Below are 113777 nucleotides of genomic sequence, written 5' to 3'. Positions count from 1 at the left end.
TTTATTTGCAGTAAGTAAAAAACTAGTATGTAGAGGTGTACAATGGGTTGTCCCGTCCTAGATTTGGCATGAGCCTGGCTCTTTTAAAGTCGGCCCAGCCCAACCCAGCCTATCTTTAAGTGGGCCGCGTTAAGCCCGGTCCATATCTATATGGTCGGGTTGGGCCAAGGTTTTTTAGCTCGTTGCTACACTCGGTTTGGCCTGACTCCGTCTTAGGTCGGAGTGGCCCGAGCCTTGACGGTTCGGCCTGTTTACATAATTTTTTTAAAATTTTAAAAAAATAATTTTAGCCTATGTAAATAAATATACATAAAATTAGAGTTTAGGAAATTACAGATTTGGTCTACTTATTTTATACATAGTTCAATTTTGGTCCACGATCTTTTTTAAGTTTTGTTTTGGTCCACTAATTGTTTCATTTGTTCAATAAAGGTCCAGATTTGTGACTTTAAATTTTTTGAGTTGTGTTTTCTTCAATTATAATTGAAGTATAAGTTATATTTCATTATTTCTTAGTCATAAAAACAAATTTAAAATATTATAATCTAAGAGAATTGAGATTGAGTGAAGTTTGAAAAATTGGCAGTTTCGGTCCTTTCAGATATCCTACTTTAGGGTCAATTATCTTGAGTTTTAGAACTCCAATTTGAATGATCTTTATATGGTTGTAAAGAAAAAATACATAACTTTAAAACAATTATATGTTTGCTGAATTTGGATGAGATTTGATAGGGTAAAAGGCAGGCCAAATTTGAGAAAACAAATCTGGACCTTTATTGAACAAGTGGAACAATTAGTAGACCAAAACAGAATTTAAAAAACATTATGGACCAAAATTAAACTAGGTATAAAATAACTGGACTAAATCTGTAATTTCCTCTTAGTTTTTATTACGTTTCTTCTTTAAACTAAAACTTTATGGGTTTGCTTAGTCTATATGAAGCCCTTTTATCATTGTCACGTCAAAAAAATATGTCATCATTTTTTATATTTTGAGGGTATAGGGTATGAGTTCACCCCATACCCTCTTAGAGTGTAAAATGAGGTTTGTGAAGGTTGTAAACCCAAAATTCAAGAGTTAAAATCTAATATAAAGTTAACGAATTAGTACTGAGGGCTCGAGGGAGAAGCAAAAATGCACTGCTAATGCACAATGGTCACCAAGTGCTGCCTGGTATGCATGGAAAAAAAATAAAAACTAATTCACAAATATTATGTAACGTGTAATGGTTACAATATTATAGGAATTTAATTAGAATTTTAAAAGTCATAAGGCTTTAGTCTATAAAATGTAAAATTAAAGGACTTAGAATAAAGATGTTTTCAAATATAAGATCTCAAAAATAAATATAACTTTATGTATATTCTATTCCTAAGGTTATAATTATTAATGACTATTAAATTATTAATAAGTTTTTTTTTTCTGATAAGTTTGATATTTTATCATTAGCTTATCTGCATACGTTGTTGTGATGTTATGGCTTATGAAGTTATGAGCATATGTTTGCTTGTAATTATTGTTGATGTAGAAAGCTTTTCACTTTGGAGTAGATCACATCATGTGCTTGGGAAAACTGGTTCCCTTTTTGTTTATGTCTTTGAATTTCTTTTAAACATTTCGACACTTAATCAAGTGAGCAGTTCTCTGGTGTTCAGAGCCATGCTTGAGAATTAGATGGAAGAAAGCCTGAATGGCACCATTAAGATTGGTGATGTGTCCTATGATGCCCTTCCTGCCTTTTCCCTAAGATAGTAATGGAATGGAATTCAACGTAAAAAAGAAACCTTAAAAATTATTAATTATATAATTATTAAAACTCCAAAAGTTTTAAAATAAGGAAATGGCCGTTCCGGCTGAGCACAATCCGATATGGACCGAGTTATAGGTTGGATTGGACTTAAGATTTAAGATGATTGAGTTGAACCGACTTAGTCTAATTATTAAATAAGCCAACTTGAGCACAACAAGAAGATCGGATGGACGCATTTTAAACGGGCAGTCCAGCCCGACCAAATTATTAAATAGGCCAGTCCAAATTATCGCATCTTCAATGGGCACCACTTTGTTTCCTAATTGTTGTGTGTACAACGGGCCGGGCCTATTTAAGATGGGTACAATCGGATTTCGTTTCATGCTTGGGCTTTAGCCCATTTAATAATCGGCTCGGGTCAAATAAAAAAACAAAAACAAAAAGGCTGCATAAGAATTATTACTTTTCTAATTTTCTTATAAACCTGATCCCACCTATGGTGTGGATGTCAAGAAGTCTCTATTATGTTTATTTATGCGAGTTAGACCAAAAAAGAAAAAAAAAAGTTTTATTTATGCCAGGTTACCCATAACTTGGCTAAATGGGCCTCATCTTCTTGTAATAGCTTTTGCCATTTGAGCTGATTGACCTCTCCTATATGCTCTGTTCTCTCTTCGATAAAAAGTTGTCCAAAATTACTTTTACAACAAAAAAATGCCTCCATCTCCCGCCATCTCAAATATCCCAAAACCCTCACCCCTTCTTTCCCGCCTTCGGAAACTCACCTAAGCCAAGTCCACTTTCCGGGAAAACCCCCAATTTTCTTCGCACACAAACACCCATCTTCCTCTTTCTTGCTAGGATTTTGCGAACCAATTCAGTGGACCCCACAGAAATCAGTCTTTCGAAGGGCACTGAATATGACGGAACTAAACTGGAGACACCAGATGCTCATTCAATCTCTGCTTTCACGCGGCCCACTCAAGGAGGACCAGTTCCACCGCCTCTTCACGGACCTCACCGGAAAAACCCCAGGTCTCCCACTTCATATTTTTCCTAAATTCCCTATTATTTTCAGTTTTTGAAATTCAATATTTCAGAGATTGTAGGGATAATCTGATCTTTGCCTTTTAATTAGGGGTGGGCACGGGATGGGGGGGGACAGAACTTACCTCATCTCGTTTCCATCTTATGATTTGAATTCGGGATTGGTACGGGACGGGATCGGGGTTTTGGGATTATGGTACCATCTCGTCCCGTACCAAACTGGTTCGGTACCATCCCGATCCCAGACTAAAAAATAATAAAAATTCAATTATTCAATTTTTATTCAAAATTCATCTTCAAATAATAACTTGTAAACATAACCTATTTTTATTCAACTATGCAAACAGAACAAGAATTCAAGTAATAACCTGTTTTTATTCAAGATTGAAAATTCATCTTCAAGACTTCAACAATTCAATTATTCAACAATTCAAAATTCAAATAAACAACAATACAACATAAACTTCAACAATTCAAATATTCAAAGTTTCAAAGTTCAAACATAAACTCATAAATCAGTAAATCACAATTAAGCCTCATGGCTTACTTACCAAATCCAAACTAAAAAACATAATTAAGCCTTATGACTTATTACATCCCAAACTAAAAAAAAAACTGAAAAACATAATTAAGCATATGGCTTATTACATCACAAACACAACAAACATAATTAAGCCTTTTGGCTTATTACATCTCAAACTCAGAAATTAGAATTAAGCCTCATGGCTTATTACATCTCAAACTCATAAGTAATTGAAATCCAAATTCCTTTCCCTTTGCTTTTGGATTTGAACTCTTCAAACTACAAGTAACATCAATGGTAGTACTTGCATATTCTACACAAAATAATTTATAGCAATTAGTAACTTAGTCCATGACACTACAAGAAAATATGGAACAGGCAACGGAACAATAAGCAAGGAATTAAAATTCGTTGCCTATTCCGGGAATAGGCAAGGAATAGTTGCACATAGGCAACGAATCTGAAATTGGTATTGAAAAACTCATCAGCAATGAATCCTTTGGAATAGGCAACGCTTATTTCGTTGCCAAATAGAGTAATTGGCAAGGAAAGTACCAACTCATAGCCTATTTTTACGCGGGTTGAAGCGCCAACCATTGCAACCATGATTTCATTGCCTACTGTTTTTTCCTTTGTTGCCCAACTGTTATAGGCAAGGAAAAAAGAATTTGTTGCCTATTTACAAGAAAACTTGGAATGGCAACGGAACAATAGGCAACAACAGAAAAGTCCTTGCCTATTCGGAGAATAGGCAAGGAATGGTTGGTCATGGGCAACAATTGAACATTAGATATTGAACAATACATAGGCAACAACTTTAGAATAATAGGCAACGTATCGTTCGTTGCCCATTAATGTTATCGGCAAGGAAAAAATAGAATTTGTTGTCGATTTACAAGAATATAGGCTAAGAAAAAAGAATTTGTATTTCTATGTACAAGCTCACATCTCGATCTGTTTCCAACGATCTGAACCGTTCATTTTTTAGTTCCTCACTTAAAGATCATCCCTATAAAAAAATAGGCCCAATCAGAGATGTAGAAGTTAGGTAATAGTGGTCGAACTTATGAACGATCATGATTTTTCTAATGTAATCGAATGGGTAGATGAATTTTGATTTGGTTGATTTTTTGCAAAATTTATCTTTGAATATAAACGTAGAAAATGAACGGCTCTGATTGTTGAAATCACGTTGTGTTCTTCACAATTATTGAAACGACAAGGTTTCAATGAAAAAGTTAAATAGCATAATACTCTTCAAGTGTATGTATATGTAGAAACTCACATCTCGATCGTGTTTCCAACGATCCGAACTGTTGATTTTTTAGTTTCTCACTCAAAAATCATCCCTTAAAAAAATTGGCCCAATCGAAGATGTAGAAGTTAGATAACGGTGGTCAAACTTATGAACGATCTTGGTTTTTCTAATGATAATCGAACATGAAGATGAATTTCGATTTTACTGATTTTTTACGAGATTGATCTTTGAGTGTAAATGTAGAAAATGAAAGGCTCCGATCGTTGAAATCACGTTGTGGTCTTCACAATTATTAAAACGATAAGGTTTCAACGAAAAAGTTAATAGCATAATACTCTTCAAGTGTATTTATATATAGAAGCTCATATCTCGAACGTGTTTCCAATAATCCAAACCATTCATATTTTAGTCCCTTACTCAAAGATCATCCTTGTAAAAAATCGACCTAATCGGAGATGTAGAAGTTAGGTAACGGTGGTCGAACTTATGAACGATCATAGTTTTTCTAATGATAATCGAACGGGTAGGTGAATTCCGATTGAGCCGATTTTTTGTAAGGATGATCTTTGAGTATGAACATAGAAAATGAACGGCTCCGATCGTTGAAATTAGGTAACGGTGATCAAGAAAGTTGACCTAATAAACTTTTTTTAAAATTAAAGAAGAATTTTATTTTTGTATTAATAACTTAAAAAAAAACAGTTATTTATTTTAATTTTTATTCTTTATTTTTTTGTAAGCCTGTATTTTTGTCGGAATACCCGTCTGATCGAAAATTTTCAATTTCCCACCTTATGTTTCCTTATCCCTCTCTAATCTCTTTTTCTAACTCTCTTCCTTTCCAAACCTACCTCTCACTCTCTAGTATATCAAAAACACTCAAAATCTCTAGAAAATCAAAGACACTCACACTCTCCCTCTCGTCCCCCTGGTTCTCTCAGCCCCGCCCCGCCCTGCAACTCCCCACCTAAGCCCAGCCCAGTCCCGCCCTGACCTGACCTGCCCTGCTTAGCCCGGCCCCAACCCTCATCTCTCTCCCCTTCGGTTTCTCTCTCCTCTCTCCCCACCGCCCTCGTCCCGTCCCCCTCCCCCCCGCGTCCCCGCTCCCCCTGCTCACCGAAACCCAACCCCCAGCCCCGACGACCCACCACGGTGGCAGGAGGGATGGGGCTGGGTTTGGGTTGGCTTGGATTTGGGTTTTGGTTTCTTATTACTAAGCTTTGGGGATCCAAAGGTTGTTTAGGGTTTTGGGTTTTCTTCCTCTGAGGCTATTTTTCAGGTTGACTTCAAGGTCCATCCTCCTTTTTCTGATTAGAAGTTCATTTTTAATCTCTGAAGAAAAAAATTGATCTTGTAGCCTCTGTATAATTTGAAGGCTTGTGTCAATCTGAGATTATTCCACTACTAATTTGTTGATATTACTTTTTAGAGTTTGATTATTTGGTAATTGTTATATGTGTTTGGATTTTAGAGGAATCTAAGAATATGACACAGAAATCCTCCAATGGGTAGCACCAGACCACAACAAAGCCTCCTCCTATACCATCCCCTCTGCGTTTTTCTAAATTTTTTCAGGTCCTTGTGCTAATTTATTTGTTTATTTATTCCTATATCTTTCTTTTGGGTTATTGTAATTTGTTTTTACTGTATATTTCTTCTAAAAAAATGAAAATTAATTTCAATGTACATATATTATATCAAACAAGCCATTTTTTCTTGTCTTATTTTGTTTCTATTTAATTTCATGCATTGCCCATACAATTGGTTTGTACTATGATCTTCAAAATTCAACTCAGTTCCACCAAAAAAGGTTGTGCAGGATGGGTATTGTATTGGACCATTGGTACTCTCGCTTTCTTGGTTCTCTGTTTTACCTCGAATGCTCAGACAGTCAAGTCAAGGAAGTATTGGCTATCCTTATTGCGATCTAGCTCGTTTTGAACTTTGGTGGAATCTTTATCATTACAGTTTTGATATAAATCATGCTACTGTACATTTCAAGGAGTATTTTTGTTTGGTATTAGATGGCTAATAAATATCATCATTCTGATGACATTGTGTTGTTTTTCATATAGTTGATTGTAATGCTCTTCATTGTGTACTTTCATTGTTGATTGTATATTAATTTTTTTTTTTAAATTACATTGGTGTTTGTATAAATATAATTTTTATAGTCTGTATGTGCTAATTATAATGAATTATAACATTTGAAAACATTATCATAGTGATTGACCCTTAAAGTTACTATTGCAAATTCCAAATGTTGAGAGAGCTCATTCCCCATAGTGATCAAAAGAGAGATAAAGCGTCATTTTTATTGGAGGTACATTCCAAATTGTTGACTAACTAGAGTTTCATTCTTATTATTTTTTTGGTTCCCAGGTTATCGAATACATTCAGTTTTTGGTATGAGGGTCCACACCAAGGATGGAACCATGTTTAAACATTTTAATTGTGCTCTTTTTTGTCCCTTTTCATACGGTTTCATTTGTATATGTTTCTTACAATATTGTGCGGGAAAATATTAAAAATTACTTAAAAGTCAACAACCCTTTCCTTGCCTATTCTCACAATAGGCAAGGAAATCCTTGTTGCCTTTGCATAAGCAACAACCATTTCCTTGCCTCTTCTTACAATACGCAAGGAAAAGGGCGTTGCTATTATAGTATTTTGCAATTAAAAATATCGTCTGCATTTTTTTTTTTGGTATTTTACAATTAAAAATACCATATATCTTTTTTACAAAGCAAACCAAGTAAAGTTTAAGATAATAAACAAAACATTACTTGCTTCAACACTTTCATAAAATTCAAGTTCTTTAAGACAAGGTTCATCTTTTAAATCCAAGTTAAAAAATGAATTGGGATTAGTGATATTTGGGCCCATTAAATTAAATTAAATAAATAAATTTTTAATTAAATTTTAATTAATCGGTATGAGATGGGACCATTCCGGTATTGAACCTTCAGGACCGATCTCATCCCGTTTAAGATCGGTACGGTACGAGATCGGTACGGAATTGGAAAAAAAAAAAAACAGGATGGGACCAAACGATACGGAATGGCACGGAACGATATGGTTTCGGTATTTTCGGTCTTAATGCCCACCCCTACTTTTAATCTGTTTGCTTGTGTCAAAACGTTCAAATATGGAAATAGCAATGTCCTGGTCTATAATCTAAAAGCTCCACCTAAAATCCATTCACAATTACTATATGTAATAACGATGAAATAGCCGTATTGTGACAAAAAGAAAGGACAAGCCTCTAAACCTGTTGGTATATAAAGCCAAACTCTGGTTCCTTGCTGACTAAGCTATGACCCACTTGAGTATTTCTCCACAGAAAACTACAAAAACATCGTGCAAAAATGCTCACCAACTCCATTACTATATTCTAAAAGCTCCACCTAAAATCCATTCACAATTACTATATATAATAACGATGAAATAGCCGTATTGTGACAAAAAGAAAGGACAAGCCTCTAAACCTGTTGGTATATAAAGCCAAACTCTGGTTCCTTGCTGACTAAGCTATGACCCACTTGAGTATTTCTCCACAGAAAACTACAAAAACATCGTGCAAAAATGCTCACCAACTCCATTACTATATCTTCCTATTTGTTCCCTCCTTTCTCACAATTCTCCATCAACCTCCATAATCCATATTATCACCATATTAATCAATTCACAATTATCTGAAATTAATTAACATGTCAAACACTGCAAGTCCTGCAACTTTACCCTACGAAGAATGCCGAGGCGTTCTTCGCGTATACAGCGACGGCTCCATCGTCCGATCGCCCAAGCCAAGCTTCGACGTCCCCGTCGACGACGACGGCTCCGTCGCATGGAAGGACGTCGTTTTTGACCCAACCTACCAGATCCAGCTCCGTCTCTACAAGCCAGCGACTCACTCGCCCTCTTCCTCAAATTCTAATAAGCTCCCAATTTTCTACTACATCCATGGCGGCGGCTTCTGCATCGGCTCGCGAGCGTGGCCCAACTGCCAAAACTACTGCTTCCAGCTCGCTCGGCGGCTCCAAGCCGTTGTCGTCGCCCCCGACTATCGGCTCGCGCCGGAGAACCGGCTTCCGGCTGCGATCGAGGACGGCTTCGCTGCTATGAAGTGGCTCCAGGCTCAAGCCGCTGCATCCGAGGAGGAGCGGGACATGTGGCTGACGGACGTGGCTGATTTTGGGAACGTTTTCATTTCTGGTGACTCCGCTGGCGGGAATATTGCTCATAACTTGGCGGTTCAGCTCGGCCCTGATTCGTTGGAGTTGGCTCCGGTTCGGGTTAGGGGTTATGTTTTTCTAACACCGTTTTTTGGTGGGACGGTTTTGACTAAGTCAGAGGCTGAGGGGCCCAAAGAAGCCTTTCTCAATTGGGAGCTTATTGACAGGTTTCAACTTTCCCCTTACTTTTGTTTTTGTTTTTTTGATTAGCCTAATTTTGATTAGTCTATGACTCTATATTCATTTCACTTTCTCTAAGAATTTTAGGAGAAAACGAATTTGATATAATAATGATTTTTGTTCAAATGTGTGAACAATTTAGATGATCTAAATATTTTAGAGAATCCTATCAATGATTGTTCTTGAATGAGACCTAAAAAATGTTGTCCATTCGAATCATTGGGTTATATTACAAAGTAGTCTTAATAATTTGATTGACATCCATTTTAGAGATTTATTCTATATTAGAAAAATGTTAGTCTCACTCGCCTAGATGAGGATTATATTTATATTTACAAAAACTCACACGTTTTCATGATTACAAGAGAATTTCGACTCCAACCGCTCATCTTCTAGTGGTTAACTCACAGTCTTCGTAATATTTTGCATGTATTGATTAACAATTTATAATCATTCATACTCACATACTGTAAGTAAGTAACAGTATCTGAAAAAAATTATAGTTCATGCGCACATAAATGAGTGACGATTAATAAGCGTTGATGAGTAATATTTCAATGTATTATATCTGAAATCTCAAACTGAGTTTGTTTATGACAAGAAATAATTGAGTTTGTGTATGAAAAAAAACAATAAAATTGGGCAGGTTTTGGAGGCTATCGATACCAATTGGAGAGAACACTGATCACCCACTTGTGAACCCATTTGGGCCATTTAGCCGTAGCCTTGAACCAGTGGCTCTTGATCCAATCCTAGTGGTGGTTGGGGGAAGTGATCTGCTAAAAGACAGAACTGAAGACTATGCAAATAGGCTCAAAAGTTGGGGAAAGAAGATTGAGTATGTGGAATTTGAAGGACAGCAACATGGTTTCTTCACTATCCATCCTAATTCAGAAGCTTCAAATGAATTGATGCTAATTATCAAACGATTCATTACTGAAAATTCCACCTAAAACTGCCCTGCTGGGGCATTTGCCTAAAAAGCATGCATGTTATGTTTGATCATATATGTACTTGTTATTATTTTTAAGAATATGTGCTTTGTTTTCTATATGTCTACTAGCTATTTGTATGAAGCCTATAAAGTGGAAGTGTGAAAAAGCATATGCTTGACAAAATTTATTCTTACTCATTAAATGGCCAAATTGCATGTTTATCCCTGCTATTTGGAAATTATTAAGTTAATTACACTTACACCTTTTGAGGTTTATTGTCTTTTCATATACACCTCCTGGAGTTTCAATAATTACACATATATCCCCTGAGATTTTAAAACTATTGCATATAATCCCCTACAAGAGAATAAAATAAATAAATAAATAAAAAATATATTTATATTGAGGTTGGACCTTACACTTTGAGTAATCTTATCAGGTTATTTAATCCTTTAGCATGCTTTTTTGTATAATTTCTCATCATTTTCCGTCTCACTATAGGGGGTTATATGCAACAGTTTTAAAACCTCAGGGGTGTATGTGTAATTATTGAAACCTCATGAGGTATATGTGAAAAGACGATAAACCTCAGGGGATGTAAGTGTAATTAACTCTAAATTATTTCATCCAAGCAAATTTAAAAATATACTTAATAATTGCATATTTTAATGTGAATTATTATTGAAGCAATCCGACTAATATGAGGGATAAAACACAAGAGACAACATATTTAAAAGCTGGATTTACTTTAATGAAGTATTAGTTTTACAATCGTGTTAAATTCAACTCTTAGATGTGTTGTCCCTTACTTGTCTCTCATATTATCCAGACTCACTACTTAGGTATATACAAATTTTATTTTGTTCATTAGATTTCGGAAGTTGAGGATGATTGTAAGAAGGCCTTGAATTTAACTGGATGATCAATATATATAGAAAAGGCATAGGAAAAAATAATAATTAAAACTCCTTTTTTTGATAGGAAAGTCTATGCCCTCGTCAAACGGGTTTAAGCCTCTCCAAATACTAGACTAATTTGGTTTAGAAACTTGTTAAATATTGGGCAAAGCATACATAGCCTCTCCAACTATGTAATCCTATTAATGTAGCCAAAAGTATATTGTACTAAAACTCGTGCAAAAGAAGCATTAATCTTGTTGAAAGATATACAACCAAAGCCAGTATACACGTACATCATGTCTCTTCCTCCTGAACCATCACCTATTTCTCTTCTCGACAGATCGTTTATTTACTCTATAAGCCTCGTGGCAGTCTTCATTGTCATGTTGCTCCTATTCATCATCGAGGCTTGTCTTTCTAAATATTGTTATCCCCCAATTCAAGACCACCTCGAACTCGAAGCACAACGAAATCCAGCGGCAGATAAAAGAGAAAGAAAATCAGTGCGGCGGCTGCAATCAAGGGTGTTCAAGTATGGAACAGAAAGCTGCACTACTAGTGAGTGTGTAATTTGCATGGAGGAGTTTAGGGATGGAGTTTTGTGTAAGTTACTTATTAAGTGTAACCATACGTTTCATAGAGAATGCATTGATCAATGGCTAACCCGGGGTACACAGTACTATTGTCCCCTTTGTCGTGCTCCTCTTTCTTAGGAAAAATTATAGGGTATAATCGATATACTGCCATGTGGTATAACCAATCTAACATGTAAGGGTATTATTGGACGATGTGTTTATATTAGTAGGGTATAATATTGATAACATTCATCCTTATTATAACACATAGATTGATTATACCACGTGTCAGTGTATCAGTTATACAGAATAATTTCTCATTTCTTAGATGCAAAGGGAGAGGAGCTTGTTGTCAACTGTTAGATATATCGTTTGTGCGGCTGAAATTTAAAGAAGTAATTTAACCTAAATAAGATTTCATTGATCTGTTTTACTTTTACCTATGAAAAATATTTTGATTTTTTGTAATCAAGGAAGAAAAAAGGAGAAAGAATAACAAAGAATTAGGTCAATGACAATTTAAATTAGGCCCCGTTTGGGATTGCGGTGGAATATCCAAAAGTTGCTGTGGATGACAATTCTCAATCACCTACAGCATTTTTGGTGTTTGGTAAAAAAATTAAAAACTGTTTTTTCCCACAATTCTCAACTCCCCACAACAAAAACAGAAAGCAGGTTTTTAGATGCTTTTGAAAGCTACAGTGGATCACATCAACAATGAATATTTTATTTTACCCATAATATCCTCATTGATTTCTATATTTTTAATTTGTTTATTTTAAATTAAAAAATATGTTCATTGTTAGTTATATTTTATATTGTAATAATTAATTATGATATTTTATTTGCACGATTAAAATTATAATATACCTAAAAAAATAATAGACATACTTATTTAATAATGTTGTTCTTAGAAAAATTAATGCTAATAAAAATTTGTAGCTAAAAATTTAAAAAACAAGTAAAACACATTTTATTTTTACCAAACAAATAAGTGAAAAACACTTTTAGCATCATGTCTATTTTAGTAATTATACACAGTCACATCACTTTTACATTAACATTTACCAAACACTTTGATACTGTTTTTTGCACTCACAGCACTTTTGAAAACATACTTTACCAAACACTCAGCTGCTTTACTTTACAGCTGATTTTACTTCACAGCTGTTTTTTCACACAGCAATACCAAACTGGCCCTTAGTAGTACACAGAAGAAATCAAGAGACAAAAATGGATCCTTGCTTCAATGGAGTGTCTCTAAATATCAATTTAATTGAGATTGAATCATGGAAGTATGAAAATATATATAGATAGCATAAAGCGACAAAAATTGGCCCTTGCTCTTTTGACCCGTTACACACTTGATTACTTCAATTTCTTTCTCTTTAGCTCCTGCATTATTAGATTGAAATATTCATGAAAACACATCATAAAGTCTAGGAGTACCAAGACCCATTTAACAGCAATATTCTTTAAATGGCTTCTTGGTGATATTTTGAGTTAACTCTAGTATGTTGTTTAATTCTTACTAATAAATAAGTACTTTTTAATTAATATGTTAAGTATTTTGTAATTAATATGTATAAAATTAAATTTTGAGATGACATGTATGTTGATTTCATTTTGTTTTGAGTTTTTTTTATTAATTAATTATCATCATGAAATTTGATAATTATGATGACATGTATGTAGGTCATCTACTAGACCAAATAGTTATTGGCTCATCCTACTTGAGTTTTAAAGCAAGGATTTCTTCTGCGGACTCATTTTTCTTATAATTACCTCTTATTTGGATTAAAGTTGCAATTTAAATCTCAGTTGCGTAAATGATCAAACGGCTCACAACAAGCTCCAGATCTATTTTTTTTTTTTCTTTGGTCGAAGCTGCCGCATCTATTCCGTATAATAAGTTATAAATTAATTTTTTTTCAAAGCGTTATTGTGTTTGTTAATTTTCTCAAGTTGAGGCAATAATCATTAAACCAATTTTTAGCACCCAATGGCCACTACTAAATCCCTCACCACCAATACAAGACCATCACTAATAAGTCTCCAATAACTCCTAATTAACCATAAAAAACAAAACAAAAAAACAAAATAAGAGGTTGATCAATTGTTTTTGGGAAAATTCGCAAGAACTATTGTAAAGTGAAGCCATTTAGGATCCACTACTAAAAGCTTTCAAAAATACCCAAACTAGACATCAAACAATAACTACAAGCACACATGGGGCTGCACTTCATTTGTCACAAAGCAACAAACTTGTTACTATCCTGTAATAACAGCTGTGACTGATTGACAGCCACATTCATCTAGATGCCAATCAAGTCTCACACTCTATAATGCATGCAAATTTAAAAGCATATTTTTTAAATAGTGTATTCATGACTTTTAAATATTTTTTTTAAGTGATAATTTTTTATGAACTTCATAAACTTCATAGACTTTCATAAACTTTACAAAATTATGATAGACTTTCATGAAATTTTATAGACTTGCATAGAGTTTTATATAAAAGACTTTCAATGACTTGTAATAAATTATATAATTGCCATGGAGTACAAAAAAGATGTCAACAACAAATTTTTTTCTTATAATCTCTCCTTTTTCTATATACCACATATGCTCATTTTTGCTACAATTTTTTCTATTTACCTAGCTAGATCTCATCTTTGTATTCTACTAGTTTGAAATTTTCTTTCAATTTTTCAAGTGCTCAATGGGTTGGTTCAATGGAGCATGTTGGTTAAAATCTTGCCCTCTACGCCCCTCACTATAAAGACCACTCAATTTCTCTATTTTTCATCTGTCAATAATCTAGATTTTGTAAGAAAAATTATGTTAATTAATTAAAATTTTCTGTTTTCTTTACAAGATTTTTGACCCCAACCTAATTGTCTCTCATTTGCTTAGTACGTAAACTAAAAAATATTGTCAACTATTATTTCGATGAAGAAAAAATTTCACAAGTATTTAATCCAATTTTTCATACAATAGAAATATAGAAACATCAATAATCAAACAGCCAAAAGAAGACACAATTTTTAGAAGGAAAAAAGGAAAATGCTTTGAGTAATTTTATTCAATATACCTTTTTAATAGCCCATTAACTATTTTGACCCTCTGGTTCAAAATATAACTTTTATGACCCTTTTGTCTGTGAAATATCTATAATACCCTCCATATAAAACTTTTTTTTACTGTAGCTTCTTTTTTTTTCTTCGTTTCTCTCTCTCCCCCCCCTCTTCATCTCTCTCTCTCTCCCCCCCCCTCTTCATCTCTCTCTCTCTCCCCCCCCCCCCTTTCATCTGTTTGGTTGCAGTCTTGCAGATCCTCAACCCAACAACAATCCTAGATCCGAGCGCACCACCAGATCCGCTCCCACCGTAGATCCAAAAGAAAACAGAGTATATGATTCCCTCTTGCTGGCACTTCGCATCACTGAGACCACTCTCTCTCTCTTCCACCTTGACCTTTTCTTTTCCCTTGAACAGAGTTCCATTGTGTTAATGTATTTACTACTAAACTAAACCATCCACATTCACTATAACCTCTTTGTCCCTTTTATCTTCTTTATCTCTGAGAAAAAAAAAGGTTCATACTAATTAACATGTAGAAAAAGTGGCAGAACATCGTCTGTGGGGTCTCCTACTTGAGTGGGTTTCCTTCAAGTTCAGAGCTTTAAAATCGTACATGTGCGAGCATTGATGTTCTACTCTGATCAAGAACAACAACAGCAATGGTCAGGAACTGGGTTGCTTTGGTTTTAATTTTGAATGTGAAGGTGGAAATTGAATTGAAATTTTTTTTTTATTTTGGCAAAGTGGCAATTTGCTGGTGAAAATATGGTGGTGCTATAGCACATAATTGAATTTGTGGTCAACACAAATCAACCTGTGGCCACTATGCGGCAACATTTTCATATAAAGGGGTATTTTGGTCTAAAAAAAGAAGAAAGAGTCATAAAAGTTATAGGCTTTTTAGCAAGAGGGCTGTTATTTTCACACCCTTTTGTAAAAAAAAAAATAAAAAATCAAAGGAAAAGACATATCTCTCATTTTCACACCCAAAAACTAACTCCATTTTTTCTCTTTTGCACACCCCATCAACAGACCAAAAAAAACATACACACACACCCAGCCCCTTCATCTCCCTCACCCGACAACACCCACCCACGCAGCCCTCCCTCATCAGCCCTTTCTTCACCCGACTCACCCACCCAGCCCCCTCCCTCCCTCACCTGACCACCGTAAGCAGCACCCGACCCCACCCCCAACCTTCTCCTCTCTCTCTTTTCTTCTCTCCTCCCTCCCTCCCTTTCTCTCTCTGCTTTCTCCTTCGTTCGGCACTAGTTTGCCGAAAATTTGAGTTTTCTTCGGCAGCCACCTACCGAACATCCACAAACCATTCGACAGGTAGCCGCCGAACATTCACGACCCATTCGGCATATAGCTGTCGAACCAGCTGCGATTTTCGGCAAACCAAGGGTGCTTCGTTGTGGTTGCAACAGGTTGAGGCGCGATGTTGCAGGAGAGCTCGGAGAAGGGTGGGGCTCGGGTGCTAGCTGGAGACGATGTGCTCGGCCATTGGTGTTGCAGGCGAGCTCGGAAGAGAGAAGAAAAGAGAGAGATGAGGAGGTTGGGGGTGGGCTCGGGTGCTGCTTGTGGTGGTCGGGTGAGGGAGGGAGGGGGCTGGGTGGGTGGGTGGGTGGGTGGGTGAAGGAGGGGAGGTGGTCGGGGTGAGGCTGAGAATGAAGGGTGTGTTTTTTTTTTTTTTTTGTGTATGAGAATAAGGGGTGTGTTGGGTGAGGGGTGAGTGTGTCTTTTCCTTTACTTTTTGATTTTTGATTTTTATAAAAGGGTGTGCAAATAGCAGCCCTCTTTAGCAAAATACCCACCTGAACTTTGACTTGATTTACATGCTACCACCTAAATTAAAAATTGAAACAAGTTACCTCTTAAATTAAATTTTATTTGCAAGTTACCATCTTCATCCAAATCCTCATAAGTTTTTTAGGAGGCAAACAAAATTTAGATGAAGGTGGTAACTTGCAAACAAAATTTAATTTAAGAGGCAACTTGTTTCAATTTTTAATTTATGTGGTAAAATGTAAATCGATTCAAAGTTCAGGTGAGTATCTTGCTAAAAAGCCAAAGTTATATTTTGGATTGGAGGGTCAAAATAGTTGATGGGGTATTAAAAAGGTATATTGAATAAAATTATGCTTTCGACAAGTGTATTTCTCATGGACCATAACCGCGCGTAGGCGTATGCTTAAGGCTGCCCATCGGTCGGTTCGGATCGGTATTGGGGCTTACCAAACCAAAACCAAAAAATTTGGTATTTTTCGGTTTCGGTATTTTTTGGTTCGGTAATTTTTGGTAAATTTCAGTTTTCGGTTTGATTTCGGTAATTTTGGTATCGGATATTTTCGGTTCATTTTCGATTTATTTTGGTATATCTTCGGTTCATTTTCGGTTTACTTTGGTATATCTTCAGTTCATTTTTAGTTTAATTATAATAATACTAATTATTATATACCAATATAAATTAAAATTTAATCAAATATGATGCATAAAATATAATGTTTGATGAATATATATTTGCACGAGTAGTATTGGTAGTTTAGTTTAGTACTAGTATTTTACCCTAGTAATAATATATACTAGTATAATTAGTTTAATAATATGTATTAGTACATATCGTATTAATTTAGTTTGTATATATACCGATAAATATGAATGTATATATATATATATATATGCATTACTTACCTAAAGATGATATTTTTATTTTCCTAAAAATAATAACATTTACTTTATTAGAGAATGACTCTATATCTTAACTCACACTTTTAATAATATTAATATGATAACATTATACAATTATATTTTTTTATAGTTGTTTAAGATATTAGTAGTTTAATATTTATTGTACCACTAACATAATAGTATTATATAAACATATATAAATAAATTTCAGTAATTGTTTCCATTTTTTCGGTATATATTTTGATTTTTTCGGTAATAATCGATTCGGTTTCTTTCGGTAATAATTTTCGGTAATCGGTCGGTTTACCAACTTTTTTCGGTTTTTACCAAAACCAAACCAACTTTTTTCGGATATTTTCGGTTTCGGATTTTCGATTTTCGAATTGTGAAAATCATTATACCAAACCAAAAAAATTTGGTCGGTAGTCAGTCGATTCGATAAAAACTAAACCAAAAGGCAGCCTTACGCGGTGTAGCTCTTTCAATACGATTCCACAGCTGAAAAGGAAGAAAAAAAAAAAAAAAAAAAAAAAAGAGGGCGGCTCCCCAAAAATTTTCAAATCCAGCATCCAAACGGTCCGATACTTTAAACTGAAATCATCCCAACCGTTCAGCCAAACCACTGTTCACCGTCCGATCACACATTTCCCCTCCCCCCAGTCTCTACCAAATTCAAATTCACTCTTCACCTCTCCCATCTTCGCATCTTCCCCGAATCAATCACTGACTCACTCTCACAGAGTCACAGAGCTCGTTTCCGAAAATGGCTTTCTTATCGAACACCGCGAGCGCGATCAAGAGCCGGTTCGGGTTCCACGACCACCACTCCTCCGACCCGGTTCGGAACACTCCGGATCCTCTCAAATCCGCGGCCAAAGAGAATTTCTCGGCGGCTCGGAGCATCCGCGACTGGGATGACGATGACGACGACGACGTCGGAAAAGTCAGTACCAGTACGGCGTCGTCTAGCCACAGCTTTGAGTTTCGTGAAGACCCCTCCTTCTGGAAAGACCACAACGTGCAGGTAATGAATTAAAGTGCTTTTGGTGTTTTTCGAAAGTGCTTTTGTTGCTTTTCAAATTCAGATTAAAGTGCTTCTATTGCTGAAGTCTCCAAGTTTTCAGATTGATGTTGAATTTTCTGTAGTTTAGAAATTGCTCCGTTTGGTTAGATCTTCCAATTTTTTTATATTTTGAATTGAAGTGGTTGGAGTGAATTTTTTGTGTTTCCTGTGAAAATTATGCTTAGGTTATCATTCGGATTCGGCCACTTAGTAGCGCCGAAATATCGCTGCAAGGCTATGGTAAATGCGTCCGTCAAGAGAGCTGTCAGACGGTGACTTGGACCGGGCACCCTGAGTCCCGATTCACCTTTGACATTGTTGCAGATGAGAATGTTACCCAGGTGAGTTTTCATATTTGTTTATGTATTTTTTGAACTTTTTTTTTTGTTCTTTCTTTGATTTGGGAGCATGGTACTCATTTGAGCTTTGTCATATACAGGAGCAACTATTCAAAGTGGCTGGATTGCCGATGGTGGACAACTGCATGGGAGGCTACAACAGTTGCATGTTTGCTTATGGCCAAGTGAGTCTCCAACACAACTTCTTCTTTAAATAATTGAATGTCTTTGATGGTAGATTCAATATATTGAGATTTGAGTTGGGCAAGCAAATGTTTGAATAACTTGATTTGCTTTTCGTTGCTCACCTATGACTTGATTTTTTCGGTGCAGACTGGAAGTGGGAAAACCCACACAATGCTTGGAGATATTGAGGGTGGCACTAGAAGACACAGTGTCAATTGTGGGATGACACCTAGAGTCTTCGAATATCTATTCTCAAGAATTCAAAAGGTGTGTAACCTCTTCCTCCGTATTATGAAAATTACTCTACCTGAAACCATTCCTTGTATGATCATTTGACTACAAGAGGTATTCAGATCTTTAGAGATTGAATGATCATAATTATAGTAGAACCCAGGGTATTTTTTATAGCGTAGGTTTTGATGATGTACAACTTTATTATGTACTCTAGAGGCAATATTTTTTTTCAGAAGCATTTCAGCTTAATGCTTCTTCTGACCTTCTGGTTCACCGGACAAACCTTCAGATTATTTTATTAGTTCATATTCACCTTTGAGATTAATATTAGTCTCAGTATCAGTGATTAAATCAAATCAGTCTTAGTTCCAAGCAATTAAATCACTGGATCCACTGTACTAAAAAAAAACGGTCATCTTTATTGAGTGTCTGAGATAATTCTAATTATTAGGTTGGCTATATGATGCCCTTTGCACCATATAGTTCTATATTCAGAGCTGAATTTGAATGTCAATTGCTGATAGATTTTATCCATGTTTAATATTGCTTGCAAGCTACTGATGCAAACTTTATTGGTTTAATTGTGGTGTTTCAGGAAAAAGAGGCTGGCAGAGATGAAAAATTGAAGTATATATGTAAATGTTCATTTTTAGAAATATACAATGAACAGATTCTAGATCTTTTGGACCCTTCAGCTAACAACTTGCAGGTAAGGATCACTTACTGTTGAGAGTTTTATTTATAAGATTTCTCATTTTAGTTCTGATCACCCAGGTACCAACCAAAATTAATTTGAATCTCTCGGTGTTCTCAAAGATGAAAGAGCTCTTTATACGTTAAAGATTTTATTTTCTACTTCTGCACGATTATTAAAAATATAATACAACTTTGATATATACCTATCGGCAGTTTAGCTTACTCATACATATTTTGGACTGATCCCTTTTTTATTTATTTACATTTTTTTGCATTCTTATGACTGTTGTGAATATTGTGAGTATATTACAGATAAGAGAAGACATAAAGAAAGGTGTTTATGTGGAAAATCTAAAGGAGGTTGAAGTTACAAGTGCTCGAGATGTTATCCAACAACTTATTCAAGTATATAAGACCTCTGCTCATATGCTCTTTATCATTTCAACTTTAAATGCTTGTCATGCCCCCCTCTAGTTGTGCCTTAATCAAAGCCTTGTATATTTTTGTTACTTAAGTTCAGCCTTAGTTGATTGTAATTACCATTGAACCAAGGCTAAACCGAAGTAACAAAATATATATAAGGCTCTGATTAAGGCACAAATAAAGGTTGTAATCATTCTGTGAATCTTAAAGGTTGTATTTCAAATGATAGAAACTTTGTTTTTATCTAATGTCGACTTTGTGGGCAGTTATTTTGTTCTTTGTAAAATTTTTTAGAACTGCTTAACTATATAAGGATTTTGCATTTCTTACCACACTTTATTATGTTGCAGGGTTCAGCTAATAGAAAGGTAGCTGCTACTAATATGAATCGTGCTAGCAGTCGTTCTCATAGTGTATTTACATGCATCATAGAAAGTAAAGTGAGTCAACTTTTTTATTGTTTTTTTAAATTTCTGTAAAAATTGTAACAAATCTTGTTTTATCTTCTTTCCTTTTCCAACTTTTAGTTAATTTCAAATTGTAACTGATCATTTGTTATCAGCGGGAATGCCAAGGAGTAACTCACCACCGATTTGCTCGGCTTAATCTCGTTGACTTAGCAGGATCTGAAAGGTAAAGTGATATAAAGAAAAATATGTGGATTTTCAATTTTATTTACAAGAGAGGGGATTGGTAGAAATTTGAAGGAAGATAAGTGGTTTTTCAATCTCCCTCTATATGTTTAGTAGTACAAGGGAAAGGAAGAAAAATAATGGTAAAATATGGGGCTAAAAAAATTACTGCTGTAAAAGACTAGTTTCTGTTCAGTGCTTGCACTTTCTGAGTGAGATGAAGATTGGGTCTCAGGGGAAGTATGCTTCACCATTTCTATGCAATATTGCTCCTAGTATCCATAAATAGGAAATATTTCATCTTTACGTTATTTTTCTCCACTCTCTCAATGAATTCAGTTTGTATTTTATCAATATTCTCTATGGGTTTATGACAGGCAGAAGAGTTCAGGTGCTGAAGGTGAACGTCTAAAGGAAGCTACTAATATCAACAAGTCTCTTTCAACATTGGGGTATGTTTTCTTTAGTATTCATCTTAGCTTTTCTTGGTTAAGGACTGAAAATTTCGTTTTCTTAATGATGTTGAAGTTAGAGATTAAATCACCATTCATTTGTTTAATTGGTTTTTTTATACATGCAGACTTGTGATTATGAATCTCATAAATATGTCCCATGGGAAGTCACTCCATGTTCCATACCGGGATTCAAAGCTTACATTTTTGCTTCAGGTAGTTTGTGATATTATTTGGAATGCTTTAACATTCAGTTACTTGCCATTTATGATGAAATACAATTAGTATTACTATAATAAAGTGAAGCATCAGTACATGGATATGAGATGTATAGATCTGGGCCTTGTAAGTTTGAGCTGTAGGGAGAGTCCTTTTCAAAAGTTATTTCTTATCATTGCCATTACAGTTTTTGAAGTAGTTATACATCTATCTGAAAGTGTTCCCACTAGAGCTCTTGTTGCAGGACAGAACTTAAGGCTAATTGTAAGGAGAATCTCCCTTTTGTTTTTTATTTTTTATGTTAAAGGCTTGAGTCAAGTTGATTTGCTCTATGAAGTATTAACTAAATATCAGGGCCAAGAGTTTCTTGCTATCTGTGATAACAGTACAAAGTTTTGATTATTGGAAAGTCTGAATTTCTTGTGTAATCCTAAGAGTGTGTAATATGAAAACTCGATTTTGTTTTCTTTTCAGGATTCTCTAGGTGGAAATTCAAAGACAATTATAATAGCAAATATTAGTCCTTCTATCAGGTCAGTAAATCTCTTTTTCTTACGCTTCTTACTTTTTTTTGCTTGCCGTTTATGCTCATAAACTTTGTTATGTTTTTGGGATAACTTATTGGGTTTTAAGTTATCTTGTTTTATGTTCTTCCATATATTGTATTCTATAATTCATGACAAGCTCAGTTATGTAGCTATTTAACATTTTATGTGGGTTTTTGCAGTTGTTCATTGGAGACATTGAGCACTTTGAAGTTTGCACAACGTGCTAAATTCCTTAAAAACAATGTATAATATTTTTCTTTTCTGTTTTTGCATGCACATTTTTAACGTATGGTTTTTGCTGCTTTGTCAGATGAAGAAAATAATATATGATATCTACTTTTAGTATATATTAGATGGACTTTCATTCACTTTAGTTTATACAGATTATCAAAAGTTTTCAATGGACTGAGTTCTTATAAGACTAAAATGGGGCTGATTTTGACCTTTGAACTTTTTTATACGACCTTATTGGTACTAGTAGGACAAAATTCTTATATTAGTTGTTGTGTTATGTTTCTTCAGGCAATTGTGAATGAGGATGCCTCTGGAGATGTCATTGCGATGAGGGTGCAAATTCAACAACTCAAGGTATTATGCTCAATCTTCTCTCTGTGTGTGGAGTACCACACTGCCAGTATTTGTAATAAAGATCATGTATGTTGACTATTGCCTTTTTGCTAGGATATGATGTACTGACAGTCATTATAGATCTGATGGCAATTTTATGTTTATGACTTGACAAACACCTTATTAGAAGTCCGACATAAAACTACTGTTAAACATAGTAAAATCTCAATGAACTTATATTGACTTCTGCTATCAGTGATTATTATATTACTACAGAGGTTGCTCTTTGGTGATTTTTAGTAAATGTTGATTTTGAATAAAGTAACAAAAAAATTGATTGTAGAACACCCCAAGGAGACATCACTGGAGGGATATCTGTCAGCTTCAGATTTTATTGAATAGAATTGTTTTTTTGATTCAGATTAGACAAATTAATTAATTCCTTTTCTTTATTACATCACACAATAATTGTGGCTGATTTAATGTCCTCTAATCAAGTTCAACTAGATGAGCACTTAAGTCTAAACAGTGAACATTTTGTAGCTTTCTGGTCATGTACATTCTGTCTTATATATGTCCTTCATTCATTTTAGAAAGAAGTATCCCGCTTACGAGGACAAGTGGGTGGAGGATTTGAAAATCAGGACAATGATATTTTGGATGTAAGCTTTCCAGGATCTCCTGGATCTTTTAAGTGGAATGGACTTAATGGATCATCTAGTCCACTTGCTTTTGGCAAAAGGATATCTCAGGTATGCACCATTCATTCTGAATTTGGGAGTTGAGAGTATGTTTGTCTGAAATTGTTGGTTACTAATTAAATTTATTGAATTTTCAGAAAAAGGACTATGAAGTTGCCCTTGTTGGGGCATTCAGGAGGGAAAAGGATAAAGATATTGCATTGCAGGCATTGGCTACTGAAAGCCAGGCAGCTATACAGCTGGTATGTATCAAAAAATTGTCTTTTTTTTGTTATTATGGCATGACTTTGGTGTGTCTTACTTTCAGAGTTATGCATATGTAGTAGATTTCCTTGGTTGTCACCAAAATCTTTTTTCTATTCATCAAGATATCTAATTCCATGTCAAAAATTAATTTGGATATGGCTTGCAAAGTCATGCCATTCTTTTATAAGTTTTGTTTAGTTTTGCACATTTTAAAATCAATAATACTTGCTTCAGTTATTAAATTTTCAAATCTTCTTAGAAATAAATCTTTGTGTTGGGGTTTGTTAGGCCAAACAAAGAGAGGATGAAATACAAGGCCTGAAGATGAGGCTACGATTTCGAGAAGCTGGGATAAAAAGGTTGGAAGCGGTTGCCTGTGGAAAGATCTCAGCTGAGACGCACTTGCTAAAAGAAAAGGAGGAATATTTGAAGGAAATTGAGGTCCTACGTGCGCAGGTTGATCGTAACCAAGAAGTGACTAGATTTGCCATGGAAAATTTGCGGCTAAAGGAAGAAATCAGAAGGTGTGTATTTGTTCTTATGCCACTCAAATCCTCTTTTATCAGAAGATACTAGTTCTTTCAGTTAGTGAGAGTCATACTGTTGAGGAACTAGTCATGATACACTGCTTTTTGATTCTACATGCAGAAAACTAAAAGGTTTTAGTTTCCGAAACACTCATTCACTTCCATCATCCATTTGTCTTTTAAACTATAAATTCTATATTAATTTTTGGGTTTTTTATTTCATTATTTTATTTTATTTTTTAAAATTTATAGAAATTTTGAGATTTTAGGATATTTAATATTGCAGTTGCTTATTTACATTTTAAAACACAGGTTGAAATCGTTTTATGAGGAAGGGGAACGGGAGATTATGTATGAACAGATCATGGTGTTACAAAACAAGGTAAAGAACTTGTGTAATATAAAATTGTTTGACTTTATAACCAATGCTTCTTTTCCCTTTTGAGCAAATTACAACTTACTCCTCTCAGGTTTGGGGGGTTTCACACATTGCATCCTATGATTTCAATTTAGTACCTAACGTTTTGATTTACTTACAATTCACTACTGTAGTATGTCTAACTGTCTAATCAGACGTTAATTGATGATGTGGCAATTGCGTGTCCCACATTTTGTTGACTTGTAAGGCCAAACGATTTCCCAGACTGCTCTATAAGAAGTGCTTCAGCAGTTTGATATGGATTTTTGGTTTTTGAACGACCTCCCAAAATCCATATCAAACTTGATGTATTGAAAATGCGCACTGCGCAGAGAGGTCATTCGGCCTTACTGGTTGGCAAAAATGTAGGGTCTGCAACTGTCAAGTCATCAATTAACATATAATTAGACAGTAAAAAATATGGCAGTAGTGAATTGTAGGTAAATCAAAACGTTAGGTACTAAATTGGAACCATAGGGTGTAAGTTGTGAAACACCCCAAACCTGAGGAGTGTAAATTGTAATTTGCTCTTCCCTTTTCTATTGGTCTGAAATCTAAATGTGTTTCTTGTGACTAACATGCAGTTGCTAGAAGCTCTCGATTGGAAACTTATGCATGAATCAGGGCCCTCCATAGTTCAGGTATTCCATGCATTGTCTTGTATGGTGAAGGTGAATTATTTCATAGAAAGTTATTTTAACATAATTCTTTGTGAAATGTTTTTACTACAGAATACTAAACCAGATGTGTTGATGGAACTTCAGCATGATGATAATTTGCTGATCTCCAATCAGGTGAGCTCCAGACTCACTATTTGTTTCCAACATTTTCCAATGAAGCTGATCTCTTATTGCTTTATTACCTTGTGTCAGCTTCCTTTTTGCTTTTCCACCTTTGCAAATGTTTGATAACTTAATGTCCTTGTCACAACTCACAATAACTGTTTGAATTAGAAAGCATAGCATGGCGAGCAATGTCTGACATCATATTTTTATTATTACTTAAGTTTAATATCTAATCCTCTTGCATTTGCCACATGATATTTGAAGAGCATTAAAGTAACTTTCAATTGAGATTTACATTTTTTAAAGAAGTAGCAACGAGTCCTTAAGTCTTTAATTTTGAGCTCAGCTTCTTCACTGTTGCTAGTTTCCAGCCTTTTAGTAAAGGCTGGAAAGGGGGCTAGGTTGTTATCAACTACTATACCATCGAAAGTTCTCGCACTTGAATGTTACTTTAAAGCTGCAAGTGTTTTGTGAGCTTCAGGCATGGAAATTTAGCTTAAACCATATTTATTTTCTCATGATCCTAATGTTTCTTATATAAAAAAGCTTACATCCATCATGTTTTCTGAGCTTCGGGCATGGATTTCAGTGTGGATTCAACTTCTTTATCATTGTTTATTAAGAGCCATTACTAAAGGCATAATTTGCAGTTTTATCTTTTATAGGAAGAATAAGGACTAGGTTGTTAGCAACAACAACTATGCCTTGTTGAAATTCTTTAGATAAAAAGTGCTGGAGTGTTACACTAAAACTGCAAAATTTTGTGAGCTTTAAGCACGGACTTCAAGTTTACACCATGTTTATACTATATTCTGCTTATTTTTAAGCCTATGTCCACCATCATTCTTTTTTTTTTTTTGTCATTACATTTATTTTTCTTTTACATCTTTGTGACACAGGAGCAAGCATCACCTTGGCAGTCTTCCATCAAGGAGGAGAATGAATTTCTTCGTATGCAGGTAAAATATGTAAAAAGTCTTCTCTATTTCAGATGACTTTTATTTTCCTTGGTAGAAGCGGTTTTCCTATTTGATGTTAAATTGTTCATAACACAGGCCATTCAAAACCAATCAGAAATTGATGCACTCCACAAGGAGCTACAACTCTGCCTTGAAGAGAAAGAAAATTTGCAAAGGTAACTGTCTAATGGTTTCAACTTTTATCTTCCCTATAAAACTCTCAAAGTAATAAAATTGGGAAGTTCAATATAATGTCTCAATACATAAAGTGAAATTCATTTGTCTGTCGTATATTTCTAGCTGAAGGGGATTGGGATGACTGAGGGTTTCTTTTTTGTTTATTTATTAAGGAATAGGGATATCATATTTTGTGCAAATTTTTGTTCTTTTGTTCTGTTTTTCCTATTTGTTTTGTTTGATCTATTGAGATGAGGTTTCTGCTTTATTATCAGTATCTCAATATTACTTACCAAATCTGCAGGAGTTTCAATGATTTGATGATAAAACTTGAAGAAGAGAGATCTTCTAGAGCGATGAAAGAAGACACACATCAAGTTGAGCTTCCTTCATCGTCAGTTGATGTGCCCATTATCAATTTCAATGATCAAATGGAGCTGAAAACAATGGTTGATGCCATTTCTGCTGCAAGTCAAAGAGAAGCTGAGGCTCATGAGACAGCAATAGTCCTGTCTAAAGAGAATGATGAATTGCGGAAGAAACTTAAGGTTCTGATTGAAGATAACAATAAACTCATTGAATTATATGAAGGGGCTACTTCAGAGAGTAACTACAGAAATATTAATAAATCTGAGTGTGTTCATGATGGCGCTGAAAGTCACAGTAATGGAGGTTTTATTGAACTGTCCAAAGAAAAGGAGGTTGAGATGAAAAAAGTGGTTGAGAGTTTAGAGCATCAACTTATGGAAATGCATGAAGAAAATGACAAACTATTGGGTTTGTATGAAAGAGCCATGCAGGAGAGGGATGAACTCAAAAGAGTGCTTTCTTCTGGTGGACAGAAAAGAGTTGAAGCTAAAGGAGAATTTGATTCCCCAGAGAAACCTACTTTATGTCAAGTAGCAGTCTCAATGGAGGAATCTGGTTTCTCTGGATTGAATGTGCAAGGTGCGCTCAGCCATATATCAGATGAAGTGAAAACGTATACTGAAGAAAGTGGTGGCTCAAGATTCAGTGTGCTAGATGGAGTGGGGCCATGTCCTGTTAATACTGAAGTGGATTCAGGAAATGAGGTTGATGACATGGAAAAGGAGACATCATATCTCACTACTGCCAAGCCTTCAGAAGATCTAGATTTGGTCAGAAAGAAACTGGAAAGAGCAGATGAACAACTTTTAGATTCTGCCAAACTTGTTACTGTATTTGGTTCCCTTGAGAAGGCAATATTAGAGGTTGGCAAACTCTCAAGAGAAATTGAAGTAATGGAGGATGAAATTCAGGTCAAGCAGCAACTTTTTGAATCCTATAAACTACTCTCTATAAAAACAAAAGAAGAAAGGGCTCTAATTGACAAAAAGTTATCAGCTCTCAAATACTCGCTATCTAGCTTTTCTTCATCAGTAGTTTACTTTGAGCAACGGGAAGCTCGGGCAAGAGCAAGGGTAATTGCTTCGACATCTTCTTTGGACCAAAAGAAAGGAGAGTTGGTCCGCATACAAGCACAGAAGGATGAAATAGCTGCCGCTCAGAAGAAACTACAACAATCCAAAATTGAATTAAAGAACAGTTTTGCATGCTTGAAGTCAAAACTGGAGGAGGAAAATCGAAAACAAGAGAATGAACAGGTTCTCTTTGTGATAGATAATGTTGAGAAGATAGATCCCTCACAGAAAAACTGGCATTTGGGAGGTAAAGCTACTGAGTTATTGAAGTCTGAGGAACAGAAAACTAAGCTGCAGGCTGAGATGAAGCTATCTCAAGAAAAACTTGGAGTAATGAGAAGGGAGCTTGAGGATTTGAACAGGAAGTCCGGGAAGGTAGAGATTGAGATGGAAGCTGTTCAGGTGGAGATACAGAAAGGTTTGAGGTCTGTGGAAGAGTTGGAACTTGCCCTCCAGGGTGTAATTCAGGAGAAGGAGATGCTATTGGAAGTAAGAGATAACGGAAAGACTGAAATTGAAAGTCTGATTCTTGAGTACCAGCAGCATTTGTTTGAATCCAATCTGAAGGAGGCAGAGATGAAGATTTTGGAGGAGGATTTGCAGATTGAGTTAAGAAAGATGGAAGAGCTGCGTATAGCAAGGGCTCTAGCGGCTGAGAAGACAACTGACTTTGTGTCTCATTCATGTTTGTTATCAGAAAAAATGGAGGAAGAGCTACAAAGTGTTAGGAAATATGTTGTGGAGGCAAAGTCATTGCTAGGGGAGGGCAATTCAACTGTCAGTTGAATCCTTGATCAACTGTCACAACAATTACTGTATTTCCACAAGAGGATGATGATGCCAACAAATTTACTTTGTAATTAGAAATCACTTCTCTCCTGTTTTGATCCAACATTATGTACTGGCGTACTGCTTCTTTAATTCAATCATTTTTTTTTCTCCTTTTTAATGAAAAGCAATATCATAATTAATTGGACCACTTTGAAGGAAGTTAGTTCCCCTGAAGTGCTGCCTCCATTTGTCATGATGCAGCATTTTAGAGCATACTGATTGTCATTCGGTTGATTGAAACAGACAATCATTGTCATCCCTATCAAATTTAATGGACAAACCGGATAATTTGACTTAAATTAAAGGGTTGTTTTGGTAACCTTTTATGCTTTATGTGATTCATTCTATATATAGAGAGCCGTTTAGGTATGGACGTGCGAATCTGCTACTGAGCGTTTGGTAGTTTTTTTAAAACAAACCAAGTGCTCATCCTGTTTTTTAGGATATGTATATGTATAGGGTTTAGGTGCGAACAATTTTTTTTTTTTTTTGCAACGAGCACTTCGCGTTTATTTTAGGGTTTAACTCTTAAAAGGGTATGAGGTAAATCTGTCGGCTTATACCCTAAAAAACGGGCAGAGGAGGCAGCGTCGAGAGCTGCAAAAAGCGCTCGCCTGTTTTTAAAAAACTTCACCGAGCTCTCGACGGAGCTATCGATCAATAATAGATTTGCACGTCCACACTTAAACAATTTTATATAATAAAGCGAATATCCAGGGTAAAATTACCATCCATATCCATAGATGTGGCGCCTTTTGCTCTATTTGGCTGGCCCATCTCCTTTGAATCCTTTGGTGTACTTTTTGTTGTATGTTTTTGCCTCTGGTTGTTTTTCTTTTCTTTTTTTGAACTTTGGCTATGGCTTTCTAATGCAAGATCTGTCGATCTGTCGAAAAGAATAATTATGAAAGTGTAACATGACGCACACCACCGAAAAAGAGATTTAAAGCGAGGGCTATTGAGGAATAATTTAAAAACTCAGGGGTATTAAGGTAGTTTCCTTAAATAAACGCGAATATTCGACTCTCCTTCCATGACACTGCATTTTTTTTTTTTACCGTTTTTTTTTTTTCAATTCCAACTTAGATTTAGAAAGAAAGAAGTTAACAAGGAGAAGAAGACCTTTCTATCTAGTACATGCTTTCAGATTTGGTAGGCGACTGAATTCTGACCTTCTTATTCAGCATCGTCCGAGACCCTTATTTTGTTCTCTTCCTCTTACTATAAATTCCAAGAATTACTCAAACACTCTCCAAAATCTCAATTCTCCATTTTCGCACATCAAATTCTCACGGATCGGGACCTTGTTTGCCCCAAATTGATTACCAGGAAACAGAGAAAGAGAGAGAGAAATCGAAATGTTTAACGGAATGAATATGATGGATCCGGAGTTGATGAGAATTGCCCAAGAGCAGATGAGTCGCATGTCACCCGCCGAGTTCGCCAGGATCCAACAGCAGGTCAATTCTCAACTTCTAATTTTTCAATTTTTGCTCTCTTCAAATTCTAGGGTTTCATTTTGCTTTGGATTTCTTTTTTAATGATTGGGTTGTGCTTTTATTTTTCAGTTTTTGCTTGATCGATTATTATTTTTTTTTGGTTATGCTTGCTTTACTCTTGATGTTTGTACTGCATGCTGATGTGTTCAAATTCGACCTGTGGGTTTGGTCGACTTTTTGGACGTGGTTGGTTATTTGGATTCCATGCTTTTGTCACTTGGAGAGGCACAAATGCACAATGATGTATTATATCAAGATTTTGTATCTGAAAGTGTGAAAATTCAAAAAACTTGAGCTTTGGGCATGCCATTAATGCATTGTTTGTGGGGTTTTGCCAAATTTGTTGACTACGAAGTGCTAAAATTTTATACAAATTGGGAGTTTTTTTTTTCTCTCTTTAGTTTCAGTTAAGTGGTGGCTTCATGAGTTCATGGTTTGTAATGGTTGTTATGTTTGACTGGCATTGCAGATGATGTCTAATCCAGAATTGATGAGGATGGCCTCCGAGAGCATGAAGAACATGAGGCCTGAAGACCTAAAGCAGGCTGCACAACAGTTGAAGCAGACCCGTCCAGAGGAGATGGCTGAGATTGGTGAGAAGATGGCTAGTGCATCGCCTGAAGAGATAGCAGCTATGCGTGCCCGTGTTGATGCCCAGGTCACTTACGAATTGAATGCAGCTCAGATGCTAAAGAATCAGGTAATGTTGTAGCCATCATAAGAGTAAACATTAGTTAGAATTCATTTTTTAGATTTCTTCATGGATTAATGAATGCCTATTTTATGGTTGGAGAATTATGATTGAAACGTTGATCACACATAGGAAGAAGAGTATGCCCGTGACATACAAGATCCAACATTAGTATAATTGAAATTTGGTATTCCCAATTAATGGGCTGTAATGCAATATGAAGTGCTTGGGCCTTTAATTTTAATCATTAGAAGACTTTGGAACATAAATACCGAGAGTTATTTCAATTTATTTTCATCATTTTAATCTGATCAAATGATTTTTGGCTTTTAGTGTAAGCTGATTCTCTGCTGCTAATCTTTTTTTTTTTACTTATTCTCTAGCTTATATCTCTTATTTTGGAATCATTTTAGAAAGTCGTGATCGGGATAGCTGAATGATTAAATTTGTGAATAGATCTCATATCATATAAAGAAAGTGGTAATTTATTGCAATAAATTTTCTTCCCCGGGAGTTCTATTATGTGAAATAAAAGAATTATGATGCATCTAGACCACTTATTTAGGAGGTGGAAGGGTAGAAAAAAATTTCACTCCCACCACTTATCTTGCATCAATGTAATTTATTTGTATGGATTTTGCACAATATTTAGTCATGACACATGAATCTCTTGGGTACTTCTAAGCACGAGAAGCATAATAAGAGAGAGGAATAGATAATTGAAGTGATAGAACTATCGAACAACTTCTATGAGATAAAATTATGGAATTAGGAGTACAAGTGCAACTTGGCCAAGATGACCCGAGCTCCACCTGAACCATACCCTGATAATGGAAAAGTTAGGCTTAGAAACCTACAAGTTGGGGAGGGGTTAAGGTTGAAAAAATTCCAACCCATAAAAATGGAGCAGGGCTAGCGATAAGCCGTTAAGGTACCCCAAGCCCAAGCCCACCCAAAGCGGACATGTATTTTTAATAAATTTTTTAACAATTCAAAAGGTGTCACAATTTCGTGACACTATTGATTCACTTTGTCCTTTGGATGGATTATTTATTCTTACTACAGGATAAATTTTTATTTGTGTGGATTTAAAGTTGGAAAGTTATAGAATTGTAACTTTAGACTGTGCAGTAATAGTAGCCTGATTCCCTAATCCGAACCCATGTCGACCCGTAATTTTGAGCCAGTTTGAACCTGCTAGTGTTGTTTATTATGTCCCTAAATGCTTTGATCTTGATTATTGATGGACTTATACTTAGATGCTATGCAAATGCTATGCAAATAATAAGAGAAAACAAAGACTGTAAAACACACACAAGATTTGTTATCGAGGTTCGGCTAACTTTGCCTACGTCCCCGTGTGATCTTTAGAGAATCACAGCTGCACTATGAAGATTAGAAAGAGATTACAAGAACCTATTGAAAACCCTAACTAATCCCCAAAACCCGAGCTTCCCTTCTCTCTATCACTCTTGGCCTTTCTTTGTTTCTGTCCCTTATATTTTCTGTAGTAATTCCAGCAAGCCTATTTATATATATAAGCTGCTGATTACATTCCTTAACTTATTAGGATAGCCTAAACCTTCTAGAATAGGGAAAGGAACTTTCTTTCCTAAATCTAACCTTAAATCAACTAGGAATACTAAAGAGAACTATTTCCTAAAGCTACTAGGAAATACTTGTGCACACTTTTCTCTAGTTTCCTAAACTGATTAGGAATCCTAAAACCAACTAGGACTTCAACGAGCCAAACACAACAGCTAGTTGAGTTACAGGCTGTGTTAGGGTTAGGTTGGAGATTCTAGATATCTCACTCCGTCAACTTGGACTCTTGCCTGATTTCTCCCCTGCATAGAATTGCTTTACAATGCTTAAGAAAGGATTAAAAAAATTTATCGTCTACTTATTTGCCATTGTTTCTACGTGTGTTTAAATAATGTTTTGGCATCTAATTCCTCCTCTGTTTTTATGTATCAATTGTGCAGGGAAATGCACTTCACAGCCAGGGAAAGTTCAATGATGCATCGGAAAAATACTTTCTTGTGAGTGCAATTAATATCAGTTGACTTTTTTTAGTTCTTTTCCTTTTCTTAACAAAAGAATCAATTCTCTTAACTGGTTATAAATATTCCTTTCCAAGCAAAATACTTATATTCTGTGTCTAAAATCCTAGGCAAAGAAGAACCTGAATGGCCTTCCATCCTCTAAAGGCAGATCACTTCTGATGGCATGCTCACTCAACTTAATGTCATGTTACTTGAAAACAGGGCAGTATGAAGAATGCATAAAAGAAGGCTCTGAGGTATATGAGGAAGCCATTAGTCTCTTTCAATGTCATCTTGCTATATGATATTAGTTGTCATTGTCAGTTAATGTTGTATATTCATAAGTGTTTCAAAGTAATGGCATCCCACAGGAAGAAAACGTTTGGCAATCAAATATGATAAAATAATGCTTCTGCCTATTTTCTGCTGACAATGTTAATCCCACATGCACACGCACATTCATGCAGCGTGTATGCCTTTGTGAGTTTACACACACACTCTCGCAGGCACATATGCCTTCATTATTAGTTTATTTCTGTCTTTCCTTGCAAGCTTATAACTTGATCTATCTTGGTGATGTATTTTATCACTTCAGGTTTTGGAATATGATGCAAAGAATGTCAAAGCTCTTTACCGGAGAGGTCAAGCATATAAAGAATTGGGTCAATTAGAAGTGAGTTTGTTTATATACTTACATGATTTGTGAGCTGAGATTGCTGAAGTATCTTTTGAAACATGTTTGTAATTTTCTGCTAATCTGTTTCCATTACATGATGTTCGTTGTTCCATGTCTTAGGATGCTGTCTCTGATCTGAGCAAGGCACATGATGTTTCCCCTGATGATGAAACTATTGCAGATGTTTTAAGGTGTGGCTCTTTCTTTCTTCTTCTTCAGATCATGAATCACAGTGGGGATCATTATGTAGCTCGCGGCTGAATTCACATAAGTTGTATGTATGGCTCATAAATGTCTCATAATTAACACTCAAGTATAGGACTTGTTTGAGCAGTGACCCATAGGATGTTTTCTTTTTCAACCTTTTTTTTTTTTTCCTCAGATGCTGGGCTAGAAAAGGGGGTGGCTAACCGCTGCCTATGAATCCCCAACCTCAAAGAAGGTGGGATTCAATCCTAGGTCTTTAGTGTGATGCCCAGAGAATTTACCACTAAAACCGCTGCATATGTTGCAAAAAATTGCGCTTTTCTAATTTCATGCAAAGTAGTTGATACATTAATATCATTTTTTACAGTTTTGTTAATCATAAGGTTTTTATTAATTTTTTTTTTTTTTTGAGCTTGTGCTTGTTGTTAAGTATATTTGCACCTGTAATAAATGCCACAATGTTTCGGACATTTAGTGATTTTTCACTGCCCTCTTTCTTTTTATAAGGTTTTTAGAGTTTTGGTTGTAAGTTTGTAACACAAATCAAAGAAGGTGATTGTTTTGACATTGTAAATGACATTTATTGTTCTCACAGGGATGCCAAAGAAATATTGGGTAAAGAGGGTGGTGAGTCTGCACCAAGAAGTAAGCCTTTTTTTTTTATAACCTCTTTAATTTTCCTTCTAAATTTTATAACTTCGATGCTTGGGTTCTATATCATTTTAATGTCAGATTTCAAATATTTGATAGCATATTAAATTTTGATTATTTGATAGGATTGGTAATTGAAGAAATAACTGAAGAAGCTGAGACTGTGTCTTCTGCCAACCGTAAAAGCTCCTCTACAGAGTATTCTGTGGCACAACCACTGGAAACTAGTGGCATTTCTAAGACTCAAATTGCAGCTAACACTGATGCTCTGTCAACCAATTCAGAGTGTTTGCAGGCTTTGAAAAATGACCCAGAAGCTATCAGGTATGTTATGCACCTTCTGATTATACGTGATGAGTTTAAGATATGTTATGTTTAAAAAAATTTGGTTGAATTTTGAGCATTTGAAATATAAAACTAATCCCCCTTTTTGTTGATTTTATTTATTCTTTTTGCCATTATTTTTTATTTTTTATTTACAAAAAATTTGAGGTACTTCTGAACTTGGAATTTTAAGTTGGAAAAAAAGAAGAAGTTTATGAAGTCTTGTGAGTTACATCAGTGTGCAACTTGATTTTACCCTTGTGCATGACTGTGCATGCATGTGTTTGTACGCCACAGAACTCTCTGTTGCAGTAATTCTGCAAGCTTAATAAATTTCAAATAAGATATTTTACACTGGAAACATAATATTGGCATATATTTGTTTATTTATTTTCAAGTTACAAAAATTCCCATGTTGTATTCATGCAGTTTTTATTTTACTTTTTAATTTTCTCTCTTTTCATTCTGTTAATTTTTAATATTAATCCATGACATTATACTTGTGTCTGTGTGCCTGGTTTACAGATCATTTCAGAATTTCATTTCAAATACTGATCCTGACACCCTGGCTTCTTTGAGTTCTGGAAAATCCGAAGAGGTCCCTGTTGACATGGTTAAGACTGCCTCAAACATGATCAGCAAAATGTCACCTGAAGAACTTCAAAGAATGCTTGAATTGGCTTCCTCATTTCAGGGGGATAATCCGTTTCTCAAGGAAGGCTCTTTCAACAATTTCAAACCTGGATCCGTTCCTCCAAATGTGTCACCAGATATGCTTAAAACTGCATCTGACATGATGAGTAAAATGCCACCGGGGGAGCTTCAGAAAATGTTTGGAATAGCATCTTCTATGAAAGGGAAAGAGTCATCTCCAACACCAGCGTCTGTCAATGCTAACAGACGAAGTTCTTCAAAATATTCAGAAAGCAGTGAAAATTCTGCAGTTAATGCAACTCATAATGATGAAGGTGAATCTAGTTCTCATGGATTATTTCCAAATGTGAGAAGTGTTCCTCAGTCAAGCTTCACTGCCTCTGGTGTTGATTTGCAAGCACAAATGAGCAACCAAATGAAAGATCCTGCAATGCAGCAGGTTTGTTCAATTCGTGCACTAAAATATGACTCTTTTTTCCTTGAATTATATATGAAATTATTCTATTTTATTTTTACATAGCTTTTTATTTTTCTAAATTTAAAATTTAAAATTTGCATGTTCTTTTCAAATTTTTTGATAATTAAGATGTAAAAACAGGGCATAAGTAGTACTTATGGATGTGTGCGACAGTTAACCCTAGCAATTTACTACCTGAACTTTAGAAGATCCCAAAAATCCGCAAAAGACACAAAGCGGATGCTGCGTAAGGCAGTCATTCATCAAACAAGGACCTCATATATGCTTAAGCCATTTCATTGGTGCTGAAGCCATCTTATATCTGGTTATTGAATTTGAATTTCTAATTGGATGCTTTTGTACCGACACCTCCCTTTCTAGCAGCAACTCCAAAAATGGCACTTTGGGCAGTGACTTGTGTGTTGTTTTCAAAGGACTTGTACCTCAAACTTTTGAATAATAGGCTGATGTTATTTTTGTAGATCCCTAAATGTGTCCATATGTAATGTTTCTAAAAGCGGGATTTGTACCTTGATCTCTTGAACAATAACGGGTTGATGTTATTTTGGTAGATCCCTGAACATATATGTATAGAACAGTTAAGACTTGCATGATCGTGTATACAGCTTTTATAATTTTGGTTGTCTTTTCTGGCAGATGTTCTCATCAATGATTAAGAATATGAGCCCAGACATGATGGCAAACATGGGTGAACAATTTGGTTTGAAGCTTTCTCGGGAAGATGCCGCAAAAGCTCAGGAAGCAATGTCGTCTTTGTCACCACAGGACTTAGACAGAATGGTAACTTCCTACCCGATTTAATGACTTTAATTTTGAATGCATTTGTTTCATTCTTTGTTATACTTATCATACAAGTCTTGGCATCCAACCATTATTATTTTATTTTATTTCTTATTATAGGACGTGACTAAATCTTTTTTTCGGTTTTGATCATAATGTGCAAGATTTGTTCTGTTTATTATGGTAGACATACTATAATTAATATACATGAAACTTTATTGCCATAGTTGTGAATCGATTATCACCCTCCACCTGTCTTTTCCAATTATTTTTAAGAAGGAAAAGAAACCCCTAATTTATGATTCAGTTGAGTGAATGTATGTCATATTATCAATTCCATTGTCATGGAAGGGGAGGTATAGTTTAATTGTTTCACTTTTCTAGGTCATCGCTTTTCATAAGATCCTTCCAGGACTTTATCTGGCAGTGTTATACGCTGTGTAAATGTAAACATCAGTGGACCACAAGGAGTGCTTGGTCCATTCTCATGTTATGAGGATCTTTCATATGTGTGTGCAAATACATATGTAAGAAATGCTACTGTTAGAACAAGATATCTAAGAAAGAATGTGATGAAGTGCTGTGTGAGATATGATCAGTATTTTCAGAATCACCTTTGTTTTGGATTTTGACCCGTGATGAAATGCTAGTGTTAGAACAAGATATTTCATTAATGCATATTCTTTGAGACTTGAAAATGTTAAGTGGTGGATGCATTTGCTTTTGCACCCAGCCAGGGGGATAAGTCCTAATCCATAACCTAAGCTGCGTGTTCAGAATATGAAAATGTAAAAGAATAAAATTTAAAAAGTGTTCACAGCTCTTGGGCCATAGTGTAGAGGACTCATTCTCATGTTTTGTTTTTCTTAGTGGGTGGGTTGGCTTCGGTCATTTTTCTGATATCAGTGCACCCTTTCATTCTTAGTTGCCCATATGAATTTTTCTCTTCCATTTCTTGTTGCAGATGAAATGGGCAGATAGGATCCAAAGAGGAGTGGAAGGTGCAAGGAAGACAAAGAATTTTCTGCTGGGGAAAGCCGGTCTGATTCTAGCAATATGCATGCTCATTATAGCAGTAATGCTTCACCGCTTGGGCTACATTGGTGGCTAGAGTTTCATTATGCTCGTAAATTATGAAGGATCCATTCCAAGTTCAACCTCTATCTACGTGACACTTGTCAAAAGCCGGAATGTCCCTGCAACGCATCAGGAGAGGTGCTGTTTGTTGAGAAAAGGAAGAAAAAGAAATTGGAGAGAGGGAGAAGGGGTTGTGTTTCAATGGGGACACAGATGATGTGATATCCATAATTTATTTTTGTAGCTACGTAGTCATAGCATTGTTTGATTTGTTGAGACTTTTGGAGGCCATTACTATAAAAGTGGATGCAGTTGGGAAAGAATTAACAATGCCATAATAGAAATCCCGCAAAAGGGATTCATATTATGGAAGTGATTTGCACTACTTTCTTATAATTTATGATATTAAGCATATAATTCCTTGCGTTTATGAAGTAGGTCGTGGACCCTACCAGTTAATATGTTTGATTGTTCCACATGTTTTCCCATTTGCTTGGAGTTGCTGTCTTATCAGGGAAACAGAAGCCACATGGCTGGCTCTCATTTGTTCTCAAATGGTGGACTTTGAAATGTAGCCAGATACGACTTCTTCTGGAACACATCTTCAGAAGTCCAAGCTCACTCTCAATTCTACACTTGTACTCTTTACCTTTGTTCAGCTCTAGCTTGCCTTCTGTGTCAATTTTCTTACCTCTTTTATTGTTTCAATCTAATCCTCTTATTTTTTATATTTTGTTCAAAGTGAGAGACCCATTTGATTAATCAGTGGATGTAAGCAACATCATCCATCCTTTGTCATCATATATTAGGACAAGTTGGAAACCAGGAAAATTTGTTTTCAAAATGGGGCTGAGAAACAGTCTTTTCTAGGGAGGGATGGTCCTCATAAATTGTTTTTTGTTTTTATCTTTGATATTTATGTATGAAATAAAGAAGAAAACTTGTAAGAATTGATTTTGAATAGAATACCAAACTCTCCTAACTTTCGAATGTAACCACTGGAGATACAAGTCCCACATACAGATAGGCTTTTGGGCACTGAAAAATGGACAAGCATTTAGACATTTCTCATCTCATAACAATCATACACCTGAACTGTAATATAGTTTGAACACATATAGCTACACCGCAACCACTTCCAAATGGGATGCAATAAGACAAAAATATCAGTTGACTGTAAATATAGTTTGAACACAACTTAGCCACATTTGTGAAGCCTCTTACGCCGGCAAAATATATTTAGTTTATGATGACTAAAATAAATATATATTTAGTTTATACTAATAATTAAACAAATGGATAACGATGCCTAATTGTCCATTTCTCTTAAAACTATATTTTATTAAATCCTTACACGTTTAAGTTTCTTGTTTTGTCTATAGTATATTTTAACAAACCTTTACTCGTTTAGTTGGCCACTCGTTCTTTTTCTGATTTTAAGCTTTCAAGGTCAACTTATATTAGTGTTATAGGTAAGTTTTCAATAATATGATGACACTTATGGTTTTATATTTTATCATATAATACTTTCTCCAATTTTAAGATATAATTTATCTTTTAAGATGCTAAGTCAACTTATATTAGTATTATAGGTTAGTTTTTCTCTTGATATGATGCTGATTGCTAGGGCCAATTGAACTTTGACTTAGTATCTCAAGAGATAAATTATATCTCAAAATTGGAGAAAGTATTATATGATAAAGTATAAAAGCATAAGTGTCATCATGTTATTGGATTGAGATACCAAATTAACCATATCTCTATTCTAATAGGGACGTTTCTCTCTCATATCAAACACTCACGTGAAATCATCATTCTATATCATTATGTTTACCCACTCAATTTAAATCATTTATTGAAGTATTTTTATTTTTAATGCACATCATGTATTGAAAATATAAAATAAAATTTTAAATTTCTTACTTTATTAGTTTTCTCCTCTTACTCGGCTTCACTTTTAACATATTTTTCGATAAGCAAATTTTGTGACTTATTCAGATATTAAAAAACAAACAAACAAACACCTTTGCAACTAATACTTGAATAATTATTTATTTGAATTTTAAACCTATTTTAACACAGTGAAAAAAAATACTATATATTTTTTTTATTGACACGTGGTATAACCAGTCTATATATTATAATATAAGTGAATATTATTAATATTATACCCTACTAATATAAACATATCGTCCAATAATATCCTTACACTTTGAATTAGTTATACCACTTAACGGTATATCGGTCTTATAATTTTTCTAACTTGAGAGCCTTCAAAGTTCAAACTTGCACTTGTTTCGATCATATTCTTGTTTAAGGATCCGTTTGGGATTGCGGTGGAAGACCCAAAAACTGCTGTAGATGATAATTCTCAATCACCTACAACAGTTTTGGTGTTTGGTAAAAAAATTAAAAACTGCTTTTTCCTACAATTCTCAACTCCCCACAACAAAAACAGAAAGCAGGTTTCTAGGTGCTTTTGAAAGCTGTAGTGAATCACAGCAACAATGAATATTTTATTTTACCCATAATATCCTCATTGATTTCTATATTTTTTAATTTGTTTATTTTAAATTAAAAAATATGTCTATTGTTAGTTATATTTTATATTGTAATAATTAATTATGATATTTTATTTGCACGATTAAAATTATAATATACCTAAAAAAATAATACACATACTTATTTAATAATGTTGTTCTTAGAAAAATTAATACTAATAAAAATTTGTAGCCAAAAATTTAAAAAACAAGTAAAAAACATTTTATTTTTACCAAACAAATAACTGAAAAACACTTTTAGCATCTTGTCTATTTTAGTAATTATACACAGTCACATCACTTTTACATTAACATTTACCAAACACTTTGATACTGTTTTTTGCACTCACAGCACTTTTGAAAACATACTTTACCAAACACTCAGCTGCTTACTTTACAGCTGACTTTACTTCACAGTTGTTTTACCTCACAGCTGTTTTTTCACACAGCAATACCAAACTGGCCCTAAATCCTACTCTTTAGCACCATAATTTGCCTCCGAAAATACCTCTCTTACACTTCCATTTGATATTATTAATTGTGGTATTAGACTATGGTTATGCTGTGTAATTTTCTTTTTATTTTGTCAACACTCAAAAACTCTCATTCTCTTTGTTTTGGTTTCTTCTTGAAAACAAAAAATAAAAAGTAAGAAATAAAACATTACAAGAGTGTGTTGTAGCAGCAGTTATTAGTCCAACTCAAACTCACAATTCACAAATATCCATTCACATTCTCAATCCATGGTGTCCGCGTGGCTGACACCCTGACACGTATTCCACGCACGCCCCCGCAGTTTTCTGCCTCTTAACTCCCTCTCTCTCTCTCTGTCTTCATCTTCAATTCCTTCTAGAGAGAGAGAGAGAGAGAAAGAGCGTCCTTCGATTTTTCTGCCTATAGATTCGCTCCCAAACCCCGTCCGTTTCGCTCAATTTGTACACCTATATTCTCTTCTCTCTCTCTCTCTCTCTCTGCGAATCAATATCTAAACCTCCCTCTTTCTCTCTCTCATTCGTGTTTGGGTTCACTTTCTCGGAAAAACTAAATTCTTCCCGATGAATCCACCACAACAATCGCAGCCTCCCCCACTGCACCCAAATCCATTCCTCTTCCACTTTCCCAATTGAAACCTAATTCCAACCACCAATTCAATTCCCAATCCATTTCGGCGATCCATCCAATTCCATCGATGACTCGGACCGCTCTACTGCGATCCTCGCCCACCAGCCCTGGCCCGCCCTCGTCGGCGATGTCGACGCCGCATCAACGGGAGAGGCGCCGCGTCGGCGAGGTCGCCGGCGGGACGGCGGCTGAGTGCGCGGCTGTGTGTTGCTGCTGTCCCTGCAGCCTCATGAACCTGCTCATCTTGACTGTGTACAAGGTCCCCAAAGGGCTGTGCAGGAAGGCCTGGGCCAGGACCATGAAACGACGCCGTATGGCCCGCCAGAGTAAGAGGGGCCTGTTGCAGCCCAAGCCCAATGGGCTCGCCGGCAGTGGCCTTTCCTGCCACGAGTTGGAGGTTGTGGGCCACGTGGACCACGGTGGCGACAAGATCCAGAGTGACGGTGCAGAATCGGAGGGCGCGGAGTTGTTGGAGAAGGAGATGTGGGACCGCTTTTACGCAGCCGGCTTCTGGCGGAGTGGCTCACAGAGAGAGCACAACAACAACAACGACGTCGTTTTGAGTCGGTGACTGTAAATGTCTTGTGGCAAGAGCGATGTCGTTTTGCAAATGCAGGAAATTCGAGAGATGTCGTTTTGGTGAGGGTTTAATTGACAACTCTCGCAGTCGCTGACGGATTGTTGGCGCGAGAGCGAGAAATGATTGGTCTGGGGTGGTTGTTACACGTGTGTGAAGAAGATTGCCTAGTAATTGTAATGACTGAGTGCATTACTCTTCTGGAATATTGATTGAAGAAATATAAAAGTGGGGGTTATATAGAAAGTTCATGAATCATGATAATGTTAAAATATTCATCCAACTGGGACCTCTCTTCAAAATCAAAATCAAATTGGTCAAATTCATGTGAGCCCCTTTAAGGTTTTAAAAAATATATTTTGAATTTGTTTTTTTCTAAGAAATTTGTTTGTTTCGTTAATTATTACAACCCAATTAAGTATCAATATTTGATCCCACCTATGGTGTCGATGTCAAGAAGGATTCTAATTTCTAAATATAGTGCATATTACCTCTCCAGACTTCAAAACTAACTCTGTTATTATTTCAAAATATTATATGTTATTATTAAATATGAGAATAAAATTAATTTTTCATTTTTAGGCTTGTAAAATTTGAACCAAATGGACCTTAAAAGTTTTCGGCAATGAGTTTAAGGTAACCCTCAATCTAGTCCTTTCCTTTTTATTCTGGTGTTGGGTATTGATGGGTTGCGTGTTTTCAAAACTAGTGATGCAGACTTCTTTCAAATCATTTTCAGCTTTTCAAATTTTTTTATATCTTGGAATTAAAGGACATTTAGGCTTGTTTGGTATTTAATTTAAACAAAAAAAAAAAACATGTTTGATAGACTATTTTCAAAAATAATTAAAAAAATAAAAATAAAAAACAAGCCTCTTTTTAAAAATGATAAACATCATTTTTTTTTTTTTACACTTTTTTTCTTCTTTAACTGTTATCATTTTAAAAATTTAAAAATTATTTTCAACTTTCATGTCAAACAAGTTTTTATATTTTAAAAATTAATTTTGAAATCTAACATTAAAAAAAATTTGAAAAAGTTTGAGTAGGATATACCAAACGAGCACTTAATTTTTTAACCGAGTGAAATTGAAAATTTCTTAGGTGTGTGGACTGCCGGCTGCCTGCGTGCTAATGCCAATGCGACCTAGAACTAGATCGAGCAGTGGCGGGTAAAATGGGTTAGAAAGAATCGTCAAAGATTTTCTCTGCGAATGCCACGTGTAAGTCGTGTGGTGACGCATAGACCATAGACCAAAGGAGAGCTAAGCTTCGCTACTCCGCGCCTCTAAAGTCTTCGCTCATAATTCATAAAGTAAACAAATAACAAAACAAAAGCACACCAAAAGAGAAACAAAATAGCAGACCAAACTCACCCCTCTCTCTCTCTCTCTCTCTCTCTCTCTCTCTCTAGGGTTTTCGCTGTGTTTATAATCTTTCCCCAATTTCTCCATCAGCCCAAATTCAATCGGAGATCGGTCCTTTTAAGCCGTAATTCAAGTCACAAATTTTCATGGAGGTAATATCTCTACATTTTTTTTATCATTTTTGTGATTCTACTGTTTGGTTGCTCAGAAAATACTTTTCAAATGGTAAGAAAATATGGGAATCTCATGTATTGTTTTTCCGAATTGCCCCTAATTGGTTTAGTTTTGTTTTACTTCTTAGTTCTTACAGCTAGTATAATTCAGTCTTGAATTTACTGATTGTTAATTATTACACTTTTCTAGTGTAAATGGATTTTTGTTTTTTACTTTTCAGTTGGACTTGAATTTCTTAATCTGTATTCTGAGGGAGGTGTTTTATTTATTATATATTTGAAACTTTGAGAACAGTATATAAATTTGGTTTTTATTAACTGGGTACTGTTTATTTTGGTGCCTCCAATGATAGAGTAAACTAATCCAGTACTTTTATTTGATTATGTATCCTACTCATGGGTTTTTGACATATTAATACTTCACCTTCTTTCTTTATGCATCTTTTTTCTCTAAGAAACAACAAGTTTGTGAATTTGTAAATGTTATATCTACTAATCGAACAGGATTGCTTTACAGGTTCCCGGAATGGAAGTGACCAACAGGTCTGAGGCCCACTTGACGTCCGCAGCAGCTTTTGTGGAGGGTGGAATCCAGGAAGCCTGTGATGATGCTTGCAGTATATGCCTTGAGGCCTTCTGTGACAGTGATCCTTCTACGGTATATAAATATATGGGAACTTGGGAAGTTTATGTTATTTCTTATATGGTTTCCCTTCTAACCGATTCAATTTTCCTATCTGCAGTTGACCGGCTGCAAGCATGAATTTCATCTTCAATGCATTCTTGAGTGGTATTCTTATATTCATTTTTGAGTACTTTAATTTAATCATCCTTTGCATTGTTTTGTTATTATTGATATGATTGATAGTTAGATCATCTTGGTCTGAGATGGAAGTGTCAGTGTCTGTTCATATATATAAAATGATTAGAAAATATAGCAGGGGATTATAAACTAGCCAAATAATTGGACTGTGTAAATAGGTCAACTGATGGAAATGAAGATTAGATCTAGGAATTTGCGTTATAAAGTTGTAAGCTGTTAGGCCAACCTCACGCTGTTACAAATGGTAGTGTTATACTTGGCATAACTATTTCATGTTAGGAAACTGCAATATTCAAAAGATTGATCAGTCAATGTTAGTTGTTAAAGCCTGCAAAGATACTTCGTACTTTTAGGCCTTTTTGTATTTTGGAAAATGTTGTTAAACAGTGCTGGACTTATTGCTAAATAGGTTTGTTCCCATTTATGAGTAGGTTGATTAATGTTTTTGTTAACATAGTGAGATTCTTAGTTTCAAAAGTGTTTTATGTTAATCAGTGCTTTCAAAGTTGATGTTGAGGTGCACCTCAAGGTGTGAGTCGAGGCTAAGCGGGAGAAAAATGCCTCAGGCCCTGATGTGTTTGAAAAAACGCCGGAAAGGCATAAGCCTTTGCTATGAAGTGTATGCCTCACAACCTAAAGACGCGCTATTTGCGCCATTGCGTAAGAGGCATATATCTCTTGAAACTTTTTTTTTTTTTTCCTCAAACTTACCCAGCCCAACGACGTCATTTGGTTAAACAGATTAAAAAATTGGAATCCCCCCTTTTTTGCCCAGTTCATCTTGCTTGTGCGAGTGTTGTTGGCAGCTCCTCTTGCACTAGTGTAGTCAGCAGTTCTAAGGTGTTCTGCAGCTTGTGTTAGTTTTGTCAGCAACCCAGTTGACATTAACTTGAAACATATATTGCTAAGATGTAGTTATACCTTGAAGATTTTACACTGAAGCAGTCTAAATGAAACATATTCATTATGATAGGCAGGCTGCTTATGTTAAAGATATGTAATTCATATGCCAGTTAGTGTTCAAACTTTCACTTTTGGACAGCCCAGTTCATGTCGTATGTAACGTGTATGCTAAAGATGGAGGTATAATTTGAGTCAAGAGGGTTAAAACATGTATCCTAGCTTCTATCATGTTTATGTTTGCAATAAGAGTTTTATTTTTTTTGTTTGGCTATTTGCCGTAAATGAGATTTCTTCTATTTCTTGAAGTTTGTCACCTTTTCGACATGATTCATAAACTTTCAGGTTGCCCGTGAACAAATGAACCTTTCTTTCTATTATTTTGATCATCAAAGTAGATATGATGAAGCAATTTTTGCTTATCAAATTAAATTAAAGGCATTTTTTATCCTTTGATCTTTGGTCTAAGTTTATAGTAACGTCAGATATTTAGTAACCTGTTCTTAGCCTCTTTTGCATGTCCAAAGCTTGTTTTCTGTACAGATCCTCTTAATTAAGATTTCTCTAGGAATCGTTTATTCCATTTGCAATTACCTTAGCAGTTGAAATAGAATCTAATAAAGTTTTCATGACAGAATATCAGTTTATATTGAACCTCAAAAAAATTAAACAAAAAACAAAAAAAGAGACAAGAGTTTATATTGAATATTAAAAATTCTTAATAATATTACTCAAGTATTTGGTTTTAATCCTGTAGGTGTCAGAGAAGCTCCCAGTGCCCTATGTGCTGGCAATCCATCAGCTTGAAGGATCCCACCAGGTTTGTAGTTTGTTTCCTAGTCATTGATATTCTTTTGATTCATACTCCTAATACACAATGATAAGGGATTCATTTTGTTTGCATTTACAGCCAGGAACTGCTTGAGGGAGTGGAACGGGAGAGAAGTTTTAGGTCTAATCCACAACGGAATACGACAATATTCCATCATCCAACTCTTGGAGATTTTGAGTTGCAGCATGTATGTATTCTGCCATTGTTATTTCTCTTGCTAATAAGTCAAATCTAATAAAAAACCTATTAGAGCAAGATTGCATTCAAATAAAATTTTTTGTCTTCTGATGTAGTTACCTGTGGGTGTTAATGATGCTGAGCTTGAAGAGCGTATAATCCAGCACTTAGCTGCTGCTGCTGCAATGGGTAGGGCGCGCCACATTGCCAGAAGGGAAGGCCAGAGGAATAGGTCATCAGCTCAAGGTCGCCCCCAGTTTCTGGTATTCTCTACCCATCCTAATGCACCTCCTGCTCCTGCTTCTTCCTCCCCAGATCATATGGGAGAAGGTGAACCAGCTTCTTCAATTGCAGTAACTTTCCCTTCTCCTCCTATGAATATGGGAGAAGAATCTTCTCAAGTGACTACTTCAGTACGTTCTTCCCAATCTGGTCCTGTTTCTGCCTCATCATCTGGTTCTAGTGCTCCCGCTGCCAGTCAACATGGATCTTCCATGAGCAATAGGTACTATATTCTTTAGCTTAATTCTCAGGTTATATCAGTTGTGCATAAACTCATCTTTATATAATTTTTTTCATTGTTAATTTACTACTATGTTATTACCATTTTTCTTCAGGGGGTCTCCTAGTCAGTCATCCCCAAGTACCCAAGATAGAGCAGGACCATCAGACTTACAATCATTTTCAGAATCTCTGAAGGCTCGATTTAATGCAGTATCAATGAGGTATTCATGTACTTAAAACTTTTTTTATTTATTATTCTTTTTTTCTGAGTGGGAGTGAATTTTGTTTCAAAATACCTCTTGCTTCTTAAACTTCCACATATTTATTTCTCAAACTTCCATGTATTTATTTCTCATTTTCTATTAGATACAAAGAGTCAATTTCAAAGAGCACAAAAGGTTGGAAGGAGAGATTGTTCTCTCGCAACACTTCCATGGCAGATCTTGGGTCTGACGTTAAAAGAGAAGTTAATGCGGGCTTTGCAACTGTATCACGCATGATGGAGCGTCTGGAAACGAGAGACGATAGTAGAATAAATGGTGCTTCTGTGTCAAATAGTATAGATAGTTCGGTTCCTGAATCAGACGAGCGGCGAATATCAGAAAATGGTGGTGAAAATTCTTTAAGTGACCATAATAAGCCAGCTACTTGTGCTGCAGGTTCTAGCTCAAATTAGGCTTTATCCAGCAATTGCATCAACTCAAAACATTTCCTTTTATAAGGTAAGTTATGAATTGAATTCTTTCTGCATTGAAGATCTCCATATGTGAATTCTATATGTTCCTTGTCTCTCAGTCACTAGAATAGTTTCCTGTTTCTGTTTATAATTTTTCCTGTATATTTTTTGTATTTGTGATCTTTTTATATTGTGTTTTGTTTTTGCTTTTAGGTCTCTATGTTTCCGACATGGTGCCTTTGTCTTGGTGCTTATCTCGATGAAATGTATTTAGTGCTTATCTTGATGAAATGTATTGGTATCTGTGTAGTTTGTTGGCTTTGTATGGTTCTTCTCTATATGCATGGATTTCATGGGATACGAAATTTTGTGCTTGAAGCCAAAGCTTATTTCTCATCTAACGTGCATTTTGTATGTGCCTTTGGATCTGGACTATTTTCCTGGTGGAAGCTGTGCCAATGATGTAAAATTCTTAAGATGAAACCAATAGAACATGATTAAATGGTGTTCCTGCAAATAGGAACATTTGCTCTCCCAGTTCTCTGGTGGAACAAATTTGCTTCACCAAAAGCTCTTTTACCTGACTGCGGAACCTAGAAGTTTGCTTCTCAGTCTGAGGACTTCCATATTTCTTTATTTTATGCAATTTAGAGGTCAATTATGGAAGGCAACTTGGTAATCTTCAGGCAGCTAAAGGTGTCAGCCTGTGTACAATGCATTAGGAGAGAATGAAATGTCTAACCTAGGGTCTTTATTTTTTAAGCTGACATTTATAAGTCAATTTTCTCCCATGCTCTGTGTCTGTGTGACTGAGCATGTGTGTTGGAAATTGCCTCTTTAGGTTAGATATCCTACCTTGTTATAGTACCTAAGAATTAGGTTTTTTTCAGCTACTATTGTCTGGAAGGGTTGAGAAAAACCAGTTTAAGATATATTAAGGTTCCAAGTACGGAGAGGCTAAAACATACTTTCAGGTTTTGGCAAAGTTCATGAGGGAAGACTCTGGAAGGATTGTTTAGAGGAGACCATGAATCATCTATTAGGCTGCTGCGAGACCATTTTTGTTTTTGTTTTTATTTTTCCTGCGTTTTTACCCCATTGGCTGTGGCTTGGGGTCTTCTAGAGCTGGGGTATTAATAAGTTGGTGGTCCAGTTTGGTATTAAGTTAGCAGAGTTGGAGAGCTTTTTAATGTTTATGGTGGAGTGTGATACTAAATCTTAAATAGCACCTGAAATGGACTGTCATCTGAAGAGGCTTTTTGCACTCCAAATACACATAAGCTAGCAGATATGTTTTTTTCCTTTTGTTTTCATCATCTTTGTTTAATGCATGTTTTTCTCTCTTAAGTTGGACTAGGAGCGAAATTGAGGATGAGTTCTACTTGTTGCATCAGTTGTACTACCCGTCTGTGTCCATGTTGGTAAACATCTGGTGTTCATGAATGTGCTACACTTTAGCATATGGTGTGGATGTTCTCTAAATTTTGATAACATTGTCACGTGTTTGGTGCAATGTTTTCTACTTTTCTGTATCCAGCCGGAATCATCATTTTTATCTTCTGGATGATCTTTGGTGTGTAGGTGGTTTTGAGACAATGTCTTTATTTTCTATGTGAAATTTTCAGTGAGCTTAGAACTGTTGAGAAATAATGCATAAAACGAGTTGCATTGATCTGTGAGCTAGCAGCTTGGTCCGGTCACGTAATTAGTCTAACAATGAAGGCATGTGGACCTGTCTTTGTTTAAAACTAGTATCTTACTGAGTGCTGATTACATGGACTTGAGTTCATAATACTTATAGTGGACTCTTGACACGGCCAGTTATCAGTTACCTCAAGTCATATCCTTACCATCTATGTGTGTTCATAATTCTCTTTCATCAAAATGTATACTGTTAATTTCGGACTTCAGCAAGACTCCCGGTGTGTGTCAGTCTAGCTACAGCTCTTTGGTCTCATAGTTCCACAAGAGGAAAATGCCAAAACCCACCACCACCCAAATCTTCAACACACCTTTCAGTCTTTAACCCAAATTCCCTCTTCTCAAGAAAGCACAAAATTTCTCTCTCCTTCTCCAGGGATTCAAAATTGTTAAAGTTGGTGCATCTTTTGAGTTCTAGTCACCCTTAATATGTAGGACATGTATGAGTTGATTTTTTACCTTATATAACCTATTATGAATGGACTTTGGTACAATCAAATACACCAAATACCAAGTCATCGAATGCACCAGATACCAAGTCAACTCTTCCTGAGTATTCCAAACCCAAGTCTCACCTCCATTTCCATGGGCGGGTGTTATTTGACCCAAGTTTCGAGGTCTCTAGGGAAAGGTTCTCAAGGGCAGAAATAACTTCTTGACTGATTTGAGTCCTGAAAAATGGTAAAGATTGAACCCAAGCACCTCTTATTGTGGAAGCTCAGTCCTTTGGTTGGAGGGTGTGTTCAGAATACTATTATATCTGAGGGAATTATTATAATGCAACCCATTATTAATACACGGCTCTTGCGATATCATAATTGAACTTGTTTTTGAGATCTTCTGTTTTTTATGGAGGTAGATTTTATCAATGGAGAATTTCATAATATTTTTTAATGGCTTTTACTATATGCGTTGAGTTCATTGATCTTAAAATTTGTTTGTTTATTATTTTATATATAGTTTCATATGTTATCTTCTAGATACATTTGCTGAGGATATCTGTGACCTCATTGAAAGTTACGCTCATTTAATGGTAGGTGGAATCTCCCTTTTCCAGTTACCAGATGCGGTGGATGTGATGCTACGCCATCCTCTTCCGGTGGATAGTCCTTTTACATTTGGAAAGAGCATTGCTGATTATGATCTGATTCAGAATAATGAAACTAGAGAGAATGCTCTACTATTTAAACCTGGATACTATTATATGCTTGTAAATTGGTTTATATTAAAACTTATTTTTTAATATATTTCAGTGGTACATGCTAAGGTGGACTAGTTTTAAAGATGTTTTGGGACTGTCTTTGAATCGATTATACATACATGTAGACAAATTCCTTTATGTTGACATGTTATGAGAAATGTAACTTTCCTGTAATGTTCTTGTGAAAACTGCTTCCATATCTTGCAATCTTTGGGTGTGGTGGCATCTATATGTGGTCTTAGGGTGACAGTTTCACGTAGCCTATATTTATGAGCTTGTTCGTAAATCTAAAGGGAAGAAAACAGTAGAATCCTTAATGCTTTTGAACCAATTAAGTGCACTAGACTGGCAGACTAGAACCCCAAACATTTTTTAACTGTGATCCTATCAGTTTGGGTCAGAATATCCTGGTTTATAAATTACTCAATTTGACACCATGTTCGATGGTTTATATGGTGTTGATGAACTGTGAATCGGTACTTCTTTGGCAATGTGATTGGGTAGGGTTTATAATGGTTTCGATGCACTGCAAATCAGTAGTTGTTTGGCAATGTGATTGAGTAGGGTGCGACATTATAAGGCTTCACACAAAATCTAGCTTTTTTGTCAAATGATTGTTAAAGCCAAGCAAGGAATACGTTCCATGGCTTAATGTTCTTCTTTTACCTTTCAGAACAAGGGACTTGAGCTTATTTGAGATCTTACGGTGGAGGTAGTCTTTAGATCACTGCAACCACCCGTGCTCAAAGGGACTGACATATAACGTAAATTCCAATCAAATCAATGTGAATAGTATAAATGAGGTAAATCATGAGAGCAGGTTAACTACTTTTTATTACTAAAAATCACATTATCCCAACTTTAAGGATAAACTAAAATATAAGGGGGTCAAAGACCTACAATATGAGAGGGAAGAGATTGGAGTTTAGGGACATGACATTCAAATAATGTATCATGACATATGTTATTATACATGTCAATATTTTATTTGTTATGAAATAAATAATTTTTATGATGCGCCATGTGTGAATCCATAATATGAGAGCAAATTTGCTCACCGCATAATTTTTAGGTGGTGAGCACCACCACTACATTATATGAATGCCATCTGTCATGTATAGTAATCATAGTTAACTACAGTTAACTTTTTAGAATTAATATATTAAAATATTATTATTATGAGAGAGAAAATATATTTAAGAATGAAAAATAAAAATAATATAGGAAAAGTGGAAAACCATCAACTCCAACAACTACAGAACCCCAAGCTGGCCCCGGCCATCTTTCTGGCGTCCCTCCAATGCCGGCGACACCTCTACCAGCTCCGGCGGTCACCACTCCCCTTTTCTCTCTTTCTATGTAATTTCTTTTTCTATCTCATACCCATCTCTTTCGTCCCTCAGGACCCTCACCACTTCATCTTCTCTGTCCTCTCTCGCCCAAATAGACAGAGAAGGTGCACCATGGCAGCCACACTCAGCTTCCTGACACTCCCCATTTTCCCCCACAAACCCAACTCATCAAGCCTCTCAAAATCCCAAATCTCCTCAATCCAATGAAAGCCAAATATTGCCAAGGACCCGAATGACCCCCAAAGACTCTTCACATACGCCATCCACAACCTAAAGAAAACTTCTGCATATCAATGTCAATATTTGGATTTGATTTATTTTCAATTTTTTGGGTGGAGTACAGGATGCGGTTGCTACTAGTGGGGAGTGGGAGTTTGGAATTTTGAAGGGACTGATACACCCAATTGTAATGGAATGTTCTGGGCAGGGTATTTGGGTTGGCAATGGCGGGGTTCAGGACAATCCAGAATGACAAAGAGGGGAGAGAGAGAGAGAGAGAGAGAGAGAGAGAGAGAGAGAGATGTGTGAGGGAGAAAAAGAAATTATAGATAAAGAGAGAGGACAAGAGTGGTGGGGAGGCGTCGCTGGCGTTGGATGGAAGGGGCGCTGGAAAGATGGTCGGGGCGAGGGGGAGGAGTTTTGCAGATCCAATGAAAGTTGATGGTTTTCCTATTTTATTTTTATTTTTTTATTCTTAAATCAATTTTTTTTTTTCATAATAATATTATTTTAATATATTAATTCTAAAAGGTTAATCATAGTTAACTATTAGTACTGACAATGCCACTAATATAATGTAGTGGTAATGCTCACCACCTAGTTTAGGTGGTGAGCATATTTACCCTCTCGATAATATACTAGATATTATTTAAGATTCAAATTTTGAATACAAATTTAGAATCTTGAACACTCTTCTTTGGTCTTTAGTGAAGCAATTATTTGAAAAACCAGCCCTAACATTGAGAAGAAGTTTCACGAATTTATAATGCAAGTAAAATTTCACCAAAGAAGAAAGTTTTTATCAAAAATAGCAAATAATTCACCCTCTTTTCAAAAATAGCAATTTTTATAAATCTTTTCACTTATGAAAGGACCAGAAAAGCCTCTGAAATTAAACTATAGAAACTCCCTTTGCAGTTTTCTTCTTGTTGAGATAAAATAGGGTGAAAGTAAAACAAACCGGGAAGAATAGAGTCAAAACAAGCCAACGGTGTAAGTTAAAAAGATTGAGAAAGAAGGACTTGAACCTAAAACAAAAGGCTTTGGAGTTTTGACTGCTGTGCGGTTGCCAGTTGGCTTCTGGGTCCCACCTCACCCTTCAGGTTGTCGGAACCTTCCTTTTACTCTTTTTTTTTTTTTTTTGGGGTCAAATCCTTCCTTTTACTCCAAAACACCGAATACCACATTCGCCACGTGTTGCAATTCTCATCCCTGACCGCGGAACCGACAGTCCCTTTTAACCAAGCTCAGTTAATCTCCACTCTGAAATCCGCCACTCCCATTACTTAACAGTTAACACTAACTCAATCAATCAATAAAACCAAAACAACATAAAAGCCATAAAACAAACTAAACTAAACTAAACTATGCTCTCTCTCACAGTCTCACACACAAACAGACACCACAACCTGCTCACCTTTCCCTTCCTCCTTCTCTCTCTCTGTCTGAAACTCTGAATCCACCGCATTGTACGGACGCCATGGCTTTCCGCATCCCTGGCGCATCGGGACTCCATTTCGTTCTCTCGGTGCTCCTCTTCGCCGGAATATGCCAAGCATTGCCGGAATATTCCAAGCCTAACTCCACATCCACTACGGTGACTCAGATCAACTCCAACTCCGTCCTCGTGGCTCTTCTGGACTCGCATTACACGGAGCTAGCAGAGCTAGTGGAGAAGGCCATGCTCCTACAGACCCTTGAAGACGCCGTGGGCCGCCACAACGTCACCATCTTCGCCCCCCGAAACGACGCCGTTGACCGCGACCTCGACCCGGACTTCAAGCGTTTCTTGCTCGAACCGGGCAACCTCAAATCGCTCCAGAAACTCCTGCTCTTCCACGTCATCAAAACTCGAATCGGATCCCACGAATGGCCCACCCACACTTCCTCGACCCGACACCAGACTCTTTCAGACGACCACCTCCACTTGAGCCGCCTCCAGTCAGGCGAAAAAGCCGTAGATCTTGCTCGGGTCGTCCACCCCGACTCAGTGACCCGACCCGACGGAGTCATCCACGCCATCGAGCGGCTTCTCATCCCGCGCTCCGTCGTAGACGACTTCAACCGACGCCGCAGTCTCCGCTCCATCACGGCGGTCAAACCCGAGGGAGCGCCCGAGGTCGACCCGAGAACTCACCGCTTAAAGAAACCCGCCCCGCCAACCAAACCCGGATCCCCGCCGGCCTTGCCCGTGTACGACGCGCTGGCTCCCGGACCCTCTTTGGCTCCGGCTCCCGCTCCGGGTCCCGGCGGGCCCCACCACCACTTCAACGGGCACGCCCAAGTGAAGGACTTCATCCAGACGCTACTGCACTACGGTGGCTACAACGAGATGGCGGACATTTTGGTAAATTTGACCTCTTTGGCCACCGAAATGGGTCGGCTTGTCTCGGAGGGTTATGTGCTCACCGTTTTGGCGCCAAACGACGAGGCCATGGCGAAGCTGACGACGGACCAGCTCAGCGAGCCCGGCGCGCCGGAGCAGATCATGTACTACCATTTGATACCGGAGTATCAGACCGAAGAGAGCATGTACAATGCGGTCAGGAGGTTCGGGAAGGTTCGGTACGATACCCTTCACTTGCCGCACAAGGTTGTGGCTCAGGAGGCTGATGGGTCGGTTAAGTTCGGGGATGGGGACGGGTCGGCCTATTTGTTCGACCCGGATATTTATACGGATGGCCGGATCTCGGTTCAGGGAATTGATGGGGTTTTGTTCCCGACCGAGGAGGTGGAGTCCAAACCCGTGACCAAAACGGTTCGACCCGCTAAGGTTGTGGCCAAGCCCAGGAGAGGTATGTTTTTTCTTTTTTTGTTTGTTGGGAATTTTTCATTGGTAGGGAATTGTGATGTAAAAGTTACTCTTTGGTGTTGCTTCAAAGTGTGGACTAAGTGGCTAAAAGTAAAATGGTGAAATTGACTTTTGGTATGTGTGTGTGGTAGTCTGGTAGATGATTGCTTTCAAGGGAGGAAAGGAGAGTGAAGAGTGAAGAGGTGTGTGGAATAATATGTTGAAAAAAGGTAGTTTCTCCAAGGAGGGTTGGAATCTGAGATTGAAAATTTTGTTAACATTTAACTTTGAAAAGGTTGGGCTACTCAACTTGATGTGAAGCACAAGGAGGGTAGGTTAAAGGAACATCTATGGTCATTGTAGACTTCCATAACTTTTTCTTAAAGAATTTCTTAGAATACAAGTAAATAGACCCAACTATTCAGCTCAATTTGGGTATGGATGAAAATTAATCCCTAAAATAAACTGTAGTTAGTAGTATTTCTAACCAGATATAAGATTGTTTTGGCCAGTTGTTTGGGTGTTGTGTGTGTGTGTGTGTGTTGCACATATTGGACACATTTGGAAGCCACTCTAGCTAGAAAAGAGTTGTATTTAAGTTCTCAAGTTGGTTCCCTCTATATTTTCTTTGTTTTCACATATTGTATAAACTAAAGTTACCCATTAACGCAGAAAGGGGCAATTTAGGAAATTACAATTGGTGGATGGTTTCAGAATTTCTCTAATTGTGTGTTGGTGACTGGGACCTTATAGCAAAACTGAACAAAAACCAGCTGTTAGTGATAGAGAGACTTTTGTCTTTTACTACATCTATTGATTCTCTCTTTTCATTTGACCAACCAGTGTATAGCATGATGTTGTGCTTATGAATTGCCCAACAAAATCCACCAATAATAATTAGAAGACTGTACCTTACATTTTCTGTTAGTTCTATTTTTACCAATACACTGTAGCTTTTAGTCCACTCAGAATTTTTTCTGTTTCCAAATAATATTTTTTTCCTTTTACAAAACTAGAAGCATCATACACATGCCATGCATGTGTGATGCTGTGCATATGTGATGGAAAGCTATAGGTCATACGCATGCATAGTGAGGAGAAGTTATAGTAGGAGAGAGAAAGTCAGTGGATTAAAAGTGAAGCAATATTAATTAGCTTAACAACCTTAATTTTTAAATTAATTATTAAAATTGTTTAGTAAGGGCAAAATTGATATTTTCCTTACTGTGGTTGACAAAGGGCCTTCTGTTAATAATACTAGAGATATATTATCTTTAATTCCTGTTAGTGTGTGATCACATGATAAAAATAATTATGGAATAATTATTGACAATGATTTTAGAAAGTATAAGCAAGGAAAGGTTGTCTATTCAAGCAAATAGCTTGCGGCACAACCAGTAATAAAAAGACAATATTACTTGAGTTACAGCCTTTTCTCTTAATTTCTTTATCACTTTTCTGTTCCCTAAATTATCTTGTAGAAAATGTGATTCTTCAACTGGTTTGTGGTTAAGTAATTTTTTTAATTACATTTATCTCAGATTAAGCTAAATCACTTAAATCTGTGAAAATGGCAGGAAAATTACTGGAAGTGGCGTGTCGGATGCTAAGCACCTTTGGACAGGATGCTCGATTCACCACTTGCCAATGAAATATGCTGCCACTGTTCTCTCGTTGATGAGCTTGACCAAAACAACAGATGAAGGTTATAATCTCTCCTTTGATATTCCCACTTCATCAATGACTATAGCACTAAACAAAATGTTTATGATCTCTTCAGCTCGAATTAAAGATATTGATTCTTTTGTATGTTTCTTGGCCTTGTGCATGCTTTTGTCACTCATTTATAATAGAAAATTAGAAACTCTTCAGGGAGAACTGTGCAATTTGCATTTGCTTCAACATTTTTGAACTGTATTATTTTAAGGTAAATTGTTCATTTCCTTCTAATTTTACCATATGTATGTGGCCTAGTCGTCAGGCAATATCTGCCAATAGCAGTTATTTGGTTGCTTCTTAAACTTGTTTAAGTCAATACATTTCACATCAATCTTTTTATTGACTAATGGAAGTTCTACAAATCAATGAAAAAGTTGCATTTCATTTATGCAGAGACAGTCCTTGAGATTGATAAAATTGCAAAGGATGTAAAAAGGCATGGAAAGGAAAGGCAGCTTACTCGAATGGAGACTAGTGATGAACTTGGTTTTTTTTTTTTTTAATGGGTTTTTTTCTTTGCTCAATTCTCTCTATTTTTTTGTTCTATTTTTCTCTCTTTGGCCTTTTTGTGGTTTTGGGTCTGGGGTAGAGAAGTTACTCTAGAGTTAAATATACAATTAAGTACATAAATCATAAATGTATTCTTATAACCTTTATTTTTTCAATTTTTTAGGTGGTTTGTTGGTAGTGGGATTTAAGCTGTGTGTAATCAGGGTGGCTGGGGCAGTATCTTGCACGTTTTCATCTGCCCATTGAAATAAAAATCTTAACAGGAAATTATGTGAAATGAAATAAAATGATTCTTTTCTGTAATATTCTTTTTGATCTGGGTTAGCTTTTTTTCTGTAATATTGAATCTATGCAAAAAACTTATTCAAGTTAGTTTTTTTTATCTTGTTATAATTATTTTTTCCTTATTGTTCCAAAATTATTTTTGATGTTTTGTAATCACTCGGTTCATCTTCATGAACCAGTTTGAGTTTGACCAGTCCTTTAGTTGAGTTTTTGTTTGGCTCTCTGGGCAGCAGACCTGAATTGCACCCGACAGCGATTAGAAAATTTATAATTTGGCATCACCTAACTTGTCTTTGTACCTCCAATTTTTTTCATCCTAAGAATCTACCCACTAAATTCAAAATTAAACCCTAATTTAATTAAAACATATAAACATTAGTGTTTCCCATAGTTGTGTTTTGATAATTGGTTTTTGTTTTTGATAAATGGCAATAAGCCACTTTATTCAATAAAATTTAATTAAGCAAATACCTGCCCACTTTATTCAATAGAATTTAGGCTTATTTGTCCAAATGTCTCTTGATAGTAATTTTTATTTTTATTTTGTTCCCTTAAAGTTTAATTTTCTCACTTTGTCTTCCAAACTTTACAAACCTTTTTAGTAAGTTATATTTCATCAAGTCCGTCAATGATTCCGTTAAAAAATCTGACGTGTCGCTTACGTGGTTAAGAATAAAAACCCAACAAAATAATACATTATGATAAAAAAGAGAAACAAAGAAAAAAAGACAAACTTGAAGGGTCAGAAGTGTACCTACTTGGTCTTTATATGCTTTACAAGGGCATAGATGAAGACCATAATCTTCATAGGATGATAACTGTTAGATGGAGATGATCGAAATGGGAATTAGTGTATCAATTCCCTCTACTTACTCATACCCATCAGAGTTTGACATTATAAATGAGATATGCAAATCGGTTACAAATGTTAGGATTGATCAATATAGAATGGGAAAAATCACAAACTCAAACCAACTAAGAAAACAAGGATACAACTATACAAGGATTTAACATGGTTTGGAAATGTACACACAGAGCAACGGTATATCAAATATATAATGAGTACAACGGAAAGTTGTTACCAAGTCTAAGATCAAAACTTGATGAACAAGAATAAAAAAGAGTGTACAAGAGACTATCACACCTCTTGGAGCTACAAATGCCACTTTGAAAGAACCACCAAGGAGAAAGACTCACACTTGATTTGGCTGATTGATTAGAAATGGCAGCAACACATCTCCTTAATTATATAGCCATCCGAAGAAGCCTTTACATGGTGTGAGCACCGCCAATCATCAGCAAGGCATTTGCATTGGAATATCAAACAGCAACCATCCATTTAGGCTATTACCGATCATGTAATTATTTCAGAACATTCTTCAAGTTTCATTAATCCAGCCAAGTGCTAATTAACGTCCACTTGCATCAGCCTCCAAGCTTGCTTAAGCTTTGAATTGAGATACATACACCGACTTCTCGAGTATATTAATAACTGAAAACCAATATTATCCACCAGACCTTGGTTGTTTTAAATACATGGAATCAGCCATGCACCTAGGATTCAAATAGCCCCATTAATCTTATGTGTCATCGTTCACCAAGTAATGGAGATATGGAAAATATCGCTACTTCATGGGCTGGAATTCAAACACTTCACTAGAGGTGTCAAACCGGCTGGACAAACACAAGAATAATATGGGTACAACATGATTAAAATGGACACGGCACGAGCATGACCCAAGTAAATAGGTCGAGTCAGGTCGAGGTTTTTAGTCTATCAAACATGGCACGACACGAGTATAATATAAGCCAAACACGGCATGAGCAAGAGCACAAACTGAGCCTAAATTAGACACGACTCATTTAACATTAGTTTTTTTTCACCTTTTTAAAGAACTTTTTAATAAAATAATTTGATTTTTCAAATAAAATATATTAATATTTAATTATAAGAAAGAAACAAATATTATAAAGATAAATTTTCTCACCTTTAAGAAAACAAAACGAAAAAATGGTCTATAGACTGACCCGTTTAAAGTATAGCACGAACATGATACAAGCACAAATGGATCGCGGGTCATGGATCGTGTCGAGCCTAGATTTTAGCTATCTTGACATAACACGCTTATTAAATAAATCGGACTGACACGACACAAAAGCACGAATAGACCTTTGTGTTGATTGGTGGGTTTAGGAGGAGAATTTAATCAAGCATGGAAGAAGTTTTGCCACCCACGATGCACGTTTCAATCAACCATGGAAGAAGGAGAATTCAAAATTTCAAACCAAAATAAAAAGAGAAAATAGTTATTCCATTTATATAATGAATTAATGAGGCATGGTATAAATATGTCTTTCTTTTTCTAAAAGTAAAGAATCCAGGAGATTCTACTGACGAAAATAACTCTCAAAGCTTGCATGAGAAGAAGAAGACAGTAAGACCCAAGGTTTGCATCTCATAGCGGACTCGCTTCGGTAAGTGGCCTGCCTTTCTTCTTTTTTGATTGAATCCATTTGCCTGTGAAGTCGGTCCTATGACCGAATGTATTTGATTGAATTAATTGGTAAAAGTGAGTCTTATGTTGAAAACTACTATTGTCTCGGTAGCTTCTTTCAGCTTTATCTACTGGGTTTGGCATGTCTGTTGAAGTTTCATCATTTTCTTCACATGTCACTCAATACATTGTTGTTTCTGCCATTTCCATGGATGTCTCATAAAGGAATTTTTATACATGTGCCAAGCTAGTTTGTCATCTATTCCATCAGTTGTTTGTCATAATCATTTGGGGTTTTTTTTTTTGGTTACTCATATCTGTGACTGTAAGCTTGTGGGTGTATGTCTTGCAGTGCGTTAGCTTCTGTGTGTTGTGCAGTTGATTTGTTGAGCTTATTCGGTAAGGGCGCACTGCAAATTGTTTACCCAAATTTTGATGCTAGTTTTTGAAATGCAAAATTGGTTAAAATTTTACCCAGTTCAAACTTAGAGTTGATTAAAAATGAATATGGGTTCTCCCTGTCTAACAAAGTAGTCTTCTTTAAGCAGGAAGAAGAACACACTCAGTAAAAGAAAATTACAAACTGAAAAGCCCCGATCTTTATCCTACTCAAACTTTTGCTTATTGTCCACTTGTCCAGCTGCTTTAATAGTCATCACCTTCTGCCATGTAAACTTGTTCTAAACTTATGATTACTTGTCCTAAACTTGTATTTCTGTTCTCTTTCTAGAAACATGGACCTCTCATCCTCCGACGGTGAATTGGCCACTGAGGCTGTTGAGAGATTGAACCAACGTATAAGGGACTTAGGCACTGAAACTACCAACTTTGAAGTACTCATCCCTGATTCGCCTTCTCATCACTTTATCTTAGGTCCAGCACTGAAGTCTGCAGAAACTTTCCCGGATATTTATATTAGTGAGTTTCCAAAACGCAAAACTGAAGATTTTCTTATAAATAATCAAAATGCCAAATTCTATGAATGGGTTCATGAAAGCAAACGGTTTTGGCGTTCTGATGACCCTAATTGGGTCTCTTGGTTTCAAAGAGTTGAAGGTCAAAAAAGATATATTTGGCATCAAGCTGGGATCTATGATGTTCTCCAATTCTCTAAGTTTTCCATTCCATTCAATCGTTCTTTAGTACTGGCCGCACTTTGCTTTTGGTCAACTTCCACAAACTCTTTTCATCTTGGTCAGGGTCCCCTTACTATTACTCTTTTAGATCTTAGTGCTCTGGTAGGGCTTAGACCAGATGGTCCCCATTTGGATGTTGATGTTGCTAATTCTATTTCCATCTCTATTCCGGATGATAATTTGGCATTGAAATTACCAAGCTCTCCAATTTTCCTTCCTTCATTAGGGAACATAACAAAGTTGAAGGAGTTGTGACAGATAAAGAGCATGTAGCTTTTCTTCTTTACTGGCTTTGTCGTTACCTACTTTGTTCTCGGTCATTCAAGATCGTAAAACACTATTTACCTTTGGCTGTGGCTTTATCTACGGGTGAATCATACGCAATAAGACCCTTTGTTCTTGCCTACTTGTATAGAGGCATCAATGACTTCATTCTCAGCTAGTTGCTGCTGATGGTCCAATATGGATTCTTCAACTTTGGCTTCACGCATACTTTCCAAATGTGCGTCCTGATTGTTCTATAGTTCCCAATCTCTCCTGTCATGGACTAAAATATGTTATCTTCAAAAATCCTGAATATTCATTTCACTACTGTTTAATGTACATGTGCCACTTCAATAGGGAAGAGAATTTTAACTTCATCCTATATTCAGACTCAGATGCTTTACCTCCATGGTTGATCTTTCCTCGCTCTGAAATGACCAAAACTGAACTTGGTACACTGAAGGGCATGTGCACCAGCTTTCTTGTTAGTCGTGATCTTCCTGTTGTCTCTCTTAAAAATTCTAGATATAAAACTTGTGGTGTTGAAGCATATTGCCCAAATCTCCGTGCCTGTCAGTTCGGTCTGATTCAAGACATTCCTGCTCCCCCTTTCTTTTCTTTCAATACCCATTTCCCAGAAAGGACAACCTCCAACAATCCTGAACAACTACAGGTGCTTAGTTTTACCACACCTCATTTGCTGAGCAAACTTAAATTTGCTCCATTTTCAGTTATACCTAGTGCCACCTCATCCTTCAGTTGCTGGTGGACCAAATACTATAAGGAAACCTTTCCTGAAGATTTAAACTGTCTTCTTAAGCTTGATGACTTGGCCCGAAACAGACCACTTTGTCCACCTAAGCCAAGTGGGTCCATAGAGTCAAACTTTAACTTATTGCTTCCCAAGAAGGCAAGAAAGGATGCTTTGAAGAAGCGTAAAGGTACTTTCAGCCCCAACTACTTATCTATATAATAATTTGAGAGATTTTATTGAATGAAGTATGATGTTGATGCTCTAGGTGCAACAAAAGTATATAGAGGTGCAGAAATGGAAACAGATTTGTTTCTATGTTTTTTCAAATATGGTCTCTGAGGAGTAGAAAACCCCATGGGTGCTCATTCAGCAGTCTTTTCACTGATGAGTCAATGACCATTCACCACTTAGTCATATTGCTTCTTTCAGTTTAGTCGGGTTGGTCAACCTCATTATGTTTAGTTGGGTTGGGGATACAAAGGCATCAAAGATTGCGTCAATGTTTTTTACCATGTTGGCTTAGGTAATAATCTTATGTTTATTTGATCTTCAAATTTTAGAACTTTTTCTTGTACTTGTTCATGCAGAGGCAATCCCTATTCCAGAGCTTGACCCACCAAGGCAAAGAAGTAAGTATAAGGCCCACTACTGGCCCAGCAAGAAAAGAGTTCAAATGTGACTGATGGCAAGGGAACCAGTCCTTTTCTTGTACTTGTTCATGCAGAGGAAATGCCCATTCCAGAGCTTTATCCACCAAGGAATAGAATTAAGCATGTGGCCCAGCAAGAAAAGATTTCAAATGTGACTAATGGCAAGGAAGCCACCTTTGAGAAAAACACAGCTCTTCAGTCAAAACAACAACAATCTGATGCTCTAGATGAGGGATACATTGTCGAGTTAACTGAAGATAACATTAATTCTAAGCTGAATGATCCTCCAATAACTCAAACCATGGGTACTTCAAATGAGAACCTGCCAAGTCAAATTTTATCTCCACCAACTCAAGTAGTTGAACCTCAGCCTTCTCAAGAGCCAAGCAATCAATTCCGATTGCAAGCACAGTCTTGTTGTCCCAATCCTTCTAGCAAAGATAGTGGTTCAAAATGTGATCTCAAGGTAATTTTTATCTAACTTGAGTATTTCTTCATCAATTTACATGTTGTAAATAATCTGCAATGTGGATGAGAAGGACATTGCTGAACATCTAAGGGTAATATCCCGTTCTTAAGGCCACATTATAGTATACCTGATGATTCTTTCAAGAAATTCGATATATGGTTTTTTGATTTGACGAAGTATCTTAAAACAACATCTTAACAAGGCTTATCTCAAGTATCCTGATGTTTGAGATCAAATTCCAATATTAATCGAAGCACAATTCTGCTTGAACTAGGAAGTGGGAATGAAAAATAAAATGAGATACAAATAAGTTTATGCTTTGCTTGTTTGTATCACATTCTTTACCATATTAGCCGCGTTCGAGAAAAACTTGTTTCATTTAAGAGTTATTTATGTACATGGTTTTATGCATGTGTATATACTGTTGAAGTTCATGTCTAAGTTGATTTCAGCTAAAGACAAAAGTTCTAAAAACTGTGGCTTAAGCCAACTTTACCAGAAATCTGGACGTTAGGTAGACAATCGATCGTCAAGCCAACTTTGACATGAAATATCTCTTTCTGGTTTGCTTTATGCTTTACGTAGTTGCTAAGTCTTATATCTTTGAATGGTAAGATCATCAAGCACACAATAGATGGCTGAGATCATTACCTTAAATATTTTGAATTAAAGCACTTTATGCTTCCTTAGTTGTTAAGAAATCTAAGTAGGAAGGTTTGATACTCAAGCTCATGTAATTGGCTGAGATTAGAGGTGGGCATTTTAACCGTGGACCGCCAAAACCGTAAAAAACCGCGTTGACCAAAAAAAGTCAACACCGCCAAAAAAACCGAACCGCACCGGTTCTAGTTCCGGTTCCACACCTTATTTAACCGCACTGCACCGAACCGCACCGCATACTTGCAAAAAATATATTTTTTTATATTTTTATACATATATACACCATTTTATATATTTCTTTATGTATATTTATACCATTTTTATATATTTTTTATACACTTTTTGTACACATTTTTATACACTTTAGACCCTAAACTCTAATAAAATATTAAAATTAATATTAACCTAGCTATATTTTAGGGTTTAGACCCTAAAATATATTTTATATAACCCTATGACCTATTTTCTAGATATATAATATAATAATAAACTAATAATGTTTAGTATATAATTTTAGTTATACCCATTACCCTATATAATAAAATTAGTATATTCTTTATATTCTATATAAAAAAATTAGTATATTATTTATAGTTTATACTCTATATACTAAATTTTTTAATTGTTTATAGTTCTAGAGTATAATATATAATTATATATTATATAAGTGTATAGGGTATATGCCATATAAGGTAATAAGGTATATGATTTAAAATTTATGGTATAAGGTTTAGGATATAGTATAGGTCCTATAGGATATTAGGGTTTATGGTATAAGGATTTAAAACATATGGTATAGGGTTTGGTTGCAACTCATCTCTCATTCTCTAAACCCTAAACCATAAAGTTTAAAATTTTATATATTCTACATACTCTATATAGTCTAGTTACATAAACTAGTTTGCCCAACCAAACCCCAAAACAAACCCAATTGCTCAAACCCCAAAACATATGTTTTATATAAATTATAAAACATTAAATAATTTAAATAATATATAAATGTAATAAAAAGACCAAACCCCAAACGAAACCCTAATATGGCCAAACCCCAAAAAATATGTTTTATATAAATTATAAAATATTAAAACAATAAAACATTTGTAAATGTAATAAAAAGACCAAACCCCAAACGAAACCCCAATCTTACCAAACCCCAAAACATATGTTTTATAATTTTTATAAAACATTAAAACATATGTAAATGTAATAAAAAGACGAAACCCTAATCTTGCCAAACCCCAAAACATATGTTTTATAATTTTTATAAAACATTAAAACATATGTAAATGTAATAAAAGTCGAAACCCCAATCTTGCCAAACCCCAAAACATATATTATATAATTTTTATAAATCATTAAAACATATGTAAATGTAATAAAAAGACGAAACCCAATCTAAACCCCAAACGAAACCCCAATCTAAACCCCAAAAATAAAAAACTTAATTCACTACAACAGTAAAACTAAGGAGTAAAATTTCGTTTTTAAAAGGTATGGAAATTTTAACACCATACCAAATAAATTTCGAAAAATTTTGCCGAAATTTTCCGAAATTCTTGAAATTTCGCCGAAATTTTCGATGTAGAGGCCGGAGAGAGAGAGGGGAGGCAGAGACCGGAGGGAGAGGGGAGGAGAGCACCGTCGCCGGAGGGAGAGAAGAGATCGGAGAGGGTGTTGCAGAGCCGCGCCGTCATCAGAGGGAGAGAAGAGATCCGGGGAGGGAAAGGGAAGAAAGAGATTAGAAAGGGAGGAGGGAGAGGGAAGAGAGAGATTATGAAGGGAGAAGAAAAGAAAAACTGGAGAAAAAAAAAGAGCAAGGCCACTGCCTACTGGAACAAGAAGAAGACGAAGATGAAGGCCACCGGAGGAAGAAGAGGAAAAGGAAAGAAAAAAAGGAGGAAGTCACGTGGGAAGAAGAGGAAAAGGAAAGAAAAAAAAAAGAAGAGAAAAGAAAGGAAAAGGAAAAAAAAAAAAGGAAAAAAAAAAGAAAAAAAAAGGAAAGAAAAAAAAAAGGAAAGAATTTTTTTTTTTTTTTTTTTTTTAAGATAGATTGAGATTTGGAGTCTTTGCAATTAGAAAGAAAAAAAAAAGGTTTGAGATTTTATTTGGAGTTTGATTTGGTCATTTTGGTGTCTCGTTTAGTTGTAAACATAAATTATGAAAAAGAAATTTATCCTCTTATCATGAAGTTTCATTTCCTTATTGTTTGGTTTTCCAATTTTGATAATTTGTAAAATTGAAATTTTAGGTAAACTGTTATCGTCGCTGCTGCCATTGAATTGGTTCTATTTTAACTCAATTCGGCTTAATTTAACTATCGAAGACAATTTCCAAATCTCTTTGAGTAAGCTTGCTACTTTCCGTTGCCACATTGAGTAAGCTTGTTACTTTCCGTTGCCAAATTGGTGATTTATTCGTGTAATTTTATTATGTAATTATTAATTAGTGAAATATTTTTTTAACAGTTTGTCTCCAGCGCGCATTATATTCATCACATATCACATGAAATCTACTATATTATTTGATTTCTTCAATATTTTTTATCAATGTAGTAGATAATATGTTAAATAAACATTTCATTCAAAATTTCTATATTTTGATAGCAATTTTTGTCATTTTTGTCCAATTTTATCAAAATTTTAATTTTAATCGAAATTGAAAATTTGGTGGAAACCGAAATTTTACTCTCGAGTAAAAGTTGATTAAGAGAAGTAAAACACAAAACTAAAAGGCTAAAACATAAACCAAACCCAATCTCTCTCGCCGCCCTCTCTTTCAGTTTCACAGTCTCACTCATCTCTCTCAGTCTGACTCTGAGCTCTCAGTCACCGACTCACTCGACTCACTCAGCTCTCTCGCGCTGGCCTCTCTCTCTCTCTCTCTCTCACTCTCTCGCCATCTCTGTCGAAGACTAGAAGGTCACACCGTCGCAGGCTTCGCAAATCGCAACTGAACAGGTATGTCTCATTGTCTCTCATTCTCAAGTCTCAATGTCTCATCTTTCTTTCTCTCGTCTCTCAGACTTTACCCTCTCATCTCTGTCTCTCATCTGTCACTAGGGTTTCGAATTCAAACTAGGGTTTCGAATTCTAATTTGGGGATTTTTGTGTAATTGCACTGCAATTATTGCAGCTCTCAGTCATCTCTTTCACCCTCTCGCCTCTCGCCTCTCATCTCTGTCGAAGACTAGAAGGTCGCACCGTCGCAGGCTTCGCAAATCACAACTGAACAGGTATGTCTCATTGTCTCTCACTCTCACTCTAAGTCTCAATGTCTCATCTCTCATTCTCTCGTCTCTCATACTTCACCCTCTCATCTCTGTCTCTCATCTGTCACTAGGGTTTCGAATTTCAAACTAGGGTTTCGAATTCTAATCTGGGGATTTTTGTGTAATTGCAGCTCTCAGTCATCTCTCTCACTCTCTCGCCTCTCGCCTCTCATCTCTGTCGAAGACTCAAAGGTTGCAGGGTCACAGGGTCGCAGGGTCGCAGGCTCGCAGCTTCTAATCTGAATAATAGCCCATTAGGCCCAGAACCGTAGTGAAGAACCGCACCGCACTTTGAATGGTCTGGTTTGGTTTGGTTTTTTTATTTCTTTCACGGTTTTAAGCACCGAACCGCACCGCCCCCACCCCTAGCTGAGATAACCTCCTCAAGATATTTTATTTTGTCAAGTTCTTTATGCAACTTGATATAAATATCACTTAGATGACAATAGATCATAACCTCCATGAGTTGTAGATGACAATGGATCATCACATCATAAGTTGAGATCTTTTATGTTGTAGACTTAAGGACTTGTCCTAAGCTTCACATAACAATCGATAATCATAATCGATCTATAGAAAATAGAGAGGCCTTAATACAAGCAGTCCTCCTCTTTCAAACTCTCTCATCTTCCTATACTCAAAGCTCAACATATTACTGCAAATTCTTTATTTCATAAACTTGTGATTAAAGATTGTTAGCAGGTCATAAATTCCAACTTGGTATCAGAGCAATTCCAACATGGTATTAGGTCATAAATTCCAACATATACATATATCTATTTATGTCTGTGTGTATGCTCCTCTAATTTCTGTCTTTTTGGAGATAAGGCCTAAATGCATTCATTGACTTGTCCCAGGAGAGGTTGAAGAAAGAACAAGAAGAAAAGGAGCACAAGAAGAAAGAAAAGGCAGAGGCACACCTGTATACTATCATAAAGGTTTAGCTGTTCAACACTTCTCTTGTTCACAAATGACTTTTCAAGCTTAATATGTTCAAATGTCTAGTATAACATACTTTGCTTATGACTTGTATGGTTCCCCTAGGTTGCCCGGGATGAGAACCTTGTGGAGCAGATTGGGAAGGATATTTATTTTGATCTTGTGGATCACGACAAAGTTAGAAGTTTTCGTATTCAGAAGAAGATGCCTTTTAACCTTTTGAAGGTACAATTTTTTTACCTTCTTCCACCCGATTGTGAATATGCTTCTTTTCTTGCAATTATCGTCTGCTCCATACATTCTGGATTTAATTGTTGTTTCTGCCCTCTTTTTTCCTGCAAGATATTCGTTTTTATATTAAAACTTGAAAGGCTAGAGGTAGTTTTGCAACAAAACATTTACTGTTATTCCACTATATGGTCTATTTATGTATACCTTGAATTTGGGATGACAGGTCAGTAAGGTGTGTTTTCTTTTTGAGATAATTTCACGTACTTATCATGATGAGATTAATTTGTGTCCACAGCTATTGTACATTTTGAGTTCAATCAAATTCATTTCTTAAAAAAAAAAAAAATTGAAATGTGGTTTGTGTTAGATATTTTTTACCATTGTTTTCTTCTTTGGTTTAATTTTAAACTTTACTGAGTAGATTTTAAAAATTAGAATAGAAGAATGGCGAGTTATTCTCCTTTTGAATAGTTATTAAACATGTGATGAAATTATACAAGATAAGGACCGGCATCTAAACGTGCTTTTCTGAATTTTTCTGTGTATTTTTATTTTTTCAGAGAATAGGTGTTCAGATGTTGTGTTTAAAGTCCTGTGACTAGGATTGTTCATGTTTTTTCATTCATTGTTTTCTCTTCGGTCATAGTTATTGGAGAATATTAAAATAAGAGAATTTAGAAATACCAGCTTGTTGTTAATTTGGCTCGCATTTGAAGATTTCCTGGTTCATGGGGGATTTCCATGGTATTCTAGGATGAAGTTAGGAGTCCAAATAGGTGTTGGAAGGTTATTAATTCCTGGTGCGTTTTGGACTTCGTTTTGGGCAAGTTTTGAGGTTTTCCTTGTGTATAAAGGAAACTTATTTCCTACTCAAAGTTAACTTTCTTCCTACTTTATCTAGGATTGTAATATAAGGCCTATGGTTATAAATAGGACCTTAGGGGCTTAGAAAAACGTGAGAGAATCAGATTAGAGTGAGCAAGTCCTTAGGATTCTTGGGAGGCACACAATCTAGAATTGGTGAGATCAAGATTAGGTAATTAATCTTGGGTGAGAAATCTAGGGTTTTGGGAAACACTTTGTGAAAGGGTGTACAAGGGATTTGGGGATTGGGTTATGTGATTTAGTCCAATTGTAATCTTAATACTTATTATTCTCATAGTGAAGAACGAAGATCTCTCCCGGGGACGTAGGCAGGAATTTTGCCGAACCTCGTAACAAATCTCGGTGTGATTGTGTGTGCTTGTTGGTTTATTATTTTCTGTTTTCTTGGCTGTGTTTGTTATTTATCTTTCATCGAATTATTGCTTGTACGCCATGACGGTGGGAATTAGGATTTAATTCTCAAACTACATCAACAAGTGGTATCAGAGCCAGGTTTCGTGTTCATCGATCGTGGTTCCGTGTTTATCGATCGAGGGTAGTTTGTCATGGCAGCGGGAAGTAGTGGTGTTTCATCCTTTAAGGTGGAGCAATTTGATGGAAGAGGTAACTTTACTCTATGGCAAAAGAGAGTGAAGGATGTCCTAGTTTCGCAAGGCTTGGCACGCGCCTTGAAGGGAAAGGAAGAAGGAAAGCCGGCAAAGATGACAGATGATGACTGGGAAGACTTGGAGTGCAGGTGTGTGAGCACGATTCGGCTTTATATTGCTGATAATATTATCAACAATATAGATGAAGATTCTGCCCCGGAATTGTGGAAGAAACTAGAAAAGCTTTATTTAGCTCAGAAGTCTATGGCCACAAAGTTGAATCTGAAGCGGGACATATATAAGCTGAAGATGGAAGCGGGTGCAAATCTCATGGATCATATGAACGTGTTCAAAGGACTGCTAAATCAACTCGAAAGAGTTGGGGTAAAGATTGAGGAAGAAGATCGAGCCCTCTTACTTCTAACCTCACTTCCTGATACATATGACAACATAGTGGATATCTTCTTGTATGGTAAGGATACACTGAAGATGGAGGAGGTCGAGTCAACTCTCTTGTCTAGTGAAAGGAGAAAGAAAGTTGAGGATAAAGATTCCTTGTTTGTTGCTCATGGTCAAAGAGGAAGACAAACTACCAAGGGTTCTAGTGATAGCAAGGCTAGATCAAAGGGTAGTGGTAAGGGCTGGCAGTGCTACAAGTGCAAAGAGTGGGGACACATAAAGAAGGACTGTCCGACTTGGAATAAGAAGGATGGTCATGGCTCTACAGCGGTAGCAGACTATAATGAATCTGGAGAACTTCTCACAGTCTCTATAGGTAACACTTCTTCTCATGGTGATTGGATATTGGATTCGGGTTCTACTCACCATATATGCTCTAGGAAAGAATATTTTGAAAAGTTTCAAGAATCAAAGGGAGGATCTTTCTCTTTGCCTGACGGGTCCAAAGTTGACGTCATGGGGGTTGGAACGGTGAAGATCAAGATGTTCAATGGGGTGGAGCATACTTTGGGTGGAGTCGCTTATGTCCCAAAGCTACAAAGGAATTTGATATCCTTGAGTAGGTTGGATTCCAAGGGCTACCTGGTTTTGATAGCAGGTGGAGTCATGAAAATTACTCATGGAAGCATGGTCCTAATGAAGGGAGAGAAGTGTGGTGGTTTATATCGTTTGATAGGAACTCAAACCTCGATGGTTGGTTGGAAACGAAATGCACAAGAAATCAAGCGCTTGAGGAAGGTCTCGTTTGCGGGTACAGCAGAGACGGTTGTGACATGTTTCCAAGGTTCAAACGATGGTGAGAAAGGAGATCCTACTGGAGGAGGGGGTGAATCGAGGCCCCTCTTCGGTGCTAACCGGTAATTGGTTACACGATGCAGCTGCACATAGGTATTGGCCGTGCGAATCAAAGGTGGACCATAGTTTCTTGATTCGGGTTATGTGTAGTTGGTACAAGGTCAAGGCCAATGGTATTTGGTGCAAGGTAATTTGCATGATATGCTCGCCAAGGTGGAGATTGTTGTTAATTTGGCTCGCATTTGAAGATTTCCTGGTTCATGGGGGATTTCCATGGTATTCTAGGATGAAGTTAGGAGTCCAAATAGGTGTTGGAAGGTTATTAATTCCTGGTGCGTTTTGGACTTCGTTTTGGGCAAGTTTTGAGGTTTTCCTTGTGTATAAAGGAAACTTATTTCCTACTCAAAGTTAACTTTCTTCCTACTTTATCTAGGATTGTAATATAAGGCCTATGGTTATAAATAGGACCTTAGGGGCTTAGAAAAACGTGAGAGAATCAGATTAGAGTGAGCAAGTCCTTAGGATTCTTGGGAGGCACACAATCTAGAATTGGTGAGATCAAGATTAGGTAATTAATCTTGGGTGAGAAATCTAGGGTTTTGGGAAACACTTTGTGAAAGGGTGTACAAGGGATTTGGGGATTGGGTTATGTGATTTAGTCCAATTGTAATCTTAATACTTATTATTCTCATAGTGAAGAACGGAGATCTCTCCCGGGGACGTAGGCAGGAATTTTGCCGAACCTCGTAACAAATCTCGGTGTGATTGTGTGTGCTTGTTGGTTTATTATTTTCTGTTTTCTTGGCTGTGTTTGTTATTTATCTTTCATCGAATTATTGCTTGTACGCCATGACGGTGGGAATTAGGATTTAATTCTCAAACTACATCAACACAGCTAGCCTCCTTTTTTTTTTTTGCAGGTAGCATTTCTGTTACATGAAATGTAGGTTAGGAATCTTGTTGGTCAGCATTAACATGTGAGAATTCAGTGAAATGTTTTGCTAGCAGATAGTCAAAATACAAGGGAAAAGTTCATAGCGGGATTTTTCATTTGCATAGTATTGTTATAAATGGACTTCAAGTCACCTGACATATGGTGGTAATTCATTTGGAAATTTGTTATAAAATTAGTGTAGACATTTGCTTGGGGGAAACATTAAATAATATCTCAGTGAACTTTCTATAAGCAAATGATTGATAACTATACTACCTACTCTGGATGCTAGTTTAAATATAAGATTGTCTCCACTTACTAATCTAGTGTTTTTTTGGTGATCAATTAACATTAATTTTGTTTTCTTGTTCACTCTTTATTGTTTTCCATAATGATTTATACAGGAGGAGGTTGCTAAAGAGTTTGGCATACCAGTGCAATTTCAGCGATTTTGGCTGTGGATAAAGCGCCAAAACCATACATATCGTCCAAACCGTCCATTGACGCCATTAGAGGAAACACAATCTGTAATTATCTTATGCTGCTAATATTTATTCTCTGCTCTGTTTTAAGTTTTTTTTTTAATGCCTTTTTATGGGGCAGATGAACTTTGGCTTTATATCCATTTCATGCTTGTGATGTTCTAGATGATGCTTGCACGTACAAGTAATGTTATTATATAATAAGCTTTTAAAAAACAAACAAATGGGGCCTTAGTGGAAACTTTATGTAGACATATGACTATATGAGCATTTCTTATTTTTTGTCAGGGAATATTTTCTTAGAGAAAAGACGGGAAAAGTTTTTCATCCCTTATGTTAAGTTGAAGCCTTAGCCAAAACACGATTAAGAAAAATATTTTTTAGAGAACTTTGTAAAGTCTACCAAACAAAAGTACAGTGTTCGAAATAAAAATTTGTTTTTTTTTTTTTTTTTTCAAAAGAAACAATCAGAGCCTTTTCCTCTGTTGGTTTTGAAATGATTGATCATGGATCCAGTTCCACAACTAGTTAACCGCCTTTGATTGCTTTAATTGTTGCTCTGTGGTTCAACAATATTAAATTACAGTTTTCTTTACGAATATATCTTTTTCTTGGAAAGTGGATTTTTCATGGGAATGAGTTAGACTCTTGGCATCTTTATTGGCTTCATTGTCAATCTAATTCAGGGATATTACATCTTGATTGGTTGGGTGTTTGAGCTGTTTTTAATTTATTTCTTGTAATTTTTGTGCTTTGTTTTGCATAGATAGGAATTTTGTCTTTCTTCTTCTTGTTGTGTGCCTTTCCTTTATTTAATAACAAATTTGTTTCATTTTTTCCTTGGGTAACTCAGTATTTGAACCCAAGAGATGCAGTTTTATTTTTTCCGTACATAAATTATTTTCCAGCAAAGTGCATTGGCGACTTAACTTTTGCTCTTTTATGTGAGTGCCTCTGTATACAAAGGTGTGCATGGCTCAATCTCTATTCTTTTGTTGCCTTATAGGTTGGACAGTTGAGGGAGGTGCCAAAGAAAGTTCATAATGCAGAACTAAAGTTGTTCTTAGAAGTAGAGCTTGGGCTGGTAATACTGTCTTACAACTAAAGATTGTAGATCTTGAATGGAATTTCTTTGCAACAGTTCATCTGATTGTCTGCATTTTTTTTTTCAGGATTTACACCCTATTGCTCCACCTGACAAGACAAAGGATGATATTCTACTTTTCTTTAAGCTTTATGATCCAGAAAAAGTACAACTACGGTACTCTGATCATTCTTCTTGTTACTCTTACTCCTAATATTGAGTACGGGAAGAATATGAAGTGTGATTATGCTTATGTTCTCCATGTCAGTTATGTTGGAAGGCTTTTTGTGAAGAGTACTGGTAAGCCAGCCGAAATTTTGTCAAAATTAAATGAAATGGGTGGCTATGCTCCTGATGAAGAGATCGACCTTTATGAGGTTTGTGTCCAATAACTCTTTATATCAGCTCCTATTGTCATTTTGTAGGCAACTTCTCGATTAGCACTACACTGTATATGTCCATATAATGATAAAAGATGACATTTTGCGGGTAAGGATGGGCACATTTATCAGTTAATGCTTCCTAACCTTGCACGTCTGGGAGCAAAAGTTGCTGGTCATTCCATGTGAATAAGATTTCCTTTCTTTTGTCTGAAACCTTGGTTGGATCTGGTTTTTTACTAGAGTCATTAGTCTAATATTTGAGTTTTTTTTGGTCTTTAAACATTGGGTAAAATTGAGCCCTGGTACTTCAAGTATTAGTGCCTTCATGTTCGTAGCCGTGCTGGACATGGCAACTTAAGTGTTGATGTTGATTTATCTTGCATTGGTTTGTAACCTATCTTATCTTAAATGCTTAGGAAATTAAGTTTGAGCCCTATGTCATGTGTGAACCCATTGACAAGACATTCACATTTCGAGCCAGCCAGGTATATTTTAAATATTATTAGTGTTCATGAACTTACTGTTGTTTGTCAGTATTTATAATTGTTTTCTTTGTATGAAGCTCGAGGATGGAGACATTGTTTGCTTTCAGAAACCAACTCCAGCTGAAAATGGTGCACATATTCGCTATCCAGATGTCCCTTCGTTTCTGGACTATGTGCACAATCGTCATGTAAGCCTTACTGAAACTTCTGCATACGTATTTCAAATTGATATTCCTTTGGTGCTTTCTTAGAATTGGTAGCTATGTGAGATGAGGCTTTTAATGTAGCTATCAGTGAAGCTTGATCTCATGCCTGGCCCTAGGGCACAAGCTTGTTTTCTGGTGATGATTGGTTTGCTTTATGCTTTTCCCAAAATTAAATTCAAATGAGCTAGTGTTTACACACACACACATGACTTCTAATGCTGACTGATTCTTCTGTTTAGATGTCAAAGCCCAAGCACTCTATCCGAGCTTTGGACTTTCTGGAAAGTTATATCCTCCAGCATCCAGATGATTGTATCTTGGCCAATGCTGATGAAGCTCCCATTCCTAGTTCTGATGATATTTCTCAAGCCAAGGCCATAATCCAAAGTATTTCTACACTCTCTCTGGATGAAGTCATGGAAATGGAAAGTTTACAAAACTTAAAATCATCAATGGAAATATTGCTCAAAGCTGATGTTCAAACTGGAGTTCAGTTTGCAAACATTGAAAATGTCCAGGAGAAGCTTGCTTTTGTGGAGTCCAAGTACGACTCAGCTAGTGGAATCACAGGTGAAGTTAACAAAGCATTTAATCAGAAAATAGAACTGGAACAAGATGTTGAAGTCTATACACTCGGCTTAACTGAAGCTCAAAAAGAAGAACAAAAGTTTCTCACTTGCGTCACTGTACAAAATTCAATGATTGAAGAGCTTGAGAAAAAATTGGCCGCAGAAAAGGCTATTTTGAAGGAATTGGAGGAGCATTATGCCACCCACAAAACCAAAATGAATGAAGCCAACAACAAGCGTGAACACGCACAGAAGATGCTTTATGATCACTTGATCCATGAGAAAACTTGGGTGAAGAAAGCTTTGCAAGCCAAAAAGGACTTAAAATCGGTGGAAGTAACTTGGGTTCGGATCCAACAACTACTTTCATTAATTAGTGGCTAGAAAGCTGAGGAAACAACCCCTCGATTGGCCTTGTTGTTTTGTAAAAGACAACAAGGCCAATCGAGGGGTTATGTTATAACTCAATTTGCTTACATAGGCTTGTAAAAAAAATGTAGTCATGGATGACTCAACTTTCTTACTTTTGTAAAAAAACATAAAAAAAATGTCAAGAGTACAACTCAACTAATAATGTACACATGGTAGATGTTGTTCAATGAATGTATGTAAAACTTTTAGCCTAGTAATTTGTGATGATGTCTTTGTTTATGAATTTTGTTTGCCTTTAAATTAAACACAATAAAATGTTAGAAATGCAGTGGTAGATGAGCATCTTGGCAGGGAGGTGGTTCTGCTACTTGGGCGTGTCTGATGTGCCATTTCAAAGTATCTACTTTAGCTACTTTGAAAAGAAAGCAGTAACTGATTTCGAGTAAGGGATTGGTTAAGAACCCTATGGAAGTTGAATAGGAACAGTCGGAATCTTGTGATCTGGAAATGTTTAGTTCACTGATTATGAGACAAGCTTATGGTTCTAGAAAAGACCTGTTCGCCAAAAACTGGTGGAATGCTCTGGAAACCAATTCACAGCCCACAGATTAATTCTGAGATGCAGAAGGCCGCGCAAAGGAGGCTCCAGGGCTTGTTAAGGAAGACGGCAAGGGCCGATTACAAAGTTAACTAACAACATATTAAGATTAAGTTAACAAAAGACATACAACTTAATTAAACAACTTAATTAAACATAATAATGAGGTCCAGCTCTGTTTGCGTGCTGTTATAAGCAAAATATTTCCATGATTTAACAGAATGGATGATGTTTCACCTCTATTTTTCTGTTGTTTCAGTTTGATATAGTTTGTTTGCAATAAATTTTTTTATCTTTGAAGGGAAAACTGTACTTTTGCTGCCTTGGCTCCAAAATCTGACTTCTTTGGACTTTAGACCTTACTGAAGACCTGCCTTAATGATAAACACTGGAATTTTAGTGAATTAGCATACTTAATACTGCAACAAAACCACAGTAGGGGCTGTAGTTCAAATAGAGAATGATGGAGATAATGGAGTTTTCTCTTGTTACTACCATTGATTTGGGAAGACATGAGGCAAGTAACTTTTGAATTTCAAAAACTTATTGTGCTATATCATTTCTACTGCACTTGGTTTGTTATAGTACAAAGCTTCTCCTCCAAGTCAACGTTAGTATAATTAACAGAATAGAAATTAGATTTTGAAGTCTTTTGTAACATTTCTTTCAATAAAAATCTGAGTATTTTCTTTGGTGAGTTTAGCCATTTTATTAACAATACAACAGCAAGTTTTTATATTTTGCTTTATGAATCAAACTAATTTAAAAATTAGCAACATTGTGTTCATAAAATACCATTTTGCTTAACAACGAATGTGTTACGTTTTTTTTTTTTTTTTTTTTTTTTTAACAATTGATTTAGGCTTGATCTTGATATCAAGTTCATATTTAAACATCTTTTTTGACATTATTAATATAAAGGTACATTACTAAATAAACGTTAATACATTTAAGTACATATTATGATATTACTATAAGGCCTTTGCAAAAACAACATTCTCAATGGGTTAGTGAAAAACTACATAATACCATGCATCTGCAGCAGCCATCTGTGATGTCACCCATGACATCTAAATAATCATCAAATGCAGCATTATTTTCAGTAAACAAAAATCATCATTCACAATGTTCAAACTTTTTAAAAGAGAAATAAAAGGCAGCTGAGAAAACAATTACAAAATGTTGCAATTCCATCATATTGATTTTGAGAAAGTTCGGAAAACTCCTCAAGCTCCAATAAAAACAATCTAGCATAAAGCAAAAGTGCAATTTTTAACCATTACATTTTTCAACACAAGTGTGTTTTCTTTTTATTGCAGAAATGGAACTTCAAGTTATTATATTTGCTTCCAAGAGCAGTCTAAGTTTAAGACCGTCCTTCACTCTTCTCTTCCCACCACTCCAGGAACTTAGTTTGTGCAGCCAAGGTGTCCAACCTGTAAAGTTGCAGCCAGTGGTTTGCAACTTCGTGTCCAAATGTCCATCCAAAAACACCTCCAGCTAGAAAGGACAGTCCAGCACCTGACAAATACAATAGGATTCAGAAGCTTAAAATTCCTCCCAATCCATCACATCACAAACTTCTATAGCCATCCAAAAGTACCTATCTTCAATTGTTATACTTATGATTGAGCCATTTGATATTGCAAGTTAAAATACCCATACAGAAGTCATATGCATTACCGAGCTATATATCAGTCATCTGCCATACACTTGCAACATAGTAAAACCGGAATGTAGTTCAAGCAATGTTACTGACATTTTTTCTCACACACAAAAAAAAGGAATGTTACTGATATCTTCATAATCTGTAGTGATTGAGCATAAGCACATTTGATATTTGTATGGATAAAAAATAGCAGTAAAATGAAATGCAATGTCTTCACATCTCTATCAGTTCCGAACTTTCAATATCTGGATCAGAAAAAGAGGCTGGTTTGTGAAAATCAGTACAAACCACTGACACTTGCACCCCTCTAAATGACTCCCATGATAGGAAGAGAGACAGACACGCCGGGGGGGGGGGGGGGGGGGGGATCGAATGAAACAGTCTATCAGCATATGATATTTGCTTTCAACATTGAAAAACATTTATAATTTGCATGAAACAGTCTATCATAACTTACTGTTGATCCATCTCTACCAAAACTTGAACACCTTGACCCTTGATTTGCTTTCAAAAGTGAAAGCAACAGACTATATCAAGTGTGATCCTGGTTTACTACTACCTTCACATGATATTTATTTTATTTTTTTTAGAAAGAATTTTACATAAGACATGACTATTTTGAATTAAAAAAAAAAAAAAAAAAACCACATACAAAAATCATTTGTTGGAAATAGATGCCCACCCATGTACATGGGAAGCAAAGAAGGAAAGAGAGAAAAAAATGTGTACAACAAGTATATGTAAGTGTTTCCAGAAATTTATATTTTAAGAATGTAGATGAACAATGCAGGCCAGAAGGCAGAAGAAACATCAGAAAGTCAGAATGAATAAAACAACTTTGAAAATACAATAGGGGACCTGACTGAAGCAGCTGTAATTGTAATTATTTATTTTCATATCAATGATAACTTTTGTACTCATAGTAATCCATGTTAGTCCATTCTATCATAGCCAACTGGATAAGCACAAGAATTAGATGCTGCTCTGTCCAAGTATTACATATGCCTATTTTCCAAAAACAAACTTTTAAGTGTTATTAGCAATTGTTTTTACCCATGCGATGTCATGTCAACACGGGTACAGTAGGTAAGATGAGGGTCTGTTTAAAGAAAAAGGTTAGAGTTAAAAAAAAAATATATATATATATACATATCAAGCAAAAGTGTTTAAAATTTTAAATCAATAGAGATTCCAACAATAGCTGCCTCAATTAGTGAAACTGCCATGAAAATCTTCATGTTAGTCCATTCTATCATAGCCAACTGGATAAGCACTAGCAATTTTTCCAGTAAACATGGACTTAGTACAAGAATTAGATGCGGCTGTGTCCAAGTATTGCATATGCCTATTTTCCAAAAACAGACTTTTAAGTGTGATGAGCAATTTTTTTTACCCATGTGATGTCATGTCAACACGGGTACAGTAGGTAAGATGAGGGTATGTTTAAAGAAAAAGGTTAGAGTTAAAAAAAATTATATATATACATATCAAGCGGAAGTGTTTATATCGTTAGAGATTCCAACAATAGCAGCCTCAATTAGTGAAATCATCATGGAAATCTGCTCACATCCATATGAAGCTAGAAACAAGTAACTAGACGCATCTCATCCCTATGCAGTGTAACATAGTGAAAACACAAAAAGAAGAGGAAGTAGACTACCATGCAAACTCCTTGAATATTTCCATGCAAAGCCTGCAGTTGATACTGCTCCAATAACACTTCCTGTAAGACCATAGTTCACCGCTTCCCTAGCAGTCTTCAGCTGAAAAAGGAAAGCATGTCAACAAAGCTTTTCCAAGAAAAAAGGGCCTGTTAGCTGTACAGAGTATGCAAAGTGAACCATCAAATTAAAGCAGATATTATATTAGCAGATATCTCCTCGAGTTGTGGGCTCAGATCTGGCTCACTGGAAAAAAGATACCAAAAGATACTTCATTGCACTTGGAAATCAGTTGTTTTTTTTTTTCCTTGAATAAGAAATCAAAAGCCAATTCTCAGAGTAGGAGAAAAATAAAAAATAAAACACATACAATATAAAAGGAAAATAAAGATACCAAAAGAAGAGAATACCAATCTAGATATGTTGCTTTTCCAAACTTTTGAAACAATTAATACATTTTTTAGAGAGAGCACCAATAATTTGATGCCAGTGAAAATATTGGTAGTCCAGTTTTATAGAATACCAGTAAAAATTATGGAAATTAATTTTAAAATATGAAAATCTTGAATGATACTATAGGAAATGATAAACCAATTTGATATGCATCAATTAAACAAGTAAACTTCATAAAAAAAATATACTTATGATAAAAGCGTGAAATGTAAGGTGAAAATGGTGTGAACGCTAACACAGATGACATTAAACTTTAAATATTAATGTGCAAAAACATCTTTTTTCAATTTTTTTTTTAACAAAACTCAACGATAGTAGGAAATCTTTATTAATAATAAGAAAGTAATCATAGATACAGAGGACATTTGGTTAAAAAACATAGAGCAGTGGCGTTGATACTTGTACCATCAAGGCTTTTCCAAATATTAACCTATCAAACCTCTTAAGTTTTATTTATATTGAGACTTACGAAACTCATTTAGGGTCATTCTTTTATTCTCTTCCACATCATTTCACTAAAATAAAGACCAAAATTTTAACACCATTTGGCATGAATTGTTCAGTTGCACTAGAAATCAGAAGAACAACATTGCCTTTCTATTGAGACTATATATACCAAAAGACGGAGAAGATATCTCTAAGATTTTTGGTCTAAGTTGAATTCAGTTAACCAAAAAACATGCTATTAGATATGGCACGCTTGACTAATAACTAAATGGTGCCATCCCTCTTTGTTAACTCTTTCTGGGTAATGAATTTGCAAACGGAGGCCAACATGCCTGAGCCTTGGATATAAGACACCAAGCATAATTAAAATAAAATAGAAAATAACTAAAATGAAAGACAAAAATAAGACCTACCCAGATGAATATGACCAACTTAAAACCAAATTCAATCAACATCTCGAACAAGAAAAAAAAGAAAACCCTCAAATCCAGAAATAAGATATACCCAAGTAATCATTTTCCAATAAAAATGCCAAGACAGAAAGACCCACAGCTCAGAAATGAAATCAAGTAGAAAAATAACATATACCCAGAAGAAGAAAATAAGAATAAGAATAAAGAGCAATCCAAAACAATAAAAATATGATACAAAGATCCGGATGGGCTCAAAAAAACACCAAATCAAAGAGACCCACAAACCATAAAAAGCATAACCCTACACATAGAATTTACATAGAGAGTGAATGTAAAGTGAAGGAATTGAAAGAATAGAAGGAGAAGAAATTACAGCGGGGCCATGAACAGGGTCCAAAGCAATGAAGGTTTCGACATCAGAGTCGGACCAAGAGGGAAGAGGCTTATCACGCTTGATGAACTTGGAATAGTTGTTGAGGAAAGAGAACCTCTCACACCAGAAATCCTTGTAACCCTCCCAATGCTTTGTAATGAAGGACTGAGGTGATGAAGAAGAAGAAGAATCACCCATATTTCTATTACTAATACCTTCGCCTCTTCTTCTTTAATCCAAAATTTGAGAGTCGCTGTCACTCCTCTTCGCTTGCTCCAGATTCCTCTCTTTAAAGCTCCTTTCTCATCATTTTATTTTATAAATGTTTTTCAATGATGAGGGTTTGCTCCCCTCCGTCATTGTTTTGGTGCGGTTTGGTCCTCTCACCAATTGAATGATGCCAACTTGCCATGTTGGTAGTTAAATTTTGTAGAGACTTTTAATTTTATAATTTATTGACTAAAGACTTATAACTTTTAAAATTCTAACTAAATTTGAATAATATTATAATCATTCTACGTTACATAATATTGGTTTATTAGTTTCTATTTTTTTTCACACATACCAAGCACCGAGCTCTCGATGGCTATTTTCGAGTGTTTGACAATGCATTTTTACCTCTTCCTCAAGCCCTGATTTGTTAGCTTCCGCCCAAAATGTCAGAGTTAAAACCTAATATGCAACTTCCACAAATCTCATTTTATATTCTAGAAATGTATGAGCTGAACTTGTACCATATACCCTCAAAAAATAAAAAAATAATAACATATTTCTTTGGCAAGGCAATGGTCAAATGACTTTATTTAGAAAAAAATAAGGGCTTTATTTGAAAAAAAAATCATAAGATTTTTTTCCAAATAAGAAATGTTAGAATAACTAAATTCTAATTTTTTCTAAATTTTTTTGGAAAATTTGTTCAAAAATGACACATATTTTGGGGTTAATCATATTTTAGGACATATGGTTGAATTTGTATTAGTTTAGGACATATATTTAGAATTTGTGTTATTGTGGGACCCACCGTCAATTTCGTTACATTTTCCATCCAAAATGAGGGATAATTTGGTCACTTTATATTAAATAAAATTTAAATTCAATTTCTAACTTCAAAAATATTAAAACTCAAAAACTAAAAATAAATCAATATATTTAAAACTAATTTTTTTAGAATTACAAAAAGATTAAAACTAAACAACATTAAATTGAAATAAGAAACAAAAAAGATTAAAATTGAAAACAAAACAAAAAGGATTAAATTTTTTTAAAAAAGAAGAAGAGGGAGATCAATCTAGATCGCACCCTCCTCACCCAGCCAACCCATCTCCAGCAGTAGCCTTACACGCTGGCGATGGCTCACCCTCCCCTCTCTCTCTCTCTCTCTCTCTCTCTCTCCCTCTTCCTTTCTTCCTTTTTGTCTCTTTCTCTGTCTCTATCTCTCTGTCACTCTCTTTCTCTATCTACTCCTCTCTCTATCGTTGGGTGGGTGCGACGTATTTGGGGTTGGGGTTGGGGTTGGATGGGAGGGGAGTTGCGACGAGGACGGAGCTGGGTGGGGGGTTCCGAGGAGGCCAGGGTTGGGTGGGACGAGGCTGGGTTGGGCAGAGGAAAAGGGTGGGGGATGGCTGGGTGTAGGGGAAAGTTGATGGGTCCAACATCGGACCAAAGTTGAGATAAAAACTGAAAAAAAAAAAAAATATGGTCTTTAATTGACACAAAATGAAAGTATGTGTCATTTATTAACACGAATCAAAATTAATATTTTGAAATGAAACAACTATCAAAGTATGTGTCATGTTTGTAAATTTTTCCCAAATTAAAAAAATAGAAACCAACTTGTGAAATATCGAGTCAAACCTGAAGGGTGCCAGTTGTAATATATATATATTTTTTTTATGTTAAAAATCATCTTGAAAATTGAGGAGATCGTAATTGCTATGTTAGGAGTTTCATCTTTTTAATTTTTGTTTGCTAGGATTGGCAGCTTGATATTGATAATTTCTTTTTTGGGAAATCATCTTGAAAATTAAGGAGTTTGTTTGGTACTCTTTCTTAGTGTTGTGAGTTGAATACTAGTTCGAAATCATATTTGTTTCTCATATTTAAATTTTACCAATTCCGCACAAATGTTTTATTGTGTTAACAATTTTAAAATATGCTTAAGTTTAATTGATGATTTGTGTCTCCTCTCTAAGGAGCTTCTTTCAAGCTAAATTTTAGGTCATAAACACTAATTTCAATACATAATATAGGTGTTTTAAATTTGAAACAAAAGTTTCAAATCCATTTAAAAATTATTCAAAACATGAACTATGATGAAAATGTCAAAAATACGCTATCATAAAACAATTGCACCCATCATAAATTTTTTTTTTCTCAAATCTAGTTCATATTACAACTAAAAACTTGTTCAAACTTAAAGTTTTACTTAAGGATGACAGAAATTCATATATAAAGTCTTGTATTTTATTATCAAATAAGAAATCAAATAAATCTTACTTGAAGGTCAAATCCCTAAACTTGTTCAATCAACAATATGCTAGGGAGATCTAGAGTACTTAGCAAAGCCTAGGAGTCCAAAAGCCAAGTTTAAGTTAGAACTTTTGGAAAAGATATTGGGTCGTTACAAATGATATCAAACCACAGCCCAGCCCATTGCCGAGATGCTAATGAGGGAAAGTCGCCCCCTACACTACGACATGGATCCTTAGACAAGTAAATTGTTGCATTCTACATCGGAAAAGCTTGTCCATTGGATCTGCTCTTAAGGATGAGAGATTTTGGATGAAGTTATAGGTACCTCATTAATTTTGGAGATAATTAGGCTTAGGTTCTTTAGAAAAATAGTTTTTAGATGGAGATCGGGGCTCCAGCGCGTATTATATTCACCTTATATCACATGAAACCTACTATATAATTTGATTTATTCAATGTTTTTTTATCAATTTAGTAGATAATATGTTAAATAAACATATGGTAAAGTTTTATTCAAAATTTCCGTATTTTGATAGCAATTTCCGTCATTTCCATTTAATTTCTGTCGAAATTTAAAAATCTTCGAAATTTTCTCGAAATTCGAAATTTTATTCCTTGCTTATTTCTGATGGTTGCATTTATCTGTGTTTGGAGATTAGGACCAAACGATTTTGTCAGTTAATCTTCTCTGCCTGAAGAAAGAATTTGCAAGATGATCACCCTGAAATACAAACCCATGGACTCGGGGATTTCAAATTACAACCCTAATGATTTTACTAGAGATTGGGATGAAAGTTTTGGGTTAATGTAAATTACATTGGATAAAAGTTTGATTAGTTCAGAGTGGACAAGAGCAATATACTGTCCTATGATTACGTAAGATTTTCAAATGAAAGAAGTTTTGGTAACTCAAAGATGCATGGGACCTATTTTGCAGTTTGCTCAATTTCCTGATTTGAAAAACATAGTTTTGAATGAAATGTAGAAATAAAAAATTAAACACATAATTTTTAACATCTGTTATTATACTTCTAGGTCAAAAATATGGCATCCTTTCCTAATTCAAGAAACATTAGTCGTAATAATATTACATCCTCTCTGATAAAATAGGCACCAGTGGGCCTATACACCAAAGCAGCTGTTGGATTGAATCCAACGGCTGCAATGTTAACAATTTAAAATTTCTCATGGTTATAATATTTCTGCGATCACGTACTTTTAGTCATCTCATGTAATAACCGTTTATTACATCCTTTTCTCTTTTAGATATAATACTAGTAATCAAACCAGCGTTTTAATTCAAGTATATCCAGTATTTATCGAATTCATAATAGTAAACTCCTTGGCCAGGTGCATATGTAGAATATTAAATGATGAAGCAAAATAAGAGATGTATATATACTTCTGAAACAAGATACATTGTACCTACAATGAGAAGCGAAGATAAACGACAATCCCAGTCCTCAACATTCTGAACCTTTAAAATGGAAAATATGGAGGAGAAAAGAGAGGGGGTGAGAGGTTGAAGCGTATAAACCAAGATACCTGTAGTATGAGAATAAGTAGCATTGCTGTAGTTAAACAGACTTTTTTCTTCAATCTAAGTTGTATACTGCAATGAAAGGCATCAGAACACTCCCCATCCATAATTTTCCATCCTTTTCTTCCACTTCACTGACAGCTTTAACAACCTTCCCCTGACTATCTTCCAATATCTGCAAAAGCTTGCCCTCTGGGCTGTACTTAACAACTACTGCATGGGGCCAGCCCCCAATGTGAAGCAGGAACTGAATCGGGGCTGGAATTGGAAGCCTGAGTATGACTTTCCTTATTCTTGGGAATAGAGCACAAAAATATGTGTACATGGACCGGCGACAGTGGACTGCTACCCAGAATTCACCGTTTTCATTAGTTCTAACATTGTCAGGAAATCCAGGCAGCACAGCAAATACTTCTGAAGTTCCTGCTTTTTCACCTTTCAACCAATACTTGCGTAATCTACAACATCAATAATGAACTGTGTTTTATCATTAAGTACAAAAAGATTGCAAAGATAGCTGCAAACAATGCATGGAATAATCTGAACCATCCTATTAGCAATTAATGATAATAGACCAAATTACTCTGGATGGTAGTTCATTTTGTAAAAATACAGAAAAAGGCACTTCAGTCCTTGCATCATATGTTTTTGGACCCAGAAGAAATTCCAGCTTTTAATTTTTATTATCCTCCCTTAAAAAGAAATGACCAGGGTAAAAGTATGATGCTTAGCATTAATTTCTTATAAACACCTCCAGCAGATTCTCAAAGAACCAGTCGGTACCTGCTTTCTAAGACACTTTCGTGATACAGATTATTAAGCCTGTCGCTAGAACACGAGTAAGCTGACATGGTATCAAAGTTTGCTTTAGGTAATGAGTTTGAACTTTAGTATCTACCTATTTCTAATCATTTCTGTTCAACCCATGTAAGGCCCAATCCAGTTAAGTTATTGTGTGGTCCTAAACTTGAGGGAGAGTGTTAGTGTGTGTTTTTAAATTGTCCTTGTTATACATTGTTGGGCCTATTTCCTAACAGCTTAGGCACTTGAGATCAAAGTTATCCTAACCCTTAAAATTATCCAAAAACTTCAAAAGGTTTCTAAGATCCACGGGAAAGCTTTTATCCCTGAAATTGGTTCTAAGGCAACCAAATAAGATAAGGAGGGGAAAACAAGGGTCTGTAACTTCTTGTCATGTATATCCTACTCATGGGTGTAACACCTAGACAAGGGTAGAATTGACATGCAGTGGTCATAACATGGAAATGTTGCATGCGTTACAAATAAGATACAAACTCACCTGCCCGGGGATCCTTCACAATAAACAAAGAAGGAGCCATCCTTGCTTAGAGACACACCATTTGGAAATTGGATATTCCTCTCAAGAACAGTGGTTTCCTTTGTGGCTGGGTTGTATTTTAAAACCCTCCCAGTATTCTCCGCAGAGAAAACCAACTGCATGAAGTTCCTGAATGAAATCACTACGTTAGAACCAGGCATAGTGCTTCTCTTCTGTTATTATCAGTAAAAAAAGAACAGAAAAATAAAAAGAAAGGTCCTTGGAAAAGCAGTGCGAAAAAAAAAAAAAAGATTCCCACAATATAGGAAGAACAGACTGAAGATTTGTAAGGGCTACTCTCAAAAATGGCACTATGCTACTAGATGTCACCTACACTAATAACTATTTTAATGGAGTCATCTTTGGCTTTGTACATTGTTAAGGGTTTGGAAAGTAATTAACTGATGGATATGAAAAAATGTAAAAAACCTTTTGGGGAAATCATGATCCAGCAACAGGTGGAGCAAACACTCGATGAAAAATTCGTTAAGAGATTGGTCAAATTAAATGATAAAAAAAGCCAACAATTACAAGTTCAGTTTCTGTAATTTTTTTTATTTTTTATTTTTTATGGTGGAATAACCTCAAATCTGGAAGGAAAACAAAATCATCAGAAACCAGGGAGGTAGTGGCAATGGTAACAACAAATTAGCAAGAGGTTCGGGTTGTTTGGAGAAGACGTTTGAACTTACCCTTTTGATAGGGAATGGACAAATAGTTCACAGAGGGATTGGGGATGGTATAAAAGAAATGCAAATATTTGAGAATTAGTGCAATAGTCATGATATTCATAGATTCTCAATTCATCCAAAACGTTACTGTTCCACGGGTATTAGTTTTAACAGGAAATACATACATACATACATACATACATACATACATACATACATACATTGGAGAGAGAGAGAGAGAGAGATGGAAAAATAAGATAGTCATTATGTACTTTGTCACCTCAAGAGGCTTAAGATTCATTATATTAGGACATTCAAACAATCCTTGAATTATAGTCACTTATCAACAAGTATCTTATGGGAAACGAATTAAGTAATTTGGCATAGGCACAGAGATGGATATTAGACTAAGTTTATCCAGTTTCTTTTATTAGTATTTTAGGATTTTATTACTACTATATTATTTTTATTCCCTTTGTGGATTTCATAACTAAACTACCTATAGGCCTCTCTAGTAAAGGGATTTCCGTTTGCCTACGCTTCTCTTCTTCAATCTCTCCTCAATATCTTTCTCTCCATTTCTGTATTCTTGTTCTTCTTCTACATCAGTATTATTTACTATCAATGATTTATTTGATCATATAGCCACATCATTGACAAACAAGTCACTGCATTATCTTCTGCTAACACCAGAATGACACAGGACGCAGATGGTCAAAATCACTCAATCAAATCAGTTGCACGTGTTGGGTGTGAAATGCACAACACGGAATTACAACTCTATCTAAATATATGACTATAGAGTCCATAAGAACTGGAAAAACATGCAATTCAGGTGTTGCCAACAAATATAAAATGGGAACTGGGCTAGTAAAAATACATACACAAACAGTGGAACACCCTCAATTTCAGTGAAGGGGTGATTGATGTCAAGTCAATACTGCACTTTGTTTCAAGAACTATAGGACAAGGGGTATTCAAAGCCCTTTATTCTATGAATCTATCAAGTTGCAAAACTAAGGGGGAACTCCATTACTCATTAGGTATTATGCTTTAAAGTTCAAATGGCATTGCAATGCCTTTCATCATAAGAGGTGTTGCATTGCAACAAAATATAGGGGAGTTCAACATTTATTCTATGCCTGAGAGTAACTGGAAAATCCACTTATTATTGGTCAGTGAAATATAATAACAAATTAAGTAGGCATCTTCAGTAATGGTGAATCACATTTTACCATATTACTCAAATCAATAAAGAGAGCCAATCTCAAACCACATGTTCTCAACATTCAAAGGAAAAGGCATAACCTACCTCCTCTGGTACTTGGTGCTACTATCTGAAAAATAAACATTCCCTTCTTCGTCAATATCCAGATCATTAGTAAACCTTAATGGCACCCCTTCCGCCTCAGTTGAAAGTGAAGTTGCCAAACCACCTTCTGGCCCCACCTTCAACAGCCCAAAATATGCATCTGCAATGTATAAATCACCTGTTTTCTTGTTAAAGCGGAGTCCCAAAGGCCTTCCACAGATGTGCTCATTCTTCAAGTAACTCAAAGGTGAAGGTTTTGGACTACATATATCTGACCTGTATCCAAACAAGACATAAGCAAACAACATATCATTTCGAACCATAATATTTGAACGACAAATAACCAAAAACACATCTGCATAAGATTTTTAATTTTTTTTTTTCAAACTTAATAAATGTAAGAAGACAACTCAAATCCAATGAGGACATTACAAAATGGCTCATTATCTCTACTGCTAAACGATAATGAATTTCTCACGAAAACGAATTAACCAAGGAAGTATAAATGTCACAGTAAGAGATTTACCAATTGGCAGTCTGGTAAACAAAGAAATATCATTTTTTAATGATCAATTATCATAATCAAAAGTAATTGCATCCTTGAGAACAATGGATAGCATTTGGTTTACATTAAACTAAGGACAAAATGAAAACAACCATGATTCATGCATTTTTAATGCAATTATCTACATAAACACTATTGAGTCAAAACATTTCCTCTTGACTATTGCACAAAGGCATTAACACAATAACCATCACTGATTAATATGCTTGATATTTCAGCACAGAACAAGAAGAGCACCATCAAAATTCAAAAAGTAACAAAAAACCCAGAAACCCTTTCCTGAAATCTCACCTATTAGGCGAAGTATAGGCAAAATCAGACCAAGCCTGGCCGTCCCAGAACAAGACTCTGCCATCAGCAACACCAGTGTAGGGTCCACGGCCAAGAGGGTCAAAGGCAACGCTCTCAGGGCCTTGGACTTGGTTGAGAAACTTAATTTCTGATTTCTGCAGAAGGTTCTGTGTGTCTCTGTCCTTGGGGACCAAGGACCAATGGGGCATGTCGATTTTGTAGGCTTGGAAGTCCGGGAAGTCAGAGATTGCACTGTGCTTAAAAGGGTCTATCCCACAGTAGAGAGCTAGGAGAAGGAACAGCCCGGCGAGTACTCTGCTGGCTTTCATCGCCGCAGGTGGTGATCTGAGTTAGAGAGAGAGAGAGATGTTTATGGTGAAGGCATAAAAGGGTCTATCCCTCAACGTTTACTTGTTGAGGTTGAGATAGTTGAAGAGAAAGAAAAGATGTGTAGTTTGAAAATAAAAGCAGAGCAGAGAAGAAGAGCAGGGTGCTTTGTGTGGTTTGTGTAGTTGGGTTGCAGCAACGTACAAGAGGGGTAGGTGGCTCACTCACTCCCTGACTCACTGCTAAACTGCTAATCAAGTCTGGTAGAGTGGTAGATGGGAAGCCGGAAGCGTTTTGGTCAAAGTCCATAAGTTAACAAATGGCAAACTTGAGATGCAAACTATGCTTTTTTGACAAAAAACAAAAAATGATACAAACTAGTGCTTTTATTTTATACTAAAATACACAATTCTCCACCTTATTAATTTCAAATTTTCAATCATTTTAGTCACATTTTTTCATGTGGAACAACTAGTTATTGATTTGGTTGAAAGAGATTTCAAATCAAATCTCCCAGCTAAAAAAATTAAAGGGTTTTTTAATGGCATATAACTTTCATTTCCATACAAAACATATATATTCGACTCTTATTTACCATTTTAGAAAATGGAGATGTTTTAATGTAAATATTCTTTTACTTTTTTATATGTGAAATTTTAATTTGGGACCTCTCAATATTGGGAAGACAAATATCACAATTAATAACTAGTTGATAAATATTCTTTTACTAAAAAGTCTAAAAATATAAAACTGTTATATCACTAAGCACAAGAAAAAAAAATTAAAAAATAGGTACAAGTGGTGGAGAAATTGGTGAAGGAGGTGGGTTAAGGAGTTAGGATTATAATAGGTTCAAGGTTTAATTTCCTCAAACGTAACAAAAAATATGAATATAAATATTTGATTATATTAATTTTTAATTGAATGTGTGGTTGATATTTAAAGTCTGATAAGAAAATATCACCCTGTTTTCCGATTAATAAGCTGCCAAACTTAATGAAAAACTTAATAATGACAAAGCTACTAAAAAATTTGAGAATATTGATTTAACTTTTTAATGAAATTTTTAATAGTGCTGCTCAAGTATTTATAAATTAAGATTGAGAGGGATATATGAACCAATAGCCATGAGAGAAGTGGTCAACTCAAGAGTTTGATTGAACCAGGCTCAAATTCGTCAAGCAATTGTTGTTTTCAGACGAGCTGTGAAGTAAACTTCGAGGTCTCACAAATCAGTCACAGCCATAAAAGAGCCAAATTGATAACATCATCAATCATCTTTTAACAACAAAAAATTAGTGGCAAAGGTAAGGTTGGAATGCTGGGAGCCCAACTTTCTTTTTCATATTATTTTAACAAACAGCAAGTCTGCATGTAATATTAGCGGATCACTTCCTCCATAAGCCGTAATTCATACTGGGGTAATCGATCTGTTCAGATTTATCTTTTTATTTCTTGTATCCACCTTCTTAATTAGGGCATGGTTCGGTATGGTTACCGAACCGTCAAGCCCAATCTGCATATTGACCGACAATGGTCGAAATGGACTCAAGGCTAACCGCCACCGATATCGACATTGTCGGTATACCGACAGTTTGTATAACCATACTTGTCGATTGGGTTCGGTCAAAATGGGCCCATTCCGACCATGGTAATGGGCCACTGTTTAGGCCAAGTTAAGGCCATTTTTTTGGGTTTCTGGGTAAGTTTTAGGCTATTTTTCTTGTTTAAAACAGCCCATTACAATTATGGGTTGTTTCAAACCCAAAAATGGACCTAAATAGTTCCCAAAAACCCTGACATCATAACATGTACAAACACAAATAAATAATAATAGTAATGGTGTTAAGTGAAACTGTTAACAAATATACTAAATAATACATTGTTGATAATTGAGGAAATTATAACCCTCCATTTGACATCACAGTTTCAATTTGTCAAATATATACTAAATAATACATTATATTACAAGCTTGAAAGCCATAAACTACAATGACATCAAAATACCAAATGTAGTATGAAATTTTGATTATACATATTGCATAACCAAATAGAACACAAAAAATTAAAGAAAGACAATAGAACATTACACATCAAACTACAATGACATCTTCAGCAGCAAAAGCAGCAAAACCAGCAGCACATCTCACATCTCTGATGGGGGAGGTAGTTCACTTATTGAGAGTTGTGAACTAGTGACCACTGCAAATCAAAAAAACATTTCAAAAATTACAAACAACAACAGTTGAATTAATCAAAAACCCCAACCCATAAACCCCCAAAGTCCTAATTTTCAAAAAGCCTTAAAATCCCACAAATTGAAAACCTTGACTAGTAAATCTAATCGAAATGGTTTAGGAAATTAGGATGTCTTACTTTGTTGGTGGTGGCATCTTGATGTTGTGGTGGCTTATGGTTGTGGTGGTCTGAGATGAACCGAGATAGAAGACATATGGAGATCGAAGCGAGAGAGAGAGAGAGAGAGAGAGAGAGAGAGAGAGAGAGAGAGAGAGAGAGGTTGTGAATTCTGGAAATGAGATAGAATTTGGGTGTGTGTCATTAGGGTGTTTTGATGATCTGATGGTGTAGATCATGCACCCTCCATCTAACAACCATAATTCAATTGTATATTAAAAAATAATAAAAAAATTAAATAAATGTATATTGGTCGGTTTCGATTTACTGCCGATTTAGGTTTCCATACCGCTACCGTGAACCGAATTTTCGGTTTGGTTGGTGTACCGATACCGATTCGTTCGAAAAACTACTCGACGTCACATTTCGATAAACCGCATGTCGGTTTCGATCAATTTTGCAATATTTCGGTCATTTCGACCCAGCCCTATTCTTAATGAAATATAGGTTTTCAAATTTACCTAATGTAATTTAACAAAAAAGGACTTAATATTATTTTAAAAATTAAACCCACTAGAACGATTACTCTATAACCAGCTTTCGTACACCTTCCATACTCCTAATCCCACTAACACATACTTATTTCTTCCACCATAAATCCTTAACACTCTTATCTTTCCTTATATTTCTTGTCTCATGCATTGATGCAAACAAATGGAGTGCTCAAATTGTGGTTTGGGAGTCTTCATGAGGTATGTCTATCATTTTTTTTTTGGTTGAGTTAACGAAATTTCTTTTTATTTACAAAACTGGAATCGCGACGTGTTTGGAAAATTAGGGCCAAACAATTGTGTGATTGTCGACAACATAGTAATGAAGGTCTTGTGCAATGTGTTCGTTTAATTTCAGCCCAAGGTGGCTGAAAGCAACACTTTGTCATTTTTAGTGTAAGCGTGAGGGCGTGCCACCGTCAAGCTGATTCCAGCCTGGACAAAATGAAAAATGATTGTTTTAAGTGATTGTGCCTAAGTCTGATTATTATCAAAATAATTGTGTGACCAAACTAAGAACCGCACTTGGCCTAGATTCCTTTCAAGCTTTGGGGTTACGGTTTTAAAAAAAGGCTTAATCGGATTCGGAGTCCGAATCTCGAGTTGGCCTCCATAGGATGCATGATGTGATCGAACTCGTGAATGTAGTGATAAATTTGCCTAAACTATGAACAATAAATTTATAACGAATTCAATGCTATTTTCAACAACAAATTAACTTCAAGATTAACAGCAACAATGAAAATAATATACCTTAAATGGAAATTGAAAGAAAGATAACTTGCATTAAAATTAAAACAAAGACAACTAAAGTACTTTACAAAATAAAGGAAATAAATGAAATTGATACCAAAATCTTTGTAAAGATGTTGGTAGAGCTACAAACCTAAAAACTTGATGTTGGGAATATGCCATAAAATCAATGGTGATTGGTTGATGTGACCCAAGAGATATTTTAATTAATGTGGTAACACATTAATGGATAAATGCATTATTCATTACACTAAGAAATCATGGATCAATGTGTAAATAAATAAATGCGTCCTTGAAATCCAAGAGAAGAAACATGATGAGTTTAGTGTGTCTTAGCCTTTGAGACTCACGTTGTCGAAAACTTAGGATTCCTCAATGTTTCTAGTTGAGGAAGCTAATATTAAATGGGCATTAACATTCTGATAAGACTAGCACATGCTAATGCTTTCTTACTTGAAGAAATGGTGAGTCGCATGCCATAATGTAGCTAGGGACACTAGAACAAGTATGTGGGTGATGTCGGGAAACATGTTCACTGAGCTTGACCGCAGAGACATTCTATATGGAGTTTTACAACATGTCAAGTAGGAACTTTATAGGTTATGATATATACTAATTAGTCCTTAGACCTGAGATACCATTGACGTCTTAAATGTAAGTAGGTGTACTTTGACAACACAATATGGACCAACGCAATTCATAGCACGGGTTACATGTTGGTAAACTGATACACAAATGAAGACGTGTGAGTATATGCAATAAGGAATCTCACCTTCCTTAAAGAATGAGATATTCCAAGAGAGAATGCTCGTAAAGTAACTGGCCAGAGCATTAGAGTCACTTATTGATATGGGATTATATTTGGAGTTTGACATGTATTCCATACTTTGAGAATATAATCGAGACATTGGATGAGAGAATGACCTCACAGTATTGGATTCAAGAATACAAAATACCAAGACCATTACTCTTTGATTAAAGCTAAATAGACCGGCCTCTTATTTATTAGGCTAAAATTATTCTTTCTTCTTACAAAACAAGACTCCAGCACCATATAACTTAACTAGACTAGCTTACTTAAATTTAGGTTGAATTTATAATATTTCAAACATGCTTACCATTAGGGCTAGAACTACTTTCTTTTCTATGCAAAAGACCAACCCAATCTCATTAAACTTAAGTTAGGCCAGACTCACTTATTTAAATCTTAGAAGCAAAGGTAGGCTGCTACACCTCTTTTAACCACCAGCCTGACCCCATTTTATTTTTTAAAATTAACAAGTATGATCAGACTCCTTTCCACAAGATATCCCAAACTTTTCTTCTTTCACAAACACCAATTCTTGCCAGACTCAAGATTTGCTTGCACTTGACCAAGTTGCTTTAGCAATCTCACATGCAAAATCGGTCGGGCTCTCTTGCAATTAGGCCCACATCCCAATGCATCCGAGCAAGGTTTCACATTCAGACTAGCTGACAGCACTAGCCTCCGGCCTCACCACACAACGCGCGTCATACCAAGTTGTCTTCCTCTCATCTCTTGCTTCCCGCAATTTTGCCCTTTCTCTCGCACGCCCAACCAGCTCATCAAGCGGGTACCATGAATATCAGACTATCGCTCCCAACCATGGGTCATAAAGACCTTGCATTATTTCGCCAAGCAAACTGTGCAGCACCTTAGCTAAGCCACGTCATACCCTTGCATCACGCGCACAACGCTGCTCATTCCAACTTTACTACCTTACACTTCGACCAACATCACGCTAAGCTAGGCAAGCGAGAAGAAACCAACACCATTATACGATTCCAGCCTAAACACCATTTGTGGTCAATGCCAAAATTAGGCCTAAACACAATGTTAGGTAGTTTTGTACCAAATGTAAAAATGTAAAAATACAAAATAAAATTGCGTTTAAGAGCATTTATGTCATAGCATTTTGTTCATATTTTCAATTCATCCAAATTTAATCATCTAATGCTGGGTTTGTAACTCTTATTGAAAAAAAAAAGAGTCATTTAGCCACTACTAAGGCTGTGAATTGCAATCATCTTTAATTTTTGTGGTGCTAATCTTAATTGGATGACTCTGTGGACACCCTAAATTACCTCGATCTGAACATTCATTGTTTTTGTTTTTGTTAATGGCAATTCTAACCCTTTGTAAAAAGACTAAAATATACAAAACTAACAATTTATTGTTAACAGCTCATTGATTGCCATAAAAATTTCTTCTAAACTTGAACATATGTATGATATAAGCCTATAACATAGATCAACTTAACTTGTTGATGTAAGAGACTACATCATGCATCAAAGAGATACAAGTCATGAATGCTTTTTGCTATAAATTATGTAAGAAATTAGTGGACATATTCCTTGTTCTCTTCGGATTCAACTCACTATCTTTACTTAAGCTACAAGCAATAGGATTGTTAGGAGAACACAACTAGGTAGTTCAAGGAGATTACTAATTTGTATTGGACTAAGAAGGCTTAGATACTTAAAGGCCTTATGCTATAAACAAGGTAAAGATTAAACAAAGTCTTATATAGAGTCACATTAGGACTTGAATCTAAGAATACCTTGATGAGAGGAACTAGGATTCATCTGATGCTCTATATAAGCAATGGTCCCTAGCTTAGCACACATGATACTAAGTCATATTATTTGTCCCATTGCGTGAGAGGCCATCTGGCTTTGTTGTGCTGATTGGAAGACAATTGCTTCTAGACTTGAACTAAGCTCCCTGCATCATGACTTCATCAGGTTAGTTTTAGTGTTTTGTAGTTTATCTGTTAGTAAACAATGATATCAAGTAGTGCTTGTTTTTTTGTGCAGTAACTGTGTATGCTATTAGATGTTACAGAACTTACCAATTAATCTATCACAACTGGTATTAAGGCTTATGTCACACCCCGAACCCCGGGTATGCAACATAGGCACCTACCTTGAATGTCCTAAGGAATTAATACGACTAAATCAAGTATTAATCCCCCAAGATACTCAAGGCGGGTTAAGCTTTTTTGGGTTTAGTACGGGTTGGATCAGAGATAATAAATAGTAGGAAACATGTAAAGTAAAAATAAAACTTTTTTATAAAATCAACCCTCAAGGTTATAGTAGTTCATTGAATCTTAAAGAATTACATAAATTCAAAATACATAGCAAGCATAGAATAAAGGTTTCAAAACTACACAAACGTAAAATCAAAGTAAATAACTCAAACCCATCTCCAAACAATGGAGGAAAATCATTCATAATATATATACTCGATACGAGAAAACAATTAAATGACATCACCAATTAAATCCAGATAGTTGACAAGTCTCGACCTTTGTCCAAGTTCGTCATTTTACCATGCTCGTACCTATAAAATATCCAATAAACAAGGAACACAAAAACAATGTAAGGGGTAATCATCTCATACGATCATAGCTTCCCCTTAAGGGACCCTGCTAGGTTTGAAAACCATAAAACCTTTTCCAGTGAAAAAAATAGTGTAAATCCTTTTCCGTTGGATTCTTAAATCATCCAAAATAAGTTCTTCAAATATTTCCTTTGAAATCCCTTCAAAACATTTATGATTCGACTGTATAGCAATATGATTATAAACATGCAATTTCATAGCAAATCATTCATACCTGATGGTCGATACACGTTTGGTACAACTATGACTAGCTATTAAAAGAACACAAATACACACAAAGTCCATAGTCAGGAATGTAGGATAAATCCCCCTACTTGGAATCCAATGTTCTTCACGTATTCTTTTACATAGCCTATGCATCCCCATCTATCTCGAATCCATCGCCTTCTTGTCACATTACAAAGAAATCCTTCAATAACTGGTGCTCCTAGTGTCCGACAATACGACAACTTAGTTAAAAGTTAAGTTCAACACAATCTCGTTATGACCCATTCTTTTAGGTCACACGCTCCAAAAGACTCTAGTCCTAAGTGGACTAAACTCTATTTTTTAGGGTTTATAAGTTTCAAGTTTTATCTTAAAGTCAAACCACTTGATTAATTGTTTTAGTTCAAAGCAATTTCACAAATTAATTTAGGTTAGAATAAATCAAACATAAGTATTATCCAAGTATTTAATTAATTAGTATTTCTCCAAAATATTTCACTAATTAATTAAGCTCGAATAAGAACTTAAATCCAATTTAATCTCTACAAAATAACTTGCTAAATCTAACAAGTTATTAGCCTTTAAGTTAAATCTCTAAAATAAACCTAGGCATGCTTAATTAATAAATAAATTCTACTTAATTAATTTAAACATGCAACATAATATTAAAGCCTAAGAAAAAAAATAAATAAGAAAGAAATAATAAAATATTTACCAGGTTGTAGATCTCTAAAGCTATACTCCACTAAGCTCTCCAAGCTTGGGTCTTTTCCTCCAAGAGAAGACCTCAAAATATTTTACTATGAGGGAGCTTCTAAAAAATATGAGCTTGCTCCAAAAAGAATAATAATCTTTGTAGAGAGAAAGAGAAACCAAAGTTAGAGTAAGAAGATCTCAAACTCTATTTGGTGATGCAAATGAAAATGAGATACAAGGGTTTTTGTGAGACCCTAAAATTTTTCGTATTTTATTTTTCAGATTGTTTAATTAGAAATTAAGTTATTTCTTATAGTTGACAAATTTTTCTGAAGCTAGACCAAGTGACCAAGAGTGGGCCTTGGTAGCGTAGAGCTCATTTTCTGAGAATAACAATGTTTTGTTCGTCGAAATTAGAGTTCGGATGAAGGAGTTACGAATTTTCAAAGTTGGATAATTATTTTAGGTTATTATTTAATTTTTTAGAATTTTATTTACAGAAGTTGGATTTTTCACAAAAATTATTGAAATCAAAATAATGTTTTGAGGCCATAGATAAATAGTACTTAATCTCACGAGTCAGTAGAAATTTTCAAGAGATTTTTCGAAACTCGGATGTATTTTTGGTGATTTATTTAAGTTTGGAGAAATTTGAAAAACAGAAGAAATTAAAAAGAAAATAGGACGCTGATGTGGCACGATTTGGGCCATTGAGCACGACAGATCAAACGCATAAGAACGCGCCTTTGCGTACGATCACTCACACTAAAATTTAAGTGTGGACGACATCTGAAGCGCACACCGTGAACGACGCCAGCGACACTAAATTCTCACCACCCATTGCGAACGACGTGTCGTTTTCGCCAACCCTTCAGACCCGTTTGCCTCGCCCGTTTCCAGCTAGACTACCAGTTTTGTCTCACAGAAGATCCGCGCCTCGACTCGATTTGTTTCCCAGTTGGATTACCCATATTGATTATCTCACAAAAAACCCGTTTTCCTAATCCATTTTATCCCTAGACCCGGTTCAGATTCTCCTTCTTTGTGTGTGCATTTTGTGCAATTATCCCACTTTGAAGAATTTGAGAAACTTCTCACTCCCACAAACCTATAAATAGAGGACCACCCTTTCTATTTCTCTTCATACCTAAAGCTTTGTGACACTTCCAAAGCTTTCTTGAGGCAAACCACTTGTTGGAAATCTCTTAAGTTTGAAATATTTGTTTGGGTTGTTTTCTTGGATGCCCATAAGAATTTTGCACCTAGGAACATCTCAAACAAATAATTTTGCAATTTGTGGGGAAGTTATGCCAAATTTTCTACTCGCCTTAGTAAGGTCTTTGGGTAAGACTCTTAATCTCGGTTAAGTTATTTTATTTTTAGGTTAATTACTTAATAGGCTTTAATTTATGTTTTAACAATTCTATTTGTGGAGATTAAGCTAAGGAGGTCTACAACCAGGTGTTTAAATCTCTACTTTCTCGTTAAGGTTTTTATGCATGATTAATTAGTTAAGTTGGATTTATTAGATTAATTAATCATGTCTAAAAGTTGGATTTAATTGTGCATGATTAATTAGTTGAGTTAGATTTATTAAATTAGTTAATCATGTCTAAATTGGATTTAAGTACATAATTAGTTAATTAAGTTGGATTTATTAAATTAATTAATTATGCCTAAGTTGGATTTAATTACATAATTAGTTGATTAAAAGTTGAATTAATTATAATCAATTAATTATGTAAATCAAATTGGATTATAGAATTGTTATAACTAAAAGAAAGTAGATTTACTAAGAAGAATGCAAATAAAGCTTAAGTTAGATGAATTTACTTTGCTTGCATAACTAGTTACTCGTTAATTAATCAATCTAATAATAGATTGCGGTCACCCTATTAAAGTAACTGAACACGTGATGTCGAGGTAAATATCGGCTGCTGTTGCTCTGCCGGCTTAGATCCCCCAGTCTCTCCCCAATTGACCTGGTTATGTTGTTGGACTTTAATTAATTAACCTTCAGACTTATAAATAAAATTGGACTTTAAGTAGAAATCCTAAGTCCCGAAAATACAAAGACTTAGTCTTAGTATACTAGTTTTTGGAATTTTCTAGGAAGACATGACCGAAAGGAAAGGTCATGTCGAAACTCTGCTAAAGTTACTGTTTGACTAAAGTCGGTATTCTGTCGGATTTGGATTTCCAGTTTCCCATAGAAGAATTTAAGGACATTGGTGTTGTGGAAGTACAGAAAGGTTAAATTTGGACATCAGGTAAGGGGATTCTCACACCCTGACTGTTGAGATTATTTTTATGCATATATGTATGATAATAATTATTGTTGCTTGTGAACTCTGCATTATTTTTGTATACATTTGTTGCGTGGTTTTGATATTGTTAATGATGATATGAGAGTAAAGGGTCACGAAAAATGATGACCTTGGGTTTCGATCCCTTAAATTTTCAGAAGAGGTAAATACGAACGAGCTAGTCGATTTGTCTTTATAAGGAGGCTAGCTTAAGGGGTACTACCATGGTAAATGATACTCTTGCTACATTACGAAGGTGGAAGTGTAGTTGGCCATTAGTGATCAATCATCAAGTATGATATTTTGATACCCATAAACGTTTTAAGAAGTTGCATGCTCATCATCAAAGATTTCGTGGATTTCAATGATTAAACTTTGATTTTGGTTTATTGGTGAATCTTTTCAAACTGATTTATTATTGGCTATATCTATTAAGTATTTTACTTATTATTTTCAAACTTAGCCAGGGTCCCCCGAGGGGAAGTTATGATCGTATGTGATGCTTACCCCCTGCGTTGTTTGTTTTGCACTCTCTTATGATTGCAGATCACGTTCCGGTTGACGACCTTTACTAATCAATTGGGCGAGACACTCGTATATCTTGCTGGGCATCCTCAAGTTTTGTACATGTTGTTTAGCTTGTTATTTTTATAGGTGTCCTACTCGTTTATTTATCTATCTTTTTTATTCTAGTTTGGTTGGTATCCCATTTTGGGTTTTGCTTATCAAACATGACTGTTACTGACGTCATGTTGTGTTAGGGTTATTTCTATAAAACTTCATATCTTACCGGGTTGACTTATTTTAAATATATTTTTGAAGTGTGTTTTCCGCTGTACATTTTATTCTCTGATCCAACCCGTATTTTATCAAAAAAGGCTTATCTCGTCTTAAGAAACTTGGAATAATGATGTTAAGGTGTGGTATCATTATTCTGGGGTTCTTGGGGCGGGTGCCTCTGCTAGGACCCCTGTTTGGGGCCTGACAGTCTTTATTTATAAGCGCAAGAGGGTTGGAAGAAGTTGTAAGTTTTCAATGTGGGACAAAATGCACTAACAAGCTAGAAAAAAATATGAACCGGGTTTGGGAAGAGAAACGGATCAAAAAATCGGGTAAAATGTGAGATAAAACGGATAGGAGAGGCGAGTGTCACACCTCGAACTCCGAGTATACAATAGATGCACCTATCTTGAATGTTCCAAGAGATTAATGCCACTAATCATGCATTAATCCCCCAAGATACTCAGGATAGGTTGAGCATTTTACATTTAATGGGACCGGGTTGGATCAGAGATAATAAATAGCGGAAAACATGCGAAGTAAAAATAAAATTTCTTTATAAAACCAATCTCCAAGGTTACGGTAGTTCGTTGCAACCTTGAAGAATTATACAAATTCGAAATATATAGCAAGTATAGAATAAATATTTCAAAACTACGCAAACGTAAAATCAAAGCAAATAACTCAAAACCATCTCCAAACAATGGAGATAAAATCATTCAAGACGTACTCGAAACGAGAAAACAATCAAATGACATCACCAAATAAATCCAGATAGTTGATAAATCTCAAGATGCTACTATGCTCGACCCTCGTTCAAGTTCGTCTCTTTACTATACTCATACCTATAAAAACATCCAATAAACAAGGAACACAAAAACAATGTAGGAGGTAAACATCTCATACGTATGATCATAGCTTCCTTCAGGGGACTCTGCAGGTTTGAAAACCACAAAACCTTTCCCAGTGAAAACACAGTGTAAGTCCGTTTCTGTTGGATTATTAAATTATGGAAAACAAGTTCTTCAAACATTTCTTTTGAAATCCTTTCAAAATATTTATGATTCAGCTGTATAGCAATATGATCGACAAACATACATAAAAATTCATAAATAACAATAATACAGATGGTCGATACACATTAGGTACGACTATGGCTAGCTATAATCAAAGAGGATAACATCCATAGCGAGAGTGCCATGGTAAACAGAAATAGGAACTCGTAATTGAAAAACCGTATTAACTGCCATCTGATCATGGGTGCCCGCTTCGCACAAGCACACATAGCCACATATTGCCTTGGCTAGGCTCCCCATAATATACAGATCAATTTTTCTAGAAGGTTTAGGGATTTGAACCCAAGGTCCTGTACTACGCTACCCAAACTATTAGACCATTCATACAAATATAGCTTGTTATAATAATTTAAAAACACAAACACACACAAAGTCCATAGTCAGGAATATAGGATAAATCCCTCTACTTGGAATCCAATGCTCTTCACGTATTCTCTTACATAGCATATGCATTCTCATCCGTCTCGAATCCATTGCCTTCTTGTCACGTCACAAAGAAATCCATCGATAACTGGTGTTCCTAGTGTCCGACAATACGACAATTTAGTCAATAGTTAAGTTCAACATAAACTCGTTCTGATCCATCCTTTTAGGTCACACGATCCTAAAGTCTCTAGTCCTAAGTGGACTAAATTTTACTCTTTAGTGTTTTTAAGTTTCAAGTTAATTGTAAAGTCAAACCACTTGACTAATTATTTTGCTTTAAAGCAATTCTACAAATTAATTTAGGTTAAAATAAATCAAATCTAAGTACTATCCAAATATTTAATTAATTAGTATTTCTCCAAAATTTTTCATTAATTAATTGAGCTTGAATATTAGCCTAAATCTAATTTAATCTCTACAAGGTAATAATCTTTAAATAAATCTCCAAAATAAGGTTATAACTAACCATGCTTAATTAACTAAATAAATTAAGCAATTAAATCTCCAAAATAAATCTAGGCATGCTTAATTAATAAATAAATCCTACTTAATTAATCTAAGCGTGTAACCTAATATTAAAGCCTAAGAAAAATAAATAAATCTGAAAAATAAATAAATCTGGAAAATAAATAAAAGACTTACCGGTTGTAGACCTCCAAAGGTAGACTCCACTCCTAATGGACTCCTCTAAACTTGGGTCTTCTTCTCCAAGAGAAGACCTCAAAATATTTTACTAGAAGGGAGTTTCTAAAAAATATTAGCTTGCTCCATAATAGAAAGAATAATAATCTTTCTAGAGAGAGAAAGAAAAACCAAAGTTAGAGAGAGAAGCTCTCAAACTCTATTTGGTGGTGCAAGTGAAAATGAAGTATAAGGGTCTTTATTTATAAGCATAAGGGAGTTGAAAGAAGTTGTAAATCTCTAATGTGGGACAAAGTGCACTGAAAATGCTCAAAAAAGGGGTTAAAAGTCAAATTGGGTTGGAAAAACCCAACAAAAAACCCGTTTGTAGACACATGGAACTCGCGGGTCAGCCCAAATCAAACACGTGGGTCAGCCTTGACCTGCGCTACAGTGACCGGTTTTTAGGCCAAATCAACGGTCCAGATGAAGGCTCTTTAATGAGCTTAAGTGGCCAAGATTAAAACAGAGCAAAGGGATCTGCTGCGACGCGCGCGCACACGTGTGCTCGCCTGCTGCTGCCAACTGACGCCACGTCAGCATCGTGTCAGACGCGCTGGACCAATGGCGTCACGCCACGTGTCACGCGGACTGCCCAGTCAGCATTAATTCCAAATTTAATTCTTTTCCTATTTTTCTAATTTCTCAAAACTTTGAAAATTCACCCAAAATAGCTCAGGACTCCAAATAATTCCCCAAAAAATCCGACAGACTCGTATTGATAAGGACTAATTTCCTATAGCCTCAAAATAGTCAAATCACTTCTAGAAAAATTATAAAAATTTCTCATCTCATAATTTAATTCCAAAAAATGAAAAACAAATAAAATAATCGCCAAACTCTTGAATTTCCTTTTTTAAGAATTCACTTTCACACAACTAAACTTCAAGACCACGACCAAAGGTCTAAGTTAGTTAAAACAAAGTTAAGCAAAACTTTAATTCCTTTAAACAAACTTTAAGAACAATGTTAGAGGTTTAAGTAACGAAATTAACATAAGCTGAAAATTTAGGGTGTCAAGAGGACCCGCCCAAAGGTGACCACCCACGAAATGAACGACCAAGATTAGAAGATCTTTAATGATCTCTCCAACGCCTAGGATTAGAAAAGAGAGAGAGTGCTACGGTGTGAAGCAACGCACGAGTCCTTCCGTGCACACGCCAGTGTTAGCGTCCTTGCGCTTGCGTGGCGACACGTCAGCCTGGCTGGGCGAATGGCACACACGGGTCAAGAGGACCCGCCCAAAGGTGACTGGATCACCCACGAAATGAACGGCCAAGATTAGAAGATCATTAATGATCTCTCCAACGGCTAGGATTAGAAAAGAGAGAGAGAGTGCTACGGTGTGAAGCAACGCACGAGTCCTTCCGTGCACACGCCCGTGTTAGCGCCCTTGCACCTGTGTGGTGACACGTCAGCCTTGCTAGGCGAATGGCAGCGTGCTTTCGGCCCAGTCAGCAACGTTTCAATTTAATTCTTTTTCCTGTTTTCTCTAATTTCTCTAAATTTGGAAATTCACCAAAAATAGGTTGGGACTCCAAATAATTCCTTGAAAAATCCTACAGACTCGTAATAATGAGTACTAATTTCCTATAGTCTCAAGATAGTTAAATCACTTCCAGAAAAATTATGAAAAATCCTCCTCTCATAATTTAATTTAGAAAAATAAATATAAATAAAATAATAACCAACTCTTGAATTTCCTTTTCCAAAATTCACTTCCACACAACTAAACTCTAGAACCACACTCAAAGGTCTTAGTTAGTTAAAACAAAGTCAAGGAAAATTTCAATTCCCTTAAACAAACCTTAAGAACAAGGTTAAAAAGCTTAAATAACAAAATTAAAAAAATTAACAAAAGCCAAAAATTCAGGGTGTTACAGCTTAGCAATCTCAATTTACTATGACTTGTAGCACGATCAATATCTTATTGTAATATATGACTTTAATATGAATGGTGAATCTTCATTCCATATATGGAGTGTGCATCACTTCAGATCGATGTCCTAGTGCATGAAGATTCATTGAAGGATCATTTCGATCATAATTAATCAAATGATGTCTACTATATTAGGAAATTCGTAATCACTATGTACAATAAGTTCTTAATCCTAAGAGTTCTCTCTTTAATCTCTTTAATCTCAAGTTGGTCAATCAGGTTGATCATCTTCATCCCATGGTCATGGATTGTACTACCCTTCTTGAGTGTTGTCTTCACTAGCTCTTTCATAGTGTTAAAACGCATGGTACGACTCTGCTTTCCATACAAATATTTGAGGTGGAGCACCATGGCAACAACGCTCTCCACATTCTCATGTTGCTTCTAAAGTTCAGAGTTCATGGAAGCTAGCATATAACACTATGCTTGAGTATTGTCATCAACATGCTTAGCATAAGCAACTAATTCCTCAGGAGATGCATCCTCATCTAGAGGCATTGAAGGTGGAGGAGTGTCCAACACATAGATTGTCTTATCAAAGGTCAGGACTATCTTGATGTTCCGATACTAATCTAGGAAGTTGTGCCCAGTCAAATGTTCTTGCCCAATATCTTGGAGAGTGGGTTTGCCATGTTTCTCACTACAGAAAATGAATAAATATGATTAGTATATTATTCATTAATTAACATATTTTTCCATGAGAATTTAAGGGCATACTAAAATATCTGATGGTACATCCCACTAGTTTTTCAGAATTCTACTCCCCTCAGTGGATATTCTAAAGTCTCCAAGACTTCTAGTAGGGATTGGAGGCTTACTACTCCCAAAGAAGCCCAATGGACCCATCCAAGTATGTGGTTTTATCTTAAAAGGGCTTGGTGCAACTCAAGAAAATAACGTACCGAATGATAGACAATAACTTGTCCAATATAGGACAATTGTATTTGACTCAAAATTCCTAACAATTTGCACCTTTGATCAAATCACAATTCTTGACAAACTCTTCTTTTAGCTCACCGGCCTTAAATCATCTTAACCGTCCATCATCTCTAAGCACGATCAACAATCTAATTTGTTGGCAAATCTCATGCACAATTCCAACTTGAGCATTAATTGGTCATTTCAACTCCACCTCGAACCAAATATATCAGAATTGTTTTTGAGTATTCTCCACCTACTCCATATATTAGGCAATTGAGTTGTCATTGACCAGTACTACTTCACCATGAATGATGATCACTTGTGATGTATCCCAACTGAACCATCGACTATGATACCATTTGTTGAGGGCTCACATCTTTCGACCCCCTAGGTTGCATTGATAATGTCCTCGACTTAATTACCTAGGTCCAACCACTACAAGAAAAATTACATTTATCGACAATTTTTTGGGCGACCGACTTAAATTTCGTCGCCTATAGGTGTAATTAGCGACCAAATATATTATCCCGTCGTCTATGACTTAATGTTTGAAAAACTAATATGTAAACTCATTGGCGATGAAAAGAATATAATTTGGCGACCGAATATTTTGTCGCCTATAGATTATTGGGTGACGACATACATATTTCGTCGCCAATTCCTTGGCGTGTCTACGCTCGCAATGACTAAACCTTAAGGCTACCAAATTGTTGGTCGCCTTTTCTATTCGTGTTGGTTGCGCAAGATTAAGGCGCCAAATTTTGCTCCTAAAATTTTTTGCCCCAATTTTTTTCCCCTTTTCCATTTTTTTTAATGATTTTTTCAGATTTCCCAAAAAGAAAGTTGTCATTTGGTCGGAAGACTCTGAACCACTCTAGCTATTCTTCCTTCTCACATCGTGACTTACTAATCTCTCTTTCACTCTCTCTCTTGCTCGATCACTCCGGCCCAATTCGACGGCGGCGCTTGATTCTCGGCAACTCTTTCCAATCTACAAGCCCTGGCCTTAACCTTGAGGTATTTATTTCCATTACCAAATCTTCTCTATTTGATTCTCTATTCCCATCATTTTTAATGGGTAATCTCTATTTTGCAACCAAAAATATCAGTTTTTGAATTTCAGAATAAATCATCAATACTTTATTCTGTTTCTCATCGTTCATTATTCATTTATATAGTAGAAAACTCCTCTCTTTTCATTTTATAGCCAATCATTTCTAATGGGTAATCTTAGTTTTGTCCTAATCAGGTTCTTGATTCATTTATACCATAAAACCTTTCCTCTTGGTTATTTCTTCAATCAATTTATTTCATTGGTAATCACAACTTCTATTCTTTTGATCGATTTGTTATTTACTTTTGTTCTCAATTTGTGGTGTTGGAAGCAGGACCGTGATTGTAGAGAAAGTGAGTTCCGAGCGTATTTGTTAGCCAAGAATCACATGATATTGGATTGTTGGTTGGCTGAGAGGTCTTCCACTATTTGTCTTCAGGTTTGCAGTTCCTAAACCTTTTAATGGATTCAGATGGGAGTCTTTACACAATTTTTTATGGCCTAATGCTAATAAGCAATTTATTTAAGCTACCAAGAACATATCTAACCATACTGCAAAAGATATTTATTTTTAGTTTGAGAGAGTTGCTACTCTCAAGATGTATTCTTGGGAGATTGAGAGGTCATATGCAGCACAAATATAATTCTATATGTCTGCAGGTCGATCTATGACTAATAGCCTTCCCTTTTTTTTTTCTTTTGTTCTAACAAGTCTATCATGAACAGGGTAGAGTACATTCTTTCAATTAGTAATTGAGAGAGTGAGACAGTTTTTTAAAGTAGTTGATTGTCATTAGAGCTCTATGTAGGCTGTTTAATCACTTTGGGAACCAAGCATGGGTTGTGAAGTCAGATTGAATTAATTGTTGGACCTTGCTGGGAGTTGACTGCCTCCCGAGTTTTTGTGACTGGGGCCATGTTGGAGGGATCTGCAAGAAATACATGTCCTCTATTAATGAAAAAGTAATTTATGGGATAAAATGGAAAGGTTAAAGACTCAAGGCTTCCCCTTGTAAGTAACCAAACAAAGATCGAGTAGTAGTAGACATTGCTTCAAAAACTAAAATCGAGGTAGAAACTTTCCAGACACTGTTAAAAAGCATTTACTGCAGTTCTAATACATGCTTTAATGCAGTATGATATAGAATGCTTTAATGCGTAATTCTAGTATGATATAACACTTTACATGCAGTCCAAAAAGATATAGCACCTCACATAAACAAATTTTGGAAAAAAATGTGTATACCTTCTTCAAGTGATTACAATTGGGATCCAAAAGATAGATCTTCGTTTAGTTTAGCTTTTAAGCCAGTGCTCTGACGCAATTGTTTAACATCCCGCATTGCTTTTTCCTGTATAAGATATTCCTTTCTTTAAGCATAACATAGGGTTTGATCAAACAAAAAGTAAAAATAAAAGAAACAAAAAGAAAGCATTACAAAGTTTCAACTTGCACTAATTTATGCTCACAAGTTTTACGTGGAAATAATCAGGTCATTCTACATAGCATATCATCACCAGTGTGATGTTTGCACATGTCTTATGCCACTTGTGTTGTTAGGAAAACCCCAAGAAGAAGCAACCCCCTCTGTAATAACTAAATAGATCAAAGAAAAACTTCCATAAGCCTGGGATAACCTATACTCTAATGAACTTGGGCAACTTTTGTAAATAATCCTCCAATCAGCTCCAATCATTAGATTCCTGAACACTATTGTGTATTTTACACCTTTTCAAATTACCCCAGAACCCAAGTAAGGCATTTATCAAGTTGCATCAAACTTCGTGCAAATACTGACTAAAAATTACTTGTCAACAATAAAGTATAGTCATAAGAAACTAACCTTATTAGATCTCATTTGTGGCTGCTTATCTTTAGCCTCTTGTCCATTTTTCTTCTCTTCTACCCTCTGATGGAACTGACATAGCAAAGGAAGTAAAGGAAAACTAAATAAGAAAAACCATAAATATTTAATCAATTAATGAGCATGGCCCCTTACCTAAATAGAACCTTGGCCCCCACATGATTGATCAATAACTCATTTAAATACAATACTACTAATTGGTTTTGTTTGCAGGAATTAGTATCTGCAGAGGAATTAGTCCTATTATCAAATATGTGGTTTTACAATCTTAGAGTCCAAGAATTAATTCAATCTGACTTCACAACCCATACCTGGTTCTCAAAGTGATTAAACAGCCTACATTGAGCTCTAATGACAATCAACTACTTTAAAGAATTGTCTCACTCTCTCAATTACTAATTGAAAGAATGCACTCTACCCTATTTAATCCATGTTGGTGTTGCATTGGGTGTGTTGGTGTGCTTTGTTTTGGCAAGAGAGTAGATAGTATTGAGTTTCACACAAAAATCCCTTTTTCTGATTTTTGTAGTCACTGACCTCATGACACTCCCTTTGAAAACTGTATTTTTTGGTGAGGTATCTTGATCTGGTTTTTAGTGAGCATAAACTAGACATTCCAATGGTCATTTCAAGACTAAGATCACCTTAATCTGACCTCAGATGCATTTTTTGTGTATTTTCTAAGCCAGCCTTGAGAATTTGAAAGTTTGACAGCATAACCCTTCTTGCATGTCTATGTTTTCCACTTGTCCTTGTGTTCCTCATGACTTAACCTTAGTTGATGAGTTGTACTCAACAAATGAATATCAGGTATGTTAATTAATTATACTGATCTTTTGATTGATTTTTCTTTTTACTACTTATTGTTAATCTATAACTTTGATGTGTTTTCCTCATGTAGAAACGTGATAGGATCAATGGAGAAAATCGAAGTAAGCTGCCACATAACCACCATGGTGGCTCACGACCTTTCCAAAAACATATGGAAGCCAAAATATTGGTACCAACTACCAAGAGTATATATATATATATATATATATATATTTAGTTGCATGTTTAAGTTTTTGGTATTTTAAGTATCTATTTAGTATATTTTTCATTTGTTGGCAAACTTAGGAAGGTCAACAAATTACATATATTGAGAACTGAAGCCATATGTATAAGAGAAAATTGGGCAACTGGAGCGACGAGAAAGCTAAGGAAAAACATGTAAGGGATTAATTACACAAATCTGCTAGGCATATGACTAAATCCTTGTGTTTGGAGTAGTTTGTTTTTAATAATGATAGGGTCAGTTAATGATTGCAGCTTAATTGAAAGTCTTTTATGATTACCAATCTGAATGTGTCTTAACCTTAATTGCAGCTTAAATTAATTCATGAAATGTCTCTTAATCTTAATTATATGGAGTAATTTTTAATGAACTATAACACACAATAAGCATGCCACATAATTTACATAAACAATAGATAGGAGATTGGCCATTTTTATAATTTCATCATGGGAGACCACAATTCGTTTCTGTGCTTTGGCTTTGGGTTTGGTTTATCTGATTACTTGCAGCCCATTTTGCCACCAATAGAAGAACTCTACAGCTAATTGTATATATATGTGTTCTGATTTATGAGAGACAAAGAGACAGGGAGGGAGCTAATTAAGGTAGGCTGTGATGGGGTTGTACATGAAAGAACAATGAATAGCTGACCTCTAAAGCCTATGGTACTTAAAGCAATGATTAGTTGAAGTCTGCTCCATAAAAGAATTTAAAAACCATGAACGTACCTTTTTATTCTTTTTTGTTTCAAGCAAATATATTATAACTTATATAAATATTTTATGCTTGTTTGTATTTTCATATACCATCATGAGGTAAGATAAAGTACCCAATTGCAAACATAACCAAACCCATATGTAATTGACTTCAAAGGTTTTAACTTGGGGAAAGAGGTAGTCTACAGTGTACCCATATGGGATTCATAGTAGGCTCTTTTGATGAATTGGTTGACACCACCTCTGCTTGAAGCTCAATTTATAAATTGATTACTCTATAAATAAATCAATGTTAACATGACCCTAAAATTGTAGAGACGTGTACATTTCATGGGGGCACAACTAGTTGATAAAAGTCTAATGGTCTAGCAACTTCTAGTTCTTATGAAGAGCCAACCACCATCTTTCACATGGTTTGTTTATGTCATTGTCAAGAGAAGCATGTATTATGCATGGCTTAAGTATGATATATACTACCATTGAATTTTGACTTATTTTGAAGGAGTCTTGGTGACTGGTTGCAAATTGTAGTTGTAAGTTGTGCTTCAATATGTGCAGACCCCTAGCTTTGATCTCTTTTTCTTGGTCTTAATTATTGAATGCAGTTCATCAATGAGATCTCTGGTTAATTTTGTTGTTTGGTATGGAATTCTTCTCTGGTTAATCTCTGCTCAAGCTCTCCTGTTCAAAAAGTCTTTGTCTATCTGCATAAATTATTCTTTCAGTTGGCCCCTAAATCGTTTTTCTTCTTTTTTAATATAGTTTGTTATACCTATTCACATTGAACAATCAGCTGAGCTTGTCAGATGGTTACCGGGAGTGAAGAATTGCAATACTTTTTGTGGTGTTTTGCAGTAATTGAAATACTTTGTGATGAATTTTTGTGGTCTTTTTATGGCCCTTTAGAATTGTTTCTTTGTTTGTGTTAATGCAACTATCAAATATGTGTGTGTGTGTACTGCAGCAAAGAATTTTCCTTTTCTTTTTTAGAGGGATTGCATTCTGAGAAAAACAGTGTACTAATTGAGCATGTTGATGTTGTTGGATATGCTTTTGAATAGTCCTTCGCAGCAATAATAAGGCCTTTTCTATTTTGTAATTACTACTTCCAACCTTGAAATCCCTAAGTTTTGGTCACTTAAATATTCAATAGTAACCTTGGGATTATTCAAATAAGGAACTAAATGAAAGATAGAGAAATTGTTTGTTTTGTTCTTTAGATCATATAACCTTGGGATTTATTTCTTCTTGGATTGTAGGATAAGATGGTGGTAGAGTTGAATGAAAAGAAGAAGGAGCTGGCTGAGAGTGCACCTGAGGGTACCCCACTTGAGGAAATCGCTGTACCTGTTGCAGATCAGTTGGAGATCTTGGGGAGAGGAGTTGGGGTTGCTATAGGTACGACTATTTGAGGTGTGGGATATAGTCCTCGCCGAGAAAGTGCTTCTCACATGCATACTAGTTCAATTGCTTCATTTGCTGCAACAGATAAGAGAATTGAGGAGCTTACAGGAAAGGTGGAGGAGCTTACCTCTTATATTATGTGGATGAAAGATGAGCTTGCTGCCATTCGAGGTTCCCAACAAAACAATTCTTATGGTGTTTCTAGTAATGATGTTGGTGAAAATGATGACACCTTTGATGATCTTGAGGATATTAGGTCTACTTAGGCTGTTACACTTTTACTTGTGGGTATGGTATGTGTTTTGGGTATTTTGATGTTGTGGTCTTTTGGCTTCATGTAGACCATTTGGTAATCATTAGGTAAATTAGATGTGTAGTAAAAGTGCATTAGGTATGTGCCAAATCAGATGTACATGCATTAGGTAAAATGCTTTCAATGTTTTTGAAGTGTTCATAAACTTTGCTCTTTATGAAGTGTAATTAGATACTTTGATCCTAAATGAAGTGTTCAGATATTTAGGTCTCATTGGCATGTATATATTCATAGGCTTTGATCTTTTTGAAGTGTTGGCACACTTGTGCATGTGTAGGTTGTATGTTACAATTAAACTAAAATTATCTTTATCTTTATTTTAGTATTTGTTTTATATTATTATTTACATAAATTTCATTTATATTTTATACTATGATTTAAAAATGTACGTCTATTAATTTATAAATGAAAACATAATAAAATGAATCCAAAAAATAAAGAATATTAATTAAATACAAAAAAAGCAATAAATAAATAATAAAAATATAAAATAAATGAATTGGCGACGAAATTAGCTTTCCTCGCCTTTGACAAATTCATCATTTGCGACAAAATGAACATAATTGGCGTCCAAATTTTGCGACAAAATGAATATAATTGGCGACAAAACTTGGTGCCAAATATGTGTAGTTCGCGCCATATCTAGGAAAATTGGCAACGAAAGTTTTACCATAGGCGACCAAGTTTGGCGCCAAAATTCAAATCTCGTGCAATTCTTATTGACACATTGGCGACGAAATAATGCTATTCAGCGACGAAATATAAGTTCGTCTCAGAAAGTAATCCGCGACGAAATCCTTCTTTCATGGCCAATTATCAAGGGAGACGCTCTATAGGTGACGAAACGGGTGACAAAATATTTCAGTCGCCCAATGTTTTTTGCGACGAAACAGCAGTTTTTAAAGACGAAATCGGTTTGTCGCTAAATGTGATTTTTCTTGTAGTGAACATGGGTGAGGACGAACCCAATGGACCCATCTAAGGTTTTATCCCAAAGGGTTCGGTGCAACTTTGAGAAATATCTCACTTAATATACCCAATAATAGATAATTACTTATGTGATATGCATGGAATGATGATATTTCATCCATAACTCTAAACAAATAGTTATATATATATATAATTGTTGTATAAACTGAAGGATGAAATTAATCTTGATTTGCTAGGGATCGTTTGATAGCATTTTTGTTTCAATTTTTTTTTTATAGTTAAAGATATAGAAGAATAATATACGGGAAAAATGAGGGAAGAAAGGAAAGATGAGAGATGCGAGGAAAAATACATAAACCTTAAAAAATGTTTTTAGCTTTTAGTTTTCCATTTATATACATCTTATCCTCCTCTTTCTCTCATATCTATCATCTCTTTTTTCACCATCCTCTCATCATTCGTTTTCTATCTCTAATTGAAAATGAAAACATAAAAGCAAAAAGTAAAACCGAAATGTTACCAAACGAACTCTAAGTAATGAGAGGTTTAAAGTAAGAGTGCTGCTATTTGCACACTCCTTTTTTTCTTTTTGCACACTTTTTTCTCCCTACACACCCCCTACCCTCTTCTAAAATTTAAAATTAATTTATCTTAACACACCCCTCCAATTATCCTAATATATACCTTTATTTTATTCATTTTACAAAATTTCTCACCACAACACACCCCATCAACTCAGACAAAAAAAAATAATACCCCATTCACCCAACCCACCCAACCCCTGCCCTCTCTCTCTCTCTCTCTCTCTCTCTCTCTCTCTCTATCTCTCTCTCTCTCTCTCTCTCTCTCTCTCTCTCTCTCCTCCCTTCCCTCTCTCCTCCGAACATCCACCTTTAAAAAAAAAAAATATTTG

The 113777-nt window shown here is 35.6% G+C and overlaps 9 protein-coding genes and 1 pseudogene across 10 annotated transcripts; 8 read left to right on the top strand and 2 right to left on the bottom strand.

Annotated features, from left to right (window-relative positions):
- Positions 1–8289: 8289 nt before the first annotated feature.
- Positions 8290–9947, top strand: LOC147299207 (strigolactones hydrolase CXE15-like). Its single transcript, XM_086229876.1, has 2 exons — positions 8290–8981; positions 9641–9947. Exons 1-2 carry the CDS (start codon positions 8290–8292, stop codon positions 9945–9947), a joined length of 999 nt encoding a protein of 332 aa, XP_086086002.1.
- Positions 9948–17940: 7993 nt separating this feature from the next.
- On the top strand, positions 17941–28677 carry LOC147299206 (P-loop containing nucleoside triphosphate hydrolases superfamily protein). Of its 2 annotated transcripts, none has more exons than XM_086256348.1 (22): positions 17941–18201; positions 18426–18581; positions 18680–18763; positions 18912–19031; positions 19594–19707; positions 20007–20099; positions 20468–20557; positions 20680–20750; positions 21127–21201; positions 21330–21417; positions 21895–21953; positions 22148–22211; positions 22491–22556; positions 23129–23287; positions 23374–23478; positions 23771–24006; positions 24322–24391; positions 25012–25062; positions 25159–25221; positions 26112–26171; positions 26268–26347; positions 26653–28677. In XM_086256348.1, the coding sequence occupies exons 1-22, from the start codon at positions 17941–17943 to the stop codon at positions 28574–28576; spliced, it is 4089 nt and encodes a 1362-aa protein (XP_086112474.1). In that variant the 3' UTR covers positions 28577–28677. The 2 variants fall into 2 exon arrangements, with proteins under 2 accessions (XP_086112474.1, XP_086112467.1); XM_086256341.1 differs by having other exon boundaries at positions 25012–25068.
- A 1066-nt stretch (positions 28678–29743) lies between these two features.
- TPR7 (Tetratricopeptide repeat (TPR)-like superfamily protein) lies at positions 29744–38133 on the top strand. Its single transcript, XM_086249433.1, has 11 exons — positions 29744–30081; positions 30590–30820; positions 32797–32853; positions 32985–33113; positions 33452–33529; positions 33653–33723; positions 34335–34384; positions 34516–34714; positions 35240–35807; positions 36483–36626; positions 37591–38133. Exons 1-11 carry the CDS (start codon positions 29980–29982, stop codon positions 37735–37737), a joined length of 1776 nt encoding a protein of 591 aa, XP_086105559.1. The 5' UTR covers positions 29744–29979; the 3' UTR covers positions 37738–38133.
- Positions 38134–41081: 2948 nt separating this feature from the next.
- Positions 41082–42200, top strand: LOC147299204 (uncharacterized). Its single transcript, XM_086257376.1, has one exon. The coding sequence runs from the start codon at positions 41433–41435 to the stop codon at positions 41934–41936; it is 504 nt and encodes a 167-aa protein (XP_086113502.1). The 5' UTR covers positions 41082–41432; the 3' UTR covers positions 41937–42200.
- Positions 42201–43300: 1100 nt separating this feature from the next.
- On the top strand, positions 43301–50470 carry RHF2A (RING-H2 group F2A). Its single transcript, XM_086248299.1, has 9 exons — positions 43301–43461; positions 44000–44140; positions 44226–44272; positions 45963–46025; positions 46116–46224; positions 46331–46719; positions 46832–46939; positions 47085–47440; positions 50133–50470. Exons 1-8 carry the CDS (start codon positions 43456–43458, stop codon positions 47392–47394), a joined length of 1173 nt encoding a protein of 390 aa, XP_086104425.1. The 5' UTR covers positions 43301–43455; the 3' UTR covers positions 47395–47440; positions 50133–50470.
- Positions 50471–53086: 2616 nt separating this feature from the next.
- On the top strand, positions 53087–57190 carry LOC147299202 (fasciclin-like arabinogalactan protein 17). The gene is made up of 3 exons (XM_086245618.1): positions 53087–54662; positions 56236–56363; positions 56771–57190. Exons 1-2 carry the CDS (start codon positions 53348–53350, stop codon positions 56307–56309), a joined length of 1389 nt encoding a protein of 462 aa, XP_086101744.1. The 5' UTR covers positions 53087–53347; the 3' UTR covers positions 56310–56363; positions 56771–57190.
- A 3211-nt stretch (positions 57191–60401) lies between these two features.
- Positions 60402–62952, top strand: LOC147299201 (uncharacterized; annotated as a pseudogene).
- A 38-nt stretch (positions 62953–62990) lies between these two features.
- LOC147299200 (uncharacterized) lies at positions 62991–75537 on the top strand. The gene is made up of 10 exons (XM_086228855.1): positions 62991–63031; positions 67726–67806; positions 67913–68032; positions 72103–72225; positions 73187–73264; positions 73353–73441; positions 73533–73641; positions 74064–74132; positions 74210–74320; positions 74578–75537. The coding sequence occupies exons 3-10, from the start codon at positions 68012–68014 to the stop codon at positions 75289–75291; spliced, it is 1314 nt and encodes a 437-aa protein (XP_086084981.1). The 5' UTR covers positions 62991–63031; positions 67726–67806; positions 67913–68011; the 3' UTR covers positions 75292–75537.
- Positions 75538–77049: 1512 nt separating this feature from the next.
- On the bottom strand, positions 77050–81193 carry SDH6 (succinate dehydrogenase subunit). Its single transcript, XM_086253607.1, has 3 exons — positions 80894–81193; positions 79207–79309; positions 77050–77398 (listed from the first exon to the last, which is right to left on the bottom strand). The coding sequence occupies exons 1-3, from the start codon at positions 81089–81091 to the stop codon at positions 77244–77246; spliced, it is 456 nt and encodes a 151-aa protein (XP_086109733.1). The 5' UTR covers positions 81092–81193; the 3' UTR covers positions 77050–77243.
- A 3546-nt stretch (positions 81194–84739) lies between these two features.
- Positions 84740–89632, bottom strand: LOC147299198 (protein STRICTOSIDINE SYNTHASE-LIKE 3-like). The gene is made up of 4 exons (XM_086229099.1): positions 89084–89632; positions 88228–88503; positions 86206–86373; positions 84740–85363 (listed from the first exon to the last, which is right to left on the bottom strand). The coding sequence occupies exons 1-4, from the start codon at positions 89410–89412 to the stop codon at positions 84961–84963; spliced, it is 1176 nt and encodes a 391-aa protein (XP_086085225.1). The 5' UTR covers positions 89413–89632; the 3' UTR covers positions 84740–84960.
- Between the last annotated feature and the right edge of the window lie 24145 nt (positions 89633–113777).

Source organism: Dryas octopetala, chromosome 1 (assembly GCF_963921425.1).
Source record: "Dryas octopetala chromosome 1, drDryOcto1.1, whole genome shotgun sequence".
Lineage (NCBI taxonomy): Eukaryota > Viridiplantae > Streptophyta > Magnoliopsida > Rosales > Rosaceae > Dryas > Dryas octopetala.
Note: the sequence above shows the minus strand (reverse complement) of the source record. Positions and strands in the feature narration are given on the sequence as shown.

Bases quoted from the DNA above. Each gene is read 5' to 3' on its own strand.
- LOC147299198 (XM_086229099.1), bottom strand. From the start codon at position 89,412: ATGAAAGCCAGCAGAGTACTCGCCGGGCTGTTCCTTCTCCTAGCTCTC. The intron at 88,504-89,083 runs GTGAGATTTCAG...GTTTGGATACAG, and splicing joins GCCTATACTTCGCCTAATAG to GTCAGATATATGTAGTCCAA. The intron at 85,364-86,205 runs GTGAGTTTGTAT...TTGATGTTGTAG, and splicing joins TGTGAAGGATCCCCGGGCAG to ATTACGCAAGTATTGGTTGA.
- LOC147299204 (XM_086257376.1), top strand. From the start codon at position 41,433: ATGACTCGGACCGCTCTACTGCGATCCTCGCCCACCAGCCCTGGCCCG.
- LOC147299200 (XM_086228855.1), top strand. From the start codon at position 68,012: ATGCCTTTTAACCTTTTGAAG. The intron at 68,033-72,102 runs GTACAATTTTTT...TGATTTATACAG, and splicing joins TGCCTTTTAACCTTTTGAAG to GAGGAGGTTGCTAAAGAGTT. The intron at 74,133-74,209 runs GTATATTTTAAA...CTTTGTATGAAG, and splicing joins TCACATTTCGAGCCAGCCAG to CTCGAGGATGGAGACATTGT.
- LOC147299202 (XM_086245618.1), top strand. From the start codon at position 53,348: ATGGCTTTCCGCATCCCTGGCGCATCGGGACTCCATTTCGTTCTCTCG. The intron at 54,663-56,235 runs GTATGTTTTTTC...TGAAAATGGCAG, and splicing joins TGTGGCCAAGCCCAGGAGAG to GAAAATTACTGGAAGTGGCG.
- RHF2A (XM_086248299.1), top strand. The intron at 46,026-46,115 runs GTTTGTAGTTTG...TTGCATTTACAG, and splicing joins AGCTTGAAGGATCCCACCAG to CCAGGAACTGCTTGAGGGAG. The intron at 46,720-46,831 runs GTACTATATTCT...ATTTTTCTTCAG, and splicing joins GGATCTTCCATGAGCAATAG to GGGGTCTCCTAGTCAGTCAT.
- LOC147299207 (XM_086229876.1), top strand. From the start codon at position 8,290: ATGTCAAACACTGCAAGTCCTGCAACTTTACCCTACGAAGAATGCCGA. The intron at 8,982-9,640 runs GTTTCAACTTTC...AAAATTGGGCAG, and splicing joins AATTGGGAGCTTATTGACAG to GTTTTGGAGGCTATCGATAC.
- SDH6 (XM_086253607.1), bottom strand. From the start codon at position 81,091: ATGGGTGATTCTTCTTCTTCTTCATCACCTCAGTCCTTCATTACAAAG. The intron at 79,310-80,893 runs GTAATTTCTTCT...TTCCTTTTTCAG, and splicing joins ACCCTGTTCATGGCCCCGCT to CTGAAGACTGCTAGGGAAGC. The intron at 77,399-79,206 runs GTAGTCTACTTC...TGTATTTGTCAG, and splicing joins ATATTCAAGGAGTTTGCATG to GTGCTGGACTGTCCTTTCTA.
- LOC147299206 (XM_086256341.1), top strand. From the start codon at position 17,941: ATGGCTTTCTTATCGAACACCGCGAGCGCGATCAAGAGCCGGTTCGGG. The intron at 23,479-23,770 runs GTATGTATCAAA...GGGGTTTGTTAG, and splicing joins GCCAGGCAGCTATACAGCTG to GCCAAACAAAGAGAGGATGA. The intron at 24,392-25,011 runs GTAAAGAACTTG...ACTAACATGCAG, and splicing joins TCATGGTGTTACAAAACAAG to TTGCTAGAAGCTCTCGATTG.
- TPR7 (XM_086249433.1), top strand. From the start codon at position 29,980: ATGTTTAACGGAATGAATATGATGGATCCGGAGTTGATGAGAATTGCC. The intron at 33,724-34,334 runs GTGTGGCTCTTT...TTGTTCTCACAG, and splicing joins ACTATTGCAGATGTTTTAAG to GGATGCCAAAGAAATATTGG. The intron at 35,808-36,482 runs GTTTGTTCAATT...CTTTTCTGGCAG, and splicing joins AAGATCCTGCAATGCAGCAG to ATGTTCTCATCAATGATTAA.